The sequence below is a fragment of the Staurois parvus genome, unplaced genomic scaffold (assembly GCF_062004578.1).
Source record: "Staurois parvus isolate SC_StPar_1 unplaced genomic scaffold, SC_StPar_1.0 ptg002516l, whole genome shotgun sequence".
Lineage (NCBI taxonomy): Eukaryota > Metazoa > Chordata > Amphibia > Anura > Ranidae > Staurois > Staurois parvus.
This window is the reverse complement of record NW_028320312.1, coordinates 8,718-152,896: the sequence shown is the minus strand read 5'-3', so window position 1 is coordinate 152,896 and position 144,179 is coordinate 8,718. Positions and strand designations below refer to the sequence as shown.

Genomic DNA, 144,179 nt, shown 5'->3' with positions numbered 1-144,179 from the left:
ATTGTACATGCATACACACAAAAACAGACACACCCCCCATAAAAAGTTGCAGTACTTCGTTGTTCACTCACAGAGCCGGGTACTGCACTCTAGGGGGAGGCAGAGAGCACAGCACACACTCCTTGCTTTGCTTTCACTGCGCTCAGCTATTGAGAGCAGTCTGACGGCTCCCAGTGCCAATGACAGATCCGGCCTGAGCTCCGAGCCTGCTCAGCAAGACGGCCCTGGGGGACACACTCGCTCCCACCATAATTTCCACACGCCATTGGCGAGCAGGCGAGTGGAAATTTCAAGCCCTGCCATAAGACATCGTCCTGTGTACATGGAAAGTTTTATTTTTTCCTATTAGCAATTATTATTATTACTACAGGTACTTATATAGTGCCGTCAATGTGCACAGAGCTTTACATATATATTGTACATTCACCTCAGTCCCTAACCCTCAAGGGGCGTACAATCTAAGGTCCCTAACCCTCAAGGGGCGTACAATCTAAGGCCCCTAACCCTCAAGGGGCGTACAATCTAAGGTCCCTAACCCTCAAGGGGCGTACAATCTAAGGTCCCTAACCCTCAAGGGGCGTACAATCTAAGGTCCCTAACCCTCAAGGGGCGTACAATCTAAGGTCCCTAACCCACAAGGGGCGTACAATCTAGGGTCCCTAACCCACAAGGGGCGTACAATCTAAGGTCCCTAACCCTCAAGGGGCGTACAATCTAAGGTCCCTAACCCTCAAGGGGCGTACAATCTAGGGTCCCTAACCCTCAAGGGGCGTACAATCTAAGGTCCCTAACCCTCAAGGGGCGTACAATCTAAGGTCCCTAACTCACATTCATACATACACATACTAGGGACAATTTAGACAGGAGCCAATTATCCTACCAGCATGTCTTTGGAGTGTGGGAGGAAACCGGAGTACCCGGAGGAAACGCACACAGACACAGGGAGAACATACAAACTCCAGGCAGGTGGTGCTGTGGTTGGCATTTGAACCAACGACCCCAGTACTGCCAGGAGAAAGTGCTAACAATTGAGCCACAGTGCGGCGGTCAGCAGCTTATATCTGGACTGCGATAGTATGGTGCACATTCTGACACTTACTGACACTGGGGGGGAACTAACTAACTGCCACTGCCCCAGTGACTCGAATAGAGTAATCAGTGCTAATAGAAAGCACTGACACTGTACTAATGACACTGGGCAGGAAGGGGTTAACATCTGGGGCGATCAAAGGGTTAACTGTGCGCTGTGTTGTCATTACTGTGTGGATGTGCTGATTTCCAACTCTCTGCTTTCCCTATGGCGAAGATCTAAATGGGTCCTAAATGTCATTGATGACAGGTACTCTTTAACAGCTCAGTGCAGGAATTGTTACATTATACCTGTGCTTGCCTTGTATGAGGCGGTATCATAAAGGTTTTCAGACTAGTTTTGTAACACACCAACAGATGGCGGCACAAGGCTGTATGCCCAGTCACAGGGAGCACCGACCTTCAGGCTCCATGCACACCGGGCATTTTAATAACGTTGGTAGCGTTAGCTGTGTAAAGTCACGCTAAAAACTTGAGGTTTTTCAGCAATTTTTTTAGCAGTTTTGCATTAGCGTTTAGCCACGTTTTCCTGCGTTTGTCCGCATTTGCGTTTTTTACCTTTTTTTTCCCACCAAAAAAAGAAAATATCCAAAAATGCTAGTTTGCCCGCATTTGCATTTTTTACCTTTTTACCCGTGGAACACCGATCGTCAGACGGGACCTCTGTGCGAGGTCCTGATCATGTGACCACTGATTGGCCAATCAGTGATCACATGCAGAGTAGTAAGCGAGATGTCACTTCTGACATCATTGCTTACTACGTGTGAAATCTGTGAATGATCACAGAGATCACATGGTACAGGGCTATTCACAACAGCCTTGTACCATGTGACAAGCTGTGACCAATTCACAGCTCACTCAGTAGTTCTCAATGGCTGCAAGAATGCAACCAGAGAGAAGGAGAAATGATTGCTTTTACAGCCTTTATGGGTGTAAAAGCAATCAGTATTAAAAAAAAAAAAAAAAAAAAAAAAAATCTTCATCACCCCCCACAAGTAGTACAGTGTCACCATGGTGACACTGTACTGCTAGGGTGACAGTATGTAGAAAAACACAAAAACGAAAAAAAAATAAATATAAAAAAAATAAAAATGTAAACAGAAAATTTAGAAAAATTCTAATTTTTGGATATAAACTAATTTGGGTTTTTTTTTACTAAAAAGATAACGAAATACATTTTGGGCAAGATTTATGAAGAAAGATTATTTATTTGCAAAATTTTATAAGAAAAACACTTTTCAAAATATTTGGACTTTTTCATTTATATAGCAAAAAAAAAAAAGAAAAAGAAAGTTTTATCTGTCTCAAAAAAATGCTAAAACATTCATATAGGTACAGTTGCATGACCGCGCAATTGTCATTCAAAGTGTGATAGCGCTGAAAATTGGCCAGGGCAGGAAGGGGGGGGAAAGCGTCCGGACTGGAAGGGGGGGGAAAGCGTCCGGACTGGAAGGGGGGGGAAAGCGTCCGGACTGGAAGGGGGGGGAAAGCGTCCGGACTGGAAGGGGGGGAAAGCGTCCGGACTGGAAGGGGGGGAAAGCGTCCGGACTGGAAGGGGGTGAAAGCGTCCGGACTGGAAGGGGGGGAAAGCGTCCGGACTGGAAGGGGGGGGGAAGCGTCCAGACTGGAAGGGGGGGGGAAGCGTCCGGACTGGAAGGGGGGGAAGCGTCCGGACTGGAAGGGGGGGAAGCGTCCGGACTGGAAGGGGGGGAAGCGTCCGGACTGGAAGGGGGGGAAGCGTCCGGACTGGAAGGGGGGGAAAGCGTCCGGACTGGAAGGGGGGGAAAGCGTCCGGACTGGAAGGGGGGGAAAGCGTCCGGACTGGAAGGGGGGGAAAGCGTCCGGACTGGAAGGGGGGGAAAGCGTCCGGACTGGAAGGGGGGGAAAGCGTCCGGACTGGAAGGGGGGGAAAGCGTCCGGACTGGAAGGGGGGGAAAGCGTCCGGACTGGAAGGGGGGGAAAGCGTCCGGACTGGAAGGGGGGGAAAGCGTCCGGACTGGAAGGGGGGGAAAGCGTCCGGACTGGAAGGGGGGGAAAGCGTCCGGACTGGAAGGGGGGGAAAGCGTCCGGACTGGAAGGGGGGGAAAGCGTCCGGACTGGAAGGGGGGGAAAGCGTCCGGACTGGAAGGGGGGGAAAGCGTCCGGACTGGAAGGGGGGGAAAGCGTCCGGACTGGGAGGGGGGGAAAGCGTCCGGACTGGGAGGGGGGGAAAGCGTCCGGACTGGGAGGGGGGGAAAGCGTCCGGACTGGGAGGGGGGGAAAGCGTCCGGACTGGGAGGGGGGGAAAGCGTCCGGACTGGGAGGGGGGGAAAGCGTCCGGACTGGAAGGGGGGGAAAGCGTCCGGACTGGAAGGGGGGGAAAGCGTCCGGACTGGAAGGGGGGGAAAGCGTCCGGACTGGAAGGGGGTGAAAGCGTCCGGACTGGAAGGGGGTGAAAGCGTCCGGACTGGAAGGGGGGGAAAGCGTCCGGACTGGAAGGGGGGGAAAGTGTCCGGACTGGAAGGGGGTGAAAGTGTCCGGACTGGAAGGGGGTGAAAGTGTCCGGACTGGAAGGGGGGGAAAGCGTCCGGACTGGAAGGGGGGGAAAGCGTCCGGACTGGAAGGGGGGGAAAGCGTCCGGACTGGAAGGGGGGGAAAGCGTCCGGACTGGAAGGGGGGGAAAGCGTCCGGACTGGAAGGGGGGGAAAGCGTCCGGACTGGAAGGGGGGGAAAGCGTCCGGACTGGAAGGGGGGGAAAGCGTCCGGACTGGGAGGGGGGGAAAGCGTCCGGACTGGGAGGGGGGGAAAGCGTCCGGACTGGGAGGGGGGGAAAGCGTCCGGACTGGGAGGGGGGGAAAGCGTCCGGACTGGAAGGGGGGGAAAGCGTCCGGACTGGAAGGGGGGGAAAGCGTCCGGACTGGAAGGGGGGGAAAGCGTCCGGACTGGAAGGGGGGGAAAGTGTCCGGACTGGAAGGGGGGGAAAGTGTCCGGACTGGAAGGGGGTGAAAGCGTCCGGACTGGAAGGGGGTGAAAGTGTCCGGACTGGAAGGGGGGGAAAGTGTCCGGACTGGAAGGGGGGGAAAGTGTCCGGACTGGAAGGGGGTGAAAGTGTCCGGACTGGAAGGGGGTGAAAGTGTCCGGACTGGAAGGGGGGGAAAGTGTCCGGACTGGAAGGGGGGGAAAGTGTCCGGACTGGAAGGGGGGGAAAGTGTCCGGACTGGAAGGGGGGGAAAGTGTCCGGACTGGAAGGGGGGGAAAGTGTCCGGACTGGAAGTGGTTAAAAATTAGAATAGGAGTGTCAAACTGGTGGCCCTCTATCTTTTGTGAAACTACAAGTCCCATCATGCCTCTACCTTTGGGAGTCATGCTTGTAACTGTCAATCTTGCAATGCCTCATGGGACTTGTAGTTTGGCAACAGCTGGAGGGCCGCCAGTGACACCCGTCAGAACAAAGAGGAAATGTGAAATTCTGCATGAAACTGGGCAAAAAGTGTCACAGAGACGTTTAACCTCTTCACGCCGGCCGCACACAAATGTGCGTCCTCCTGGGGTCTGGACCTAGACGCTGAGCGGCCGCACATTTGCGTGCAATTAAAAAAGGATACGTGCCGAGAGCACGCGCTCTGCGCACTCCCAGCACACATGTCCGGTACTCACGGAAAGGTTCCGATCTCCTCTTTCGATCGGGACCTTTCCCGATCATGTGACCGCCGTGATGGCGCGTCTCGGCGGTCACATGACCCTAAACCCCGGCTTCTGGAACCCTTAAAGGGCCGGGAGGCGTCGGCACCAAGGGGTTAACATACAAAACTAAAAACTTTTTAATTTTTTCCTTAGCTATGGATAGAATGGAGAGGGATTAGAAGCCGTCAAATTTTTCACGCCGTCGGTGCCCCTGGGAGGGAGATTCACTCTATTTCTCCTGTTTACCATGATCCAAAAAAAAAAAGAAAAGTGAAAGAAAATCCCAAATTTTGGATCGACGTCCTAAAAAGGAATAGAAGGTATATCATCCAATGAGGACAATAGTTCTGGGATTCCTTCACTTTGGAGGGATTTCCTCTCACTTCCTGTTGGGGCTATGGGACAGGAAGTGAAGGAAAATCTCCCCAATGGGAGGGGCCTTCCCTTATTCTACCCAAAAAAAAGTTTTCCTTAAAGTCTACTTTAACCTCTTCACGCCGGCCGAACGCAAATGTGCGGTCTCCCGGGGCCTGGGCCTAGACGTTGAGCGGCCGCACATTTGCGTTCTATTAAAAAAGGACATATGTGCCGAGAGCGCTCCCAGCACACATGTCCGGTATTCACGGAAAGGTCCGATCTCCTCTTTCGATCGGAACATTTACCGATCATGTGACTGCCGTGACGTCGCGTCACAGCGGTCACATGACTCTAAACCCCGCCCACCGGCTTCTGAAACCCTTAAAGGTCCGGGAGGTGTCGGCGCGAAGGGGTTAAGGATTGGTAAGCGGCAATATATCTCATTTTTGTGTTTAACCCCTCGCCCTCCTGAGGAATTGCCCCCCTTCCTGACCACGCCATTTTTTGTGTTACGGCACTGCGTTACATTAACTGTATCGGTGCTTTTTTCCCCATATCAGCCGACATCCGAAAGGGGCGTTTTCAGCTGAAACGTTTCGGCCACTGAAATTTCGGAGCATCCCTACTTCAATCCTTATCAATCCCCTCTGTTCCCGATCTGACTCTCAAAGATATTCACTTTCTCTGCCATCGATTATTTTGCGACTGACCATATTATGAAAGAACGCATCCCCAACATCCCTTTAGATGTGCATGCTTGTCTAAAGGGATGTCAGGGATGTGTTCCTTCATATAATCTCCCTTGAAATAAGATCCAAACATCATCATAGCAGCAAAAGTTACTTTTGCTCTCCTAAGACCCATAGTTAGCTGATAGCAGGCTATTAGCCACTATCAACTGACATAGAACAAACTTTGTCCAGGCCAAGCTGAAATGGAGGATTTTCAACCAATCAAATGGTCACCTTTAGAGCCGATATGGGACAGCTGCAACACAGGTAGGTGTTATACGTGTACAATGCATTTCAGCTTTATGGAGTATTCTTTACTACTTTACACAACTGAAATTCAATATTTATTCTATAGCAAACATACACAACATGAAATACAAAACAAAAAGTGCATTTAAAGTGTTACTGAACCCCCAACAGTACAATCAGTCTGTAGATGCAGTAAAGCATGCTTGTTATACTCACTGTGGAACCTAAGGGGTTAATCCTCTGCATTGTGTAAAAAGGCCATTTACTCCTAATAGCTCTGTTCCTCCCCTTATTTAAGCAACCACCTCTTATCTCTTGATAAGACAGACTGAACAATAGGCATTTTGCACATGCTCAGTTTGGTGTGTATTGCTAGAGAGGTTTTTTTTTTTTTTCCTTGGGAGAGTGCCTGTGATCAGCACAGGGCCAATCAGCACTGGCCAGACAGAGTTCAGGTGTTTTGCATCCTCCTAGAGCAGAAAGAAAATTCCTCCTACAAGCTTTAGCTAGTGTTTGGATGGACACTGATAGAAGCCACAAGACTGCTATATACTGCTGATGTGAAAAAGTATTTAGTAGTTTATATTTACTAAAATATTTGCATTTCCATGTTTTATGTACTGTGGGGGAGCAGATATAGTGAATGCAGGGTCCGGGGAGACCAGATATAGTGAATGCAGGGTCCGGGGAGACCAGATATAGTGAATGCAGGGTCCGGGGAGACCAGATATAGTGAATGCAGGGTCCGGGGAGAGCAGACATAGTGAATGCAGGGTCCGGGGAGAGCGGATATAGGGAATGCAGGGTCCGGGGAGAGCAGATATAGTGAATACAGGGTCCGGGGAGACCGGATATAGTGAATGCAGGGTCCGGAGAGAGCGGATATAGTGAATGCGGGGTCCGGGGAGAGCGGATATAGTGAATGCGGGGTCCTGGGAGAGCGGATATAGTGAATGCAGGGTCCGGGGAGAGCGGATATAGTGAATGCGGGGTCCTGGGAGAGCGGATATAGTGAATGCAGGGTCCGGGGAGAGCGGATATAGTGAATGCGGGGTCCGGGGAGAGCGGATATAGTGAATGCGGGGTCCTGGGAGAGCGGATATAGTGAATGCGGGGTCCGGGGAGAGCGGATATAGTGAATGCGGGGTCCTGGGAGAGCGGATATAGTGAATGCAGGGTCCGGGGAGAGCGGATATAGTGAATGCAGGGTCCGGAGAGAGCGGATATAGTGAATGCGGGGTCCGGGGAGAGCGGATATAGTGAATGCAGGGTCCGGGGAGAGCGGATATAGTGAATGCAGGGTCCGGAGAGAGCGGATATAGTGAATGCGGGGTCTGGGGAGAGCGGATATAGTGAATGCGGGGTCCGGGGAGAGTGGATATAGTGAATGCTGGGTCCGGGGAGAGCGAATATAGTGAATGCAGGGTCCGGGGAGACCGGATATAGTGAATGCGGGGTCCGGGGAGAGCGGATATAGTGAATGCGGGGTCCGGGGAGAGCGGATATAGTGAATGCGGGGTCCGGGGAGAGCGGATATAGTGAATGTGGGGTCCGGGGAGACCGGATATAGTGAATGCAGAGTCCGGGGAGAGCGGATATAGTGAATGCGGGGTCCGGGGAGAGCGGATATAGTGAATGCAGGGTCCGGGGAGAGCGGATATAGTGAATGCGGGGTCCGGGGTTTAGTAACACTAAGCTGATTATATAAAAAGCTGACACTCCTTTCACAAAGCAGTTCAATCCGGGGAGACGATGGAAATGTTACAACACTTCTTCTGAGGATGGTGCTCCAGGACAAGTTCCCCTTTCATACTTGGAATACGATGTGTCACTCTTTTGTGCAACAAGTCCCTCATCTCACAGCCCCAGCACAGCAGAAGATTTATAGATCACCCTTTTCAGGGCAAACTGGGGGACTTCCATCAAACCGATTCCTCTCTGCTGATATCAGATGAATGAGGGAAGGATGCTGATTGGTTACCATAAAATACTGCAATCTGCTTTAGTGAATACAGTGGGATGTGCGAGGATCATGTAATGTGTGACCACAACATAACCCTGCAGTGGCCGCATAAACAAAACCCCCAACTAAAGTGCTAAAAATCAAAATAGATATATTCATTTATTCAATATTAATTATTTCTATGCAGATCATGCTTGAGTATAGAGTCAACAAAAAAAAAGAAAAGAAAAAAAAGAAAAGAAAAAAAGAAAAAAAAAGAAAAAAAGAGAAAAAGAAAAATAAAAGAAAAAAAAGAAAAAGGAAAAAAATAAAAGAGAAAAAGAAAAAAAGAAAAGGAAAAAAAGAAAAGGAAAAAAAGAAAAGGAAAAAAAGAAAAGGAAAAAAAGAAAAGGAAAAAAAGAAAAGGAAAAAAAGAAAAGGAAAAATAAAAAAAAAAGAAAAGAGAAAAAGAAAAAAGAAAAAAAAAGAAAAGAAAAGAAAAAAAAAAAAAAAAAAAAAAAAGAGAGAAGCTGCAAAAAGCGTGTGCCGTCAGAGACACTTTGGCTCAGTTTGTTCCATGTGACCTCTCTCAGCCAGTAGTGAGCAAGCATTTAGAGACTGGATTAAAAAGTCACCCCTTAAAGGGGAAGCACCCCATCCTCCCCACCTTCGGATTTTGTATGTACACACAAACTGCTAATCAGCCAATCACACGGCAGCGACTCAATGCATTTAGGCATCTAGATGTGGTGAAGACAACTTGCTTAGCTTCAAACCGAGCATCGGAATGGGGAAGAAAGGGGATTTAAGTGACTTTGAACATGGAATTATTGTTGGTACCAGACGGGCTGGTTTGAGCATTTAAAAAACTGCTGATCTGCTGGGATTTCCACACACTCCCATCTCTAGGGTTTACAGAGAATGGTCAGAAAAAGAGAAAATATCCAGTAAGTGGCAGTTGTGTGGAGGAAAATGCCTTGTTGATATCAGAGGAGAATGGGCAGACTGGTTGGAGATGATAGAAAGGCAACAGTAACTCCAATAACCACTTGTTACAACCAATGTATGCAGAAAACCAACTCTGAACGCACAACACGGCCAACCTTGAAGCAGATGGGCTACAGCAGCAGAAGACCACACCGGGGGCCACTCCTGTCAGCAGAAGACCACACCAGGTGCCACTCCTGTCAGTAGAAGACCACACCGGGTGCCACTCCTGTCAGCAGAAGACCACACCGGGTGCCACTCCTGTCAGCAGAAGACCACACCGGGTGCCACTCCTGTCAGCAGAAGACCACACCAGGTGCCACTCCTGTCAGTAGAAGACCACACCGGGTGCCACTCCTGTCAGCAGAAGACCACACCGGGTGCCACTCCTGTCAGCAGAAGACCACACCGGGTGCCATTCCTGTCAGCTAAGAACAGGAAACAGAGGCTACAATTCGCACAGGATCACCAAAATTGGACAGCAGAAGTGTGACGAACTAGGAGTGCAGAGAGACAGCACACGGAGAATACCACCTGTGAACACACAATACGTCCAAGATTGAAGCAGATGGGCTACAGCAGCACTCCAGGTGCCACTCCTGTCAGCTAAGAACAGGAAATGAAGGCTGCAATTCACAGGAGGAGAGCAGAGAGAGTGCACACGGAGAACACCACCTCTGAACACACAACACGTCCAACCGGCAGAAGACCACACCGGGTGCCACTCCTGTCAGCCAAGAACAGGAAACAGAGGCTGCAATTCACACAGGCTCACCAAAACTGGACAACAGAAGTGTGAGGAACTAGGAGCACAGATACAAATCACACGAAATCCGACATACGGGTGTTTATTAAAGTGTTACTAAACCCCCAACAGTACAATCAGTCTGTAGATGCAGTAAAGCATGCTTGTTATACTCACTGTGGAACCTAAGGGGTTAATCCTCTGCATTGTGTAAAAAGGCTGTTTGATCCTGCCTTCTCTGATCCTCCCCTTCTTCCACAGCCCCCAATCCATCTGCTGATAGTACAGAGCTCCAGGAGTCGCTCTGCACATGCTCAGTTTGGTGTGTATTGCTAGAGAGTGTTTTTTTTTTTCTTGGGAGAGTGCCTTTGATCAGTACAGGGCCAATTAGCACTGTCCAGACAGAGGGTCAGGAGTCATGTAGCCTCATAAAACAATCGAGGGAGAATGAAAACTCCTCCTAAAAGCTTTAACCAGTGCTCAGCCGGACACTGATAGAAGCCACAAGACTGCTATATACTGCTGATGGGAAAAGGTATTTAGCAGTTTATATTTACTAAAATAATTGCATTTCCATGTTGTGTACTGTGGGAGAGCGAATATAGTGAATGCAGGGTCCGGGGAGAGCGAATATAGTGAATGCGGGGTCCGGTGAGAGCGGATATAGTGAATGCGGGGTCCGGGGAGAGCGAATATAGTGAATGCGGGGTCCGGGGAGAGCGAATATAGTGAATGCGGGGTCCGGGGAGAGAGGATATAGTGAATGCAGGGTCCGGGGAGAGCGGATATAGTGAATGCGGGGTCCGGGGAGAGCGGATATAGTGAATGCGGGGTCCGGGGAGAGCGGATATAGTGAATGGGGTCCGGGGAGAGCGGATATAGTGAATGCGGGGTCCGGGGAGAGCAGATATAGTGAATGCGGGGTCCGGGGAGACCAGATATAGTGAATGCGGGGTCCGGGGAGAGCGGATATAGTGAATGCGGGGTCCGGGGAGACCGGATATAGTGAATGCAGGGTCCGGGGAGACTATATAGTGAATGCGGGGTCTGGGGAGACCAGATTTAGGGGTGGAGGACACTGAATGGAGGCCAGTGGAGGGATTGGCAGAGAGGGGTGGAGGACACTGAATGGAGGCCAGTGGAGGGATTGGCAGAGAGGGGTGGAGGACACTGAATGGAGGACAGTGGAGGGATTGGCAGAGAGGGGTGGAGGACACTGAATGGAGACCAGTGGAGGGACTGACAGAGAGGGGAGGAGGACACTGAATGGAGGCCAGTGGAGGGATTGACAGAGAGGGATGGAGGACACTGGAGGCCAGTGGAGGGATTGGCAGAGGGGGGTGGAGGACACTGAATGGGGGCCAGTGGAGTGTTTGGCAGAGAGGGGTGGAGGACACTGAATGGGGGCCAGTGGAGTGTTTGGCAGAGAGGGGTGGAGGACACTGAGTGGAGGTCAGTGGAGGGATTGGCAGAGAGGGGTGGAGGACACTGAGTGGAGGTCAGTGGAGGGATTGGCAGAGAGGGGTGGCTGATACAGAACGGTTAGTAAGGTGGATGAGTCTGGCGGCAGCATTCATGATAGACTGAAGAGGGGATAGCCTGCGATGAGGTCAGCCAATGAGGAGGGAGTTACAATAGTCAAGGCGAGAGATAACAAGGGAGTGAATAAGTTGCTTAATGACTCCCAAAACGCAAAGCCTGCGGATCGCTATCTGTGTGAACCACCTCAATAGGAACACAAATAGCCTGCCATGTGAATCTGTGGGTTTCAAAACCGCATTCATAATCGCATACAATATGTCTGAACCAAGGGCGGCTCCGTTCACCCCCTGGGCTTTTTGGGATTGTGGCAGAAATTGCTGTGATCGCAAAACGCAAGTTTTAATGGCGCCCAAAACGTGATGCGCTTTTGCCGTGATTGTAGCATCACGTGAAGTCCTGGGCGCTGACAACCCACATTATGCTGATAAGAAATGAAAAAAATAAAAAATAAAAAAAAGAATTAAAAAATTAAAATATTAAATTAAAAATTGAAAGAAAAAAAATGTCTCCTAACTTTTTTCTATCTGGCTCGTAGATTCAAAGCACATTGGTCAAGCCCGGTCTTAGAGGACAGCGGTCCAACTACAAATAAATGGACCGCGATCACAGATTTCCTCCTGAATAGCCCATTAGCCCGGTGGCATTGATCTGCTTTGCCATTGAAATGAATGGAAAGAAAAGCTGTTGTGATGCAAGCGAGCGATCCTGCACCCAGGTCCTTGGAGTGTGAGCTCCCGGGGGGGGGGGCAGGGACTAATGTCAATGGCTGCATCTTCGTGAAGGCGATGAATAAACGGAACATATTACAGCGTAGAACCGGCTCTGGCGACTTCTCCCCCCCAATCCGACATTCACCAATTCCCATCTGTAAGCCGAGCCTCATCAATCACCCAAACAACACACATACCGGAGCGCAGTACACACATCACAGACATGAATACACAGACAGATGGACTCACGGATCTCCCAGGCTGTGTGCATACAATGGCAGAGCGAAGCACAGCGGCCTCGGCTCCTCTGATGTGGTGAGTCACCCGAGTTCCAGGATGAATCTCAGAAAAGAGGAAGAGGCTGCAGTATTTCCATCAGCCGAGGGGAACCGAGCAATGCCACCTCTACTCTGACAACCCCGGCCGAGGAGCCTAGTCACCGGAAAAAAAAAAAGAGGACGACTGTTCCATAGACACCACACACACTGATGAGACTCCAATGGAAATCTGCTGTGATAGGAAGGAGAACTCCAAGCATCCGCCATAACATTACGACCACTGATCGGTAAAGCCAATAACATGGATGATCTGGTTGCAATGACAGCGGGTGGGATATTATAGGTAGCAAGTGAACATGTTGTCCCTGAAGTTGGAAGTAGAAAAAAAAAAAAATGGACAAGTGTAAGAATTTGAGCAACTCTGAAACTGCAGCTCTTGGGAGATGTTCCCAGTCTGCCGTGGTGAGGACCGACCAAACGTGTTCCAACGAAGGAGGAGAACCAGCGACTACCTGGGCCAGCCTTCACTCCCCACCTCCATCAGCGAGCCTTGGCTGCCCATGACCCTCTATGTGTGTAACAAGAGACTGGCACGTTACAGAGTGATGAGTGGTACCAGAGACTGGCATATTAGAGACCTATAGAGAGTTATGTGTGTTACAAGAGACTGCCACATTAGAGATCTACATGCGTGACAAGAGACTGGCACATTAGAGATCTACATGCGTGACAAGAGACTGGCACATTAGAGATCTACATGGGTGACGAGAGAATGGCACATTAGAGATCTATAGAGAGTTATGTGTGTTACAAGAGACTGGCACATTAGAGATCTACATGCGTGACAAGAGACTGGCACATTAGAGATCTACATGCATGACAAGAGACTGGCACATTAGAGATCTACATGCGTGACAAGAGAATGGCACATTAGAGATCTACATGCATGACAAGAGACTGGCACATTAGAGATCTACATGCGTGACGAGACTGGCACATTAGAGATCTACATGCGTGGCAAGAGACTGGCACATTAGAGATCTACATGCGTGACAAGAGACTGGCAAATTAGAGATCTACATGCGTGACAAGAGACTGACACATTAGAGATCTACATGCGTGACGAGACTGGCACATTACAGATCTACATGCGTGACAAGAGACTGGCACATTAGAGATCTACATGCGTGACAAGAGACTGGCACATTCGAGATCTACATGCGTGACAAGAGACTGACACATTACAGATCTACATGCGTGACAAGAGACTGGCACATTAGAGATCTACATGCGTGACAAGAGACTGGCACATTAAGAGATCTACATGCGTGACAAGAGACTGACACATTACAGATCTACATGCGTGACAAGAGACTGACACATTACAGAGCATGTGAGCTACAGGAGTGCAAGCCAGTGGTGGACAACTTTCTTGATATGGGAGCTTCAAGTGTGGCCCCTGACAACCCCAAAGGGCCACATATGAAATCCAAAGAATATTCAGCGTCAGAGACAGCAGACACAAGACAGGATAACATCAAAGGCTAGCTCAGGGCACGAGACAAGCGATGGTCAGAGACTGAACATACTGGGAATTGTTGGAGCCGGGGACACACTGGAGGGGGCCACAGACTGGAGACACATGACAGGAGACTGCTAGGAATCACATCTATAACAGGGCAGAAGGGAAACACAGATTAGTGCCAAAGGTCCACATGCAGCCCTGAGGCCGCTGGTTGGGTCTTAGCTGTTGGTGCCCACACTGTGGCCCTTTGTTAAATGATGTGTGGCCCTCGGCAGTGTCGTGGGAACATTGATCAGGGTCATAGCATTGATCCCTACTAACCTCATGTAACATTTCCCCATCCTATCGTCTTCTGCAGCCAACAATATCTCCTGTCCTCACTCTCTGACCCTCATCCCCTCCTCGGCCCCCGGCCCCTCCCCGGCCCCCCTCACCTCCCCGACCCTCCTCACCTCTCCGGCCCCCCTCGCCTCCCCGGCCCCCCTCGCCTCCCCGGCCCCCCTCGCCTCCCCGGCCCCCCTCGCCTCTCCGGCCCCCCTCGCCTCCCCGACCCCCCTCACCTCCCCGGCCCCCCCTCACCTCCCCGGCCCCCGTCACCTCCCCGACCCCCTCACCTCCCCGGCCCCCCTCACCTCTCTCAAGCTTTACATACACTGAACATTGTGTGGCCCTTTGGTGATGTCAGGGGCCACATTTGAGGCCCCCTGTAGCTCACAGTTGGACAACCACTGCCCTAAGAGATTGATGAGAGCCCCGGTATAGAAGGGAAAAGAAACTGTTGGATCAGAGACACGAGCACATGACAAGAGAGCGTCTCAGACACGCATCGCATTGGAAAACGGCCGTACAAACGATGCTGCAAAATCTGCGGCCCCTCTGTCCCCCCATCCGGGGCGCTCCCCGATCAGCGACAACCCTCAGCTGACACGTCAGGAAGACCCCTTGTATCTGCCATCCCGTCTGTCTCCCCCCCCACCCGGGGCTCTCCCCGATCAGCGACAACCCTCAGCTGAAGCATCAGGAAGACCCCTTATATCTGCCGCCCCATCTGTCTCGTCCGTCCCCCCTCCTCACCTGGGGTGCTCCACAATCAGCGACATCTGGGGGCGGACTGACCATTTGGAAACTCGGGCACTGCCCAAGGGCCCGGGGTCAGTAGGGGGCCCCATGAGATGCCCCTGGTACCTTTTCCATAGGCTTTTTTGGGTGTGGGCAAGGACACAGGGGCCCCATGATCCCCTATTGCCCGGGGGCCCCATGAGTTGTCAGTCCGCCCCTGGCCGACAACCCTCAGCTGAAAAGTCAGGAAGACCTCTAATATCTGCCGCCCCATCTGTCTCGTCTTCCCCCCCCCCCCCCCCCCCCGGGCTCTCCCTGATCAGCGACAACCCTCAGCTTTGCTCAGGAGACCCCTAATATCTGCCGCTGGAGATTCCCTCCCATAAACACAACAACGGTCCTGATTCACCCTGCATTCCCCCAGCGTTCACCCTGCATTCCCCCAGCGTTCACCCTGCATTCCCCCAGCGTTCACCCTGCATTCCCCCAGCGTTCACCCTGCATTCACCCTGCATTCCCCCAGCATTCACCCAGCATTCACCCAGCATTCACCCAGCATTCACCCAGCATTCACCCAGCATTCACCCTGCATTCCCCCAGCATTCCCCCAGCATTCCCCCAGCATTCACCCTGCATTCCCCCAGCATTCACCCTGCATTCCCCCAGCATTCCCCCAGCATTCCCCCAGCATTCACCCTGCATTCCCCCAGCATTCACCCTGCATTCCCCCAGCATTCCCCCAGCATTCACCCTGCAGAGTCATCAGAAGCTGCTGAATGTGGAATGAAGAGGATGATGCGAGGAGATCGATGATCGAGGACAGAATGGATACAAATCATCGTCCTCAGAGAACTAACACCGGATACATTGTATCTTCTTGTATCATCAGGATCTCCCTGTATCCTTGTCTCCTCCTGCGGTATCATCCTGTGACCCCCCCACAATGACCATTCTTCTCCCACACTCATGCCCTGACTTTGCCCCATCAGAGGACTCACGTGTGACCCCGACGTGTAGATTGTACTTACAGGGAGCCGAGGAGAGCGCTATGAATGGAGGGGATGATGATGATGGAGTAATCCTGTCCTCCCCCCTCCTCCTCAGTGTCACACTTCCCTGTCTGCACTCTGCTCAGCTGACTGGTCACCTGACTGCACACAGCCGCCGGGGATGCTGGGAATTCACATGGTAATAGATCAGTGCAATGGCTGGGGGGGGGGGTTGTACGGGTCAGGTGACTTCCTCCTCCCAGCAATGGCAGAAATACAATGGAGAGTAGAAGATGAAAGCAGCTCTTGTCCTATCACTGCATACGTGTCCTCCTGACATGTCATTTCCTAAATTACAGCTCCGTGTGCCGGGATGAATGTGTCCTGTGTGTGCCGGGATCTGATCCCCCCGCAGGGGGGAGGACCAGGGGAAACGGGCACTCAGCTTTAACCCTATGGCTGCCACGGCTGGTTTTGTATTTTTTTTTTTTTTTTTTTTTAAAAAGGTAGGAAGATTGTATAAAACCGGGGCACTATTCCTCCCACTGACACCCAATGATGGGGCACTATTCCTCCCACTGACACCAATGACGGGGCACTATTCCTCCCACTGACACCAATGACGGGGCACTATTCCTCCCACTGACACCAATGACGGGGCACTATTCCTCCCACTGACACCAATGACGGGGCACTATTCCTCCCACTGACACCAATGATGGAGCACTATTCCTCCCACTGACACCAATGATGGAGCACTATTCCTCCCACTGACACCAATGATGGGGCACTATTCCTCCCACTGACACCAATGATGGGGCACTATTCCTCCCACTGACACCAATGATGGGGCGCTATTCCTCCCACTGACACCAATGATGGGGCACTATTCCTCCCACTGACACCAATGATGGGGCACTATTCCTCCCACTGACACCAATGATGGGGCACTATTCCTCCCACTGACACCAATGATGGGGCACTATTCCTCCCACTGACACCAATGATGGGGCACTATTCCTCCCACTGACACCAATGATTGGGCACTATTCCTTCCACTGACACCAATGATGGGGCACTATTCCTCCCACTGACACCAATGATTGGGCACTATTCCTTCCACTGACACCAATGATGGGGCACTATTCCTCCCACTGACACCAATGATGGGGCACTATTCCTCCCACTGACACCAAGGATGGGGCACTATTCCTCCCACTGACACCAATGATGGGGCACTATTTCTTCCACTGACACCAATGATGGGGCACTATTCCTCCCACTGACACCAAGGATGGGGCACTATTCCTCCCACTGACACCAATGATGGGGCACTATTCCTCCCACTGACACCCAATGATGAGGCACTATTCCTCCCACTGATACCAATGACGGGGCACTATTCCTCCCACTGACACCCAATGATGGGGCACTATTCCTCCCACTGACACCAATGACGGGGCACTATTCCTCCCACTGACACCAATGACGGGGCACTATTCCTCCCACTGACACCAATGACGGGGCACTATTCCTCCCACTGACACCAATGACGGGGCACTATTCCTCCCACTGACACCAATGATGGAGCACTATTCCTCCCACTGACACCAATGATGGAGCACTATTCCTCCCACTGACACCAATGATGGGGCACTATTCCTCCCACTGACACCAATGATGGGGCACTATTCCTCCCACTGACACCAATGATGGGGCACTATTCCTCCCACTGACACCAATGATGGGGCACTATTCCTCCCACTGACACCAATGATGGAGCACTATTCCTCCCACTGACACCAATGATGGGGCACTCTTTCTTCCACTGACACCAATGATGGGGCACTATTCCTCCCACTGACACCAATGATGGAGCACTATTCCTCCCACTGACACCAATGATGGAGCACTATTCCTCCCACTGACACCAATGATGGGGCACTCTTTCTTCCACTGACACCAATGATGGGGCACTATTCCTCCCACTGACACCAATGATGGGACACTATTCCTCCCACTGACACCAATGATGGGGCACTATTCCTCCCACTGACACCAATGATGGGGCACTATTCCTCCCACTGACACCAATGATGGAGCACTATTCCTCCCACTGACACCAATGATGGAGCACTATTCCTCCCACTGACACCAATGATGGGGCACTATTCCTCCCACTGACACCAATGATGGGGCACTATTCCTCCCACTGACACCAATGATGGGGCACTATTCCTCCCACTGACACCAATGATGGAGCACTATTCCTCCCACTGACACCAATGATGGGGCACTATTCCTCCCACTGACACCAATGATGGGGCACTCTTTCTTCCACTGACACCAATGATGGGGCACTATTCCTCCCACTGACACCAATGATGGAGCACTATTCCTCCCACTGACACCAATGATGGAGCACTATTCCTCCCACTGACACCAATGATGGGGCACTCTTTCTTCCACTGACACCAATGATGGGGCACTATTCCTCCCACTGACACCAATGATGGAGCACTATTCCTCCCACTGACACCAATGATGGGGCACTATTCCTCCCACTGACACCAATGATGGGGCACTCTTTCTTCCACTGACACCAATGATGGGGCACTATTCCTCCCACTGATACCAATGATGGGACACTATTCCTCCCACTGACACCAATGATGGGACACTATTCCTCCCACTGACACCAATGATGGGGCACTATTCCTCCCACTGACACCAATGATGGGGCACTATTCCTCCCACTGACACCAATGATGGAGCACTATTCCTCCCACTGACACCAATGATGGGGCACTCTTTCTTCCACTGACACCAATGATGGGGCACTATTCCTCCCACTGACACCAATGATGGAGCACTATTCCTCCCACTGACACCAATGATGGAGCACTATTCCTCCCACTGACACCAATGATGGGGCACTCTTTCTTCCACTGACACCAATGATGGGGCACTATTCCTCCCACTGACACCAATGATGGGACACTATTCCTCCCACTGACACCAATGATGGGGCACTATTCCTCCCACTGACACCAATGATGGGGCACTATTCCTCCCACTGACACCAATGATGGAGCACTATTCCTCCCACTGACACCAATGATGGAGCACTATTCCTCCCACTGACACCAATGATGGGGCACTATTCCTCCCACTGACACCAATGATGGGGCACTATTCCTCCCACTGACACCAATGATGGGGCACTATTCCTCCCACTGACACCAATGATGGAGCACTATTCCTCCCACTGACACCAATGATGGGGCACTATTCCTCCCACTGACACCAATGATGGGGCACTCTTTCTTCCACTGACACCAATGATGGGGCACTATTCCTCCCACTGACACCAATGATGGAGCACTATTCCTCCCACTGACACCAATGATGGAGCACTATTCCTCCCACTGACACCAATGATGGGGCACTCTTTCTTCCACTGACACCAATGATGGGGCACTATTCCTCCCACTGACACCAATGATGGGGCACTATTCCTCCCACTGACACCAATGATGGGGCACTCTTTCTTCCACTGACACCAATGATGGGGCACTATTCCTCCCACTGATACCAATGATGGGACACTATTCCTCCCACTGACACCAATGATGGGACACTATTCCTCCCACTGACACCAATGATGGGGCACTATTCCTCCCACTGACACCAATGATGGGGCACTATTCCTCCCACTGACACCAATGATGGGGCACTCTTTCTTCCACTGACACTGACAGCATTATTCCTGCTATAAGTCACCGATTGCCGCCATTACTAGTATAAAAAAAAATAAAAATCCCAGTATCTATACTGCCATTTGTAGACGCTATAACTTTCATTGTAAACCAATTCATTTACAGTGTATTAGGATTTTTTTTTTTAGCAAAAATATGGAGCAGAATACATTTTGGATGAAATTAACATTTTGTTTTTACTGGGCATGTTTAATACCAAAAAAAAATAGGGTTTTTTTCAAAATTGTCAGTCTTTTTTTTTTGTTTATAGCACAAAAAATAAAAAAACCCGCAGAGGAGATCAAAATACCACCGAAAGAAAGCTCTTATTTGTGGGGGAAAAAAGGATATAAATTTCATTTGGGTGCAATGTTGCATGACTGCGTAATGGTCAGTTAACCACATGCCGCCCAGCCACTGTATAAATATGTTGGCAGGGCGGCACGGGCAGGCAAAACCACATTTTAAAACGTGTGTTTTGTAAACAGGTAGGAGGCGCGTGCGAGGCGTGCCGCCGCCCTACCTGTCCCGCCGATAATGGCCGCGGATGTCAGTCGCCGGGTCACAGCCGGTTGTTACCGGCTATGTCCCGGTGATCGGCGGCAATCGCTGACAGAGAGCAGGGCTGCAGTAGCTGTGCTTTCTGTCAGTTCCCTGACAGCTCCTGACATGCTGATCGGGACAGAAGAGTTTATCTCTCCGGATCAGCATGTTCCCTGCAGTACACACCCCGCCCCCTAGTAAAACACTCCCCCTCACACAGTTAACCCTTCCCTGTACAATAAACATAACCCCTTCCTCCCCAGTGTCATTAGTACAGTGTCAGTGGTTTTTCTTTTTTCACTGATCACTGTATTGGTGTCACTGGGGATGTCAGTGACCCCAAGTCAGTACCCCCCAATGTCAGAATGTCCGCCGCAGTCCCGCCATAAGTCGCTGATCGCCGCCATTACTAGTATAAAAAAAAACTAAAAATCCCAGTATCTTTCCCGCCATTTGTAAACGCTATAACTTTCACGTAAACCAATTAATTTACCCGTATTTGGTTTTTTGTAGCAAAGACATGTTGCAGAATTTTGTCAGAAATTTATGACTAAATTTGATTTTTACATTTACTGGACATGTTTTATAGCAAAAAGTCCAAAATATTGTTTTTTTCCCTCAAAATTGTCAGCCTTTTTTTTTATAGCGCAAAAAAAAAAAAACCGCACAAGAGATCAAATACCACCGAAAGAAAGCTCAATTTGTGGGGGAAAAAAAGGATGTAAATTTTATTTATGTACCGTATTGCATGACCGCGCAATTGTCCGTTAAACTAGCGCAGCGCTGTATAGCAGAAAAATGACGTAAATTGCAGTATCTATACCATAGTTTGTAGACGCTATAACTTCCACACAAAGCAATCAATATACACTTATTGGGATTTTTGTTACCAAAAACATGGAGTAGAATACATTTTGGCCTAAATTTATAACCAACTTTGAGTTTACTATGTATTTTTTATAGCTGAAATTAAAAAATATTGTTTTTCTTCAAAATTTTTGGCCTTTTTTTGTTTATAGCGTGAAAAATAAAAAGTGCACAGGTGATCAAATACCACCGAAAGAAAGCTCTATTTGTGTGAAAAAAAGGACGTAAATTTTGTTTGGGTGCAGCATTGCATGACCGCGCAATTGTCAGTTGAATTAGTGCAGCGCTGAGTAGCAAAAAGAGGCGTGGTCATTAAGGGGGGTAAATCCTCAGGAGGGCAAGTGGTTAAAGTAACGTAGCGCCGTATCGCAAAAAATGTCCTGATCAGGAGGGGGGGGGGGATCCTCTGGAGGGCGAGGGGTTCAAACCACAAAAATAATAATATCTAGAAAATCTACAATTTCTGGGGAAATTGTGTGAAGTGTTCTTGCCTCCACCAGTAGTCTAAAACTGGAGTGGGCGGAGTAACTGGGCGGAGTAGCTTTGGTCACTCTGCTGCCTGATCACACACCTGGGTTCCTATGGCAACTCACTCTACAGGAGAGGCATGGTTATAAACAAACTGCTCCAACTTGCTCACTTCACTGGCGGTTGCCATCTTCAAACGGTTGTCGTTTTGAAACTATAAATCCTACAGCGAAGAGCTTTATATTGTGAGAATCACAAGACCCAGACCTACATTTTGATGCATAGTATGTCTCTGAAATATGAAAAAAGGAGGCACAGTCGCAGTTTAAAAATTTCCCTTCAAATTTCAGGTGTCTAGAGTGGAGTTTCAATGAATGTCAATGGGCGGCGTGAGTTGCAAACAAATGGTCCTATTGTGAAAACTATCAGGACTATGGCTTAGCCGTGGACATTTTTAGTGACAGCAGGGATAGCTGAACGTTTTGATATAAGATTTGTGTAGGTGGGCTTTAAAATGACAGAGTGATGGCAGTTTACAAATCATGTCCTGATTTTTCCTTCCACACTCTAGCTTTGTCAGCTCCCACTCTAGTTGCGCCATTCATTCCTATGGGACCAATTTCACCACAAAAACCGCGATATTTCGTGAACCATTCGGCGAAACGTTCCACAAAGTGATAGCGCACCAATCGGGAACAAGCCGCACGTTTCGGTATATTACTGTCTATGTAGTGTAAGAACTGTGGGAGGAGTTAGGGTGGCTATAATAATAGGAATCTATATGTGAGATAACAGGGGGGGGTCTGCAATGCAGGAACACCTAAAAAAGAGAGGCAGGGAACAACGCTCAACTTCCAAGTGTTCTGGAATGGGGCTCAGAGAAGTCTGTATTGCCCTCAGTGTCACTGAACTTCTCTGTGACATCCTCTTTGTCAGTATCATTGAACTTCCCCAGAGAGATCCTCATTGTCCGTATCACTGAACTCCCCCTGAGTGATCCTTTTGTATCACTCCTGTCAGTAATCACTGAACTTCTTTCAGAGAGATCCTCACATCAGTATCAATGAACTTCCCCTCAGAGGAATCTTCACATCAGTGTCACTGATTCGGCCCCAGAGAGATCCTACACTTGGTGTCCATTGAGCTTTCCCAACCTCTCCATCTGCTCAGTAAGCTTCGAGTCTTTTTAAACCGTCCGAACTACCAAAATATCAACCTATGGAGAGTCAAATTTGAATTTAACATTAAAATCTTTCTTTTGGCTTGTATGTTCACTTCCAAATATTTCTGGCTCTATAAACCATCTAAAAACACAAATAATTCAGATTTGACCAACCCTGAGGTGGCAAAACCCATTTCCCAGAATCCTTTGCAAAGATATGCAAATGAGCAGGTTCAGCCAGTAACATTCAAATCATACCTGTGCTGATAACTGTCACCAGTGTGCCTATGAGAGCTCTCAACTGACTTTTCATGTCATAGCTGGACACAGGAGCCGGACCACGGCAACCGCCTGTAAAATGACAGCTTTCTTAACTAAAGGTTAGGAGGGGGGGGGAAGGGATTCTGCTTTAACCATTTGCCACCCACCCTATGGCCGAATGGCGGGCGGGAAATGTCATCAGCGTTCCAGGTGGACACCACACAGCGTCCTCCCGCACATGTGCAGATTGCGCTCCTGCAGAGCGGCGCGATCTGTCACCGGCCGTGTACCTCGGACACAGCCAATGACAGATCTGAGTACCGCTCCCTGTTGCCGGTACCATGTGACCTGCTGTGACCAATCACAGCAGGTCACATGACGACAGTTGTATACAATGGATGGCTTCATTCATACCATCCATTGTATACTACTGCCTAGCTGTGAATGGTCACAGCAGGTCACATGCACATGTCATGTGATTAGCTGTGGCCAAATCACAGCTAAGCACAAAAAAAAAAAAAAAACCTGAATGAATCGATGTCATTCAGGTAAATGCTTGCTTATAGCAAAGTAATTCTTTGCTATAAGCAAATGGTGTAAAAAAAAAAAAAAAAAAAAAAAAATACTGATCACTTCCCAAAGTAGTACAATGTTACTATGGTAACATTGTACTACTTTGGTCATAGTGAAATATGAAAAAAAAAATCTTAAAAAAAATAAAAAAATGTAATAAAAAATAATAAAAAAATTAAAAAAAAATATATAATTTTTTTTTTTTCCCCCATACGGTCACCAATCAGTGTCCCTGATCATCGCCATGCCAGTTTTATGATGACACTGTACTGCAGTGGTGACAACATGTAAAAATAGTGAAACTAATTTTTTAAATTTTTTAATTTTCCGAAAAAGTATGACAAAAAAAATACAACTTCAAAAAACTCACCATGCCTCTTATGAAGTACGTCGTACTGTCTACTCTGCAAAAAGGGGTCATTACAGGGGTCTGTACTGTCCTGACATTTGGGGGATATCTGTCCCGTCCTGACATTTGGGGGGATATCTGTCCCGTCCTGACATTTGGGGGGATATCTGTACTGCCCTGACATTTGGGGGATATCTGTCCTGTCCTGACATTTGGGGGATATCTGTACTGCCCTGACATTTGGGGGATATCTGTCCTGTTCTGACATTTGGGGGATATCTGTCCCGTCCTGACATTTGGGGGATATCTGTCCCGTCCTGACATTTGGGGGATATCTGTACTGTCCTGACATTTGGGGGATATCTGTACCGTCCTGACATTTGGGGGATATCTGTACTGTCCTGACATTTGGGGGATATCTGTACTGTCCTGACATTTGGGGGATATCTGTACTGTCCTGACATTTGGGGGATATCTGTACTGTCCTGACATTTGGGGGATATCTGTACCGTCCTGACATTTGGGGGATATCTGTACCGTCCTGACATTTGGGGGATATCTGTACCGTTCTGACATTTGGGGGATATCTGTACTGTCCTGACATTTGGGGGATATCTGTACTGTTCTGACGTTTGGGGGATATCTGTACTGTTCTGACATTTGGGGGATATCTGTACTGTTCTGACATTTGGGGGATATCTGTACTGTTCTGACGTTTGGGGGATATCTTGGGGGATAACGTTCCACAAAGTAATAGCGCACCAATCGGGAACAATCCGCACGTTTCCGTATATTACTGTCTTTGTAGTGTAAAAACTGTGGGAGGAGTTAGGGTGGTAAATTTTGCTATAATAATAATATATTTGTGAGATAACAATAAATATTCTTCCAAGAACACTTAATAATAAATAATAAAAAATCATAAGCATCATACACACAATACACCCAATAGTAACAATGTAGCAATGTTTAGTGTACACAAAACAGACAGTTGAGACAAAACTGATTGTGTCAACAAAGGAAAGTTTACCTTTGGAGAACGATCATTGTCTGTGAATTGTGGACACTTCAGATCCTATCTCTGTTTATAGTCACAGCCGGGTGCAGGCAGTCCCTGTGTACGGTTCACACACAGGACTACAGAGGCCTGGGGAGACACAGTCCCAGCTCCGCCAACACACACAAATCCTGTCCTGTAATCTACCTGTACATTCATCATTGCATGCGGCCGCGTGTCCAGATCCAGCACACTGCTCCTGCCTGCGTGTCGAATTTTGATATGCGACGGTGAATGCGCAGCCGCTTCGTCTGCATCCACTTCTATTGGCTGCCTGCAGGTGAATGCACATGCAGCAAAAAGCCGCCCAGCACAGAGGTCCCTGCCTGAATGAGCCCTTTTAACCACCTCCCGTTGTATATAAACAGCCTCCCCGCCCCCTGCTTGTGCGCGCTCCCTGGGAGCACGCAGCACCACAATCCGGTGCCCGCTGTGTCCTCCGGACACAGTGGAACACCGATCGTCATACGGGACCTCTGTGCGAGGTCCCGATCATGTGATCACCGATTGGCCAATCAGTGATCACATGCAGAGTAGTAAGCAAGATGTCACTTCTGACATCATTGCTTACTACGTGTGAAATCTGTGAATGATCACAGAGATCACATGGTACAGGGCTATTCAAAACAGCCTTGTACCATGTGACAAGCTGTGACCAATCACAGCTCACACAGTATTTCTCAATGGCTGCAAGAATGCAGCCAGAGGAGGAGAAATTATTGCTTTTACAGCCTTTATGGGTGTAAAAGCAATCGGTGTAAAAAAAAAAATCTTCATCACCCCCCACAAGTAGTACTGTACTGTTAGGGTGACAGTATGTAAAAAAAAAAAAAAAACAGAAATAATAAAAAATAAATAAAAATGTAAAAAATTATAATTTTTGGTTATAAACTAATTTGGGTTATTTTTTCTTTTTACTAAAAAGATAACAGAATAAATGTTGGCCAAGATTTATGATGAAATATTATTTATTTGCAAAATTTTATAAGAAAAAAAACATTTTTTCAAGATTTTTGGACATTTTCATTTACATAGCAAACAAAATAAAAATCCCAGCGGTGAATAAATACCACCAAAATAAAGCTTTATCTGTCTCAAAAAAATGCTAAAAGATTCATATGGGTACAGTGTTGCATGACCGCAAAATTGTCATTCAAAGTGTGATAGCGATGAAAGCTGAAAATTGGCGGACTGGAAGGGGGGTGAAAAAGTGTCCGCACTGGAAGGGGGGTGAAAAAGTGTCCGCACTGGAAGGGGGGTGAAAAAGTGTCCGCACCGGAAGGGGGGTGAAAAAGTGTCCGCACTGGAAGGGGGGTGAAAAAGTGTCCGCACTGGAAGGGGGGTGAAAAAGTGTTCGCACTGGAAGGGGGGTGAAAAAGTGTCCGCACTGGAAGGGGGGTGAAAAAGTGTCCGCACTGGAAGGGGGGTGAAAAAGTGTCCGCACTGGAAGGGGGGTGAAAAAGTGTCCGCACTGGAAGGGGGGGTGAAAGTGTCCGCACTGGAAGGGGGGGTGAAAGTGTCCGCACTGGAAGGGGGGTAAAAGTGTCCGCACTGGAAGGGGGGGAAAGTGTCCCGACTGGAAGGGGGGGAAAGTGTCCCGACTGGAAGGGGGGGAAAGTGTCCCGACTGGAAGGGGGGGAAAGTGTCCGGACTGGAAGTAGTTAATATATATTTTTTGAAAAAAAATACACTTTGATTAAAAAAAAAAAAAAAAAAATATATATATATATATATATATATATACCCTAATTTTTTTTTAAATATGAAAGTGGATGTTACGGCAAGTAAATAGATACCCAACATGTCGCGCTGTAAAATTGCGCACGCTCGTGGAATGGCGCGAAACTGCGGTACTTAAAAATCTCCATGGGTGACGCTTTAAAAATGTCTCCAGGTTAGCCGTGTGACGTTACAGAGGAGTCTAGTTTGAGAATTATTGCTCTTGTTCCCACGTTCGTGGCGATATCACACGTGTGTGGTTTGAGCACCGTGTACATATGTGGGTGTGGCCTACGTATGCGTTCACCACTACGCGCGAGCACGGGGGGGGCTCTTTAAACTTTCTATTTATTTATTTCACTGTCCCTTTAAAAAAAATGTTTAATCACCTTTATTCTAATCACAAGAAATGTATGCATCCCCTGTGACAGAAATAATTAGTGACAGGTCCTCTTTATGGAGACATCAGGGGGTGAATAAGACCCCACATCTCTCCTCTACAATGTAAAGCATTAGATCCAAAAAAAAAGCATTGATCTAGTGCTTTAAAAAAAAAAAAAATTTTTAAATGGCCGGAACCTGAAGTGACATCGCTCCGGTCCTCCAAGGGCATAGAGATGTATGAAGTCCATCTTTCCTTCACTAATCTCTATGCCCAGCGCCAGGATCGTTCGATGGTTTCTCAGGCAAGGATGAGAACTACCGAGTGGCGGCCGGTGGCGGCAGCAGCGGCGAGGGGTGGCAGGCAGGGTTTTTTGGCACCTGTATCGGTGCTTTTTCTCAAATCGGCCGAAAGGGGTGTTTTCAGCCGAAACATTTCGGCCACCGAAATTTCGGTACATCCCTAATTACAGTTGCAATACAATTTGGTACAAGAAGAAACAGAGGGCCCTGATCCTGGGAGCTTACAATCTGGGAGGAAGGGTTGAGTGATACAAAAGGTAATAGCTGTGGGGGGGAGGAGCTGATGGAGGAAATAAATGGCGGCTTACTAGTTAGAAGCAGGATAGACTTCTTTAAAGGGAAAGGTTTTCAGGGATCATCTAAAAGGTGGATAGATTAGGAGACAACCGGAAAGATTGGGGTAGGGAGTTCCATAGAATGGGAGAAGCTCGGGAGAAGTCCTGGAGGCGAGCATGGGAGGAGGTGACACGGGAACTAGAGAGCAGAATGTCTTTGGAGGATGGAAGAGAGTGGTTTGGTTGATATTTTGAGACCAGGCTGGTGATGTAGCCGGGGGCAGAGTTGTGGATGGCTTTGTAAGTTGTTAGTATTTTGAAGTATATTTGTTGGGCGAGTGGAGATCAGTGGAGGGATTGGCAGAGAGGGATGGAGGACACTGAATGGAGATCAGCGGAAGGATTGGCAGAGAGGGATGGAGGACACTGAGTGGAGAGCAGTGGAGGGATTGGCAGAGAGGGGTGGGGGACACTGAATGGAGACCAGTGGAGGGACTAGCAGAGAGGGGTGGAGGACACTGAGTGGAGACCAGTGGAGGGATTGGCAGAGAGGGGTAGAGGACACTGAATGGAGACCAGTGGAGGGACTAGCAGAGAGGGGTGGAGGACACTGAGTGGAGACCAGTGGAGGGATTGGCAGAGAGGGGTGGAGGACACGGAGTGGAGACCAGTGGAGGGATTGGCAGAGAGGGGTGGAGGACACTGAATGGAGACCAGTGGAGCGATTGGCAGAGAGGGGTGGAAGACGCCGAATGGAGACCAGTGGAGGGATGGAGGACACTGAATGGAGGCCAGTGGAGGGATTGGCAGAGAGGGGTGGAGGACACGGAGTGGAGACCAGTGGAGGGATTGGCAGAGAGGGGTGGAGGACACTGAATGGAGACCAGTGGAGGGATTGGCAGAGAGGGGTGGAGGACACGGAGTGGAGACCAGTGGAGGGATTGGCAGAGAGGGGTGGAGGACACTGAATGGAGACCAGTGGAGGGATTGGCAGAGAGGGGTGGAGGACACGGAGTGGAGACCAGTGGAGGGATTGGCAGAGAGGGGTGGAGGACACTGAATGGAGACCAGTGGAGGGATTGGCAGAGAGGGGTGGAAGACGCCGAATGGAGACCAGTGGAGGGATGGAGGACACTGAATGGAGGCCAGTGGAAGGATTGGCAGAGAGGGGTGGAGGACACTGAATGGAGACCAGTGGAGGGATTGGTAGAGAGGGATGGAGGACACTAAATGGAGGTCAGCGAAGGGATTGGCAGAGAGGGGTGGAGGACACTGAGTGGAGACCAGTGGAAGGATTGGCAGAGAGGGGTGGAGGACACTGAGTGGAGGTCAGCGGAGGGATTGGCAGAGAGGGGTGGAGGACACTGAGTGGAGGTCAGCGGAGGGATTGGCAGAGAGGGGTGGAGGACACTGAGTGGAGACCAGTGGAAGGATTGGCAGAGAGGGGTGGAGGACACTGAGTGGAGGTCAGCGGAGGGATTGGCTTGTTGCAATGCAATTCGTACTGTATGCTGACGGATATCTTCTTTCGAGTTTTAAGATGTGTGTTTTGATGTGTTTCCATCTATTTCAATAGAAAAATCATCAAGAAAAATGTAAAAAGGTGTCATGCAGTGTTATTCATCATCCCAACAGTTAGACATGGTGGTGGCAGTGTAATGGCCTGGATGGTCAGGACCTGGATGACTTGCCATCGTTGATGGAACCATGAATTCTGCGCTGTACCAGAAAATCCTAAATGAGAACATCCGGCCATCAGTTCCTGACCTCTAGCTCAAGCACACTTGGGTTATGTAGGAGGACACACACCAGCAAGTCCATCTGTAAATGGCTCCTCAAAAAAAAAAAAAAAGTTTTGGAGTGGCCTAGTCAAAGTCCAGACTTAAATCCGATTGCGATGCTGTGGCATGACCTTAAACAGGCCGTTCATGCTGGAAAACCCCCCAATGTGGCAGAATGAAAACAATTCTGCAAAAAGCCCAAAATTCCTCCACAGAGATGTGAAATACTCATCGCCAGTTATCGCAAAACCTTGATTGCAGTCGTTGCCGCCAAGGGTGGCCTAACCAGTTATGAGGTTTAGAAGGCAATTACTTTTTCTCTGTGGAGGAATTTTGGGCCACTCTTCTTTGCAGAATTGTTTTCATTCTGCCACATTGGGGGTTTTACCAGCATGAACGGCCAGTTTATGGTCATGCCACAGCATCTCAATAGGATTTAAGACCGGACTTTAACTAGGCCACTCTAAAATTTTTTTTTTTTTTGAGGAACCATTCAGAGGTGAACTTGCTGGTGTGTTTCGGACCATTGTCCTCCTGCATAACCCAAGTGTGCTTGATCTTGACCAGAAGTTCTCCTTCAGGATTTTCTGGTAGAGCACAGGATTCATGGTTCCATCAATGATGGCAAGTCATCCAGGTCCTGACCATCCAGGCCATTACACTGCCACCACCATGTCTAACTGTTGGGATGATGTTCTTTTTATGAAATGTTGTGTTAGTTTTACATCAGATGTAACGGGACGCACAACTTCTAAAAAGTTGAACTTTTGTCTCATCAGTCCAAAGAATATTTGCCCAAAAGTCTTGAGAATAATCAAGATGTTTTTTGGCAAATGTGAGATAAGCCTTTTGTGTTCTTTTTGGTCAGTGGTGGCTTTCCCCCAGAGAGATGCGAAAGACTCATTGCCAGTTATCCCCAAACTTCAACTGCAGTCATTGCCGCCAAGGGTGGCCCAACCAGTTATGAGGTTTAGGAGGCAATTACTTTTTCACATAGGCCCAGGCAGGTTTGGGCAAGCTTTTTTCCCTTAATAAAGGAAATCATTTAAAAACTGAATTTTGTATTTATTCAAGTTATCTTTGTGTAATACTACTTTTTTTTGATGATCTGAATCATTAAAGTGTGGCAAATAAGCAAAAAAAAAAAAAAATCAGGAAGGGGGCAAATACTTTTTCACAGCACTGCACACTAGAAGATATCTGAACGAAAAGTCTAAGCTTTAGAGTGACAACTCTGGCTCTGTCTCACAAAATCTCTCCTTCGTTGTCACCCTATCACAGAGGAGAACTTAAGCTGGCCATATACAGATCCATACGGATACGGTTCAAACAGGAATGGGCCAAATTCCAATCAGTGTGGCCATCCCCACATAATCAAAGGCAGCTGCTGATCAGTGTATTCCAACAGCAGGGGGCGCTGGCAGAATACAATGTCCTTGCAGGGGGGATTTGTTTGAGTAGACCCGGGCAAAGGGGTCTCCAAACTATGGCCCTCCAGCTGTCGCAGTACTACAAGTCCCATCATGCCTCTGCCACTGGGAGTCTTGCCTGTGGCTGACAGAGTCTTGCAAGGCCTCACGGGACTTGCAGCTCCTCAACACCTGGAGGGCCATAGTTTGGAGACCCCTAGACAGAGGAAAAAGAAGATTAAAAAAAAAACGCGTATGGCCAGCACACCAACACACTTTCCATACGCACGATCCACTGTTGTCACCATCAGGAAGCTCACATAAAGAACCAAGCAGGGGTCTCCAAACTACGGCCCTCCAGCTGTTGCAGTACTACAAGTCCCATCATGCCTCTGCCACTGGGAGTCTTGCCTGTGGCTGTCAAGAGTCTTGCAAGGCCTCACGGGACCTGCAGTTCCTCAACATCTGGAGGGCCATAGTTTGGAGACCCCTGGATGGCAGAAAAAGAAAATAAAAAAAAAAAAGCGTGTGGCCAGCACACCAACGCACTTTGCATAGGCACGATCCACTGTTGTCACCATCAGGAAGCTCACATGAAGAAGCACCAAGCAGCCATCACTGAAGTGTATGTAGACTAAAAGTGGCTGCAAAGGAGAAGCAGCACCAGGATGCAACGAGGGTGAACAAAGGTTAAAGCAGATGTGTCAAACCGGCGGCCCTCCATCTGTTGCAAAACTACAAGTCCCATCATGCCTCTGCCCTTGGGAGTCATGCTTGTAACTGTCGATCTTGCAATGCCTCATGGGACTTGTAGTTTGGCAACAGCTGGTGGGCCGCCAGTTTGACACCTGTGAGCTACAAGTCCCATCATGCCTCTGCCTTTGGCAGTCATGCTGGTAACTGTAGTTTGGCAACAGCTGGTGGGCTGCCAGTTTGACACCCATGAACTACAAGTCCCATCATGCCTCTGCCTTTGGAAGTCATGCTGGAAACTGTAGTTTGGCAACAGCTGGTAGGCCGCCAGTTTGAAGCCCGTGAGCTACAAGTCCCATCATGCCTCTGCCTTTGGGAGTCATGCTTCTGTCGATCTTGCAATGCCTCATGGGACTTGTAGTTTGGCAACAGCTGGTGGGCCGCCAGTTTGACACCCGTGAACTACAAGTCCCATCATGCCTCTGGCTTTGGAAGTCATGCTGGTAACTGTCAAACTTGCAATGCCTCATGGGACTTGTAGTTTTGCAACAGCTGATGGGCTGCCAGTTGGACACCCGTGAACTGCAAGTCCCATCAAGCCTCTACCTTTGGGAGTCATGCTTCTGTCGATCTTGCAATGCCTCATGGGACTTGTAGTTTGGCAACAGCTGGAGTGACACCCAGTTTGACACCCGTGAACTACAAGTCCCATCATGCCTCTGCCTTTGGGAGTCATGCTTCTGTCGATCTTGCAATGCCTCATGGGACTTGTAGTTTGGCAACAGCTGGTGGGCCGCCAGTTTGACACTCGTGAACTACAAGTCCCATCATGCCTCTGCCTTTGGGAGTCAAGCTGGTAACTGTCGATCTTGCAATGCCTCATCTGACTTGTAGTTTGGCAACAGCTAGAGTGACACCCAGTTTGACACCCGTGAACTACAAGTCCCATCATGCCTCTGGGAGTCATGCTTCTGTCAATCTTGCAATGCCTCATGGGACTTGTAGTTTGGCAACAGCTGGTGGGCCGCCAGTTTGACACCCGCGGGTTAAAGTATTCTACTTTATAATAAATAATTTACAGCGAACCCTTCCCTGTGATCAACATGCAGATCCACCGCGAGTCCCCAGAGGGACGATGTGCGTCCATGCACAACGCCAGAGACCCGACGCACTGCACAATCAATAACACGCCATCTGCCCTCTATTCACCCTCAAGGCCTGATCCCGGCCTCTAGAGAAACCTGGCCTCTTCACCAGCAGAGCTCCGATCCATGAGCCTACGCCGCCATACAAAGCAGACTCATCGCTCGGTGTTCTCTCTGCAGAATCACCAACCAAACATGAAATCTGGGAATTTAAAGAGCAGGTTCAGCACATTTCAGCTTTGATTTCCCTCTTTTCCATATATTTAATGGTGGACTGGTATATAACCGGGAGCACAAAGACAAACCAGCACCTAAAATGTCCCCCAGCACTGGTGGAGCTCTGACAGTAGTAGAATTAGGACACCATTCATCATGGAGTCGGAGCCGACATACCAAGTGGGATCCAAAAGTTTTGAGACTGGTTTTGTAGCACGCCAACAGACGGCAGCACAGGGAGCACCGACCTTCATGAGTCAGTGTGCCAAAAGACATCAGTAAAGTCAAAAGGCACGTCATAAAAGAACAGCTTGGTCAACACCGCGCTACATGACTCTGAGGAAGAGGAAAGTCCTCGAAACGCGTCGGCCTATTGGATGCCTACACTCCCTATTGCGGACAGTCACGTAGCATGGTTTTGACCAAAACTGTTGTTTTATGACGTGCCTTTGATTTTACTGTCGTTTGTGAAGTACAACACCTACTTTTATTTCTTATTAAACATTTTTTATGGTCTTGTACTAGGCCCGTGCACCCGCTGTTCGTTCTTTCTTCATTCAGTATATTTGGATTCCCCCGGTCTTTTGAGGGCAGCAAGGGTGTGCATATTCCAGGACATTCATGATGGGGTCCTAGCCTACATCAAGTCCATCCCCCCAAGCTCAGGAGCATTTGTGTTTGCTGGTCCTTTGCCATTCATGATGGGGTTTTAGCCTACATCGAGTCCATCCCCAAGCCCAGGAGCATTTGTGTTTGCTGGTCCTTTGCCATTCATGATGGGGTTCTAGCCTACATCGAGTCCATCCCCAAGCCCAGGAGCATTTGCGTTTGCTGGTCCTTTGCCATTCATGACGGGGTCCTAGCCTACATCGAGTCCATCCCCAAGCCCAGGAGCATTTGCGTTTGCTGGTCCTTCGCCATTCATGATGGGGTCCTAGCCTACATCGAGTCCATCCCCAAGCCCAGGAGCATTTGCGTTTGCTGGTCCTTCGCCATTCATGATGGGGTCCTAGCCTACATCGAGTCCATCCCCAAGCCCAGGAGCATTTGCGTTTGCTGGTCCTTCGCCATTCATGATGGGGTCCTAGCCTACATCGAGTCCATCCCCAAGCCCAGGAGCATTTGTGTTTGCTGGTCCTTTGCCATTCATGATGGGGTCCTAGCCTACATCGAGTCCATCCCCAAGCCCAGGAGCATTTGTGTTTGCTGGTCCTTTGCCATTCATGATGGGGTCCTAGCCTACATCGAGTCCATGCCCAAGCCCAGGAGCATTTGTGTTTGCTGGTCCTTTGCCATTCATGATGGGGTCCTATCCTACATCGAGTCCCTCCACAAGCCCAGGAGCATATGTGTTTGCTAGTCGTTTGCCATTCATGATGGGGTCCTAGCCTACATCGAGTCCATCCCCAAGCCCAGGAGCATTTGCGTTTGCTGGTCCTTTGCCATTCATGATGGGGTCCTAGCCTACATCGAGTCCCTCCACAAGCCCAGGAGCATGTGTTTGCTAGTCGTTTGCCATTCATGATGGGGTCCTAGCCTACATCGAGTCCATCCCCAAGCCCAGGAGCATTTGTGTTTGCTGGTCCTTTGCCATTCATGATGGGGTCCTAGCCTACATCGAGTCCATCCCCAAGCCCAGGAGCATATGTGTTTGCTGGTCCTTTGCCATTCATGATGGGGTCCTAGCCTACATCGAGTCCATCCCCAAGCCCAGGAGCATTTGTGTTTGCTGGTCCTTTGCCATTCATGATGGGGTCCTAGCCTACATCGAGTCCATCCCCAAGCCCAGGAGCATTTGCGTTTGCTGGTCCTTTGCCATTCATGATGGGGTCCTAGCCTACATCGAGTCCATCCCCAAGCCCAGGAGCATATGTGTTTGCTGGTCCTTTGCCATTCATGATGGGGTCCTAGCCTACATCGAGTCCATCCCCAAGCCCAGGAGCATTTGCGTTTGCTGGTCCTTTGCCATTCATGATGGGGTCCTAGCCTACATCGAGTCCATCCCCAAGCCCAGGAGCATTTGCGTTTGCTGGTCCTTTGCCATTCATGATGGGGTCCTAGCCTACATCAGGTCCATCCCCAAGCCCAGGAGCATTTGTGTTTGCTGGTCCTTTGCCAAAAGACATTGTCCTGTGTACATCGGGAGCTGTGCAACTGGTGCTATTCTGACCACGTCTGCTATTTCATCATAGACACCAAGTTAGAACAAAAGAGCAAACGGGAAATTCTGCGTGAAACTGGGCAAATCGGCCACGGAGGCGGCTGACGCGGTTTTGCAAGTTTACGGCAATGGTACAATGAGTCGTTCAATGCGTTTTGAGTGGCGTGCGCGCTTCAAGAGCGGTAGAATGTCACTGAAAGAATTTAGCCAGTTCATTCGCCGCTGCACACCTGAGCGATCTGTATGACCGCACAAACAGTGGAATCCTTTTATTGTCTATGAGGCCCATTCACACCTATGCATCCTGCAACTTAGAGAGAAAAAAAAAAAAGACGCACAAGTGAGAACCTCATTAACACTAGCAGTTAGGCAAGGGGGGGTGGCAAAACCCTGTGGTTGCAATGCACTTTTGCAATCCCCTCCAACCGCTATCCCCTTTATCAGCAGCGGCCGGGGTGGCAGCCGCGATCCTATGCTTCATTGCCCCGTCATTTTCAGTGGGAGCAGCACCCCCAAAATGCCTCTAATTATTGCAACAAGATCCTATTAACCTCCCTGGCGGTATGATTATTTCCGATTTTTTGTGCTGAAAGCGGTACATTTTTTTGCATGGAAATATGTAGTTTTTTATTGTAGGCTATAATTTTTAGGAATAACTCACTGAAATCTGTCCGGACAAGAGTCTAGTAAACATCCCGGGTATGTTACAATTTGAAACACGAAATCATAAATTATAATTTAATAATCATAAAAAATAATATAATAATAAATTTAATTCAATAATATAATCAAACCAAAAGCACTGAAATGTGAAATATAGCGCCAAGTTCGCACATCGCTGAGCTCAGTCGCAGAATCGTTTTCAGTGTCTGATGAGGAATTTCCCCCACGAATCATTATCACTCAATTCTGCAAGTGGTTCTGATTTACTATCGCTGTTCTCTAGCCGGTCTAAAACCGCGTCTGACGTAAAGGGACGCTTTTTGGACGCCATGGACGTTTCTCAGTTTCCAGGCAGAAAGAACAGTAAAAATGCAGGCAGGGCGCCGGACAAAGCACTCGGGACAAAATGTATGTGAAATGCATTGAAACAGCAATGTTTTACTATGTAATAATCATTTTTAATAAATGCCATTTTTAAAAAATTTTAAATTTGCCGCCGATTCCGGCGCCCGTACGTCCCGACGTCACAGGGACCGGAACATGGAAGCCGGATGCCGGCATCGGCCGGAGGAGATGGCTGGGGACGCTGCAGGGGGGACATCGCAGGAGCGAAGGACAAGGTAAGTGCTGCAGGGACTCCCTGAGCAACGCCGCATGGTAAGCCCGAGTGTAGCTCGGGGATACCACTAAGGAGGTTCAAGTGATGCTCCCCCTTGAAGAGGAGCCATCCACAAAAGCCCGTTCTGCCAAAGACACTTCCAAAAGTGTCGCTCTCCTGCCAGTGGCTCCTACAGGAATCTTCATTTGCAGGAATATTTATTATTTTATTTCAGGTACTTATATAGCGCCGTCAATTTACGCAGCACTTTACATATATATTGTATCCCACAAGGAAGGAAAATATATTTTAAAAATATTCTTCCCAAATAATTTGATATATACTTGAAATACTACAATTTTGGCCGTATTCAAAACATTAAAAAAAATAAATATATATACACACACATACTGTATGTTGAAATGTGTTTTTTATATATTACAAAATATATGAAAAATATATTTTTTTAAAAATTTTTAAATATATTTTTCAGTTTTTTAACATATAGAATCATTTTAACATATATTTGTAAATGCATTCCAAAAATGTAGATTAGAAGTATTTTTAAAGACATTCAGTGTGTTTGAAAATTTATTTTTTAAAATATTTTTCATATATTTTGTAATATATGAAAAACGCATTCAACATATAGTGTGTGTCTATATATATGTGGGCAACACAGTGGCGAAGTGATTAGCACTTCCGCCTGACAGTACTCGGGTTGTTGGTTCAAAACGACACCACCTGCTTGGAGTTTGCATGTTCTCCCTGTGCCTGCGTGGGTTTCCTCCGGGTACTCCGGTTTCCTCCCACACTCCAAAGACATGCTGGTAGGTGAATTGGCTCCTATTTAGATTGTCCCTAGTATGTGTATGTATGAATGTGAGTTAGGGACCTTAGATTGTACGCCCCTTGAGGGTTAGGGACCTTAGATTGTACGCCCCTTGAGGGTTAGGGACCTTAGATTGTACGCCCCTTGGGGGTTAGGGACCTTAGATTGTACGCCCCTTGGGGGTTAGGGACCTTAGATTGCACGCCCCTTGGGGGTTAGGGACCTTAGATTGCACGCCCCTTGGGGGTTAGGGACCTTAGATTGCACGCCCCTTGGGGGTTAGGGACCTTAGATTGCACGCCCCTTGGGGGTTAGGGACCTTAGATTGTACGCCCCTTGAGGGTTAGGGACCTTAGATTGTACGCCCCTTGGGGGATAGGGACCTTAGATTGTACGCCCCTTGGGGGATAGGGACCTTAGATTGTACACCCCTTGAGGGTTAGGGACCTTAGATTGCACGCCCCTTGAGGGTTAGGGACCTTAGATTGCACGCCCCTTGAGGGTTAGGGACCTTAGATTGCACGCCCCTTGAGGGTTAGGGACCTTAGATTGCACGCCCCTTGAGGGTTAGGGACCTTAGATTGCACGCCCCTTGAGGGTTAGAGACCTTAGATTGCACGCCCCTTGAGGGTTAGGGACCTTAGATTGTACGCCCCTTGAGGGTTAGGGACCTTAGATTGTACACCCCTTGAGGGTTAGGGACCTTAGATTGTACGCCCCTTGAGGGTTAGGGACCTTAGATTGTACACCCCTTGAGGGTTAGGGACCTTAGATTGTACACCCCTTGAGGGTTAGGGACCTTAGATTGTACACCCCTTGAGGGTTAGGGACCTTAGATTGTATGCCCCTTGAGGGTTAGGGACCTTAGATTGTACACCCCTTGAGAATTAGGGACTGATGTGAATGTACAATATATATGTAAAGTGCTGCGCAAATTGACGGCGCTATATAAGTACCTGAAATAAATATATATATATACACACACACATATATAATATATTGAAATATATCGAATACAGCCAAAATTGTAGTATTTCAAATATATTTTTTTTCCATGTAGGACATTCACATCAGTTCCTAACCTTCAAGGGGCGTACAATCTAATATTTTGGGCAATCTAATTATTGCGAGGGGATCACTTTAAAGTGACGCCATCGCGCCCCCTTCTTAAAAAGTTGCCGTCCACGAAAGCCCCGGTCATCGACATTTCTGAAAGTGGCGATTTCACAAGCGATAGGAGAGGTATGCATTTACCGTCAACTTTTGCGAGAACATTTTTTTGGGCAATCTAAATACCGCAACGGCAATGACAACGAGGAAAGCAGCCGGGCGAATTCTGAACGGTTGTCACACGTATCCTATACCACGTCACTGACCTGAAACAAAGCATGCAGTGAAGCCTGCTAGACGGGTTCTCTTTAATTCTGTATTGGAATAAAAACTATTTTCATTGCACCAGAAGAGAGCGAGCGGACTAAACGCCGCAGCCTGCGATTCCGCCGTGTTTTCATACCGCCATTATACTGGGGCACCTTGTTATTTATTATTGAACCTATGGCGGGCTGGGCCGCTGCAGGCACTATGTATTTTCAATGAGTACAGTGTGTGTATATATATATATATATATAAAAAGGAATATTTATATATAACATACAAAATAAAAACACACTGAAATAAATGCATATATATATATATATATATACATGATGGGGCGTCACTCCTGGTGCTTGACACACATTGCTACTTCATTCATTGTCCTGTACACCCTCCCTGCGGCCTCCTCCCTCGGCCTCAAGCCTCCCTAATAGTAGTAGGCCTGTAGGCCGCACACCTCCGCCTACCTGCCGTAGGAGGGGATCCCCGGAGCTCCGTTTCACAAGACCCGGCCGGGATATTCGCTTCTCCGTCCCACTGCAGCACAGCACCGACCGTCACCGATCAGCTGACAGCAATCTCCCCCGCCCACTGCCTACCAGAATGCTGACAGCATCCTGACTGGAGTCCTCGACCGCCATCTTGGATGAGGGCATACTGCCAGTACCTCATTGTAGCCCCCGATATGGTTGATGTTCTGTTCGTGAGGGGTTGTTATAGTGAGTGAGTGTGCAGAGATTGAACGTTTATTCCAATACCAACCCCACTGAATAAAAAGAAAACAAAACCTAAAAAAGACACGAATGCGGCCATTGCTGGTAGCAACTGATTGGAATTCTTATATTTTTGTTTTTTGACAGAAATCTGGCTGGTTGCTATGGGAAACACATTCGCTTTTGTGCGTATTTTCATCGTCTTCCATTTTGGAGAATTGGACTAGACCGTGGCTTTGTTTTCTAGCAGCAGTTAGGTCTCTTTCAGGCGGGGGGCGGCTGAGCCACGGTTTGCCTGCCCCCTACCCCCGGCAGCCACTCTAAATTAAAGCCGGATGGAACCGTCCACATGCTTGCATTGTTCGCTCAGGGTGCAGAGCTTGACAAGAGATCAATGGGGCGCTCCGCAGCCGTGTGCAATACATGCGATTGCGGCGCGGTAGTGCAGCATTATGGGGTTCAAGCGGAACTAAACTCCAGCAATGCGGCATCCCGCTGCTCCAGGCCCGGGCGCTGACATCTTCGGGTGGATGGCTTATGTGCAGGGGTGGGCTGACCATTCGAGGCACTCCAGCACTACCCGAGGGCCCGGGGTCAGTAGGGGGCCCCATGAGATGCCCCTGGTACCTTTTTCATAGGCTTTTTTGGGTGTGGTATGAGTGTGGGCGAGGACACAGGGGCCCCATGATCCCCTATTACCCGGGGCCCCATGAGTTGTCAGTCCGCCCCTGCTTCTGTGATTCCTGTCATTGGCAGGGCGAGGATTATTATTACCGTATTTTCCAGCGGATAAGACGACTTTTTAACCCATGAAAATCTTCTAAAAAGTCGGGGGTTGTCTTATACGCCGGTATACGGCGAGCTGGTGTCAGGGCACCGTATACTGGCACATAGTGCCCCATCATTGGTATCAGTGGAAGGAATAGTGCCCCATCATTGGTGTCAGTGGGAGGAATAGTGCCCCATCATTGGTGTCAGTGGGGAGGAATAGTGTCCCATCATTGGTGTCAGTGGGAGGAATAGTGCCCCATCATTGGTGTCAGTGGGAGGAATAGTGCCCCATCATTGGTGTCAGTGGGGAGGAATAGTGTCCCATCATTGGTGTCAGTGGGGGGAATAGTGCCTCATCATTGGTATCAGTGGGAGGAATAGTGCCCCATCATTGGTGTCAGTGGGAGGAATAGTGCCCCATCTTTGGTATCAGTGGGAGGAATAATGCCCCATCATTGGTGTCAGTGGGAGGAATAGTGTCCCATCATTGGTGTCAGTGGGAGGAATAGTGTCCCATCATTGGTCTCAGTGGGAGGAATAGTGCCTCATCATTGGTATCAGTGGGAGGAATAGTGCCCCATCATTGGTGTCAGAGCGAGGAATCGTGCCCCATCATTGGTATCAGTGGGAGGAATAGTGCCCCATCATTGGTGTCAGTGGGAGGAATAGTGTCCCATCATTGGTGTCAGTGGGAGGAATAGTGCCCCATCATTGGTATCAGTGGGAGGAATAGTGCCCCATCATTGGTGTCAGTGGGAGGAATAGCGCCCCATCATTGGTATCAGTGGAAGGAATAGCGCCCCATCATTGGTGTCAGTGGGAGGAATAGTGTCCCATCATTGGTGTCAGTGGGAGGAATAGTGCCCCATCATTGGTGTCAGTAGGAGGAATAGTGCCCCATCATTGGTGTCAGCGGGAGGAATAGTGCCCCATCATTGGTGTCAGTGGGAGGAATAGTGCCTCATCATTGGTATCAGTGGGAGGAATAGTGTCCCATCATTGGTGATGGATGGAATCTGCAGATTGGGGAGCATAATGGATCGGACTCCGATCCATTATGCTCAATCCGCAGATCCGAACCATCCAGCAGGGATCGTTGGCTTGCAACCTATATGAGGTGACATCGGACCCGCTCCATGAAAAGGGTTGCATGGCGACGATCCCCGCAGGATGGATGGGATCTGCAGATTGAGCATAATGGATCGGAGTCTGATCCATTATGCTCAATCCGCAGATCCGATCCATTCTGCGGGGATTGTCGGAGGGGGTGTCACCAAGTGTTACACCAACCCTAGGGACGCCCCTGTTTATGCAGGCCATAGACGGGTCGAAAATCGGCAGATTTATCAGCTTTTTCGCACCATTAGTGGGGTAATTGGTTGGCTGTTTTTCAGGGTTTTGGCACATTTTTTTTATTGGTAAAGTTGGAAAAAAAATTGCTGATCGGCCTATTTTCCCAGCATGATGGGCAAATTGGCCGATCGTTTTACCGATAAAAAATCTACACATGAGCCGTGACCTGCAAGAAAAAGAAAAAAAAGAAGTAGAAAGAGAAGAATTCCAGTCCGCTATTATATTTTACATGAAAAGTCTTGCAGTTGCAACAATGTATCTATTTGTATCCGAATAAAAACATCTGTATCTGAAATGGATACAAATAGATACATTGTTGCAACCGCAATACTTTTTCATGGCAAATATAATAGCGGAGCTCTCTACAGGGACAGAAGTAATTAAATGCCGGCCGTAGACGGGACCAAGGGCGGACTGACAACTCATGGGGCCCCCGGGCAATAGGGGATCATAGGGACCCTGTGTCCTTGCCCAAACTCAAAAAAACTTATGAAAAAGGTACCAGGGGCATCTCATGGGCCCCCTACTGACCCCGGGCCCTCGGGCAGTGCCCGAGTTTCCAAATGATCAGTCCGCCCCTGGACAGAACGAAAATCTACCGATTTTTTTTACCGTTGGTGGTAACATCAGCCTATTGAACGACCGATTTTTTGTTTTTCTTTTTTAAAACGGCCGGTTTTCGACCCGTCTATGGCCTGCATTACACACTGACACTAACTGCAATTTAAAAAGCCACAGATGTGGGACATTAACCTCTAATTGGCATTGTATGTCACCTTGTGTGTCTGTACCGAGGCCGAACATTCCAGGAGAGGGAAACTTTTGATCATCTGGGGGATTTCTGTTCTCATTATGATTTTAAAAGGAGCCAGACAACTATGTGATAATAAATGGCTTCATATGATCATCATCCTTCAATAAAAGAGCATTTTTTTTTGCCATGATCCGTCATATTTACATCGTCGGTGCCAAAATTTCATGATTTCTGCCAGGGGTATGCAAATGTTTGAGCACAACTGTATTTCTGTTTTTGCTGTATAGAAAATCGCTTTGTCTTCGCCGCTCACTTTTTTACATCCTCCAAACGCAGAATATTGGCATCAGATCAGCCAGTTTGATATTACGCTGAGAGCGCTAAAGCTCAGCTAAAAATAGTCCAGATTAACGTATGTTCCATATTGTACAACATATGTACATGTCTTTATCATGATCAGTGTTTTCTCCAACCCTGTCAGCATACAAAAGCATAACTGGGGCCATTAACCACTTCCAGTCCGGAGACTTTCCTCCCTTCCAGTCCGGACACTTTCCTCCCCTTCCAGTCCGGACACATTCCCCCCCCTTCCAGTCCGGACACATTCCCCCCCCTTCCAGTCCAGACACTTTCCTCCCTTCCAGTCCGGACACTTTCCTCCCCTTCCAGTCCGGACACATTCCCCCCCCTTCCAGTCCGGACACATTCCCCCCCCTTCCAGTCCGGACACTTTCCTCCCCTTCCAGTCCGGACACTTTCCTCCCCTTCCAGTCCGGACACATTCCCCCCCTTCCAGTCCAGACACTTTCCTCCCCTTCCAGTCCGGACACTTTCCCCCCCTTCCACTCCGGACACTTTCCCCCCCTCCAGTCCGGACACTTTCCCCCCCTTCCAGTCCAGACACTTTCCTCCCCTTCCAGTCCGGACACATTCCCCCCCTTCCAGTCCAGACACTTTCCTCCCCTTCCAGTCCGGACACTTTCCCCCCCTTCCAGTCCGGACACTTTCCCCCCCTCCAGTCCGGACACTTTCCCCTCCTTCCAGTACGGAGACTTTCCTCCCCTTCTAGTCCGGACACTTTCCTCCCCTTCCAGTCCGGACACATTCCCCCCCTTCCAGTCCGGACACTTTCCCCCCCTTCCAGTCCGGACACTTTCACCCCCTTCCAGTCTGGACATTTTTACCCCCTTCCAGTCCGGCCACTTTCACCCCCTTCCAGTCCGGACACTTTCACCCCCCTTCCAGTCCGGACGCTTTCCCCCCTTCCAGTCTGGACGCTTTCCCCCCTTCCAGTCCGGACGCTTTCCCCCCCTTCCAGTCCAGACGCTTTCACCCCCCTTCCAGTCCGGACGCTTTCCCCCCTTCCAGTCCGGACGCTTTCCCCCCCTTCCAGTCCGGACGCTTTCCCCCCCTTCCAGTCCGGACGCTTTCCCCCCCTTCCAGTCCGGACGCATTCCTCCCCGTCCAGTTCGGACACTTTCCACCCCCTTCCAGTCCGGACACTTCCCCCCCCTTCCAGTCCGGACACTTCCACCCCCTTCCAGTCCGGACACTTCCCCCCCTTCCGGTCCAGACACTTTCACCCCCTTCCAGTCCGGACACTTCCACCCCCTTCCAATCCGGACACTTTCCCCCCCTTCCAGTCCGGACACTTTCACCCCCCTTCCAGTCCAGACACTTTCACCCCCCTTCCAGTCCGGACACTTTCACCCCCCTTCCAGTCCGGACACTTTCCCCCCCTTCCAGTCCGGACACTTTCACCCCCCTTCCAGTCCGGACACTTTCCCCCCCTTCCAGTCCGGACACTTTCACCCCCCTTCCAGTCCGGACACTTTCACCCCCCTTCCAGTCCGGACACTTTCACCCCCCTTCCAGTCTGGACACTTTCCCCCCCTTCCAGTCTGGACACTTTCACCCCCCTTCCAGTCCGGACACTTTCACCCCCTTCCAGTCCGGACACTTTCCCCCCCTTCCAGTCCGGACACTTTCCCCGCTTCCAGTCCGACCACTTTCACTCCCTTCCAGTCCGGACACTTTCACCCCCTTCCAGTCCGGACATTTTCACCCCCTTCCAGTCCGGCCACTTTCACCCCCTTCCAGTCCGGACACTTTCACCCCCCTTCCAGTCCGGACGCTTTCCCCCCCTTCCAGTCTGGACGCTTTCCCCCCCTTCCAGTCCGGACGCTTTCACCCCCCTTCCAGTCCGGACGCTTTCCCCCCTTCCAGTCCGGACGCTTTCCCCCCCTTCCAGTCCGGACGCTTTCCCCCCCTTCCAGTCCGGACGCTTTCCCCCCCTTCCAGTCCGGACGCTTTCTTCCCCTTCCAGTTCGGACACTTTCCACCCCCTTCCAGTCCGGACACTTCCCCCCCCCTTCCAGTCCGGACACTTCCCCCCCTTCCAGTCCGGACACTTCCCCTCCCTTCCAGTCCGGACACTTCCCCCCCTTCCAGTCCAGACACTTTCACCCCCTTCCAGTCCGGACACTTTCCCCCCCTTCCAGTCCGGACACTTTCCCCGCCTTGCAGTCCGGACACTTTCACCCCCTTCCAGTCCGGACACTTTCACCCCCCTTCCAGTCCGGACACTTTCACCCCCCTTCCAGTCCGGACACTTTCCCCCCCTTCCAGTCTGGACACTTTCACCCCCCTTCCAGTCCGGACACTTTCACCCCCTTCCAGTCCGGACACTTTCACCCCCTTCCAGTCCAGACACTTTCACCCCCCTTCCACTCCGGACACTTTCATCCCCTTCCAGTCCGGACGCTTTCACCCCCCTTCCAGTCCGGACGCTTTCCCCCCTTCCAGTCCGGACGCTTTCCCCCCCTTCCAGTCCGGACGCTTTTCCCCCCTTCCAGTCCGGACGCTTTCCACCCCTTCCAGTCCGGACGCTTTCTTCCCCTTCCAGTTCGGACACTTTCCACCCCCTTCCAGTCCGGACACTTCCCCCCCCTTCCAGTCCGGGCACTTCCCCCCCCTTCTAGTCCGGACACTTTCCCTCCCTTCCAGTCCGGACACTTCCCCCCCTTCCAGTCCAGACACTTTCACCCCCTTCCAGTCCGGACACTTTCCCCCCCTTCCAGTCCGGACACTTTCCCCGCCTTGCAGTCCGGACACTTTCACCCCCTTCCAGTCCGGACACTTTCACCCCCCTTCCAGTCCGGATACTTTCACCCCCCTTCCAGTCCGGACACTTTCCCCCCCTTCCAGTCCGGACACTTTCACCCCCCTTCCAGTCCGGACACTTTCACCCCCTTCCAGTCCGGACACTTTCATCCCCTTCCAGTCCGGACACTTTCACCCCCTTCCAGCCCAGGCCAATTTTCAGCTTTCAGCGCTATCACACTTTGAATGACAATTGTGCGGTCATGTAACACTGTACCTATATGAATTTTATAGCATTTTTTTTTTAGACAGACAAAGCTTTATTTTGGTGGTATTTATTCACCACTGGGATTTTTATTTTTTTTTGCTATGTAAATGAAAAAGTTAAAAAATTTTGAAAGAGTTTTTCTTATAAAATTTTGCAAATAAATAATATTTCATAATAAATCTTGGCCAAACTTTATTCCGTTATCTTTTTAGTAAAAAAAAAAAATAACCCAAATTAGTTTATAACCAAAAATTATAATTTTTAAACTTTTTTTTTTACATTTTTATTTTATTTTTTTATATTATGTTTTTTTTTTTTTTAACATACTGTCACCCTAGCAGTACAGTGTCACCATAGTTTTTTTTTTATACTGATTGCTTATACACCCATAAAGGCTGTAAAAGCAATTATTTCTCCTCTCTGGCTGCATTCCTGCAGCCATTGAGAACTACTGTGAGAGCTGTGATTGGTCACAGCTTGTCACATGGTACAAGGCAGTTGTGAATAGCCCTGTACCATGTGATCTCTGTGATCATTCACAGATTTCACACGTAGTAAGCAATGATGTCAGAAGTGACATCTTGCTTACTTCTCTGCATGTGATCACTGATTGGCCAATTAAGGATCACATGATCGGGACCTCGCACAGAGGTCCTGTACGACGATCGGTGTTCCGTTGCGTCCTCCGGACACAGTGGGCTCTGGATCCCAGTGCTGCGCGCTCCCATGGAGCACAAGCAGGGGTTGGGGAGGCTATTTATAAAAAGCCACCCGACCCTGCACTGCCACCGTCCGGCCATTTATATTCATGGACCAGACGGGAAGTGGTTAAAAGGATAAAGTGAACCTGTCATTGACATTACCTATTTAATACAATGTACCAGACTAACAGCAGGCATGCCAAAGCAGATGAATATATATATTATATAATATACAGTACATAGCTACAGTATCTCCCAGAAGTGAGTCCACCCCTCACATTTGTGTCAATATTTGATTCCATCTTTTCATGTGACAACACTGAAGAAATGACACTTTGCTACAATGTGACGTAGTCAGTGTACAGCTTGTATAACATGTAAATTTGCTGTCCCCTGATAATAACTCAACACACAGCCATTAATGTCTAAACTGCTGGCAACAAAAGTGAGTCCATCCCCTAAGTGACAAGGTCCAAATTGGGCCCAAAGTGACAATATTTTGTGTGGTCGCCATTATTTTCCAGCACTGCCTTAACCCTCTTGGGCATGGAGGTCACCAGAGCTTCACAGGTTGCCACTGGAGTCCTCTTCCTCTCCTCCATGACGACATCACGGAGCTGGTGGATGTTAGAGACCTTGCACTCCTCCACCTTCCATTTGAGGATGCCCCACAGATGCTCAATAGGGTTCAGGTCTGGAGACATGCTTGGCCAGTCCATCACCTTTACCCTCAGCTTCTTTAGAAAGGCAGTGGTGGTCTTGGAGGTGTGTTTGGGGTCCTTATGTTGGAATACTGCCCTGCGGCCCAGTTTCCGAAGGGAGGTGATCACGCTCTGCTTCAGTATGTCACGGTACATGTTGGCATTCATGGTTCCCTCAATGAACTGTAGCTCCCCAGTCCCGGCAGCACTCATGCAGCCCCAGACCATGACACTCCCACCACCATGCTTGACTGTAGGCAAGACACACTTGTCTTTGTCCTCCTCACCTGGTTGCTGCCACACACGCTTGACACCATCTGAACCCAATCAGTTGATCTTGGTGTCATCAGACCACAGGACATGGTTCCAATAATCCATGTCCTTAGTCTGCTTGTAAACTGTTTGCGGCTTTCTTGGTCATCATCTTTAGAAGAGGCTTCCTTCTGGGACAACAGCCATGCAGACCAATGTGATGCAGTGTGCGGCGTACGGTCTGAGCACTGACAGGCTGACCCCCCACCCCTTCACCCTCTGCAGCAATGCTGGCAGCACTCATACGTCTTTTTCCCAAAATCAACCTCTGGATATGACGCTGAGCACGTGCACTCAACTTCTTTGGACAACCATGGCAAGGCCTGTTCTGAGTGGAACCTGTCCTGTTACACCGCTGTATGGTCTTGGCCACCGTGCTGCAGCTCAGTTTCAGGGTCTTGGCAATATTCTTATAGCCTAGGCCATCTTTATGTAGAGCAACAATTCTTTTTTTCCGTTCCTCAGAGAGTCCTTTACCATGAGGTGCCATGTTGAACTTGCAGTGACCAGTATGAGAGAGTGAGAGCGATAACACCAAATGTAACCCACCCGCTCCCCATTCACACCTGAGACCTTGTAACACCAACAAGTCACATGACCCCGGGGAGGGAAAATGGCTAATTGGGCCCAATTTGAACCTTGTTGCCGCAAACGTGCACGCCAGAGACTGACGCAGTCTGCCATTTTGTTAATTTGTCATTCTCCTTCCCCCTCCCTTCCTGAGAGGCACAGTGACAGATGTGTGTGTTAAAAGTGTCAGGGGCCAGATCCCAGCAGGGAGCCATGTGGTGCCACACTGCCAAAAGAACCTGTGTAATTTCACACCTCGAAAAAAAGATAATGGAGCCTTCCCAGGAGTTCAAGGAATTCTCAAGAAGCCCACACCAGATAACATTTTTAAAAGATCCATTTTTCCCCTATGTCTCATATCTTGAAATATGAGAGACATACATAAAAGCCGGACATACCTATCATCGGATGGATGATGAGCAGGCAAACAGTTTGATGGGTCACTCGCCTTATCTCGGGCGCACGGGAAAGCAGAGAAATAGATCTCGCGAACCGTGTAGCATACAATTTCATAATTCATATCTGTTCAATCCTCAGAATTGTCTGCATAATAATTTACCCACGGGTGGGAGGTCCCTGGTGCAGATGGAAGGTTATGGACCAGAATATGAGTTAGATGTTGGCTCCAGTTTAGGGCTCCGCCTGACGATTCCTCCCTAAACAGGGGATTGGTCTTTTACTTCAGAACCACCCCCTGCTGGGAAACTTTAAAACAGGCCGTCAAGCCTAAGAGTAGGAGATGAAAACATTCTCCCATTTTTCCATCGTAACACAGGGAGATCAAAGCACCCATCTGCTCTAAAACTTGGATCTGCTAACCCAAGGCTTAATAGCAAGTAACTTAACCCTTTAACTTCTCCCTGTTATCTCTTTGCTGTGCTGTGTGGTTTTCTGTACATGTATATCTTAGTTACATCTTTTCTGTAAATATTTTATTGCACCTGTTTGACTCCTTTAGTAATAAATCTCTCTTTCTGAAAGTGTTGAACTGTTTCTATAGTTCTTAATTGCAATTTACGAATCCCTGCCTTTAAAGAGACGCTACTGTTTGTTTTAACCCTCTGTATAACAGGCCTGTATTATGACCAGGTTATGCAGTCGATTATATCAACCATCATAGTGTTATAGCTGAACGCCGAGTTTCCTCTTTCTCTGATCAAAAAGGAGGTGGTGGCAGTGTGAAGGGGTTAATTGTGTAATTAACCTGACCCAGTAAAAATCGATTCAGGCTGCTGGCACATCGATCGGTATCCATTAGCTGGAAAATCGTTGTGCAGGGTACAGCTGGGTGTGGCATTGTTACGCACGTCACATCGCGGTTGTAGATCGGCTAGCCCTTCGGTCACGAGTTTGGTGAGAAGGTCTGGGGTCTGACGCCGCGATTGTGACACTTGTCACTTAGGGGTGGACTCACTTTTGTTGCCAGCGGTGTAGACACTAATGGCGGTGTGGTGAGTTATTATGAGTGGACAGCAAATTTACATGTTATACAAGCTGTACACTGACTACGTCACATTGTAGCAAAGTGTCATTTCTTCAGTGTTGTCACATGAAAAGATAGAATACAATATTTACAAAAATGTGAAGGGGAGATACTGTATACATTGTGTACAGTCCGGGGGAGGGGGGGACTCACTTCTGGGAGATACTGTATGTATGTATATATATATATATATATATATATATATATATATATATATACACACACAGTGAAGGAAATGCGTATTTGCCCCCCGCCTGATGTTGAATGTTCGCCCTTCACAAAGAAATGATCGGTCTAACAATGGAATGTTCGGTGTATTGTAACACTGAGAGACAGAATATAACAACAAATTCAGCAGAAATGCGTCTAACAAATGATGACTGATCTGCATGTTCATGAGGGAAAGAAGGATTTGATCCCCTTCACAAAACATGACTTAGTACTTGGTGGCAAATCCCTTGTTGGCAATCACAGAGGTCAGACGTTTCCTGGAGTTGGCCCCCAGGTTCGCACACATCTCAGGAGGGATTTTGGCCCACTCCTCTTGGCAGATCCTCTCCAAGTCATTAAGGTTTGGTGGCTGACGTTTGGCAACTCGAACTTTCAGCTCCCTCCACAGATTTTCCATCGGATTAATGTCTGGAGACTGGATAGGCCACTCCAGGACCTTAATGTGCTTCTTCTTGAGCCGCTCCTTTGTTGCCTTGGCCGTGTGTTTTGGGTCATTGTCATGCTGGAACACCCATCCACCACCCATTTTCAATGCCCTGGCTGAGGAAAGAAGGTTCTCACCCAAGATTTGATGGTACATTGCCCCGTCCATCGTCCCTTTGATGCGGTGCAGTTGTCCTGTCTTCTTAGCAGAAAAACACCCCCAAAGCAGAATGTTTCCACCACCATGTTTCACAGTTGGGATGGTGTTCTTGGGGTCATAGGCAGCATTCCTCCTCCTCCAAACACGGCGAGTTGAGTTGATGCCAAAGAGCTGGATTTTGGTCTCATCTGGCCACAACACTTCCCACCAGTCCTCCTCTGCATCATTCAGATGTTCAGTGGCAGACTTCAGAGGGGCCTGGCCATGTGCTTTCTTGAGCAGAGGGACCTTGCGGACACTGCAGGATTTCAGTCCTTGTCGGCGTAGTGTGTTACCAATTGTTTTCTTGGTGACTGTGGTCCCAGCTGCCTGGAGATCATTGACAAGATCCTCACGTGTAGTTCTGGGATGATTCCTCACTGTTCTCATGATCATTGACACTCCACGAGGTGAGATCTTGCATGGTGCACCAGACCTAGGGAGACTGACACTTGTTTTGTGTTTCTTCCATTTGTGAATGATTGCACCAACTGTTGTCACCTTCTCACCAAGCTGCTTGGCCATAGTTTGGTAGCCCAGTCCAGCCTTGTGTAGGTCTACAATCTTGTCCCTGACATCCTTGGACAGCTCTTTGGTCTTTGCCATGGTGGAGAGTTTGGAATCTGATGGTTTGATGGCTCCTGTGGACAGGTGTCTTTTATACAGGTAACAAAATGAGATTAGCAGCACTCCCTTTAAGAGACTGCTTCTAATCTCAACTTGTTACCTGTGTGAGAGACACCTGGGAGCCAGAAATCCTGCTGAATGATAGGGGATCAAATCCTTCTTTCCCTCATGAACATGCAGATCAGTCATCATTTGTTAGACACATTTCTGCTGAATTTGTTGTTGTATTCTGTCTCTCAGTGTTACACCGAACATTCCATTGTTAGACCGATCATTTCTGTGTGAGGGGCGAACATTCAACATCAGCAGGGGAGCAAATACGCATTTCCTTCACTGTATATATATATATATGTACACATTATTGTTTCCCAAATCCAGGCAAAATACTTTTTTATAGTTGGGAAGGGCTAGAACCTCTGCCAGGTATATTTCTGTCTTTGTCTTCCTGTCACGGTTAAATAATATCCTTGCTATACAGTAGGTGTAGGCCATTTACGTGCCACTCCTAGAATGTTGCTAAGGATGTTGCTAAGAAAAGCCTAGCTGTTACTACTCAATTTCACCATCACAGGAGTGAACTCTTTCTTCAAACCCCCCCTCACATGCTGTTTCTCTCCTCTGATGCCTTCTCCCTGAGTTAAGCATTTGAGAGCTCACTCCGGTGATGGTGAAGGTGATCAGTAACACTAGGCTTCTCTTAGCAACATCCTTAGCAACATTCTAGTTTTCCAGTCAGGCTTCATGAGGTATGTAAATGGCCTACACCTATAGCCTGGGCATTAACTTTGGTCACAGCTGCACTGTTTGTTGTATCTACAGACACCCCTGATCTGCATAGGCAGTTTTTGGTAAAGGTACTCTATCCCTTTAAGGCTGCAGTATTGTATATGGAGGGTCCGCGCACACGGCTGCATTGTGCTCAGTAATCGTGTGCTGTGTTCAGCTGCATGGAATCAAAGTGGAAGATTCTGTGTGTGCGGCTATGTGTGTAAAACATGTTCATGTATGCATCCCGGGATATACAGACGGGGGCGTTTTATGGGCGTTTACAGGTCTGAACAGCAGCACCTGTGTGACCGAGCCCTACATTGTTCCCCTGTGCACTGTGATGAATGGGAGCCTATGAGCCGCCATCGACTCCCAGACCACCCATCAGCCCTGCAAGGGGCACAATGATCCTGAGAGGTTCTGGTGTCACCGTCCCTTAGTGAGGCAACTTTGAGGGTGAAAAAGGTCAGATTTCTGTGTGACAGATTCTGTTTGAATGTACCAAGAAAACAGCCAAAGGTCTGAATCATACACAGCTACAAGGAGCTTTGTCAAAAAGTTTTTATTATCAAGGTATTATTATTATGTTGTTATAATAATGTTTTATTAATACTTTTATAATATTCATAATATTAATAAAAGTTTTATTAAGTATTATTATTATCATTATTATTATTAATAATAATCATAATAATAAAAAAAGTTGTAAAAAAAGTTGTATTAAAGTTTTATTAGGAAGTTTCATTATTTTTTTATTATTATTGTTATTATTATTATTAATAATAATAATATTAATTGAAAGTTTTATTAAATATTATTATTATTATTATTATTAATAATAATAATAAAAAGTTGTATTAAAGTTTTATTATGAAGTTTCAGTAATTTATTATTATTATTAATAACAATAATATTAATTACAAGTTTTATTAAATATTATTATTATTATTATTATTAATAATAATAATAAAAAAAGTTATATTAAAGTTTTATTACGAAGTTTCATTAATTTATTATTATTGTTATTGTTATTATTAATAATAATATTAATTAAAAGTTTTATTAAATATTATTATTATTAATAATAATAAAAAGTTGTATTAAAGTTTTATTATGAAGTTTCATTAATTTATTATTATTAATAACAATAATATTAATTAAAAGTTTTATTAAATATTATTATTATTATTATTATTATTATTAATAATAATAATAATAATAATAAAAAAGTTATATTAAAGTTTTATTACGAAGTTTCATTAAATTATTATTATTATTATTGTTATTATTAATAATAATATTAATTAAAAGATTTATTAAATATTATTATTATTATTATTATTATTATTAATAATAATACTAATAAAAAAGTTGTATTAAAGTTTTATTAGGAAGTTTCATTAATTTATTATTATTATTATTATTATTATTATTATTATTAATAATAATAATATTAATTAAAAGTTTTATTAAATATTATTATTATTAATAATAATAATAATAATAATAATAAAAAAAGTTGTATTAAAGTTTTATTAGGAAGTTTCATTAATTTATTATTATTATTATTGTTATTATTAATAATAATAATATTTTATTATGTGGTTTTATTAAGGTTTTATTACTAATATTATTATTTTATTTTCTTTAATAATGTTTTGTAAAGGTGTTTTCTTCATGTTTTTTTTCCTTTCATTATTAACAATATTAAAAACAATTATTACTTATTATTATTATTAATAATAATAATAATAATAATAATAATAATGTTGTTTTAAGTTGTTTTATTAAGGTTTTATTACTAAAATTATTGTGATTATTTTTATTGTTGTTATTATGAATAGCATTTTATTAAGATGTTTTATTAATCCCTTCTTCTTCTTCTTCTTCTTATTATTATTATTAATAATAATAATAAAAACGTTTGATAAGATTTTGATTATCATTATTAATAGCAATAATTACAGTAATAGTAATATTAATGAATTCTCAGCAATAATTAAAGACTTATTCGGCTGTTTCATTAATTATTATTATTGATAATAATAATGTTTTAATAAGGTGTTTATTAAGTTTTTTTCTTGATTATTATTTTTAATAACGTTTTATTGAGGTGTTTTAATCATGCTTTCTTCTTAATATTATTTTTTAAGAAAAGGGTTTTACTACAGTGTAATTATTTTGAATAATAATAAAGTTTCATTAAGGTGTTCTATTAAAGTGTTATTATTATTACTATTATTATTATTAATAATATAGTTTCATTAAGTTTTTTTTAAAGTTGTATTACTATCATTAAGGTGTTTTATTATTGTTACTATTATGTGTTTCATTAAGGTTTATTTTTAATGTTTTATTACTATTAATAAAGTATTATTAAGGTGTTTTTTTAATGTTAATTATAATGAATTTCATTAAGATGTTTTATTAATATTAATACAGTTTTAATAAGGTGGTATATAAATAGTTGCTCTCCTTTCATCCTTTGAAGTAATGAATGACAACCAAGACGTTCTGCGCATGTGCCCAGGCCTGCACGTAATCTCCACCCAGCTGAGGTCCCACCAGCAACGCGCTTGCGCTCCTCTTGGCTCCTCCTCCCTCTACCCAGCAGCTTCGCGATAGGCCTTCCGCAGAGCGCAGGCGCGAGAAGCCCTCGCCGGGCCGCTTTCCAGCGCTGCCGTGACTGGAGGGTGCGCTCTGCGCATGCGTGCAGCCATCTCCCGGCTCGGGGAGCCCTTCGCGCCATTCGGAGGAGTCGGCCGGGTCACGTGTGGCGGGTCCGGAGGAGGAGGAGGAGGGGGGGGCACCGGCCGGCTGAGACACCGAGCTTACCTCAGAGAGGAAGACGAGAGAGAGAAGGAGGGGGGTGGGGTGCACCGGGACTGAGACTCCGCCCCACACCGCCCGGGACACCGAGGGGGAGCCGCTGACACCATGAAGGGGTGAGAGAACCCGGGACGCTGGGGGAGGGGAGAAAACCTGGGACTGGAGGGGGGAGGGGGGCAGTGAGAGGAGGAGGGGCAGTGACACCATGAGGGGTGGGTGGGATGTGTGCCTGTACTGGGGGGGCACCTGACTGTGTGCGTGTATGTATAGGTGTCAGTGTACTGGCTGTGTGCTATAGACACCTCCACACACCGGGCTCAGTACTCCTACCTCTGCCACACAGTCACAGGGAACACCGTGCAGTCAGAACAATTCTATATTGTCATGTGCAACTGGAGGATACATACAAAAATATATATACACACCACAATCTTAAGATAAAATATATTATATATACAGCCATATAATAGAGGAAAAAAAATAAAATGTTTATATATATATATATAGAGGTACCCGCTAAGAAAAATTTAAAAAAATTATATTCCCATATACAGGTATATATATTTTTTCTTTCTTTAATATCCTTATACATTCAAATAAAATATGTATTTTGAATGTATACAGTCTGAAGGAAAAAAAAATGATCTCACACCTAGAATAAAAATTATCTAAAAAAGTAAAAACACAAAATATATGTATAGGTGTACTAAAAAAAACAATACATATATCCTGTTTTTTTTTTTTTTTTTTCTTAATCTTTATACAGACTTATAATAATAAAAATATATACTTTTAAGGATGTAATAAAATCTCAAGAAAATAATTTTAAAGTGTATAATAATACATATATCCTTCTTTTTTTTGGGGTTTTTTTAAACGGTCTTTATACAGACTTATAATAATAAATATATACTTTTTATGGATGTAATAAAATCTCAAGATAAAATAATTTTAAATTATATATAATACATATATCCTTCTGGTTTTTTTTTTGGGGGGGGGGTTAACAATCTTTATACAGACTTATATTAATAAATATACACTTTTTTATGGATGTAATAAAATCTTAAGATAAAATAATTTTAAAGTGTGTATATATATAATAATAATATTAATCCATATATCCTTCTGTTTTTTGTTTTGTTTTTTTTTAAACAATCTTTATACAGGCTTATAATAATAATAATAATAAAAAGATATACTTTTTAAGGATGTAATAAAATCTCAAGAAAATAATTTGAAAGTATATAATAATAATACATATATCCTTCTGTTTTTTGTTTTTTTTGGGGGGGGGGTTAACAATCTTTATACAGACTTATATTAATAAATATACACTTTTTATGGATGTAATAAAATCTTAAGATAAAATAATTTTAAAGTATATATAATAATATTCATCCATATATCCTTCTGTTTTTTGTTTTTTTTTAAACAATCTCTTTATACAGGCTTATAATAATAATAAAAATATATACTTTTTAAGGATGTAATAAAATCTCAAGATAAAATAATTTTTAAGTATCTATAATAATAATACATATATCCTTTTTTTTTGGGGTTTTTTTTTTTAAACAATCTTTATACAGACTTATAATAATATTAAAGATATACTTTTCATGAATGTAATAAAATATCAAGATAAAATAATTTTATATATATATATATAAATAAAATAATAATAATACATATATCCTGTTTTTTTTTTTAACAAACCTTATACAGATCTATAATAATAATAAAGATATACTTTTTATGGATGTAATAAAATCTCAAGATAAAATAATTTTAAAGTGTATATATATAATACATATATCCTTCTGTTTTTTTTTATTATATATACTTTAAAATTATTTTATCTTGAGATTTTATTACATCCATAAAAAGTATATCTTTATTATTATTATAGATCTGTATAAGGTTTGTTAAAAAAAAAAAACAGGATATATGTATTATTATTATTTTATTTATATATATATATATATAAAATTATTTTATCTTGATATTTTATTACATTCATGAAAAGTATATCTTTAATATTATTATAAGTCTGTATAAAGATTGTTTAAAAAACCCCCCAAAAAACAGGATATATGTATTATTATTATTATTATTATTATTACTATTATTATATATACTTAAAAATGATTTTATCTTGAGATTTTATTACATCCTTAAAAAGTATATATTTAACATTATTATAAGTCTGTATAAAGATTGTTATAAAAAAATAAATAAAAAAATAAATAAATAAATATATATATATCCCCCTTTTTTTACCTGTCTTTATACATCCATACAATTGTGTTTATATATATATATATATATATATCCCCCTTTTTTTACCTGTCTTTATACATCCATACTATTGTGTTTATTTATATATATATATATATATATATATATATATATATATATATATATATATATATAAAAAGCATAATTGTATGGATGTATAAAGACAGGTAAAAAAAGGGGGTATATATATATATATATATATATATATATATATATATATATATATATATATATATATATATAATTTCAGTAAAATATATTATATGGACTTCTAAAGGTTCATATAAATATACAAAAAAAAAAACGGAAGAGGGGGATAATATTATTACTATTGTTATTATTCAGGATTTATGTAGCACCAGCAGTATACACAGTGCTGTACAATATATTGGGGGACCGTACAATTACAGTACAGAAGGAATAGGAGGGCCCTGCTCATGGAGCTTACAATCTAAAGGGTGTGTGTGTGCCGGGGCGAACTGAGCAGTCGGACACTGCCCGAAGGCCTGGGGTCAGTAGGGGGCCCCATGAGACGCCCCTGGTACCTTTCATTGGCTTTTTTCATAGGCTTTTTTGGGTATGGGTGAAGACACAGGGGCCCCATGATCCCCTATTTCCCGGGGGCCCCATGAGTTGTCAGTCTACCCCAGTGTGTGTATATATATATAATCCTCCAATGTATCGTTTCTGTGGAGTAAAGAAAACACCCCCCAAGTGTATATCTGTATTTTATTTTTGTTCTCTGCACATAACTGTAATAATACTTTGGCACATCTTTCTAAAGCTGGGGAATGTGACATAACTGCACCAAACTTTGTCTGGGGGGGGGGGGATCTCCCTGCCCTGAGTGTGTTGCACGTTGGTGATGGAGAAGTCACATCCGTGGCTCTATAAGACCTTGTAGCGGTGACACGGCTCAGTCCTGGAAGGAGCCGAAGATAGATTTTATCATGATTGATATGATGAAGTGAACCCCGGACTATGCCGTCTGTGTAGTCACACTCGCTGGAATACTCTGCAATGTATCGATGTCTTTGTACAATGTCGTCTTCATACACATCTCTATGTACGCACACACTGGTGACCATTCTCTGTGGCAGATCTATAAATCACTCTGACATTCACCAAACTTTCTCTGCCGGTAGACCTTCTGTTGCCTCGTGTCAGTCACATGTCCGTGATGAATTCTCCAGCAGAGAATGTTGAGTGAAAAGTCACTTTCACAGCTTTATAAATAAACCTTTAAGTAATGTCACGTAGCCGTGTGTTGTAAGAGCCGAGTGTATGGAGACATTTTATACTCTGATTGCTTGAGGTGATTGTAGCCGTATTAGTGCACTTGTGGCAGGAACAATTGAGTACTGACGTCATAGTTTTTTTTATTTGCACTAACATACAATTTTGAGGACAAGCTTTCGGGTAATGTCCCCTTCTTCATGGTCCAGGAAGTAGTACTGCTTGGACCTTGAAGAAGGGGACATAACCCGAAAGCTTGTCCTCAAAATTGTATGTTAGTGCAAATAAAAAAAGTATGACGTCAGTACTCAATTGTTTATACTCTTAGATTGTAAGCTCCCAGGATCAGGGCCCTCCTATCCCTCTTGTATTGAAATGTATTGTTGCTGTATTGTCTCCCATTATATTGTAAAGTGCTGAGCAAACTGTTGGTGCCATAAATCCTGTATAATAATAATAATAATATAAATCCTGTATAATAATAATAATAATAATATAAATCCTGTATAATAATAATAATAATATAAATCCTGTATAATAATAATATAAATCCTGTATAATAATAATAATATATAAATCCTGTATAATAATAATGTAACAATGTAAAGCACAGACTATTATCTATGTTGTGACTGCATGGAATACGCTACAATGTAACCTATCTGTATATTAGGTATGTACAATGTTATTAAATATATTTTAAAATATTCTTCCCAAATATATTGCCATATATTTGAAATGCTAAAATTTTGGCCGTATTCAATATATTTCAATTAAATAAAAAAAAAAATAAAAAAAATAAAATATATATATATATATATATATATATATATATATATATATATATATATATATATATATATATATATATATATATATATATATATATATACACTTCCGCCTGGCAGTACTTGGGTCGTTGGTTCGAATCCCAGCCACGGCACCACCTGCCTGGAGTTTGCATGTGATCCATGTGCCTGCATGGGTTTCCTTCGGGTACTCCGGTTTCCTCCCACACTCCAAAGACATGCTGGTAGGTTAATTGGCTCCGGTCTAAATTGGCCCTAGTATGTGTATGTATGAATGTGAGTTAGGGACCTTAGATTGTACGCCCCTTGAGGGTTAGGGACTGATGTGAATGTACAATATATATGTAAAGCGCTGTGTAAATGGACTGTGTGGTATAAGTACCTGAAATAAGTAATATGTATGTATCTGTATGTATGTATATATGTGTGTGTGTGTATGTATGTATATATAATATTCCTAGATTGTAAGCTCGAATGAGCAGGGCCCTCGATCCCCTCATGTTTTGCATTGTATTGGTATTGTCATTCTGTCACATGTTCTGTCCCCCTCTGTAATGTACAGCGCTGAGCGAACTATTGGCGCTTTATAAATACTGTATTATAATAAATATATGTATATATCATGCTGAAATGCGTTTACAAAATATATGAAAAATTATTTTTTAAATACATTTCAAATATACTGTGTGTCTTTAAAAATACAAATCTACATTTTTGTAATGCATTTACAAATATATTTTAAAATGACGTTTTTTTTAATACGTTTATATATATTTTTGAAAATATTTTTTTTAAATATATGCTTCAGATTTTTATTTTAACATATAAAAAAAGTCATTTTAACATATTTTTACATATATTTGTAAATGCATTCCGAAAAGGGCGATATGGATTTTTAAAGATGTATACAGTATATTTGAAATGTATTTTTAAAAATATTTTCATTTTTTTTGTAATAAAAATGCATTTCAACATACAGTATATATGTATATGTGTGTATGTGTGTATATATATATATGTATATGTGTGTGTGTGTGTGTGTGTGTGTGTAAAATATATATATATATATATATATATATATATAATCTTTATATTTTTAATATGGCCAAAATTGTAGCATTTCCAATATAGGTCAAGAATATGGGAAGAATATTTTCAAAATATATTTCAAATATATTTTTCTTCCATGTGGGATCCTATAGGCTGAAACCTGCTGTGTCTGATGGTAAATCCATCCAAATAATGTGTGTATTGCAGCTGGACAGGCTGCTGGATGGGACGGCTTTCTTATTGGGTGGTTCCAGGTGATGCGTGTCCCTTTTGGGGGTCTCGGTGTGAGGGGATTTGACACTTGAGGAGGTTGGGGCTGAGGGGGTTTTTGATGTGAGTGGCATGCTGTGTGGGCTGGACTCTGCTTGTCTTCAGCGCCAATCGCAGGAACTGGCGAGGAGGAGGGGCGGGTCACGGTGTACTAGGATCGGCTGGGGCCAAGAGTGAGAGCCTTTCCGCACAGTGGCGGGTCTGCTGGTGGAGGGAGCACTTGGGTGCCGGTGTGTGGAGAGCAAAAGAGAACCCTTGGCTCTGTTGCGGAATTTTTTTTTCTTTTTGCATGTTGAAGCTGGATCGGCTGCCCAGCGCCTGGAGCTGCATGTCCAGTGGGTGGGAATTGCTCGGACCTGGTGCTGGCAGAAGCCCAGGCGCCAGGACGTGGTTTCTGGTTGACCTGGCGCTGGGGATTTGTCGAGTCCTGCCCCCTCCCCCCATATACACCATGGTTCCCCCCTCTGTACATCCCTACTCTGTACACACTGGGTTCCCTCCACCCCCATATACACCCTGCCCCCCCCCCTCCTCCGTACTGCATACATACTTGTTCAGTCGCCCTTCCCCTCTATATACACCCTGTCTCTGGGTCTCACCCTATCTCCGGGTCCCACCCTGTATATACCCTGGGTCTTGTTCCCTGTATACATATATATCGGGAGTAGTCATAGGAGAAGACTATGTTGGAGCCCAGGCCAATGTGGAATGAGCACATCTGTCTCACATCCACTGCGTTCCCATGGGAGAAGAGCAGAGTGTATCGACTTCCCGGGACACCGCGGACGAACATGTAGCCCAGACAGCTCCCCTGCTCCATCCTCCATGTACGCCACCATCGCTCCCAGCTTCTGTTGAGGGTACTGCCAGTCTGCCCACTTCGACAGGTGCAAGCTACTGTGGGGTGAGGGATACAGGTCGCCGGGTCTCCAACCCGTGTGTTGACCCCCTCAGCCTCCCGCACCATATAGGTGGGCTCAGTGGGGGAGGAAGGCCAGCTTGGCAGCTATGTGGCACAGCGGGCAGCAGAAGATTGCATAACATTATGTATTTTTTTTAAAGCAAATCTCCTAGAGCAGGGTTTCTCAATTAGGGTTCCATGGAATCCTAGGTTTCTTTCAAAGGTTGCTAGGGGTTCCTTGAGCAATGAGCAACTTCCGCCTCTTAGATAAGTTCCCACTGATACCATTAATCTTTTTAGCTATTTGTAAGGGGGAAGATTCTTCCCACTGACCACAATGTAAGGAGCATTCTTCCCACTGACCACAATGTAAGGAGCGTTCTTCCCACTGACCACAATGTAAGGAGCATTCTTCCCACTGACCACAATGTAAGGAGCGTTCTTCCCACTGACCACCAGTGTGAGGAGCTTTCTTCCCACTGACCACCAGTGTGAGGAGCGTTCTTCCCACTGACCACCAGTGTGAGGAGCGTTCTTCCCACTGACCACCAGTGTGAGGAGCGTTCTTCCCACTGACCACAATGTAAGGAGCGTTCTTCCCACTGACCACCAGTGTGAGGAGCGTTCTTCCCACTGACCACCAGTGTGAGGAGCGTTCTTCCCAGTGACCACAAGTGTGAGGAGCGTTCTTCCCACTGACCACAATGTAAGGAGCGTTCTTCCCAATGGCCATCACACCAATGTATCATGAGTTGTAGATAGTAATTTTTGGCAGTTTTTTCCTGAGACCGAAAGGTCATGTCAAGGGTTCCTCTATGTTGTTAAGGTTGGGAAAGGCTGCCCCAGAGAATAAAGTAGTGGACATTCCAACTGTTTTTATGCCCCACGATATTACGGCAAGGGTCTAGGAAACAAAATGTCAGCTAAAAAAACCCCACTAATTTTAGGGTACACAAACGGAATAAATTACATAACTTTTTAGTAAAATATAAAGGATTAGGTTGTACCGAGTGAATAGATACCTAACATATCAAACCTTAAATATGCATGCGCCCGTAAAATGGCGACGCTTTAAAGGCCCCCCTATAGGTCATCAGTTTAGTGGAGGAAGTCTGATGCTAGAAATACTGCTTTCACTCTGGCGCAGGGGCGGACTTACCCTTTGGAAACTCGGGCCCGGGGTCAGTAGGGGGCCCCATGAGATGCCCCTGGTACCTTTTTCATAAGCTTTTTTTGAGTTTAGGCAAGGACACAGGGGCCCCATAATCCCCTATTGCCCGGGGGCCCCATGAATTGTCAGTAGCCCCTGCTCTGGCGTGTGCGACGATATATATAACCTGTTTCATGGATATGTGCCTCCGACGTATGCGTTTACATTTGTACAAGTGTAAGGGGGGAGGGGGGGGGGCAATTTTATGTGCTTGGGTGTAACAATATTTTTAACAATTCAAAAAAAAATTTTTTTACTTTTTTTTTTTTTCCCCGCTATGTGATGATTTTGTTTTTTTTGGTGACAGGTTCTCTTTGACTCCAGTGGTACTCAAATATGCAGCCTCTCTGGGCCTTGGCGCGGTTTGGCCGCATATTTGCATATTCAATGTAAACAGACATGGCAAGAGCATTGCGCGCTCACGGAAAGCAACTGGCGATCTGGAGCTTTCTGATCACGTGACAACCAATCACGGCGGTCACATGACCCTAAACCCCAACCCCGCCTCCTGGCATCAGAAACCCCTTAAAGAGCCAGGAGACTCCGGCACCGAGGGGTTAATGAGACATCCAGGGTCTAAAAGACCCTGGACGTCTCCCTTTTACTCCCACTGAATCCCTTTTAACCCCCTCCCTTCGGGAGATGCACCCTCTCTATTAGTGAAAGTAAAAGAGAATTCCAAATTGTTGGTTGTCCCCAGATAACTAATAGAGGGGAAATCGTCCAATGGGGACATTAGTTCTGGTAACCTGGGGAGTGGGATGCACATGGGATTCTTTTAATTTGCAGGGATTTCCCTTCACTTCCTGTTTTGGCTGTGAGACAGGAAGTGAAGGGAAATCTTCCCAGTGGGACCCAATGTCAAAAAAAGAATCTGAGAGGTTCTGGCCCTCCCTTTTTACTTCTTTTAAAAGGTAAAGACGTAAGGAGCGACTGGGGGATGGCATCCCATCAAATCACGGATTTCTTCTATGTACTTTGTATTGTACTTCTCTATAGTGTTGGACTTTTTATTCATTCCCCAGCCTTACTTTATATCTCTTCCCATACAATCTGTGTATGTACAGTGCCTTGAAAAAGTATTCATACCCCTTGATATTTTACACATTTTGTCATGTTACAACCAAAAACGTCAATGTATTTTATTGGGATTGGATGTGATAGACCAACACAAAGTGGCCCATAATTGTAAAGTGGAAGGAAAATGAGAAATGGTTTTTAAAATGTGTTAAAAATAAAGATCTGAAAATTGTGATGTACATTTGTATTCAGCCCCCTTTACTCTCATACCCCTAACTAAAATCTAGTGGAACCAATTGCCTTCAGAAGTCACCTAATTAGTAAATAGAATCCACCCATGTGTCATGTGATCTCAGTATAAATACGGCTGTTCTGTGAAGCCCTCAGAGGTTTGTTGGAAAACAGTGAACAAACAGCATCATGAAGGCCAAGGAAGGCACCAGACAGGTCAGGGATAAAGTTGTGGAGAAGTGTAAAGCAGGGTTAGGTTATAAAATAGTGTGGCGGCATTTGTATTCAGCCCCCCGGAGTCAGTACTTTGTAGGACCCCCTTTGGCTGCAATTCCACCTGCAAGTCTTTTTGGGGATGTCTCTTTGCAAATCTAGAGAGGGACATTTCTGTCCATTCTTCTTGCCACAGATCCTCCATTGGATTTGGGTCTGGACTGTGACTGGGCCATTCTAACCCATGAAGATGCTTTGATCTGAACCATTCCATTGGAGCTCTGGCTGGATGTTTCGGGTCGTTGTCCTGCTGGAAGGGGAACCTCCACCCCGGTCTCAAGTCTTCTGCAGACTCTAACAGGTTTTCTTCTAAGATTGCCCTGTATTTGGCTCCATCCATCTTCCCATCAACTCTGACCAGCTTCCCTGTCCCTGCTGAAGAAAAGCATCTCCACCACATGATGCTGCCACCACCATGTTTCACGGTGGGGATGGTGTGTTCAGGGTGATGAGCAGTGTTAGTTTTACCTCACACATTGTGTTTTGCTTTCAGGCCAAAAAGTTGAATTTTGGTCTCTGACCAGAGCCCCTTCTTCCACATGTTGGCTGTGGCCCCCACATGGCTTCTTACAAACTGCAAACAGGACTTCTTATGGCTTTCTTCCAACAATGGCTTTCTTCTTGTCACTCTTCCATAAAGGCCAGATTTGTGGAGTGCACAACTAATAGTTGTCCTGAGGACAGATTCTCCCCCTGAGCTGTGATCTCTGCAGCTCCTCCAGTTCCCATGAGCCTCTTGGCTTCTTCTCTGATGAATGCTCTCCTTGCCCGGCCTGTCAGTTTAGGTGGACGGCCATGTCTTGGTAGGTTGGCAGTTGTGCCGTACTCTTCCCATGTTCAGATGATGGATTGAACAGTGAGACGTGAGATGTTCAAAGCTTGAGATATTATTTAACCTAACCCTGCTTTACACTTCTCCACAACTTTATCCCTGACCTGTCTGGTGCCTTCCTTGGCCTTCATGATGCTGTTTGTTCACTAATGTTTTCCAACAAACCTCTGAGGGCTTCACAGAACAGCCGTATTTATACTGAGATCACGACACCGGTGGATTCTATTTACTAATTAGGTGACTTCTGAAGGCAATTGGTTCCACCAGATTTTAGTTAGGGGTATCAGAGTAAAGGGGGCTGAATACAAATGTACATCCCAATTTTCAGATCTTTATTTTTAAAACATTTTGAAAACCATTTCTCATTTTCCTTCCACTTCACAATTATGTGCCACTTTGTGTCGGTCCATCACATCCAATCCCAATAAAATACATTGACGTTTTTGGCTGTAACATGACAAAATGAGGAAAGTTTCAAGGGGTGTGAAGACTTTTTTTCAAGGCATTGTATACTTTACGTAAGCTGTGAAATAGAAGGATCATATGATCTATATGTCTAGCTAAGAGTTGGTTGCTGGTGTTCCTTCCCTTTATATCTGTTTATAGGTGACTTCTGGTGTATACTTGGTATCAGTAGGCGGTATATCCTCGTAGTGGAGGGTTATGTCTTTCTGACAGGGACACGGGAGGATCCGATGGGTGTGATGTTACCTGGCTCAGGACGTGGTTTAGGAAGGGAGGGTTATGAAGCTTCCAGTCTTACAACACTCCAGTCACGTTGGGTAAGCTGCTCTGCCCTTGTTTTATTGACATGGAGGACTTGGCATTTGACATCTGAGGATGTACAGGGGGGTTGGACAATGTTGTGGAAACAGGTAAAAGAACGAAATTGTTACTTAACCACTTCCCGTCCGGCCCATGTATATAAACGGCCGGACGGTGACAGTGCAGGGTCGGGTTGCCGTTTATAAATGGCGCCCGCCGTTTTGGATCGTGCGCGCTCCCTGGGAGTGCGAGGCACCGAGATCCGGTGCCCGCTGTGTCCTCCGAAAAACCGATCGCTGTACGGGACCTCTGTGTGCAGGGTCGGGTGGCTGTTTATAAACGACCTCCCCGCCCCCTGCTTGTGCGCGTTCCCTGGGAGCGTGCAGCACCGCGATCTTCTGGACACAGTGGAACACCAAATGTCGTACGGGACCTCTGTATATAAACGGCCGGACGGTGGCAGTTCAGGGTCGGGTGGTCATTTATAAACGGCCTCCCCGCCCCCTGCTTGTGCGCGTTCCCTGGGAGCGTGCAGCACCGCGATCTTCTGGACACAGTGGAACACCAAATGTCGTACGGGACCTCTGTATATAAACGGCCAGACGGTGGTAGTGCAGGGTCAGGTGGTCATTTATAAACGGCCTCCCCGCCCCCTGCTTGTGCGCGCTCCCTGGTAGCACGCAGCACTGCGATCCGGTGCCCGCTGTGTCCTCCGAAAAACCGATCGCTGTACGGGACCTCTGTGTGCAGGGTCGGGTGGCTGTTTATAAACGACTTCCCTGGGAGCGCGCAGCACCGCGATCTTCTGGACACAGTGGAACACCAATCGTCATACGGGACCTCTGTATATAAACGGCCGAACGGTGGCAGTGCAGGGTCGGGTGGTCATTTATAAACGGCCTCCCCACCCCCTGCTTGTGCACGCTCCCTGGTAGCACGCAGCACTGCGATCCGGTGCCCGCTGTGTCCTCCAGACACCAGTGGAACACCAATCGTCGTACGGGACCTCTGTGCGAGGTCCCAATCGTCGTACGGGACCTCTGTGCGAGGTCCCGATCGTGTGATCACTAATTGGCCAATCAGTGATCACATGAAGAGTAGTAAGCAATGATGTCACTTCTGACATCATTGCTTACTACTAGTGAAATCTGTGAATGATCACAGAGGTCACATGGTACAGGGCTATTCACAACAGCCTCGTACCATGTGACAAGCTGTGGCCAATCACAGCTCTCACAGTATTTCTCAATGACTGCAAGAATGCAGCCAGAGAGGAGAAAGGATTGCTTTTACAGCCTTTATGGGTGTTAAAGCAATCAGTGTAAAAAAAAATATGGTGACACTGTACTGCTAGGGTGACAGTATGTTAAAAAAAAAAATATAAAAAAATAAAATAAAAACGTAAAAAAAGTTTTACAAAATTATAATGTTTGGTCAAAGTAATTTGGTTTTTTTTTTTTTTTTTTACTAAAAAGATAACTGAATAAATTTTGCCCAAGATTTAAGAAGAGAGATTATTTATTTGCAAAATTTCTGTCCAACCCCTGCACCACAGTATATTTCTGAGGAGTATGTCGTACTATCTAGGACAGGGTTGGGCAACTGTGGCCCTCCAGCTGTTGTAGAACTACAAGTCCCATGAGGCATTGCAAAACTGACAGTTACAAGCATGATTCCCAAAGGCAGAGGCATGATGGGACTTGTAGTTCAACAGCTGGAGGCCCTTCAGGTGTTGCAGAACTACAAGTCCCATGAGGCATTGCAAGGCTGACCATTACAAGCATGATTCCCAAAGGCAAAGGCATGATGGGACTTGAAGTTCCGCAACAGCTGGAGGGCCGCATGACTCTTTATTTGGGAATCGTACTTGTTACTGTCAATCTTGCAATGCCTCATGGGACTTGTAGTTTGGCAACAGCTGGAGGGCCGCCAGTTTGACACCCGTGATTTAGGAGGTCCTAGAGCAGTAGTGTATGTATATAGCTACACTTATTTTGGTGGGTTTTAAGTGAACCTATGGATCCCTTTTTAGCACTTCCATTCATACTTTTGCAGCATGATGCCTATTGCTGTACGGCAGCCTATTCCTTTTTAAATGGCCTGCCAACGCACCTCAACACTGCCAAAAACAGACATTTATTTTATTTATTACAGGTACTTATATAGTGCTGCCAATATATGCAACGTAATTGAACAGACACATCAGTCCCTAACCCTCAAGGGGCGTACAATCTAAGGTCCCTAACCCTCAAGGGGCGTACAATCTAAGGTCCCTAACCCTCAAGGGGCGTACAATCTAAGGCCCCTAACCCTCAAGGGGCGTACAATCTAGGGTCCCTAACCCTCAAGGGGCGTACAATCTAAGGTCCCTAACCCTCAAGGGGTGTACAATCTAAGGTCCCTAACCCTCAAGGGGCGTACAATCTAAGGTCCCTAACCCTCAAGGGGCGTACAATCTAAGGTCCCTAACCCTCAAGGGGCGTACAATCTAAGGTCCCTAACCCTCAAGGGGCGTACAATCTAAGGCCCCTAACCCTCAAGGGGCGTACAATCTAAGGCCCCTAACCCTCAAGGGGCGTACAATCTAAGGCCCCTAACCCTCAAGGGGCGTACAATCTAAGGCCCCTAACCCTCAAGGGGCGTACAATCTAAGGCCCCTAACCCTCAAGGGGCGTACAATCTAAGGCCCCTAACCCTCAAGGGGCGTACAATCTAAGGCCCCTAACCCTCAAGGGGCGTACAATCTAAGGCCCCTAACCCTCAAGGGGCGTACAATCTAAGGCCCCTAACCCTCAAGGGGCGTACAATCTAAGGCCCCTAACCCTCAAGGGGCGTACAATCTAAGGCCCCTAACCCTCAAGGGGCGTACAATCTAAGGCCCCTAACTCACATTCATACATACACATACTAGGGACAATTTAGACAGGATCCAATTAACCTACCAGCATGTCTTTAGAGTGTTGGAGGAAACCGGAGTACCCGGAGGAAACCCACGCAAGCACAGGGAGAACATGCAAACTCCAGGCAGGTGGTGTCGTGGTTGGGATTTGAACCAACAACGACATTCTGACTCTGCTAGGCGGAAGTGCTAACCATTTAGCCACTGTGCTGCCCATACATAACCCACTGAAGAGAGCATGGCATGCAGCACCAAACACTGTATTAGCACGCCATTCAATGGAACTGTCATAGCACCACTACAGCAATGCATAGATTTGGGATAAAATGATCCCTGGCATAGGCGGTTATGTTCCTTTATAATTCAGATGACACTTACAGAAACGTTCATGCTCTTATAAGGCTGTGTGCGCATACTCTATTTTACAAACTACATAATACAGTGAAGGAAATGTGTATTTGCTCCCCTGCTGATGTTGAATGTTCGCCCCTCACAAAGAAATGATCGGTCTGAACATCGAATGTTTGGTGTATTGTAACACTGAGAGACAGAATACAACAACAAATTCAGCAGAAATGCGTCTAACAAATGATGACTGATCTGCATGTTCATGAGGGAAAGAAGGATTTGATCCCCTTCACAAAACATGACTTAGTACTTGGTGGCAAATCCCTTGTTGGCAATCACAGAGGTCAGTTTCCTGGAGTTGGCCCCCAGGTTCGCACACATCTCAGGAGGGATTTTGGCCCACTCCTCTTGTCAGATCCTCTCCAAGTCATTAAGGTTTGGTAGCTGATGTTTGGCAACTCGAACTTTCAGCTCCCTCCACAGATTTTCATTCAGCTTAAGGTCTGGAGACTGGCTAGACCACTGCAGGACCTTAATGTGCTTCTTCTTGAGCCACTCCTTTGTTGCCTTGGCCGTGTGTTTTGGGTCATTGTCATGCTGGAACACCCATCCACGACCCATTTTCAATGCCCTGGCTGAGGGAAGAATGTTCTCACCCAGGATTTGATGGTACATTGCCCGTCCATCGTCCCTTTGATGTGGTGCAGTTGTACTGTCCCCTTAGCAGAATGTTTCCACCACCATGTTTCACAGTTGGGATGGTGTTCTTGGGGACATAGGCAGCATTCCTCCTCCTCCAAACACGGTGAGTTGAGTTGATGCCAAAGAGCTGGATTTTGGTCTCATCTGACCACAACACTTCCCACCAGTCCTCCTCTGCATCATTCAGATGTTCAGTGGCAGACTTCAGACAGGCCTGGACATGGGCTTTCTTGAGCAGAGGGACCTTGAGGGCACTGCAGGATTTCAGTCCTTGTCGGTGTAGTGTGTTACCAATTGTTTTCTTGGTGACTGTGGTCCCAGCTGCCTGGAGGTCATTGACAAGATCCTCACGTGTAGTTCTGGGATGATTCCTCACTGTTCTCATGATCATTGACACTCCACGAGGGGAGATCTTGCATGGTGCACCACACCTAGGGAGACTGACACTTGTTTTGTGTTTCTTCCATTTGTGAATGATTGCACCAACTGTTGTCACCTTCTCACCAAGCTGCTTGGCCATAGTTTGGTAGCCCAGTCCAGCCTTGTGTAGGTCTACCATCTTGTCCCTGACATCCTTGGACAGCTCTTTGGTCTTTGCCATGGTGGAGAGTTTGGAATCTGATGGTTTGATTGCTCCTGTGGACAGGTGTCTTTTATACAGGTAACACAATGAGATTAGCAGCACTCCCTTTAAGAGACTGCTTCTAATCTCAGCATGTTACCTGTATGAAAGACACCTGGGAGCCAGAAATCCTGCTGAATGATAGGGGATCAAATCCTTATTTCCCTCATGAGCATGCAGATCCGTCATCATTTGTTAGACGCATTTCTGCTGAATTTGTTGTTGTATTCTGTCTCTGTGTTACACCGAACATTCCATTGTTAGACCGATCGTTTCTGTGTGAGGGGCGAACATTCCATTGTTAGACCGATCATTTCTGTGTGAGGGGCGAACATTCAACATGAGCCGGGGAGCAAATACTTATTTCCTTCACTGTACATACATGTAGAATGACCTATATTACACACCTGGAGTGTAGAGTACGGCGATGTTTGAAGTATTCCATCCAGCCCTGAGATAAATGTTCGGTTGCTTTGACACTTTAACATGAGCCCCGGGTTCATCAGAAAGTAACACGCATGGTGACCCCGGATACCGATTAATCATAGGTGGCAGCTGGAAGAAGGCCTTGTGGTTGACCCTAATTACTGCTCCCTTGGAACCTCTATGGAATGCTCCATGAAGGCCTGGCCTGTACAAGCCTGCCACACGCTCCAACTACACTAGTCCAGCTAAAGATAGAAATGCTCTGTCCTGAATATGTTCTGCTGTGTAAAATATATCTTCATTCAAGGCTGGACAAGTCGTCTCCCAAATGTCAGCTGCTGTGGCCGGACGGAGCACCCAGCAGTACTGATGTTAAAGGGCAGTATATTCCCAGGGACGAATGCTTGGAATGCGGACTGCTTGTGTCCCCGAGCGTTTCTCCTTGGGCGCATACTGCTCTAAAGCCGCTTGTCAACTTGTACCTACAGGTGAGCTTAGAATAAAGATTACCTGTCTGTACGAAGAACATCTCCTAGACCTGGGCTTGATAAATTTGCTTTGAATTTAGGAGCCAGGTGAAAAAGTTAGGAGCCATGGTGGGGGGGGGGGGGGGAGTAGGACAACAGGTTGGGGTACCTTGGGAAGCACCAGTCCTCCCAACTCTCACCTGTTCAGTAGCTTCTCCTCCAGATGGAGAGATCTGGTGCCAGGAGGGATAGCTGTGCCTGTTTCCCATCTCCACCAGGATCTCCGGCAGCAGCCGCAACAAAGAGCGAGAGGGGGCTCTTCTTCTTCTTCCTTCTTCTTCTTCCTTCTTCTTCCTACTTCTTCCTTCTTCTTCTTCCTTCTTCTTCTTCTTTCTTCTTCTTCTTCCTTCTTCTTCCTTCTTCTTCTTCCTTCTTCTTCCTTCTTCTTCTTCCTTCTTCTTTTTCTTCCTTCTTCTTCGTCTTCCTTCGTCTTCCTTCGTCTTCCTTCGTCTTCCTTCGTCTTCCTTCGTCTTCCTTCGTCTTCCTTCGTCTTCCTTCGTCTTCCTTCGTCTTCCTTCGTCTTCCTTCTTCCTTCGTCTTCTTCTTCTTCCTTCTTCTTCTTCCTTCCTTCTTCTTCTTCTTCTTCCTTCTTCTTCTTCCTTCTTCTTCTTCTTCCTTCTTCTTCTTCCTTCTTCTTTCTTCTTCCTCCTTCTTCTTCTTCCTCCTTCTTCTTCCTCCTTCTTTCTTCTTCCTCCTTCTTTCTTCTTCCTCCTTCTTGTTCTTCCTCCTTCTTGTTCTTCCTCCTTCTTCTTCCTCCTTCTTTCTTCTTCCTCCTTCTTTCTTCTTCCTCCTTCTTTCTTCTTCCTCCTTCTTGTTCTTCCTCCTTCTTGTTCTTCCTCCTTCTTGTTCTTCCTCCTTCTTGTTCTTCCTCCTTCTTGTTCTTCCTTCTTCCTCCGCTGGCACCGCCTGGCGCACCCCGCTTAACAGCGGTCCCCGACTGCTCCCTGCATACATCAGGGATCCACCCACTGCTCCGCGCTCCTCTGCATCATGGCAGCCAGTCCACTCTGACAGTATCTGCCCTGGTTGGCGGCCGGCCCCTCTACTTGTGTATGGGCCATCCCCCCTCCTGATGGCGGCCCTGCCGGCGGTGGGGGGGGGGGCTGGCAGGTGCCAGGACATGGTTTATGGGCAGCCTGTTGCCCGGCCCTGTCCTAAACATACACCGGTTAGGAAATATTCACTATTTCCGCAGTCGGTGACGTCGCCGGCGCATGCGCACTGTGCTCCGAAGGGATGGAATGCCACCTCTTAACCCAAGGTTCACATCTGTGCGGGTGGTGCCGCTGCAGATCCGCACGAAAATCCGTGCAGCCGCGCCACCCGCACTGGGAAATGTGGATCCGCGGGCGGGTGCCATTAGTTCTAATGGTACCCTGCCCCTGCTCTGGAAAATGCAACCGTACTGGGAACCTCGGCTGCGTTTTCCAAAGAAGTGCCGGGACTTCTTCCCTGCGTGTCACGGGCACGGGAATCCATTCGAATGAATCGGCTCTCGTGCCCGTGCAAAACGCGGCCCGCACGGCCACATATATGTGAACTGGGGGTTAGAGCACTGTGCTGCAGCTGTGACTCCTTTGCGCATGTGTGTGAGCGATGTCCTCACGACTTGGCCGTCCAAACGGCCGGAGCCCACGAACCCGAAAGACTGGGTGAGGATGAAAGGACATGTCAGCTGTGACTGCGTGCCGCTGGAGGGCAAGTCACAATTATGACATTAATCACCACTCGCCCGCCAGAGGATTTACACCTCCCCCCCTGACCAGGCCATTTTTTGCGACACTGCGCTGCGTTATTTTAACCCAACAATTGAGCAGTCATGCAACGCTGTACATAAATGAAATGTATGTCATTTTTTTCCCCCCACAAATAGAACTTTCATTCGGTGGTATTCGATCTCCTCTGCGGTTTTTTATTTTTTGCGCTTTAAACATAAAAAGACCGACAATTTTGCAAAAGAAGCAGTGATTTTGACTTTTTTCTATAAAACATCTAATTAAAAAAACATTTCAAAATCAAATTTCTTCATAAATTTAGGCCAAAATGTATTCTGCTCCGTGTCTTTGCTAAAAAAAAAAAATTCCAATACGTGTAACTTAATTGGTTTACGTGAAAGGTATAGCGTCTGCAAATGGGGATCTATGTGATGGAATTTAAATTTTTTTTTTTTTTTTATACTCGTAATGGCGGCTTATAGCGGGACTGCGGCGGGCGTTCTGACACTGGGGGGAGCTGACTAATTCTTGTTTCACATCTGTGCGGGTGGTGCCGCTGCGGGACCGCACAAATACCTGCAGCTGCACCACTCACACAGAGGAATGTGCCATTAATTCTAATGAACTGGAAATTGCACCCGTACTGGGAACCTCGGCTGCGATTTCCAAAGTACTGCTTCCCTGCGTGTCCGGGGGCACGGGAGTCCATTCAAATCTCGTGCCCACGCAAATCAATAACACGAATACATGATCAGTGCTAGTAAAAAGCACTGACGCTGTACTAATGGCACTGGGCAGGAAGGGGTTAACATCTGGGGCGATCAAAGGGTTAACTGTGTGCTGTGTTTGACCCCCTGTGTGCTGTGTTTGACCCCCGGTTCACATCTATTCGGCCGTGCGGGCCGCATTTTGCACGGGCACCAGAGCCCATTCATTTGAATGGACCCCCCCCGTGCCTGTGACACGCAGGGAAGAAGTCCCTGCACTACTTTGGAAAACGCAGCCGAGGTTCCCAGTACAGTTGCATTTTCCAGTGCGGGCACCCGCATTTGTCTGTGCTGGTGCTGCACGGATTTTGGTGCGGATTCACAGCGGTACCACCTGCACAGATGTGAACCGGGGGGTTACTAGGGAGACATGCCGTGCAGAGGGGTACAAAGCAGCATGTCCTTGCTTACAGGAGAGAGACCCGCGTTTACACAGAAGTCTGTCCCCTGTCAGCCAGCCAGGACCCAGTGATTGAAATCTGTGTATGTATGTATGTGCGCACGTACGTACGTAGATGTGTGTGATTTTGCACAGTCCTGCCGCCCTGTAGCGATACTTCTGCTTATAGGGTGGGAAAGCAAGTGGTTGACTTGCAGGAGAAAAGATTTTCTGGACGCCTTACTACGGCATTCATTGTTTAGCGGCGGGGCTGTGAAGTAGTAAGTGGCAGGTATGCGTTCACAGTGGTTTTCTGTGGAAAGTCCTTCTTCATGCCGTGAGTCAGATGGTGGGAGTGGCGATTGTTCGCACATTGTAAGAGCCGAACGTTTTATGAGTCATTTGTGACATGCTGCAACAGCGTCCATTGCTAACCGTTCATAGGAAGTGTTCGGAACGACTGAGGATGTCGGTGTGTGTTTTTTGGTGTGTTCTGTTTGTTTTTTGGTTTTTTTAAATGTACAGGAATACCGGTTAAGTGAAAATGGTGTCCTGGAGCCGTGTCCTCTGCACAGGATTTATTCCACTTTTAGATGCACCCTAAATGCCTACAGAACCTCCTCATCGTACAGCTGACGTTCGCAGGCCTATAAGATTGGTCCTTATTGGTCAGCACTGTAACGTTTAAAAAAGAAAACAAAACTCTGCATTCAGGGACCTGTATTTAACCACTTCCAGTCCGGACACTTCCCCCCCCCTTCCAGTCCGGACACTTTCCCCCCCCCCTTCCAGTCCGGACGCTTTCCCCCCCCCCCCTTCCAGTCCGGACGCTTTCCCCCCCCCCCTTCCAGTCCGGACGCTTTCCCCCCCCCCCCCTTCCAGTCCGGACGCTTTCCCCCCCCCCCCTTCCAGTCCGGACGCTTTCCCCCCCCCCCTTCCAGTCCGGACGCTTCCCCCCCCCCCCTTCCAGTCCGGACGCTTTCCCCCCCCCCCCTTCCAGTCCGGACGCTTTCCCCCCCCCCCCCTTCCAGTCCGGACGCTTTCCCCCCCCCCCCCTTCCAGTCCGGACGCTTTCCCCCCCCCCCCCCCCCTTCCAGTCCGGACGCTTTCCCCCCCCCCCTTCCAGTCCGGACGCTTTCCCCCCCCCCCTTCCAGTCCGGACGCTTTCCCCCCCCCCCTTCCAGTCCGGACGCTTTCCCCCCCCCCCTTCCAGTCCGGACGCTTTCCCCCCCCCCCCTTCCAGTCCGGACGCTTTCCCCCCCCCCCTTCCAGTCCGGACGCTTTCCCCCCCCCCCTTCCAGTCCGGACGCTTTCCCCCCCCCCTTCCAGTCCGGACGCTTTCCCCCCCCCCCCTTCCAGTCCGGACGCTTTCCCCCCCCCCCCTTCCAGTCCGGACGCTTTCCCCCCCCCCCCTTCCAGTCCGGACGCTTTCCCCCCCCCCCCTTCCAGTCCGGACGCTTTCCCCCCCCCCCTTCCAGTCCGGACGCTTTCCCCCCCCCCCCTTCCAGTCCGGACGCTTTCCCCCCCCCCTTCCAGTCCGGACGCTTCCCCCCCCCCCTTCCAGTCCGGACGCTTTCCCCCCCCCCCTTCCAGTCCGGACGCTTTCCCCCCCCCCCTTCCAGTCCGGACGCTTTCCCCCCCCCCCTTCCAGTCCGGACGCTTTCCCCCCCCCCCTTCCAGTCCGGACGCTTTCCCCCCCCCCTTCCAGTCCGGACGCTTTCCCCCCCCCCCTTCCAGTCCGGACGCTTTCCCCCCCCCCTTCCAGTCCGGACGCTTTCCCCCCCCCCCCTTCCAGTCCGGACGCTTTCCCCCCCCCCCCTTCCAGTCCGGACGCTTCCCCCCCCCCCCTTCCAGTCCGGACGCTTTCCCCCCCCCCCCTTCCAGTCCGGACGCTTTCTCCCCCCCCCCTTCCAGTCCGGACGCTTTCCCCCCCCCCCCCTTCCAGTCCGGACGCTTTCCCCCCCCCCTTCCAGTCCAGGGCAATTTTCAGCTTTCAGCGCTGTCACACTTTGAATGACAATTGCGCAGTCATGCAACACTGTACCCAGATTAATTTTTTACTATTGTTTTGAGACAGATAAAGCTTTATTTTGGTGGTATTTATTCACCGCTGGGATTTTTATTTTTTTTGCTATGTAAATGAAAATGTCTAAAAATTTTGAACAAAAGTGTTTTTTTTTTTAAATTTTGCAAATAAATAACATTTCATCATAAATCTTTGCCAAAATGTATTCCGTTATCTTTTTAGTAAAAAAAAAAAAAAAAAATTAGTTTATAACCAAAAATTATAATTTTTAAACATTTTTTTTTACATTTTTATTTTATTTTTTTATATTATTTTTTATTTATTTTTTACATACTGTCACCCTAGCAGTACAGTGTCACCATGGTGACACTGTACTACTTGTGGGGGGTGATTTTTTTTTTTTACACTGATTGCTTTTACACCCATATAGGATGTAAAAGCAATCATTTCTCTTTCTGTGTGCATTCTTGCAGCCATTGAGAAATACTGAGTGAGCTGTGATTGGTCAGAGCTTGTCACATGGTACAAGGCTGTTGTGAATAACCTTGTACCATGTGACCTCTGTGATCATTCACAGATTTCACACGTAGTAAGCAATGATGTCACAAGTGACATCTTGCTTACTACTTGGCATGTGATCACTGATTGGCCAATCAGTGATCACATGATCGGGACCTCGTATAGAGGTCCCGTCCGATGATCGGTGTTTCACTGTGTCCGGAGGACACAGCGGGCACCGGATCGCGGTGCTGCGCGCTCCCAGGGAGCGCGCACAAGCAGGGTGCGGGGAGGCCGTTCATAAACACCCACCCGACCCTGTACTGCCACCGCCTGGCCGTTTATATGCAACGGCCGGTCGGGAGGTGGTTAAGTATATGCTTTTCCAGAACTGGTCTGGCTTTTTTAGATGTTTTTTTGCCAAAGTCTAATCTGGCTTTTCTATTCTTCAGGCTTATGAATGGTTTGCACCTTGTGGGGAACCCTCTGTATTTGCACCTTGTGGGGAACCCTCTGTAGTTGCACCTTGTGGGGAACCCTCTGTAGTTGCACCTTGTGGGGAACCCTCTGTAGTTGCACCTTGTGGGGAACCCTCTGTATTTGCACCTTGTGGGGAACCCTCTGTAGTTGCACCTTGTGGGGAACCCTCTGTAGTTGCACCTTGTGGGGAACCCTCTGTAGTTGCACCTTGTGGGGAACCCTCTGTAGTTGCACCTTGTGGGGAACCCTCTGTAGTTGCACCTTGTGGTGAACCCTCTGTAGTTGCACCTTGTGGTGAACACTCTGTATTTGCACCTTGTGGTGAACCCTCTGTAGTTGCACCTTGTGGTGAACCCTCTGTAGTTGCACCTTGTGGTGAACCCTCTGTATTTGCACCTTGTGGTGAACCCTCTGTATTTGCACCTTGTGGGGAACCCTCTGTAGTTGCACCTTGTGGTGAACCCTCTGTATTTGCACCTTGTGGTGAACCCTCTGTAGTTGCACCTTGTGGTGAACCCTCTGTAGTTGCACCTTGTGGTGAACCCTCTGTAGTTGCACCTTGTGGTGAACCCTCTGTAGTTGCACCTTGTGGTGAACCCTCTGTATTTGCACCTTGTGGTGAACCCTCTGTATTTGCACCTTGTGGTGAACCCTCTGTATTTGCACCTTGTGGGGAACCCTCTGTAGTTGCACCTTGTGGTGAACCCTCTGTAGTTGCACCTTGTGGTGAACCCTCTGTATTTGCACCTTGTGGTGAACCCTCTGTAGTTGCACCTTGTGGTGAACCCTCTGTAGTTGCACCTTGTGGTGAACCCTCTGTAGTTGCACCTTGTGGTGAACCCTCTGTATTTGCACCTTGTGGTGAACCCTCTGTAGTTGCACCTTGTGGTGAACCCTCTGTAGTTGCACCTTGTGGTGAACCCTCTGTATTTGCTCTCGTGAAGTCTTCTCCTGATTGTAGACTTTTACAATGATCTGCCCACCTCCTGGAGAGTGTCTTTCACTTGTCTGGATGTTGTGAATAGGTTTTTCTTTACCATAGAGAGGATCCTGTGATCATCCACCACAGTTGTCCTCTGTGGACGTCCATGCCTTTTTATGTTGCTGGGCTCACCAGTGCGTTCTTCTTTCCTCAGAATGTACCAAACTGTGGATTTGGCCGCTCCTAATGTTGCTGCGATCTCTCTGATGGATTTGTTTCGTTTTTGAAGCCTTACAATGGCCTGTTTCACTTGCATGGACATCTCCTTTGAACGCATGATGTCGGTTCACAGCGATTCCCAATGCAAATCCCGCACTTAGAATCAACTCCAGACCTTTTACCTGCTGAATTGATGAAGAAATAATGGAGTAGCCCACGCCTGGCCATGAAACAGCTTTTGATTCCATTGTCCAATTACTTTTGGTCCCTTGAAAAAGGGGGGATGGCTATTTTTAAGAGCTGTAATTCCTAAACCCTTCCTCCAATTTGGATGTACATCCCCTCAAATTAAACCTGAGAGTGCGCACTGTCCGCCCATATCCATTATAGAACTAGAGCTGGAATAGGTTTTGGTAAATACCTGAAAAAATCTAAAATTGTGCCCGTGTCCAAATATATATATATGGACCTGATTGACAGCAGCGGGAGGCAGCGGCTCCCGCTGCTGTCTCTGAGCCAGCGAAGGGGGAGAGAGCTGGGAGAGCAGCTGCTCTCATGCACATTGCTGGATCAAGATCATGCTCAGGTAAGTATTGGGTGGCCTGGGTGGAGAGCTGCATTTACTCACCGGCCACTTTATTTGATACACCCGTTCAGTTGCTTGGTAACACAAATTGCTAATCTGCCAATCACACGGCAGCAACTTAATGCATTTAGGCATCTAGACGTGGTGACAGTGACTTGCTGAAGTTCAAACCATCAGAATGGGGAAGAAAGGGGATTTAAGTGACTTTGAATGTGGCGTGGTTGTTGGTGCCAGACGGGGCTGGTCTGAGTATTTCAAAAACTGCTGATCTACTGGGACTGGTTGAGTGTAGAATGCATAAAGGTATCACTGTCAGTTGTTTGTTTTTCCTGTTGCAGATTTTCCCTCACTTCCTGTTTACGGAAAAAGCTTCACCAAGTCAGGAAGTGAGGGAAAATCACTTCAACGGAGCCCCAGACATCAGAAAACTTGTCAGGGATTCCTGCTCTCCCACTGCACCCCAAACCAGAAATAAATATCTTGGCCTCTCCTTGATTATCCGCTTAGGGACCGCCCTATAGCAGATATACTGCTACAGGGCCACACCTGTGCGCGGGATAACGTGTATGTGTGTTTGTGTGTGTATGTATGTGTGTGTGTGTGTGTGTGTGTATATATGTATATGTATATGTGTATATATATATATATATATATATATGTATGTGTGATTCTGCCTTTCTAGGTAGGGGACACGCATGCCCTACCCGTGCCGCCATTCATGGTCGCGGATCTCAATCACCTGGTCTCGGCCGGTAATTGCCAGCCTCCGGTGATTACCGGGCATCTCCGACGGGGAGAAAGATTGTTTTGTTTGCAAACGATCTTCCTACGTGTCAACTCGGGCACACTGCACAGTACAGCCATCCCGATCAGTGTGCTTACAGTGAAGAACACCGCCCCCTAGTAAAACACTCCCAGCACACAGTTAACCCTTTGATCGCCCCTTCCAGCCCAGTGCCATTAATAGTGTCAGTGCTTTTTTTTTAGTGCTGATCACTGTATTAGTGTCACTGGGATGTCAGTGACACCAAGTTAGTTCCCCCCCCAGTGTCAGAATGTCTGCCGCAGTCCCGATAAGTCGCTGATTGCTGCCATTACTAGTTAAAAAAAAAAAAATCCCAGTATCTATACCGCCATTTGTAAACGCTATAACTTTTATGTAAACCAATTAATTTACACGTATTGGGTTTTTTTTTTTGTTTTTTTTTTAGCATTTACCGTATTTTTCGCTCCATAAGACGCACCTGACCATAAGACGCACCTAGGTTTTAGAGGCAGAAAACAGGAAAAAAAAATTCTGAACTAATGGACTGCGGACAGCACAGGGATGACCAGAGACTGGGGACAGCACAGGGATGACCAGAGACTGGGGACAGCACAGGGATGACCAGAGACTGGGGACAGCACAGGGATGACCAGAGACTGGGGACAGCACAGGGATGACCAGAGACTGGGGACAGCACAGGGATGACCAGAGACTGGGGACAGCACAGGGGTGACCAGAGACTGGGGACAGCACAGGGGTGACCAGAGACTGGGGACAGCACAGGGGTGACCAGAGACTGGGGACAGCACAGGGATGACCAGAGACTGGGGACAGCACAGGGATGACCAGAGACTGGGGACAGCACAGGGATGACCAGAGACTGGGGACAGCACAGGGATGACCAGAGACTGGGGACAGCACAGGGATGACCAGAGACTGGGGATAGCACAGGGATGACCAGAGACTGGGGACAGCACAGGGATGACCAGAGACTGGGGACAGCACAGGGATGACCAGAGACTGGGGACAGCACAGGGATGACCAGAGACTGGGGACAGCACAGGGATGACCAGAGACTGGGGACAGCACAGGGATGACTGCTGACCTTTGGGGAGGTGGGGAGCGGGTACCATAATTTGACAGGCACCCGCTCTTACTTCCGCAGAGTTTTTGTTTGATCTTACCTGTTCCTCGATCCAGCCGCGCGCTGTCTTCCCGGCTTCTGTAATGGCGCTCGGCATGACAGCCGGGTGCCCAGTGCGCATGAGCGAGAAGCACTTGCGCTTTGTGATTGGTCCGGCGGCTTCTGGGATCTGTCATGTGTCCCAGGTACCGCCTTACCATTCACAAAAAGCACCGCTTCTTGCGCATGCGCACTGACACCCGGCTGTCATGCCCAGCGCCCACACTACAGAAGCCGGGAAGACAGCGCGCCGCTGGATAGAGGAACAGGTAAGATCAAAGAACAAAGAACCTGTCCAATTCAGGTACCCGCTCCCCACCTCCCCAAAGGTCAGCAGTCCTCTCTATAAGGTCCCGCTGCAGAGCTGAGCGGCCGGCCCGGTATTCTGCACGGCGGCGGTGGAAATACCGGACCGGCCGCTCTATATTCGCTCCATAAGATGCACTGACATTTTCCCCCTTTTTTTGGGGGGAAAAAAATGCGTCTTATGGAGCAAAAAATATGGTAGATTTTTTTTTTTTTTTTTTTTTTTAATTTTACTGGACATGTTTAATAGCAAAAAGTCCAAAATGTTGTTTTTTTTCCCTTGAAATTATTGGTCTTTTTTTGCTTGTAGCATAAAAAATAAAAACCACACAGGCAATCAAATACCACCGAAAGAAAGCTCAATTCGTGGGAATCGCGTACATTTTATTTGGGTGCAGCGTTGCATGACCGCACAATTGTCAGTTAAAGTAACGCAGCGCCGTAACGCAAAAAATGGCCTGGTCATGAAGAGGGGTAAATCCTCAGGAGGGCGAGGGGTTAAAAATAAAGTTTATTGTGGGAAAAAAGTGTAAATAAAATCTACATAAAATAAAATCTACAACCAAACGCTTACCCTCCCACCTCCAAAATTTTGAGCCCCGCACACCCACCCACCCACAATTTTCAGTCTTTTTCTTTGTGTATTTAGTAACAAATAAAAACCCCCGTGGTGATTAAATACGACTAAAAGAAAGCTCTATCTGTCCCAAAAAAAAGATAAAAATGAGATTTGGGTACAATGTTGCATGACCGCGCAATTGTCCTTTACCCTCGGTACGTCTGTGCGGGTGGTGCCGCTGTGGAACCCGTACAAATACCTGCAGCTGTACCACCCATACAAAGGAACGTGGAACCCTCAGGCGGGTGCCATTGATTCTAATGGCACGTCGCCCACACTGAAAATTGCAACCGTACTGGGAACCTCGCTTCCCTTGCTGGCTGCGGTTTCAAAACTTCTTCCCTGTCCCCGGGGGCACGGTGGTCCATTCAAATGAATGGGCTCTCGTGCCCGTGCAAATTGCAGACAGCACAGATGTGAACCAGGGCTTACCTGGGCAGGAACAGGGCGACAGTAACCAGTAGGCAAGTGGTTAAAAAAAAAATATTGTCTCAAGGCTGGCTGTACGCGGGTCGATTTATGAAAAATCGGACCTAAGAATAATCGGCTGATTTCCGCTCTGTTAGTGGGGCAAGGGCTCCGGACGATTTTCATGGTTCCTCCCCATTTCGTTTATCGGACATGCTGGAAAATTTTGTGAAAAACGACCGATTTTCGTAGTCATTGGTGGCAACATCGGATTACAGAATGAACAATGTTTTTGCTTTTCGATCGAAAAATCGTTCGGAATTCTACCCATGTATGGCTTAACGTTTCTTTAGGTGGCTCCTAGATTCAAAGCAAATTCGTCAAGCCCTGGATTAATAATGAATATGTTTGGTTATGCTCTGCAAGGCACGGGGCTTCCCTTAGGTGTATTAATACTACTTAGCTAGCTAGGACTCCTCCGGCATTCTGGGGAAGCAAACGTGTTCTATATTGTGGACTCCATTGTATTTCTTTTGGAGATTACCGTATTCTTCGCTCCATAAGACGCACCTAGGCTTTAGAGGAGGAAAACTAGAAAAAAAATATTCTGAACCAATGTACTGCGGACACGGTACAGGAGATGACCAGAGACTGCGGACACAGTACAGGAGATGACCAGAGACTGCGGACACAGTACAGGAGATGACCAGAGACTGCGGACACAGTACAGGAGATGACCAGAGACTGCGGACACAGTACAGGAGATGACCAGAGACTGCGGACACAATACAGGAGATGACCAGAGACTGCAGACACAGTACAGGAGATGACCAGAGACTGCGGACACAGTACAGGAGATGACCAGAGACTGCGGACACAGTACAGGAGATGACCAGAGACTGCGGACACAGTACAGGAGAAGACCAGAGACTGCGGACACAGTACAGGAGATGACCAGAGACTGCGGACAGTACAGGAGATGACCAGAGACTGCGGACACAGTACAGGAGATGACCAGAGACTGCAGATACAGTACAGGAGATGACCAGAGACTGCAGATACAGTACAGGAGATGACCAGAGACTGCGGACACAGTACAGGAGATGACCAGAGACTGCGGACACAGTACAGGAGATGACCAGAGACTGCAGATACAGTACAGGAGATGACCAGAGACTGCGGACATAGTACAGGAGATGACCAGAGACTGCGGACACAGTACAGGAGATGACCAGAGACTGCGGACACAGTACAGGAGATGACCAGAGACTGCGGACACAGTACAGGAGATGACCAAAGACTGCAGACAGTACAGGAGATGACCAGAGACTGCGGACACAGTACAGGAGATGACCAAAGACTGCAGACAGTACAGGAGATGACCAGAGACTGCGGACACGGTACAGGAGATGACCAGAGACTGCGGACATAGTACAGGAGATGACCAGAGACTGCAGACACAGTACAGGAGATGACCAGAGACTGCGGACACAGTACAGGAGATGACCAGAGACTGCGGACACAGTACAGGGGACGACCGGAGACTGCGGACCTTTGGGGAGTGGAAGGGGGAAGGAGCGGGTACCCGAATTTGACAGGTACCCAATTTCACTTCCGTGTAGTTGTTCTCCCACCCCATCTTCTTGGACATGTGAAAGGTCACAAGGCGCAGTGTTTCTCGCACATGCTCAGTGGGCACCCGGCTGTGAAGCCGCAAGCTGTCACAGCCGGGTGCCCACACTAAAGATGCCGGCGCTGGGAGAGAAGACTGGACTGAGGAGCAGATTTTACTACACAGACGAGCCGAGCGGCCGGCCCGGTATTCTGACGCGGCGGCGGGAATATCAGGCCGGCCGCTCCATAAGACGCACAGACATTTCCCCCCATTTTTTGGGGGGGGGGGGGGTGCGTCTTATGGAGCGAAAATAGGGTATTTATTTAGAAAGTTGTTTATTTTTTAATCACGTCTGTAAAGTATTTTCCTGGAAATATAAAGATTTGAGCGGTTCCAAGGCTGTCTCAGAAATCTGTTTTCTCTTTATTCTGTGCCGTGTGTTTTAATCCCCTCGTGGGATAACGATCGTCTGTGGAATCGAATTCCGAAGCTCAGTTAGTTTTTATCGCCGTCACGAACGGTCTCCTGCTAGTTGGCTTTTTAGGGGAATCGCTTCTCCGGCTCGAGGTTCTGCCGCTTCATAAACAGAGTAGATGGAAACTTCTATGGCCAAGCCTACCTTACCATTTAACGAGGTGTTATTGTTTGGCAGGGCGTCCTAAAGAGCCAAAAAAAAAGTCGTGCACATCTGCTATATTGCCATAGGTCGACTTTCTAGTAAGAGATTGTTTTATTCACGTTCCGTCTGAGTAGCGCCTATGGGGATAATAGGATTTCTTGGGTCGTAATTAGATTTTATTTGATGTCCCTGGCAGCGGCGGACTGACAACTCATGGGGCCCCCTGGCAATAGGGGATCATGGGGCCCCTGTGTTCTTGCCCAAACTCAAAAAAGCCTATGAAAAAGGTACCAGGGGCATCTCATGGGGCCCCCTACCAGGGGCGGACTGACAACTCATGGGGCCCCCTGGCAATAGGGGATCATGGGGCCCCTGTGTCCTTGCCCAAACTCAAAAAAGCCTATGAAAAAGGTACCAGGGGCATCTCATGGGGCCCCCTACCAGGGGCGGACTGACAACTCATGGGGCCCTTGTGTCCTTGCCCAAACTCAAAAAAGCCTATGAAAAAGGTACCAGGGGCATCTCATGGGGCCCCCTACCAGGGGCGGACTTCCCCCCACTCCCCTTCCGGTCCGGATGCTCCCCCCCCCCCCCCTTCCGTTCCAGACGCTTCCCCCCCCCCCCCCCCCTTACTGCCCAGGCCAATTTTCAGCTTTCAGCGCTATCACACTTTGAATGACAATTGCGCGGTCATGCAACACTGTACCCATATCAATTTTTACTATGTATTTATTCACCACTGGGATTTTTATTTTTTTTTTGCTATATAAATGAAAAAGTCCCAAAATTTTTGAAAAGTGTTTTTCCTATACAATTTTGCAAATAATATTTCATTATAAATCTTGGCCACAATTTATTCCGTTTTATCTTCAGTAAAAAAAAAAAAAGCTAAATTAGTTTATAACCAAAAATTATAATTTTTAAACTTTTTTTTTTTTTTTTTATACTTATAAAAAAAATTTTTTTTTTTAAAAGGGACCGTGCAAAAAAAAAAAAGTTTAAAAAGCCCCCGTCCTCGCACGTAGTGGTGACCGCATACGTAGGCCACGCCCACATAAGTAAATGGTGTTCAAACTACACACGTGAGGTATCTCCACGAACGTGGGAACAAGAGCAATAATTCTCACACTAGACCTCCTCTGTAACGTCACACTGCTAACCTGGAGACATTTTTAAAGCGTCGCCCATGGAGGTTTTTAAGTAACGCAGTTTCACACCATTCCACGAGCGTGCGCAATTTTAAAGCGTGACATGTTGGGTATCTATTTACTCGCCGTAATATCCTCTTTCATATTTTACAAAAAATTGGGGCATGTATTGTGTGGGTTTTTTTTTTTTTTTTAAACCTACTGTATTTTGTTCCAAAAAATATATATTTATTTTTAAAAACTGTGCATTTTGATTTTTTGTTTTCAGTTTCAGCTGCTCAACTACTTGTGGTGTGTTTCGGATCATTGTTCTCCTGCATTACCCAAGTGCACTTGAGCTAAAGGTCAGGAACTGAAGGCCGGACCTTCTCCTTCAGGATTTTCTGGTAGAGCGCAGAATTCATGGTTTCCATCAATTGTCACGTCGCCCGGGGTGGGGGTTGAGTTGTGGCTCTAAGTGTCCTTTGGAACACAAAGCGTGCCCCAAGGGGGTGAATGGCTTTCCCTGGGTGGCACTGTTCGAGGGGGAGGAGCCAGGAGAGTCTGCGGAGACCCAAAAAAGAATAGGATCTGGGCTGCACTGTACAAAACCAGAGCAAGTCGTATAGACATGTTTATTGTTTAACCTCCCTAGCGGTCTGATGATGTCCATATTTCTGTGCTCAAAGCGGTACATTTTTTTGCATGGAAATATGTATTTTTTTTTTTTTTGTAGGCCTGTAATTTTTAGGAATAACTCACTGAAATCTGTCCGAACAAGAGTCTACTAAACATCCCGGGTAGGATAAAATTTGAAACACGAAATAAATTATTAAAAAAAAAAAAAATTCATAAAAAATTTATATAATGTAATTCAATAATATAATCCAACCAAAAACACTGAAATGTGAAATAGAGCGCCAAGTTCGCACATCGCTGAGCAAAGTCGCAGAATCGTTTTCAGTGTCTGATGAGGAATTTCCCCCACCAATCATTATCACTCAATTCTGCAAGTGGTTCTGATTTACTATCGCTGTTCTCTAGCCGGTCTAAAACCGCGTCTGACATAAAGGGACGCTTTTTGGACGCCATGGACGTTTCTCAGTTTCCAGGCAGAAAGAACAGTAAAAATGCAGGCAGGGCGCCGGACAAAGCACTCGGGACAAAATGTATGTGAAATGGTTTGATACAGGAATGTTATACTATGTGATGTTAGTTTATTAGAAAATGTCAGTTTTTAAAATTTTCAAATTTCCTGCCGGTTCCGTCCCCCGTACGTCCCGACGCTCGCAGCGACCGGAACCCGGAAGATTGATGCCGGCATCCGCCGGAGGACATTGCCGGGGATGCTGCAGGGGGGACATCGCGGGAGCGCAGGACAAGGTAAGTGCTGCAGGGAATCCCTGAGCAACGCTGCAGTGTATGCCCGAGTGTTAGTATAGCTCGGCATTACCGGTTGTGGTGCTGAAACTTTACCCCGAGCTACCTCCAGGGGGGTTAACCAGTTGCCCTCCGCCCTATAGTAGAAGTACTGCTACAGGGCGGCATGGCTGCACAAAATCACTTATATAGTTATGATTTGCATTTCCAGGTATGGAATGCACGTACGTGCCCTACCTGCGCTGCTATTGGCTGCTAGGATTGTCAATCATCAGGTCCCAGCCAGCAATTCTTGGCCGGGACTCGGTGGTTGCCAGTGTGGCCTAAGAGGGGAGAGACCTGTGTGTAAACAACACAGATCTCTCTCCTGTCAGCAAGGCCATGCTACCTTGTATCTCTCTGCACAGCAGAAAGATACAAGGCAGCATGTCTACCAAGTAAAACGACCCACAGTGTAAAACACACCCAGCACACAGTCAACCCTTTGATCTCCCCTCGTGTTAACACCTTCCTGCCCAGTGCCATTAGTACAGTGTAAGTGCTTTTTATTAGCACTGATCACTATATTGGTGTCACTGGGGATGTCCGTGCCGGTTAGTCAGTCCCAATCCCCCCGCCCCCCCCAGTGTCAGCATGCCCACTGAAGTCCCGCTATAAGTCGCTCATCGCTGCCATTACTAGTATAAACATTTTTAAAAAACATTCCAGTATCTATACCGCCATTTGTAGACGCTGTAACTTTCACGTAAACCAAATAATATACACCTATTGGGATTTTTTGTTGGCAAGGTATGTTAGCAGAATACATTTTGGCCTAAATTTATGAAGAAATTAGATTTTTTTTTTTTTTTTTATGTATGTTTTATATCAAAAAGTCAAAAATATATATTTTTTTTCCAAAATCGATGGTCTTTTTTTGTTTACAGTGCAAAAAATAAAATATGCACAGGTGATCAAATACCACCAAAAGAAAGCTCCATTTGTGGGGAAAAAGGACACAAATTTCATACACGTACAGCGATGCATGACCGCGCAATTGTCAGTTAAAGTAACGCAGCTCCGCATCGCAAAAAATGGCCTGGTCAGGAAGGGGGGTGGGGAAATCCTCTGGAGGGCGAGGGGTTAAAAAAAAAAACTCGAAAGATTTATTGTCACTTTACCATGTAACATGTTAACATGTAACTTTAACATGCTAAGAGTACTTTTACTTGGGACTGACTTTTATTCCACATAACCTGTTGGTTTCACTTTTTAATATTTTCATTAACCCCTTGGTGCCGGCGCCTTCCGGCCTTTTAAGGGTTTCAGAAGCCTGGAGGCGGGGCAGGGTTTAGGGTCATGCGCTCACATGATCGGGAAAGGTCCCGATCAAAAGAGGAGATCGGGACCTTTCCGTCAGTACCGGACGTGTGCTGGGAGCGCGCTCTCAGAACATATGTATTGCACACAAATGTGTGGCCGCTCGGCATCAAGGCCCAGACCCCGGGAGGCTGCACATTTGCGTGTGGCTGGCTTCCAGAGGTTAATATTCACTCTTGGTGAAAGAGCCTCACACAGGACTGTCACTTTTTTTTCAATACATTTTTTGGACTCGCTTTAACATCCTTTTATTGTCACTTTATTTTAGCTCTGCACTTGTTTTTATTAGTGGTGCACCGAAATGAAAATTCAGGTAACGAAAATGAAAATTCTAAATGCACTTGGACAAAAAATGAAACCGAAATGCACAGTGGGAGTGGCCTATTTGTGTTCACCACTACGTGCAAGCAAGGGGGTGGTACGGGGGCATTTTAAACTTTTTTTTTTTTTTTTTTTTTTTTTTTGTGCTGTCCCTTTAAAAAAAAAAAATGTAATCACTTTTATTCTTATCACAAGAAATGTATGCATCCCTTGTGAAAGAAATAATTAGTGACAGGTCCTCTTTATAGAGAGGTATGAGGTCAATAAGACATAATTAGTGACAGGTCCTCTTTATGGAGAGATATGGGGGGTCAATAAGACATAATTAGTGACAGGTCCTCTTTATGGAGAGATATGGGGGGGTCAATAAGACATAATTAGTGACAGGTCCTCTTTATGGAGAGATATGGGGTCAATAAGACATAATTAGTGACAGGTCCTCTTTATGGAGAGATATGGGGGGGTCAATAAGACATAATTAGTGACAGGTCCTCTTTATGGAGAGATATGGGGGGGTCAATAAGACATAATTAGTGACGGGTCCTCTTTATGGAGAGATATGGGGGGGACAATGAGACATAATTAGTGACAGGTCCTCTTTATGGAGAGATATGGGGTCAATAAGACATAATTAGTGACAGGTCCTCTTTATGGAGAGATATGGGGGGTCAATAAGACCTAATTAGTGACAGGTCCTCTTTATGGAGAGATATTGGGGGTCAATAAGACATAATTAGTGACAGGTCCTCTTTATGGAGAGATATTGGGGGTTAATAAGACATAATTAGTGACAGGTCCTCTTTATGGAGAGATATTGGGGGTCAATAAGACATAATTAGTGACAGGTCCTCTTTATGGAGAGATATGGGGGGGGTCAATAAGACATAATTAGTGACAGGTCCTCTTTATGGAGAGATATGGGGTCAATGAGACATAATTAGTGACAGGTCCTCTTTATGGAGAGATATGGGGGGGGTCAATAAGACATAATTAGTGACAGGTCCTCTTTATGGAGAGATATGGGGGGGTCAATAAGACATAATTAGTGACAGGTCCTCTTTATGGAGAGATATGGGGGGTCAATAAGACATAATTAGTGACGGGTCCTCTTTATGGAGAGATATGGGGTCAATAAGACATAATTAGTGACAGGTCCTCTTTATGGAGAGATATGGGGGGTCAATAAGACATAATTAGTGACAGGTCCTCTTTATGGAGAGATATTGGGGGTCAATAAGACATAATTAGTGACAGGTCCTCTTTATGGAGAGATATTGGGGGTCAATAAGACATAATTAGTGACAGGTCCTCTTTATGGAGAGATATGGGGGGTCAATAAGACATAATTAGTGACAGGTCCTCTTTATGGAGAGATATGGGGTCAATAAGACATAATTAGTGACAGGTCCTCTTTATGGAGAGATATGGGGGGTCAATGAGACATAATTAGTGACAGGTCCTCTTTATGGAGAGATATGGGGTCAATAAGACCCCACATCTCTCACCTGCAATGTAAAGCATTGGATCAAAAAAAAGCATTGATCTAGTGCTTTAAAAAAAAAAAAATAAATCACAGCCAGGTTGCCCACTGCGCATGCGTTTTATGAATGGCCCCGTAGTCACCTGTCACGTGTCCCAGAAGACTACGGGGAGGGAGGACAACTTCCACTTCCGATCGCATAGGTGATCGCAGTGGAAGTGGGAGCGGGTACCTGTCAAATTCGGTTACCCGCTCCCCCTCCCCAAAGGTGCCAATCCTTAATGGGGATCGGGGGACAAAGCATTAAGGCAGAACTTCCCCTTTTGGGCGGAGCTTCGCTTTAAGGAGTGCTTCACTGTTAGTAAGTATGCATTTATTGATATTACTGTGGAGTGATGGCCGCTCTTTCGCGGGTTTTTGTTTTCTATTTATTATAAATAATAGCGTGGGGTTTCTGTACTAATTTCTGCATACAATACGCACTGCTGGATTCCGGCTGTGAGACAGAGACTTCCCTTCTCACAGCCGGACCGACATCGGTCTGAGTGGCGCTCAGCCCTTCATAGGCAGCTTTGTGTTCTGCGAATGAATACAAAGCTTCCTTTGATTGGCCAAGATGGAGATTATGACGTCATCAGCCCGCCTCTCTGCCTCAGCCAATCGGCTGAAGCTACATACAGTGCTGAGACCTACTGCAGCACTTTGTGAAGGAAATCGTTGGTTGGGACAAGCTTGGTGTAAACAAAGTACAGTAAGCATCGGCATTTCTGGGAGGAACTTCAGACTTTTATTTTTTGCGCGTATACACACGCACGCGTGCCAGATACTTCTATGTAAAATCTATTAATATGTATGCTCATTTGCGTGCACATACGCGTACTGGTGCAAAATACTGGCCAGGAGCACAAATTTGTTTTTTTTTAGTCCTCATGCACACGGGGCGTTTTTAAAACCACCGGTAGCATTAGCTGTATAAAGTCGCGTTAAAAAACGTAAGTTTTTGCGCATTTTTTTTTTGCCATTCAGCTGCGTTTTGCCACTTTTAGTTTTTTTTTTTTTTTTTCAGCAGTTTTTTTTTTTCTTTACAGAAAAAAAAAACATTTTGGCTCCAAAAAAAATGCTCAAAAATGATGGTTTGCTGCATTTTAAAGGCAAATTTTGTCTTTTTTGCACAAATTTAACAGAACAAAACATGAAAAATAAAAAGAACGTGAACAAGTAAACAGAAAAACATCCCAGGTGTGGCTATGATCCGTGTGGGTGGAAGAAAAATGATGGGAAGGATCGATACCCGTATTATGGAGATATAATAAAACGGGGGGGTGTCCCGGGCGAGATGTATGGAACAAGATGGGAGAACTCCGTACAACACAAACTGAGAGAGAAAGGAAAGGGAAAAAGGAAAAGGAAAGGGGAAAAAAGGGGAAGCCAGTGGTAAGGATAGCGAAGGAGGAGAAGAGAGGGGATTGGGAGATGGAAACTGCAGAAAGCAGAATCAAGGTGGCTCCCCATCTGTATCTCACTGGAAGGACCCCACCGCCCTCATCCCGGCACGGACGTTTGCTGCATTTTACCGCGTTTACCAGCATTCAGGGGCGGACTTACCATTTGGAAACTCAGGCACTGCCCGAGGGCCCGGGGTCAGTAGAGGGCCCCATGAGATGCCCCTGGTACCTTTTTCATAGGCTTTTTTGAGTTTGGGCAAGGACACGGGCCCCATGATCCCCTATTGCCCGGGGGCCCCATGAGTTGTCAGTCCACCCCTGCCAGCATTAGAGCACTTTTCCAGCCAAAAAACTCCTCTAGAGACCCACTAGTTCTGGGGGTTTTTTCCAGCCAAAAAAATCGCTGATTAACCACTTCATGTCTGGGCGCTTTCCCCCCCCTTCCAGTCCGGACGCTTTCCCCCCCCCTTCCAGTCCGGACGCTTTCCCCCCCCTTCCAGTCCGGACGCTTTCCCCCCCCTTCCAGTCCGGACGCTTTCCCCCCCCTTCCAGTCCGGACGCTTTCCCCCCCCTTCCAGTCCGGACGCTTTCCCCCCCCTTCCAGTCCGGACGCTTTCCCCCCCCTTCCAGTCCGGACGCTTTCCCCCCCCTTCCAGTCCGGACGCTTTCCCCCCCCTTCCAGTCCGGACGCTTTCCCCCCCCTTCCAGTCCGGACGCTTTCCCCCCCCTTCCAGTCCGGACGCTTTCCCCCCCCTTCCAGTCCGGACGCTTTCCCCCCCCTTCCAGTCCGGACGCTTTCCCCCGCCCCTTTCCAGTCCGGACGCTTTCCCCCGCCCCTTTCCAGTCCGGACGCTTCCCCCGCCCCTTTCCAGTCCGGACGCTTCCCCCGCCCCTTTCCAGTCCGGACGCTTCCCCCGCCCCTTTCCAGTCCGGACGCTTCCCCCGCCCCTTTCCAGTCCGGACGCTTCCCCCGCCCCTTTCCAGTCCGGACGCTTCCCCCGCCCCTTTCCAGTCCGGACGCTTCCCCCGCCCCTTTCCAGTCCGGACGCTTCCCCCGCCCCTTTCCAGTCTGGACGCTTCCCCCGCCCCTTTCCAGTCTGGACGCTTCCGCCGCCCCTTTCCAGTGCGGACGCTTCCGCCGCCCCTTTCCAGTGCGGACGCTTCCGCCGCCCCTTTCCAGTGCGGACGCTTCCGCCGCCCCTTTCCAGTGCGGACGCTTCCGCCGCCCCTTTCCAGTGCGGACGCTTCCGCCGCCCCTTTCCAGTGCGGACGCTTCCGCCGCCCCTTTCCAGTGCGGACGCTTCCGCCGCCCCTTTCCAGTGCGGACGCTTCCGCCGCCCCTTTCCAGTGCGGACGCTTCCGCCGCCCCTTTCCAGTGCGGACGCATCCGCCGCCCCTTTCCAGTGCGGACGCATCCGCCGCCCCTTTCCAGTGCGGACGCATCCGCCGCCCCTTTCCAGTGCGGACGCTTCCGCCGCCCCTTTCCAGTGCGGACGCTTCCGCCGCCCCTTTCCAGTGCGGACGCTTCCGCCGCCCCTTTCCAGTGCGGACGCTTCCGCCGCCCCTTTCCAGTGCGGACGCTTCCGCCGCCCCTTTCCAGCGCGGACGCTTCCGCCGCCCCTTTCCAGTGCGGACGCTTCCGCCGCCCCTTTCCAGTGCGGACGCTTCCGCCGCCCCTTTCTGCCCAGGCCAATTTTCAGCGCTATCACACTTTGACAATTGCGCGGTCATGCAACACTGTACCCATATGAATTTTTTAGCATTTTTTTGAGACAGATAAAGCTTTATTTTGGTGGTATTTATTCACCGCTGGGATTTTTTATTTTTTTTGCTATGTAAATTAAAAAGTCCAAAAATTTTGAAAAAAAAGTTTCTTATACAATTTTGCAAATAGTATTTCATCATAAATCTTGGCCAAATTTTATTCAGTTTAATTTTTAATAAATTAAAAATAATCCAAATTAGTTTATAACCAAAAATGATTTTTAAACTTTTTAAATTTTTTTTTTATTTTTTTATTTATTTATTTTTTACATACGGTCACCCTAGCAGTACAGTGTCACCATGGTGACATTGTACTACTTGTGGGGGGATGAAGATTTTTTTTTTTTTTTACAGATTGCTTTTACAGCCATGATACATGATAGGGACCTCGTACAGAGGTCCCGTACGATGATCGGTGTTCCACTGTGTCCGGGGAACACAGCGGCCACCGGTTCGCGGTGCTGCATGCTCCCAGGGAGTGCGCACAAGCAGGGGGTGGGGAGGCCATTCATATACAACGGCCAGACGGGAGGTGGTTAAAGGGCCAGGAAGCGCTGGCGTCAAGGGGTTAAATACCACCAGTTCTATTTGTGTGATAAAAATATTGTCCCAGGGAGTGCGCACGAGCAGGGGGCGGGGAGGCTGTTTATAAACATGGGCCGGACGGGAGGTGGCTAATTTAACAGGTGAGCAAAGGAACGCCGAGTGTTTTGGGGGGTTGGGCGCGGCGGCATTACGGGCTAGGTTTATCTTTTTGATTAAAATCTTTTGAACAAACTTCACTGCTGGGGGGGAGAGGATTGTTGGGGTGGGTTTAAAGAGGGGGAATGGGGTGTTGTTGATTAACAGGGTTTATCCTGGATTTGGGCTTTAGGGCCTCATTCAATTGGGCGTACTGTATCCTGACCGGTCTGCGTTTGGGGCTGTGTACCGCCGGACTGTCAAGTTGGGTTTAGCGGCCGTGCAGTCACTGCACCCCAACTGACATCACTGGGACTGACTGCACAAGGCCTGTGCATCCCCGTGCCAGCACACATGGGCGTAGGCTATAGTACGCTCGTGTGAATGAGGCCCTATTCAAAAGTTAGGTCTTTAAAGTGAAACTGTTGCTTAGCCTGCAGTGTACATGTACAGTATATCCACAAGGATCATGTATGTTACATTGTATGTGTTCTGCGTGGATGATGTACATTGTGCCTGAACCTCCCAGGACGTGACGAGCGAGGAAAAGGATCTTCCAAGAGTCTGACAGACGAGCCGTTCTACTTGTTTTATGTACATCCAGATTATATCATATGGATCACCTGAGTAAGGCTCAGTAAGTAAGGCTTTCATGAGTGGGCAATTCAGCACTGTGCTGCTTTAACTGGTAATTGCACAGTCATGCAACACTGTGCCCAAATTAAATTTATATAATTTTTTTTTAAAACAAATAGACCTTTATTTGGTATTTGATCACCACTGCAACACAGTGGCTAAATGGTTATCAGTGCTGTCCAGCAGTGCCCTGCAGTGCCACCCATCTGTGCCACCCATCTGCCCAGCAGTGCCACTCACCTGTAACCATCTGTGCCCATCAGTGCCACCCACCTGTAACCACCTGTGCCCATCAGTGCCACCCACCTGTGCCCATCAGTGCCACCCATCTGTTCCCAGCAGGGCCACCCACCTGTACCCATTTGCCCAGCAGTGCCACCCACCTGTGCCCAGCAGTGCCACCCACCTGTACCCATCTGTGCCTGGCAGTGTCACCCATCTGTGCCCAGCAGTGCCACCCACCTGTACCCACCTGTGCCCAGCAGTGCCACCCATTTGTGCCCAGCAGTGCCACCCATTTGTGCCCAGCAGTGCCACCCACCTGTGCCCAGCAGGGCCACCCACCTGTGCCCAGCAGTGCCACTCACCTGTAACCATCTGTGCCCAGCAGTGCCACCCACCTGTAACCATCTGTGCCCAGCAGTGCCACCCATCTGTGCCCAGCAGGGCCACCCACCTGTACCCATTTGCCCAGCAGTGCCACCCACCTGTGCCCAGCAGTGCCACCCACCTTTACCCATCTGTACCCAGCAGTGCCACCCACCTGCCCTGCAGTGCCACCCACCTGTGCCCAGCAATGTCCCCAATCAGTGCTGTCCAGCAGTGCCGACAGTCAGTGCCCCCTCATCAGTGCTGCCTATCAGTTCAGCCTCATCAATGCACATCAGTGAAGGAGAAAAATTACCTGTTTTGCAAAATTAGAAACAAAAATTTTTTTTTTCAAATTAATTTTTTTTTGTTTATAGTGCAAAAAATAAAACACCCGGCGGGGATTAAATACCACCAAAAGAAAGCTCTATTTGTGTGAAAAAAAAAATTGTTACGGTTACAGCGTCGCGCAATTGTCTTTCATTCAAAGTGCGACAGCGCCGAGAGCTGAAAATTGGACCTGGACAAGAAGGGGGTAGAAGCGCCCGGCAGGCGAGGGGTTAAGCGGGTAAAGACGGATTTTTCACTCGCGATGTAACCGATCGGTCAACATCGAGTAATAACGGGGCCCATTTATACCGGGGCCCATTTATGAGCTGCAGAGAAAATCTTTTAATTGTTTGTTGTTGTTGGGAACAGATGGGGGGAATTACCAGACGCCTTGTAGACCCCGTGTGCGTCGATCCTTGCAGCGGGCACAACCCTTCAGTCCATGTGGATCCCGAGGACGGTCTCAGACTAAATTTAAACCGTCGATAGCTGGAAGTATATTTTTGGTCTTGGTGGAGCGATCTGCAGCGGGATCCGTTTTCAGGGCAACACATTCCTTCTGAGGACGGTCAGGAGCTATTTATAGCTATGAGCAATGCAACCGTCTCCCAATTCTGGTAAGTTTCAAAGGCTTTTTCACGGGCTGGAAATGGCAGCATCTCACGGGCTGGAACCCCGGAGTCGGCGTCTCGTGTCGCTGCGTCTTCTGTCTGCCGCTCGTTCGTCCTGCATGCTGGTGATGTCACAGCCTCCATACAGACCAGACGGATGATGTACACACCATGCAGGCCATAGACGGGTCAAAGATCGGCTGATTTGTCGGACGAAAAAAAAATCAACTGATTTTCACACCATTTGTGGGTTAATTGGTTGGTCGTTTTTCAGGGATTTGGCACATTTTTTTTAATCGGTAAAGTTGGAAAAAAAATCGGCCGATTTTGCTGATCTGCGCATGAGCCGTGACCTGCAAGAAGAATTCCAGTTCGCTATTATATTTGACATGAAAAGTCTTGCGGTTGCAACAATGTATCTATTTGTATCCAAATAAAACCATCTGTATCCGAAATGGATACAAATAGATACATTGTTGCAACTGCAAGACTTTTCATGTCAAAAATAATAGCGGAGCTCTCTACAGGGACAGAAGTAATTAAATGCCGGCCGTAGACGGGACAAAAATCTGCTTTTTTTTTTTTTTTTTTTTTTTTTTTTTTTTTTTTTTTTTTTTTTTTACCGTTGGTGGTAACGTCAACCGATCGAACAATCAATTTTTCGTTTTTTTTTTTATACAAAAACGGCCAGTTTGCGACCCGTCTATGGCCTGCATTTGAGTCTTCAGCTTGCCAGTGCACTACGGCCTCCTGCTGGCTAGCCTCTGGATTTTTTTTTTCTTCCTCCGATTGGTTCCTGAAGGCAGGCCATACATGGTTTGAATTCCGAACGATTTTTCGTCCGAAAATTGTAAACGTCGTTCGCTCAGTAATCCGACGGTGCCATCAATTATTTGAAAATCGGCCGACCGAGTCATAAAGTTCACCCCGTATAACAGGCGAAACTTCTGTTCCTTCCAGGTCACGGCTCATGCGCAGAAACGATCGTACGATTTGACCATCATTGGGTCGAAAATCGGGTCGTTTTTCATGAATTTTCCAACATGCCCGATCACCGAAAAGGGGAGGAACCACGAATCGGTCGGTGCCATTGACGATTTTTCGTCCGAAAATCGTAAACGTCGTTCGCTCGGTAATCCGACGACGCCATCAATGATTTGGAAAATCGTCCGACCAAGTCATAAAGTTCCTCCCATATAACAGGCAAAACTTCTGCTCCTTCCAGGTCACGGCTCATACGCGCATTCTTTTCGGAAAAACGATCGTACGATTTGACCATCATTGAGTCGAAAATCGGGTCGTTTTTCGCGAATTTTCCAACATGCCCGATCACCGAAAAGGGGAGGAGCTACAAAAATCGGTCAGTGCCATTGACGATTTTTCGTTCAAAAATCGGAAACGTTCGCTCGGTAATCCAGTGGCGCCATCAGTGATTTGGAAAATCAGCCGACCGAGTCATAAAGTTCACCCCAAATAACAGGCCACGGCTCATGCGCATATTCTTTTCAGAAAAACGATCGTACGATTTGACCATCATTGAGTCATTGGGCAGCACAGTGGTGTAGTGGTTAGCACGTCTGCCGTGCAGTAAATCGGTCATGGGTTCGATTCCGGACCATGGCGCCTCCTGCATGGAGTTTGCATGTTCTCCCTGCGCTTGCGTGGGTTTCCTCCGGGTACTCTGGTTTCCTTCCACACTCCAAAGACATGCTGGTAGGTTAATTGGCTCCTGTCTAAATTGTCGCAAAATCGTTCGGTATTAGACCCACTTGTATGGCCTGCACAACAGGCGAAACTTCTGTTCCTTCCAGGTCACGGCTCGTGCGCGTATTCTTTTGGAAAAGACGATCGTATGATTTGACCGTCATTGAGTCGAAAATCGGTAATTTTTCACGAACATGCCGATCACCGAAAAAGGGAGGAACCACGAAAATTGGCCGGTGCCAAGGAAATTCCGCTTTAAGGACTGCTCCCCATTAAGGATTGGCACCATTTGGGGGGGCGGGTACCCACATTTGACAGGTACCCGCTCCCACTTCCGGGCCAATCGCCATGAAGCGCAACGTTACTCGCGCATGCGCAATGGGTACCTGGCTGTGAAGAAGCCGCAAGCTGTCACAGCCAGGTGCCCACACTGTGAAGATGCCGGCCTCCTGGAACACAGGGCGGCCGGTGAAACGGGCTGCGTGGGACACACCTCGGGACCGAGGGACAGGTAAGTGGCTGTTTTTAAAGTCAGCAGCTACAGTTTTTATAGCTGCTGACTTTTATTTTTTGAGAGGTGAGTGGAACTCCGCTTTATCCACTTCAATATTATTATATTATACAGGATTTATGGCGCCAACAGTTTGCTCAGCACTACAATGTAACGGGAGACAATACAGCAACAATACAGTGCAATACTAACCCCCCCCCCTTCCAGTCCGGACACTTTCACCCCCTTCCAGTCCGGACACTTTCACCCCCTTCCAGTCCGGACACTTTCACCCTCCCTTCCAGTCCGGACACTTTCACCCTCCCTTCCAGTCCGGACACTTTCACCCTCCCTTCCAGTCCGGACACTTTCACCCTCCCTTCCAGTCCGGACACTTTCACCCTCCCTTCCAGTCCGGACACTTTCCCCCCCCCCCTTCCAGTCCGGACACTTTCCCCCCCCCCTTCCAGTCCGGACACTTTCCCCCCCCCCCTTCCAGTCCGGACACTTTCCCCCCCCCCCTTCCAGTCCGGACACTTTCCCCCCCCCCCTTCCAGTACGGACACTTTCCCCCCCCCCTTCCAGTCCGGACACTTTCCCCCTCCCTTCCAGTCCGGACACTTTCCCCCTCCCTTCCAGTCCGGACACTTTCCCCCTCCCTTCCAGTCCGGACACTTTCCCCCTCCCTTCCAGTCCGGACACTTTCCCCCTCCCTTCCAGTCCGGACACTTTCCCCCTCCCTTCCAGTCCGGACACTTTCCCCCTCCCTTCCAGTCCGGACACTTTCCCCCTCCCTTCCAGTCCGGACACTTTCCCCCTCCCTTCCAGTCCGGACACTTTCCCCCTCCCTTCCTTAGAATATGGTGCAAAAGTTCATTTATTTCAGTGCAGCAACTTAAAAGGTGAAACTAATATATGAGACTCATTACATGCAAAGCAAGATAGTTCAAGCCGTGATTTGTCATCATTGTGATGATTATGGCTTACAGCTCATGAAAACCCCAAATCCACAATCTCAGAAAATGAGAATATTGTGAAAAGGTGGAATATTCTCGGCTCAAAGTGTCCCACTCTAATCAGCTCATTCAGCCATAACACCTGCAAAGGGTTCCTGAGCCTTTAAATGGTCTCTCAGTCTGGTTCAGTAGGAATCACAATCATGGGAAAGACTGCTGACCTGACACCATCACTGACACCCTCCATAAGGAGGGAAAGCCTCAAAAGGGAATTGCAAAAGAAGTTGGATGTTCCCAAAGTGCTGTATCAAAGCACATTAATAGAAAGTTATGTGGAAGGGAAAAGTGTGGAAGAAAAAGGTGTACAAGCAGCAGGGATGACCGCAGCCTGAAGAGGATTGTCAGGAAAAGGCCATTCAAAAGTGTTGGGGACTTTCACAAGGAGTGGACGGAGGCTGGAGTCAGTGCATCAAGAGCCACCACACACAGACGGATCCTGGACATGGGCTTCAAATGTCGTATTCCTCTTGTCAAGCCGCTTCTGAACAATAAACAACATCAGAAGCCTCTTACCTGGGCTAAAGAAAAACAGACCTGGTCTGTGCTCAGTGGTCCAAAGTCATCTTTTCTGATGAGAGCAACTTTTTCATCTCATTTGGAAACCAAGGACCCCGAGTATGGAGAAAGAATGGAGAGGCCCAAGGACCCCTAGTTTGGAGGAAGAATGGAGAGGCCCAAGGACCCCTAGTTCTGAGGAAGAATGGAGAGGCCCAAGGACCCCTAGTTCTGAGGAAGAATGGAGAGGCCCAAGGACCCCGAGTTCTGAGGAAGAATGGAGAGGCCCAAGGACCCCGAGTTCTGAGGAAGAATGGAGAGGCCCAAGGACCCCGAGTATGGAGGAAGAATGGAGAGGCCCAAGGACCCCGAGTATGGAGGAAGAATGGAGAGGCCCAAGGACCCCGAGTATGGAGGAAGAATGGAGAGGCCCAAGGACCCCGAGTATGGAGGAAGAATGGAGAGGCCCAAGGACCCCGAGTATGGAGGAAGAATGGAGAGGCCCAAGGACCCCGAGTATGGAGGAAGAATGGAGAGGCCCAAGGACCCCGAGTATGGAGGAAGAATGGAGAGGCCCAAGGACCCCGAGTATGGAGGAAGAATGGAGAGGCCCAAGGACCCCGAGTATGGAGGAAGAATGGAGAGGCACAAGGACCCCCAGTATGGAGGAAGAATGGAGAGGCACACACTGCAAGATGCTTGAAGTCCAGTGTGAAGTTTCCACAGTCTGTGTTGATTTGGGGAGCCATGTCATCTGCTGGTGTTGGTCCACTGCGCTTCATTAAGTCCAGGGTCACCGCAGCCGTCTACCAGGAGATTTTGGAGCACTTCATGCTTCCTTCCACAGACGAGCTTTATGGGGATGCTGACTTCATTTTCCAGCAGGACTTGGCACCTCCCACACTGCCAAAAGCACCAAAACCTGGTTCAATGACCGTGGGATTACTGTGCTTGATTGGCCAGCAAACTCGCCTGACCTGAACCCCATAGAGAATCTATGGGGCATTGCCAAGAGAAAGATGAGACATGAGACCGAACAATGCAGAAGAGCTGAAGGCCGCTATTGAAGCATCCTGGTCTTCCATAACACCTCAGCAGTGCCACAGGCTGATAGCTTCCATGCCACGCCGTATTGAGGCAGTAATTGCTGCAAAAGGGGCCCAAACCAAGTACTGAGTACATATGCAGCTTCTACTTCTCAGAGGTCCGATATTGTTCTATGTACAATCCGTGTTTTATTGATTGCATGGAATATTCTCATTTTCTGAGATTGTGGATTTGGGGTTTTCATGAGCTGTAAGCCATAATCATCACAATGATGACAAATCACGGCTGGAACTATCTTGCTTTGCATGTAATGAGTCTCATATATTAGTTTCACCTTTTAAGTTGCTGCTCTGAAATCAATGAACTTTTGCACCATATTCTAATGTTTCGAGTTTCACGTGTGTGTGTGTATATATATTTATATTCATTCAGTCATATCTGACCCTTGGCGATTGCAGGGACCGTCACTCGCAAGCGACTTTTTCCATGAATTCTCTTAGCAATTATTTTACAGAGTAGGTTGCCAGGTCTTTCCCCAACCCCCACCATGCAGGTTCACACCCATGTGATCCGATTCTGCACATCGCACTGTGTTTTGCGGATCGATTTTGGTATGTTAACGGGGTGCGATTCTGATGCGGTGAGGAATTCGCACAGAACCGCTGCAAATTCCGCACTGCATCAGTGCGAAAATTAAATTTACATCCTTCTCCCCCCCATGAATTGAGCTTTTTTTCGGTGGTATTTGATCGCCTATGTGGTTTTTTTTTTTGTTGTTTTTGTTTTTTTTTGTGCTATAAAAAAAAAGGCTGACAATTTTGAGAAAAAAAACTATATTAAGGACTTTTTGCTACTAAACTGTATTCTGCTCCGTTCTAAAAAAAAAAAAAATTCAAATACAAGTAAATGAATTGGTTTACATGAAAGTTATAGTGTTTACAACTGGCGGTGTAGATACTGGGATTTTATTTTTTATTTTTACTAGTAATGGCGGCGATCAGCGACTTATAGCGGGACAGCGGCGGGCATTCTGACACTGGGGGTGGGAACTGACTTGGGGTCACTAACATTCCCAGTGACACCAATACAGTGATCAGTGCTAACAAAAAAAAAAAGCACTGACACTGTACTAATGGCACTGGGAGGGAAGGGGTTAAAATCTGGGGAGATCAAAGGGTTAACTGTGTGCAGAGAGTGTTTTACTAGGGGGCGGGGGTATAGGGAGTGTTTTACTAGGGGGCGGGAGTGCAGGGAGTGTTTTACTAGGGGGCGGGAGTGCAGGGAGTGTTTTTACTAGTGGGCGGGAGTGCAGGGAGTGTTTTTACTAGTGGGCGGGAGTGCAGGGAGTGTTTTTACTAGGGGGCGGGCGTGCAGGGAGTGTTTTTACTAGGGGGCGGGCGTGCAGGGAGTGTTTTTACTAGGGGGCGGGCGTGCAGGGAGTGTTTTTACTAGGGGGCGGGCGTGCAGGGAGTGTTTTTACTAGGGGGCGGGCGTGCAGGGAGTGTTTTTACTAGGGGGCGGGAGTGCAGGGAGTGTGTTTTTTTTGTTTGTTTTTTTTTTTTTTTTTTTTTCTTCTAGGGGCGGGAGTGTTTTACTAGGGAGCTGGAGTGCAGGAAGTGTTTTACTAGGGGGCGGTTAGTACAGGGAGTGTTTTTTCTAGGGGGCGGTGTAAGTGTGCTTCACTGTAATCATACTGCTCTGGATGGCTGTGCTGTGGAAGCGGTTAAAATGAAATCACATCCAATCCAATCCATGCAATAAAGGACAGGTAAATGAAGACTAAAAATGCTTGCAACTCTAGAGCTGCTGTCGCCCAGAATCATGCAGCAGCGTGACATCACAGCGATTCCACCCCGACATGTTTCGTCCAATAGGACATCTTTATATTATTATTATTTGCTTTTGATATTTATGTGCTAAGGCTTTACCTAAACGGTGGAGATGCATTCAGGATGTCGTTTATTTCCAGCAGCAGATAGAAAGTTGCCCATATTACTGCCGGAACAGAGCGCCACATACTGTGTGTAGCCAACGATGTCACAGTATACTACAGCGCACACGGTGGTTGCACGGTTATGTCGAGAAAATAGTTTGTTTGGGCCAGCTTGGCCCTAACCAACTCTTTATAGTCCTAGTAAAGCCGAAATTCTAAGTTTTTAAAAATAAGAGACCTTGAGCACCGTGGTTTTTTTTAATTTATTTTATATATTTTATTGACTTTAATTTGCATTGAGAACTGTATGTAAATTATTTGAAATGGTAGATGGCGCCAGTTTACACAAGTGCCATGCAGATTTTTATCGCATGTTATCACCGCGCGTGCAGAAGAGTGCGCCGGTCTCAGTTTGGAATGTGACCGGGAACGTGTCCCTCATCCTCTGAAGTCATTCACTTCTCCGTTTCCATTGTGTAGCGTTCTTTTCAGGCTTCTGTCTGTGGAGTGATAATTCAGCATGTTTTGCTTTGTTCCAGTAGCCGCATCGAGCTGGGGGATGTGACTCCACACAACATAAAACAGTTGAAAAGGCTGAACCAGGTCATCTTCCCAGTCAGCTACAACGACAAATTTTACAAGGACGTCTTGGAAGTCGGGGAGCTTGCAAAACTTGGTACGTGTCCTGGCTTCATGTTCATATTTTGCCTTTTTAAACCTTTCTAATGAACGTGTCTGAGATCAGAAATCCCCCTCATCAGACTGAGACCATGTGTCCCTGTTTTATATAGGTCAAGGATATCTCCAGGTGAAGGGTGGGATATACTACTTCCAATAATGTGCACCATGCTAGCCATAAAAAATGGAAAGACAGTGATAATATAGAATATACATATTGTTAACCATTTGCTGCCCGCCCTATGGCCGAATGGTGGCCGGCAAATGTCATCAGCGTTCCACGTGGACGCCATATGGCGTCCTCCCGCACATGTGCAGATCGCGCTCCTGCAGAGCCGCATAGCGTGTACCTCAGACACGGCCGATGACAGATCTGAGTACCGGCTCCCGTTGCTGGTACCATGTGACTTGCTGTGACCAATCACAGCAGGTCACATGACAGTTGTATACAATGGATGGCTTCATTCATGCCATCCATTGTATACTAGTCTCTAGCTGTGAATGGTCACAGCAGGTCACATGCACATGTCATGTGATTAGCTGTGGCCAAATCGCAGCTAAGCACAAAAAAAAAACAAAAAACCCTGAATGAATCGATGTCATTCAGGTAAATGCTTGCTTATAGTAAAGTAATTCTTTGCTATAAGTAAATTGTGTAAAAAAAAAAAATACTGATCACTTCCCCAAAGTAGTATAATGTTACTATGGTAACATTGTACTACTTTGGTCATAGTGAAATATGAAAAAAAGAAAAAAAAATATATATATATATTTTTTTTTCATACTGTCACCAGTCAGTGTCCCTGATCACCGCCATGCCAGTTATATGATGACGCTGTACTGCACTGGTGACAGTATGTAAAAAAAAATAGTGAAACTAATTTTTTTTAAATTTTCCGAAATATTATGACAAAAAAAAATACAACTTCAAAAAACTCGCCATGCCTCTTATGAAGTATGTCGGACTGTCTACTCTGCAAAAAGGGGTCATTTGGGGGATATCTGTACTGTCCTGACATTTGGGGGATATCTGTACCGTCCTGACATTTGGGGGATATCTGTACTGTCCTGACATTTGGGGGATATCTGTACTGTTCTGACATTTGGGGGATATCTGTACTGTCCTGACATTTGGGGGGATATCTGTACTGTCCTGACATTTGGGGGGATATCTGTACCGTCCTGACATTTGGGGGATATCTGTACCGTCCTGACATTTGGGGGATATCTGTACTGTCCTGACATTTGGGGGATATCTGTCCTGTCCTGACATTTGGGGGATATCTGTCCTGTCCTGACATTTGGGGGATATCTGTACCATCCTGACATTTGGGGGGATATCTGTACCGTCCTGACATTTGGGGGATATCTGTACTGTCCTGACATTTGGGGGATATCTGTACCGTTCTCACATTTGGGGGATATCTGTACTGTTCTGACATTTGGGGGATATCTGTACTATTCTGACATTCTTGGACCTCAAGAAATTAGATTGGCTGTCAGTACTTCAGGATTGATCAATATTCAGATCTATACCATAGTTTGTGAACTCTATAACTTTCCTACAGACTAAATAATACATCCTAATTTGGGTTATTTTCACCAAAGACATGTAGCAGAATACATCTCGGCCTAAATTTATGAAGAACAATTATTTATTTGCAAACTTTTATAACAGAAACAAAGAAAAACTTGTGTTTTTTTTTCAAAGTTTTTGGTCTTTTTGTGTTAATTTAGCAAAAAATAAAAACCCCGGCGATGATTAAATACCACCAAAAGAAAGCTCTAGTTGTGTGAAGAAAATGATAAAATTTTAATTTGGGTACAATGTTGTATGACCGCGCAATTGTCATTCAAAGTGTGAGAGCGCTGAAACCTGAAAAATGGCCTGGGCAGGAAGGGGGTAAAATTGCGATATGGCTTTGCGTTACTTTAACGAACAATTGTGCGGTCATGCAACACTGCACCCAAATTAAATTTACGTCTTTTTTTTTTTTTTTACCCTCGAATTGAGCTTTCTTTCGGTGGTATTTGATCGCCTTTTTGTTTTTTTGACAGGAGTAGTGACCGGGGCATCGCTACTCCTGTCAGTCCAGTGCGGGGAGCTGCGAAGAGAGAGCTGGGAGGTGATACAGGCTGTGTTCTCTCTTCCCTGCCTCCTTCCTGCCACTGTAGCACTCCTGCATTCTGTAGCTGTTTGGAATCTTTGCCCTTGGGCGCTGGATCAGGCAGCCACAGTCTTCAGAAAAAAGCCTCCACCGCTCTTGCAAAGTGCCCCCTTATAGATGAGGCCCATGTTCCTAAAGCAAATCTGTTCCCTTTTCCATTCAGAGAAAAGCGACAGGTTCTTTTAAAAGCCCAAATCTCAAAAAAGGAAAAAAAAAATCAGTAATGCAGGCCATAGATTTCCAACTTTCTTGCCGAATTATCGGCCGATAAAAAAAATCGGCTGATATTCGTGCCGTTAGTGGGAAAAAATGTCGGCCGTTTTTCTTAATTTTAAGAGATTTTGAAAATCGTCTAAGCTGGAAAATCCTGGGACGATTTGTTAGATCGGCCGATTTTCGCGGTAATTTATGGTCAAATCGGCCGTTCTTCTGGCCGATTTGACAATAAATTGACTATGAAGAAAAAGAAGTAATAGAAGAAATAGATTTTGCAGAAGAAGAAGAAATAGAATATCAAGAAGCAGAATAGAAGAGAAGATGAAATAGATTTTGCAGAAGACAGAAGAAAAAAAGTTGCAACATTGTATCTATTTGTATGCATTTCGGATACAGATGTTTCTATTCAAGTACAAATAGATACAATGTTGTTTCTCCTCTTCTGCATAATCTATTTCTTCTGTCAAATATAATAGCGGCTCTATGCAGGGACACCGCTATTATATTAATTGATGGCCGTAGACGGGACTAAAACCCGATGACTTTTTTTTTTTTTTTTAATTAGTGGCAACGTTGGCCGTCTGAACGACCGATTTACGATTTTTAAAAAACAAAAAAAACGTCCGATTTTGCCCACGTCTATGGCCTGCATAAGTGTCTGTTGATGTTTTGTTTGTTGATATCTGGAGGAGATGTTGGCCTACAAGCAATTTGTTGGGGGTGTCCATGATCTGCCGACCCTCCCGAGAGGAGAAAAGGAGGCAAAAGTGTTGGCTTTTTGTTGGTCATATTTCATTGCTTCACCAGGCCCTAATAGGCCCCTTGTACACGGGCATCATAGGTTGCGGGTGTTTACACCCGTGTGCAAGGGGCCAAAAAACGTGTAGTGACCTGAGTAATGTTGAGTATACGTGAGTAAAGGCGTGTAAGCGTGAAGACAAGTGCAATTCTTCTTTGCCAGTATTGTAATGTCACTAACTCTCACTGCCGGGTGCAAGGGGGGCAAATCGAGTAAACACACGAGTAACTTACGGCATTCAAAGAAAAATGTTTTATTTATTTTTTTTCTACTGCTCTGTAGTCCCCGCTGTTATATCTTTACAATGGTCCATAGACATTAGGGATGCACCGAAATTTCGGTGTCCGAAAACGCCCCTTTCGGCCATCGGCCAATATGAAAAAAAGCACAGATGCAGGTGCCGAAAAAAAACGCTGCCGCCACCAGCCGCCGCGCGGTAGCTGTCAGCCTTACCTGAGAAACCATCGAACGATCCTGGTGCTGGGCATAGAGATGAATGAAGGAAAGATGGCCGCCACTCATCGCTATGCCCTTGGAGGACCGGAGAGATGTCACTTCCGGTTCCGGACATTTTTTTTTTATTTTTCCAATGCTTTACATTGTAGAGGACCCCACATCTCTCCTTAAAGAGGACCTGTCACTAAATATTTCTATTACAAGGGATGCATGCATTTCTTGTGATAAGAATAAAAGTGATTAAACATTTTTTTTTAAAGGGACCGAGCAAAAAGAAACAAACATTAAATAAAAAAAAAAAAAGTTTTAAGTGCCCCGTACCCCCCGTGTTCGCACGTAGTGGTGAATGCATACGTAGGCCACGCCCACATATATAAATGGTGTTCAAACCACACACGTGAGGTATCGCCACGAAAGTCATAGCAAGAGCAATAATTCTCACACTAGACCTCCTCTGTAACTTTACACTGCTAACCCGGAGACATTTTTAAAGCGTCACCCATGGAGATTAAGTACCGCGGTTTCACGCCATTCCACAAGCCTGCGCAATTTTAAAGCGCGACATGTTTGGTATCTACTTACTTGCCGTAACATCCTCTTTCATATTTTCAAAAAAAAATATTGGGGTATATATTTTTTTGTTTTGTTTTTTAATCAAAGTGTTTTTTTTTCCAAAAAAATATATATTCCTTTTTATAAACTGCACATTTTGTTTTTCAGCCACGTGCATTTTGAATTTTCGTTTTCAGCACCAGAATGTTCATTTCGGTGCACCACTAGAATATATTAAACTTGGTTGTACAAGTTGATTACTTTTTTTTTTTTTTTTTTTTTTTTTCTTCCTATGTCTTCCTTTTTTGCTTTTATCTTTTTTTTTTTTTTTTTTTTTTTTTTTTTTTTGTAACTTGTTTATTTACTCTAGCCTCTTATAATGCATCTGGCAGTTCCTCCATTATTTTTGGAGGCATTTTTTGGAGACATTTTTAAAGCATCATCCATGGAGATTAAGTACTGCGGTTTCACGCCATTCCACAAGCCTGCGCAATTTTAAAGCGTGACATGTTTGGTATCTACTTACTTGCCGTAACATCCTCTTTCATATTTTATAGAAAAAAATTGGGGTATATATTGCTTTTTTTAATCCAATTGTATATTTTTCCAAAAAATAAATATTAGTTTTTAAAAACTGCGTTTTGGTTTTCGGCACCAGAATTTTCATTTTGGTGCACCACTAATGGACATCAATTCATCTCATTTCAGATTATTATTATATTAGAGAATTTATATAGCCACAACAGTTTGCGCAGCGCTTTACAATATAAAAGGGAGACAGTACAGTTACAGTGCAGTAAAAAAAAAAAACGAGGATTAAGAGTGCTCTGCTCATAAGAGCTTACAATCTAATATCCGTAAAAAAAAAAAATAAATCAGCATTTTTTACTTCTGTGTGCAACAGGCCTTATTGATTTTTCAATACAACCGTCATTATAATGTGAAGATATTTTTGGCCTAATGATCTTCTTTTTTTTTTTTTTTTCCAGCTTATTTCAACGACATTGCAGTGGGAGCAGTATGCTGTAGGGTGGATCACTCCCAGAATCAGAAGAGACTGTACATCATGACCCTGGGGTGCTTGGCACCGTATCGCAGGCTAGGAATAGGTAGGTCTACCGAACGTTTGGGAGTAAAAAACTATTTTGCACAAAAGAAAACAAATTCTGCGGGATAAACCGTTTATCTGATTTAATGCTGATCTACGAACACACCACACATGTGATACAAAATAAAAAAAAATGTCTGAATGTTGGTAAAGGTTTGTGTTTTTGTTTTTTGCTTTTTGTTTTTTATTTTGTTTTTTCTTTTGTTTTTTTTATATATTATTAAGATGTACAAGGTAAGTGAGATCACCAGGACAGGATTATAGAATTTTCAAATAACGCGCAGCGCTTAGATTAAAATATAAAGTACATGAAAGTAATAATTACTGCCAAGCTACTATATGTGTAGTAATACAGTGAAGGAAATGCGTAATTGCTCCCCTACTGATTTTGAATGTTCGCCCCTCACACAGAAATGATCGGTCTAAACATCGAATGTTCGGTGTATTGTAACACTGAGAGACAGAATACAACAAATTCAGCAGAAATGCGTCTAACAAATGATGACGGATCTGCATGTTTATGAGGGAAAGAAGGATTTGATCCCCTATCATTCAGCAGGATTTCTGGCTCCCAGGTGTCTGTCATACAGGTAACAAGCTGAGATTAGAAGCAGTCTCTGAAAGGGAGTACTGGTAATCTCATTGTGTTACCTGTATAAAAGACACCTGTCCACAGGAGCAATCAAACCATCAGATTCCAAACTCTCCACCATGGCAAAGACCAAAGAGCTGTCCAAGGATGTCAGGGACAAGATGGTAGACCTACACAAGGCTGGACTGGGCTACCAAACTATGGCCAAGCAGCTTGGTGAGAAGGTGACAACAGTTGGTGCAATCATTCACAAATGGAAGAAACACAAAACAAGTGTCCGTCTCCCTAGGTCTGGTGCACCATGCAAGATCTCACCTCGTGGAGTGTCAATGATCATGAGAACAGTGAGGAATCATCCCAGAACTACACGTGAGGATCTTGTCAATGATCTCCAGGCAGCTGGGACCGCAATCACCAAGAAAACAATTGGTAACACACTACGCCGACAAGGACTGAAATCCTGCAGTGCCCGCAAGGTCCCTCTGCTCAAGAAAGCACATGTCCAGGCCCGTCTGAAGTCTGCCACTGAACATCTGAATGATGTAGAGGAGGACTGGTGGGAAGTGTTGTGGTCAGAGGAGACCAAAATCCAGCTCTTTGGCCTCAACTCGCCATGAGGAGGAGGAATGCTGCCTATGACCCCAAGAACACCATCCCAACTGTGAAACATGGTGGTGGAAACATTCTGCTTTGGGGGTGTTTTTCTGCTATGGGGACAGGACAACCGCACCACATCAAAGGGACGATGGACGGGGCAATGTACCCTCAAATCTTGGGTGAGAATCTTCTTCCTTCAGCCAGGGCATTGAAAATGGGTGGTGGATGGGTGTTCCAGCATGACAATGACCCAAAACACACGGCCAAGGCAACAAAGGAGCGGCTCAAGAAGAAGCACATTAAGGTCCTGGAGTGGCCTAGCCAGTCTCCAGACATTAATCCGATGGAAAATCTGTGGAGGGAGCTGAAAGTTCGAGTTGCCAAACGTCAGCCACCAAACCTTAATGACTTGGAGAGGATCTGCCAAGAGGAGTGGGCCAAAATCCCTCCTGAGATGTGTGCGAACCTGGGGGCCAACTCCAGGAAACGTCTGACCTCTGTGATTGCCAACAAGGGATTTGCCACCAAGTACTAAGTCATGTTTTGTGAAGGGGATCAAATCCTTCTTTCCCTCATGAACATGCAGATCAGTCATCATTTGTTAGACGCATTTCTGCTGAATTTGTTGTTGTATTCTGTCTCTGTGTTACACCGAACATTCCATTGTTAGACCGATCGTTTCTGTGTGAGGGGCGAACATTCCATTGTTAGACCGATCATTTCTGTGTGGGGGGCGAACATTCAACATCAGCCGGGGAGCAAATACGCATTTCCTTCACTGTATGTATGTTGATAGTTTTTTTTTTTTTGTTTTTTTACATTATTAAGATGTACAAGGTAAGTGAGATCACCAGGACAAGATTATAGAATTTGCGAATAAAGTGCAGCGCTTACATGAAAATATAAAGTACATGAAAGTAATAATTCAAAATGTTCATAATAAAATGAATCGAAAGAGGACAGTCCCCGAATGCCGTGATGAGACAGGAAAACAGGTGTCGCCAACCATTTGCATGCGATGACGAGTGGTCAACGCTTTTGTTATGGAACAATCAGAAAGGCAGGTGGAATCTTTCTCTGGATCCCCAAAAGAGTGATGTTGATGGTCCTCCTATGTCAGAGGAGGACTGACCATTTGGAAACTCGGGCACTGGGTTAGTAGGGGGCCCCATGAGATGCCCCTGGTACCTTTTTCATAGGCTTTTTTGAGTTTGGGCAAGGACACAGGGGCCCCATGATCCCCTATTGCCCGGGGGCCCCATGAGTTGTCAGTCCGCCCCTGCCTATGCCAGTCCATAAATAATATGGCTTTAACCGCTCCAGATATATTGTGAGACCAAAGCTTGTGGCATTGAACATGCAAAAGAAGATTGCTCCACATTGTGTAAAATTCTCAATAAAGACGTTTATTATAGGTAAAAGTGCACTCACATGGTATTGGACATGAGTCAGCATGGACAAAGGTAAGATCCAAGTCTTTCCAGCATCCAAGATGGCTGCCTGCCAGTCGCGCATGGTAGCATGTGTATGTGGCTCCGCCCTATGTGTTGTCACGAATGACGTCATCAAATATTTTTCCGGTAAGCCTCGCATGCAAGTGGTTGGTGACACATCAGCTATCCTTGGAAGTTTTCCTGTCTCATCACAGCATTTGGGGAATGTCCTCTCTTTTGATTTGTTATTTTATAGGGCAGCACAGTGGCTAAATGGTTAGCACTTTCACCTGGCAGTACTCGGGTCGTTGGTTCGAATCCCAGCCACGGCACCACCTGCCTGGGGTTTGCATGTTCTCCCTGTGCCTGCGTGGGTTTCCTTCGGGTACTCCGGTTTCCTCCCACACTCCAACGACATGCTGGTAGGTTACTTGGCTCCTGTCTAAATTGTCCCTAGTATGTGTATGTATGAATGGGAGTTAGGGACCTTAGATTGTACACCCCTTGAGGGTTAGGGACCTTAGATTGTACGCCCCTTGAGGGACAGGGACCTTAGATTGTACGCCCCTTGAGGGTCAGGGACTGATGTGAATGTACAATATATATATGTAAAGCGCAGCATAAATTGGCAGCGATATATAAGTACCTGAAATAAAATAAAATAATTCTGAATGAACTGGAGAGCAGAAGCAATCTACAGCAAAAAAACAATTGAAATATATAACAGTTCATGAAAAGAAGCATTGAAACGGGTTAGGGACCTTAGATTGTACGCCCCTTGAGGGTTAGGGACCTTAGATTGTACGCCCCTTGAGGGTTAGGGACCTTAGATTGTACGCCCCTTGAGGGTCAGGGACCTTAGATTGTACGCCCCTTGAGGGTCAGGGACCTTAGATTGTACGCCCCTTGAGGGTTAGGGACCTTAGATTGTACGCCCCTTGAGGGTCAGGGACCTTAGATTGTACGCCCCTTGAGGGTTAGGGACCTTAGATTGTACGCCCCTTGAGGGTTAGGGACCTTAGATTTTACTCCCCTTGAGGGTTAGGGACCTTAGCTTGTACGTCCTTTGAGGGTTAGGGACCTTAGATTGTACGCCCCTTGAGGGTTAGGGACCTTAGACTGTACGCCCCTTGAGGGTTAGGGACCTTAGATTGTACGCCCCTTGAGGGTTAGGGACCTTAGATTGTACGCCCCTTGAGGGTTAGGGACCTTAGAGTGTACGCCCCTTGAGGGTTAGGGACCTTAGATTGTACGCCCTTTGGGGGTTAGGGACCTTAGATTGTACGCCCCTTGGGGGTTAGGGACCTTAGATTGCACGCCCCTTGGGGGTTAGGGACCTTAGATTGTACGCCCCTTGGGGGTTAGGGACCTTAGATTGTACGCCCCTTGAGGGTTAGGGACCTTAGATTGTACGCCCCTTGAGGGTTAGGGACCTTAGATTGTACGCCCCTTGAGGGTTAGGGACCTTAGACTGTACGCCCCTTGAGGGTTAGGGACCTTAGATTGTACGCCCCTTGAGGGTCAGGGACCTTAGATTGTACGCCCCTTGAGGGTCAGGGACCTTAGATTGTACGCCCCTTGAGGGTCAGGGACCTTAGATTGTACGCCCCTTGAGGGTCAGGGACCTTAGATTGTACGCCCCTTGAGGGTCAGGGACCTTAGATTGTACGCCCCTTGAGGGTCAGGGACCTTAGATTGTACGCCCCTTGAGGGTTAGGGACCTTAGATTGTACGCCCCTTGAGGGTCAGGGACCTTAGATTGTACGCCCCTTGAGGGTCAGGGACCTTAGATTGTACGCCCCTTGAGGGTCAGGGACCTTAGATTGTACGCCCCTTGAGGGTCAGGGACCTTAGATTGTACGCCCCTTGAGGGTCAGGGACCTTAGATTGTACGCCCCTTGAGGGTCAGGGACCTTAGATTGTACGCCCCTTGAGGGTTAGGGACCTTAGATTGTACGCCCCTTGAGGGTTAGGGACCTTAGATTGTACGCCCCTTGAGGGTCAGGGACCTTAGATTGTACGCCCCTTGAGGGTCAGGGACCTTAGATTGTACGCCCCTTGAGGGTTAGGGACCTTAGATTGTACGCCCCTTGAGGGTCAGGGACCTTAGATTGTACGCCCCTTGAGGGTCAGGGACCTTAGATTGTACGCCCCTTGAGGGTCAGGGACCTTAGATTGTACGCCCCTTGAGGGTTAGGGACCTTAGATTGTACGCCCCTTGAGGGTCAGGGACCTTAGATTGTACGCCCCTTGAGGGTCAGGGACCTTAGATTGTACGCCCCTTGAGGGTCAGGGACCTTAGATTGTACGCCCCTTGAGGGTCAGGGACCTTAGATTGTACGCCCCTTGAGGGTTAGGGACCTTAGATTGTACGCCCCTTGAGGGTCAGGGACCTTAGATTGTACGCCCCTTGAGGGTTAGGGACCTTAGCTTGTACACCCCTTGAGGGTTAGGGACTGATGTGAATGTACAATATATATTGACGACGCTATATAAATACCTAAAATAAATAAAATTATGAATATTTTGAATTATTATTACTTTCATGTACTTTATATTTTTATGTAAGCGCTGCACTTTATTTGCACATAGTTTGACTTGCCTGGTATCAAGGCACAGTGTTCAGCTGCTATTTATTAGCACTCTATTGTCTTAGTGCAGATTTCTGTTTTGTTTTTTGTTTGTTTTTTTTTCCTCTAATTTGGTTTAGAATTATTCCCAACAGAAATTCTGCAGTAAAGGTCCATTACAGAATTTTTTTTTTTGTTTCATTTTATTTATTTATTTTTTTAATTGAGAAGTTACAATACAAATTTCAGTACATACATACAGAGGAATGCTGAATACAGAGCTACAGAGCAATGATGGTAGTGAGATCATCGGAATGACAACTATCCTATGGAGGAGATAACAATTACATGTCAATAATGTGGAAACATGGGATTAGAAGAGTACAAATAACTGGCACTACTAACTGTCACTGTTGTTCTTTCCTTTCTACACGTTTCCCTGTGTGTTCCTGGACATGCAGCTGAACCTTCTATTCTGCAATAAACCTTCTGATCGTAATCTTGCAGCTTTATTAACCCCTTCCAGTCCAGACGCTTTCCCTCCCCCCTTCCAGTCCGGACGCTTTCCCTCCCCCCTTCCAGTCCGGACGCTTTCCCTCCCCCCTTCCAGTCCGGACGCTTTCCCTCCCCCCTTCCAGTCCGGACGCTTTCCCTCCCCCCTTCCAGTCCGGACGCTTTCCCTCCCCCCTTCCAGTCCGGACGCTTTCCCTCCCCCCTTCCAGTCCGGACGCTTTCCCTCCCCCCTTCCAGTCCGGACGCTTTCCCTCCCCCCTTCCAGTCCGGACGCTTTCCCTCCCCCCTTCCAGTCCGGACGCTTTCCCTCCCCCCTTCCAGTCCGGACGCTTTCCCTCCCCCCTTCCAGTCCGGACGCTTTCCCTCCCCCCTTCCAGTCCGGACGCTTTCCCTCCCCCCTTCCAGTCCGGACGCTGTCCCCCCCCCCCCCCCCTTCCAGTCCGGACGCTGTCCCCCCCCCCCCCCTTCCAGTCCGGATGCTGTCCCCCCCCCCCCCTTCCAGTCCGGATGCTGTCCCCCCCCCCCCCCCTTCCAGTACGGACGCTGTCCCCCCCCCCCCCCCTTCCAGTCCGGAAGCTTTCCCCCCCCCCCCTTCCAGTCCGGAAGCTTTCCCCCCCCCCCCCTTCCAGTCCGGAAGCTTTCCCCCCCCCCCCCTTCCAGTCCGGACGCTTTCCCCCCCCCCCCCCTTTCCAGTCCGGACGCTTCCCCCCCCCCCCTTCCAGTCCGGACGCTTTTCCCCCCCCCCCCCCCTCCCAGTCCGGACGCTTTCCCCCCCCCCTCCCAGTCCGGACGCTTTTCCCTCCCCCCTCCCAGTCCGGACGCTTTCCCTCCCCCCTCCCAGTCCGGACGCTTTCCCTCCCCCCTCCCAGTCCGGACGCTTTCCCCCCCCCCCCCCTTCCAGTCCGGATGCTTTCCCCCCCCCCCCCCCTTCCAGTCCGGACGCTTTCCCCCCCCCCCCCCCTTCCAGTCCGGACGCTTTTCCCTCCCCCCTCCCAGTCCGGACGCTTTTCCCTCCCCCCTCCCAGTCCGGACGCTTTTCCCTCCCCCCTCCCAGTCCGGACGCTTTTCCCTCCCCCCTCCCAGTCCGGACGCTTTTCCCTCCCCCCTCCCAGTCCGGACGCTTTTCCCTCCCCCCTCCCAGTCCGGACGCTTTCCCTCCCCCCTCCCAGTCCGGACGCTTTCCCTCCCCCCTCCCAGTCCGGACGCTTTCCCTCCCCCCTCCCAGTCCGGACGCTTTCCCTCCCCCCTCCCAGTCCGGACGCTTTCCCTCCCCCCTCCCAGTCCGGACGCTTTCCCTCCCCCCTCCCAGTCTGGACACCCCCCCCCCCCCCCTTCCAGTCTGGACACCCCCCCCCCCCCCTTCCAGTCCAGGCCAATTTTCAGCTTTCAGCGCTATCACACTTTGAATGACAATTGCGCGGTCATGCAACACTGTACCCATATGAAATTTTTTTGCATTTTTTTGAGACAGATAAAACTTTATTCACCGCTGGGATTGTTATTTTTTTTTTGCTATATAAATGAAAAAGTCCAAAAATTTTGAAAAACTGTTTTCTTATAAAATTTAGCAAATAAATAATATTTCATCATAAATCTTGGCCACTATTTATTCCATTTTATCTTTTTATTAAAAAAAATAACCTAAATTAGTATATAACCAAAAATTATAATTTTTAAACATTTTTTTACATTTTTTTTTTTTTTTTTTATATTTGTTTTTTACATACTGTCTCCCTAGCACTATAGTCACCATGGTGATTTATTTATTTATTTATTTTTTACACACCGATTGCTTTTACACCCATAAAGACTGAAAGAGCAATAATTTCTCCTTCTCTCTGTGTGCATTCCTGCAACCATTGAGAAATATTGTGTGAGCTGTAATTGGTCACAGCTTGTCACATGGTACAAGGCTGTTGTGAATAGCCCTGTACCATGTGATCTCTGTGATCATTCACAGATTTCACACGTAGTAAGCAATGATGTCAGAAGTGACACCTTGCTTACTACTCTGCATGTGATCACTGATTGGCCAATCAGTGATCACATGATCGGGATCTCGCACAGGGGGTCCCGTACAACAATCAGTGTTCCACTGTGTCCAGAGGACACAGCGGGCACCGGATTGTGGTGCTGCACGCTCCCAGGGAGTGCGCACAAGCAGGGTGCGGGGAGGCCGTTTATAAACAGCCACCTGACCCTGCACTGCCACCGTCCGGCTGTTTATATACAGTGGCCAGACGGGAAGTGGTTAACACGACAGGGTGGGTGAAACTATTAGGGAAAAACAAACAGATAAGAATATATAATCGATGTATGAAATATACAAACTCAATGCAATGATAGGGCTGTAGCTGAAAACAAGTCCATGCTCACCAGCGATGCTGCCTGCAGGAAATCTGAGTTTAGTTCACAGAATGTGCCGCAGAGAATTACGGCTAGTTCCTTTCTCTCAGTTCTTAAAATGAGAGTCTGAGCTCCATTGCCAGACCAATGAGAATGAGCAGTGCGACTTGCGCATGTGCAGTGGGCACCCGGCTTTTCACCCTTCCCTTTCCAGAATGAAGGATGATGGGAGCTTTCATTAAAGCGGAGTTCCGGTCAGTTTTGTTTTGTTTTTTTGTTAGAAGTCAGCAGCTGCAAAAACTGTAGCTGCTGACTTAATAAACACACACTCCCCTGTCCTGGGATCCAGGGAGGTGCTCACCCGTGCCGTCTCTTCTCTCTGCTGCACCAGCATCACAACTGTGGTCACCAGACTGTGACAGCTTGCGGCTTCACAGCCGGGTGCCCACTGCGCATGCCCGAGTCGCACTGCTTATTCTCATTGGTCCGGCAGTCTTCTGGGACCTTAGCTGGAAGTGGGAGCGGGTACCTGTCAAAAGGCAGATATCCTCAACCCCCCCATCTCTTTTCTCTGCTGCACCAGCATCACAACTGTGGGCACCAGGCTGTGACAGCTTGCGGCTTCACAGCTGGGTGCCCACTGCGCATGTGCGAGTCGCACTGCTCATTCTGATTGGTCCGGCAGTCTTCTGGGACCTGTGAAGGTTCCCAGGAAGACTGCGGGAGGAAAGGGGGGGGGGGGGGGCCAAACTTCCGGCTCACTTAGCTGGAGGTGGAAGCGGGGACCTGTCAAAAGCCGGGTTCTCACTGCGCATGCGCGAGTCGCACTGCTCTTTCTCATTGGTCCGGCAGGCTTCTGGGACCTGTGAAGGTTTCCAAGGAAAACTGCGTGAAGAAAGGGGGGCTGAACCTCCGGCTCACTTAGCCGGAAGTGGGAGCGGGCACCTGTCAAGCTGGGTGCCCACTGCGCATGCGTGAGTCGCACTGCTCTTTCTCATTGGTCCGGCAGTCTTCAGGGACCTGTGAAGATTCCCGGGAAGACTGCGGGAGGAAAGAGGGGGGCTGAACTTCTGGCTCATGTAGCCGAAAGTAGGAGCAAGTACCTGTGAAAAAACGGGTACCTGCTCCCCCCCCTTAAAAGGTGCCAAATATGGCAGTGAAGGGGGGGGTAGGCAAACAAGCGGAGGCTTCCACTTTTGAACGGAGCTTTAACTAGATAGATTCCGGGCTCCATCTAGTGACCAAATGTTAATATTGCAGACTGAAGTTCCATGCTGGGGGCCAGACAAAAAATGAATTGCAAGGCTATAGATAGGGGGGGAGGGATAAACTAAAAGTATATAGAAAGAAGTTTAAATATACAGAAAAGAGGGTAATAAAAAGGGTGTGGGGCAGCGCCCCAAAAAAAGACCATCCAGGTTACAATTTCTCAAAGATGTTGTACCCCCTCAATGCTTTTTGCATTTTGTCCGTTTTTGCAATCAAATTTTTGACACGGTTTTTGATGTGTGTTTTTTTTTTTTTTTTAATTTTTTTTTACTTTTGGCTAATTAGTTGCTAAGCAGATTACAAATGCAAAACACCTAAAAACGCAACACATGTGTTTTTGATATGTTTTCAATGCATTCTGGTGGTGAACATTGCATGTTAATAGCGCCTTCAGAAATCTATTTACTGAGAAAAATGGTGGTGTATTTGTTCTATATATACATAAAATTTGTGTGTAATATTAGTATGTACAGTGTGTGTGTATGTGTGTGTGTGTATGTATATGTGTATATATATATATATATATATACACATATACATACACATATATACACACAGTTGTGTCCAAAATAATAGCCGTCAGACATCACTAACCGGATCAATCTCTGTTTTTGGTAGACATGATATTTCTACATGGCAAATAATTTCCTAGCAGGTGTAGTAGAGTCATAGAAATCCAACAGACCCGACAGTCATGACATGCATGCTACTGATTCTGTGTCATTGAATTACTCATTGAAAGGAGCGTGTTCAATATAATAGCCGTGTGGAGTTCTATTAGTGAGGTCATTCATTCTTTGACAAACAGGTGGCAATTATTGCCCTTATTTAAGGAAGGAAGGCAGCAAATGTTGGACATGCCGGTTACAGTGCATTTCTCTCTGAATTCTGAGGAAAATGGGTCGTTCCAGACATTGTTCAGAAGAACAGCGTACCGCGATTAAAAAGTTGATTGGAGGGGAAAACATATAAAGAAGTGCAGAAAATGATCGACTGCTCAACTAAAATGATGGCAAATGCTTTAAAATGGCAACCAAAACCTGAAAGATGAGGAAGAAAGCGAAAAACTACCATTGGAATGGATAGAAGAATAGCCAAAATGGGGTGGACTCAGCCAACAATCAGCTCCAGGAAGATGAAAGAAGGTGTGACGTTCCCTGTGAGGACTGTTACAATTAGAAGACGCCGATGTGAAGCCAAGCTATCTGCAAGAAGTCCCCGCAAAGTCCCACTGTTGGAAAAAGACATGTGCTGAAGAGGTTACAATCTGCCAAAGAGCACATTGACTGGCCTAAAGAGAAATGGCGCAACATTTTGTGGGCTGATGAAAGTAAGATTGTTCTTTTTGGGTCTAGTGGGCGGAGACAGTTTGTCAGACGACCCCCAAACACTGAATTCAAGCCACAGTACACTGTGAAGACCGTGAAGCATGGTGGTGCAAGCATCATGATATGGGGATGTTTCTCATACTACGGTGTTGGGCCTATTTATCGCATACCAGGGATCATGGAGCAGTTTGAATCCATCAGAATACTTGAAGAGGTCATGCTGCCTTATGCTGAAGAGGAAATGCCCTTGAAATGGGTGTTCCAACAAGACAACGACCCCAAACACACCAGTAAACGTACAACATCTTGGTTCCAGACCAACAAGATGGACGTTATGGAGTGGCCAGCCCAATCCCCGGATCTTCATCCAATAGAAAACTTGTGGGGTGACATCAAAAATGCCGTTTCTGAGGCAAAACCAAGAAATAGAGAAGAACTGTGGAATGTGGTCCAATCATCCTGGGCTGGAATACCTGATCACAGGGGCCAGAAGTTGGGGGACTCCATGCAACACAGATGTACAGCAGTTCTCAGAAACAGTGCGACTACAACCAAATATTCATGAAGTCATTCAAAGGAAAGCAAAATCTTCAAACATTTCTCAGTTTATATAGTGAATGTTTGAGTTTGTAAAGAAGAATACAAACACTGCAATTTTTTTGAACCGTCTAATATTCACTTTTCTTCCATTTTTTTAGAGGAACAACACAAATTTGATGTATTTTTCTTCATGTTGTGATTTGGAATAGAATGTGTCGTGTTCCCAATGCATTTGTGTGGATGGAAATAAAAGCTATTAGAAGGATTTTCAGCTTTATTCACTTTTTTCAACACACTGCTATTATTTTGAACACAACTGTATATATATCTGTAGTTTATTATTCTATCACAGAGGGGGAGCGGCAGCACTTTGGGCTGATCAGGTGTGCTGTTTTCATGTGCGCTCATAACGAATTAAATGACAGGTGGGGTATGTCGGAGTCTGATGCAGATGCCCAACACGCCATGTCCCCCAGGTCACCATCTTGAGCCAGGTCAAGGCCAATTCACACCATATGCGGTGATATCTGTCACCCCAGCGACACACAGGAGGCAATTGTTTCCCATGCGTCCCATTTACAATGCAGCGCAGCCTAGCATTGCGTTAAAATGCAGACATAGTGCATTTTATCGCAGTGTACTGGCCCACATCGCAGTGCAGTGTCAGGCAGCGCATCATCATTCCCGACATTGCAGTGAATGAAGTGTACATTTGTACAGGTTAAATAAAGCTCATACAAAACAAACAATAAAAGGTAGCAGTGTGATGGGCTGAATCGTGCACCACACTGCCTCCTAGCTGCCACACAGAGCGATGCATAGGTCTGGCTGCAGTATACAAGATTCATAGTGTGAATTTGCCTTCATCAGGAAGTATTAGCAGCAGGGGCGGACTGACCATTTGGAAACTCAGGCACTGCCCGAGGGCCTGGGGTCAGTAGGGGGCCCCATGAGATGCCCCCTAGTACCTTTTTCATAGGCTTTTTTGAGTTTGGGCAAGAACACAGGGGCCCCATGATCCCCTATTGCCCAGGGACCCCATGAGTTGTCAGTCCGCCCCTGATTAGCAGTGTGGTTGGTTTTTACTTTTTTTATTTAAAATAGTTATTTGTTTTTTTTTGTCTGACTTAAAATATTTTGTCTTTCTAGGCACAAAGATGCTAAATCACGTCTTAAACATTTGTGAAAAAGACGGCACCTTCGACAACATTTATCTGTAAGTTTCCTGAAATTGACGTGTATTCCTTTTGAGTGTTGTTTTTAACCCCCGGTTCACATCTCTGTGGTCGTGCGCACCGCGTTTTGCACGGGCACGAGGGCCCATTCATTTGAATGGACTCCCGTGCCCGGGACACGCAGGGAAGAAGTCCCGGCACTTCTTTTGAAAACGCAGCCGAGGTTCCCAGTACGGTTGCGTTTTCCAGTGCGGGTGGCGCGCCATTACAATTAATGGCACCCACCCGCGGGTCCGCAATTCTCTGTGCGGGTGGTGTGGCTGCACGGATTTCCTTGCGGATCCGCAGCGGCACCGCCCGCACAGATATGAACCGGGGGTAATAGTTTGTGCCCAGAACTATTCTTTATGTCCCTGCATACAGTATGGCCCTGATACCCAACCTGCAGCCCCCTAACACCCTGAAAAACCCATTAGTCATTCTTTACCTGGTGAGGTGCTTGCCCCAGGACAGTGAAGGGCAATATTAGGGATGTTTCGGCTGAAAACACCCCTTTCGGCCAATTAAAAACAGCACCGATACAGGTGCCGAAAAAAACGCCGATGCCGCCGCCATTCGGTAGTTCTCAGCCTTACCTGAGAAACCATTGATCCCGGCACTGGACATAAAGATGAGTGAAGGAAAGATGGCCGCCACTCATCTCTATGCCATTGGAGGACCGGTGTGATGTCACTTCCTGTTCCGGCCATTTTATTTATTTTTATTTTTTAAAGCACCAGATCAATGCTTTTTTTTTTTTTTTCTTTTTCTAATGCTTTACATTGCAGAGGAGAGAGAGAGAGATGTGAGGTCTTATTGACCCCATATCTCTCCATAAAGAGGACCTGTCACTGATTATTTCTATCACAAGGGATGCATGCAATTCTTGTGATAAGAATAAGTGTTTTTAAAGGGACAGTGCAGAAAAAAAATTAAAATTAAATAAACTAGTGCCCCCCCCTCCCCCCCCGTGCTCGCACATAGTGGTGAACGCATACATAGGCCACACCCACGTGTGGAAATGGTGTTCAAACCACACTCGTGAGGTATCTCCACGAACGTCGGAGCGAGAGCAATAATTCTCACACTAGACCTCTGTAAGCATCACCCATGGAGATTTTTAAGTACCGCAGTTTCACGCCATTCCACAAGCGCGCACAATTTTAAAGCGTGACATGTTGGGTATCAATTTACTCGACGTAACATCCTCTTTCATATTTTAAAAAAAAAATATTGGGGTATATTTTTTTTTTGTTTTGTTTTTTAATCAAAGTGTGTTTTTTTCCAAAAAATATATTCATTTTTAAAAACTGCACATTTCGTTTTTCAGCCAAGTGCATTTTGATTTTTCGTTTTCGGCACCAGAATTTTCATTTCGGTGCGCCACTAGAAAATATTAAACTTGTTTGTACTAGATTGTAAGCTCCCAGGATCAGGGCCCTCCTATCCCTTTTGTATTGATCTGTATTGTTGCTGTATTGTCTCCCGTTATATTGTAAAGCGCTGAGCAAACTGTTGGCGCCATAAATCCTGTATAATAATATATAAATCCTGTATAATAATAATATATAAATCCTGTATAATAATAATAATATATAAATCCTGTATAATAATAATAATATATAAATCCTGTATAATAATATTATATAAATCCTGTATAATAATAATATATAAATCCTGTATAATAATAATAATATATAAATCCTGTATAATAATAATAATATATAAATCCTGTATAATAATAATAATATAAATCCTGTATAATAATAATATATAAATCCTGTATAATAATAATAATATATAAATCCTGTATAATAATAATAATATATAAATCCTGTATAATAATAATAATATAAATCCTGTATTATAATAATAATATATAAATCCTGTATAATAATAATAATATAAATCCTGTATTATAATAATAATATAAATCCTGTATAATAATAATAATATAAATCCTGTATAATAATACTAGCTAGATGACTTTTTTTCTTCTTCTTCTTCCTATGTCTTCCTTTTTTGCTTTGTTGTCCTTTTTTTTTTTTTTTTTTAACTTGTTTGTTTATTTACTCTAGCCTTTTATAATGCATCTGGCAGTTCCTCCATTATTTTTGAAGATGGCTATAGGGAGCCCAGACTTTTAAAGGGTTTGAGCTGGCAGTGATCTCTACCAGTCTCTTGTAATCATTCAATGTATTTTTTTTTAACTGTATAATATTTCTGTGATGCAATGCAGCACTTTTACCTAGAATGACATTCCGTGCCCAAATGCACCTGATTCTGCACGTGTGCTGTAGGGTTTCGGGTCCTGGCAGAGCCTTGCAGCACATCTACACGTGTGGATTTTCTGCACATGCGCAAAGACAGAGTGGTATAAAATTCCTATACCTCGCCATGTGTGCTCATGAGCGGACCTGCACCACCAAACCTCACCCCCCCGCTCAGATATGCCATAGGGCTCTGGTGGGATCCAAAGTCTTGGCAGAGCCCTTTGGAACATCTGCACATGCTTCACGTAACAAGGATGGTGCCACTGGAGGAGCCAAAGCTAGAGGGGTCTAAAGTTTGGCCCTTGCGGATCAGAAAGGTCCAGGTCGCTGGACTTCAAGCAGTTATGCCAGGATGATGCAGCTGCAGACATCAATTCCAGTACCTTTTTTTTTTTTTTTTTTTTTTTTTTTTAACCACCTCCCATCTGGCCCATGTATATAAACGGCCGGACGGTGGCAGTGCAGGGTCAGGTGGATGTTCATAAACTGCCTCCCCGCACCCTGCTTGTACACGCTCCCTGGGAGCACGCAACATCGAGATCCTGTGCCCACACAGTGGAACATCGATCGTCATACGGGACCTCTGTGCGAGGTCCCGATCATGTGAACACTGATTGGCCAATCAGTGATCACATGCAGAGTAGTAAGCAAGATATCACTTCTGACATCATTTCTTACTACGTGTGAATTCTGTGAATGATCACAGAGGTCACATGGTACAGGGCTATTCACAACAGCCTTGTACCATGTAACAAGCTGTGACCAATCACAGCTCACACAGTACTTCTCAATGAGTGCAAGAATGCAGCCAGAGAGGAGGAGAAATGATTGCTTTTACATTCTTTATGGGTGTAAAAGCAATCGGTGTAAAAAAAAAAATAAATAAAAATTTCATCATCCCCCATAGGTATTACAGTATCACCATGGTGACACTGTACTGCTAGGGTGACGGCATGTAACAAAAAAAAAAAAATCTAAAAAAATAAAATAAAAATGTAAAAAAAATGTTTAAAAATTATAATTTTTGGTTATAAACTAGTTTAAGTTATTATTATTTTTTTTTTTTTTTTTACTAAAAAGATAACGGAATACATTTTGGCCGAGATTTATGATGAAATATTATTTATTTGCAAAATTTTATAAGAAAAACACTTTTTTTAAAAATGTTTGGACATTTTCATTTACATAGCAAAAAAAATTAAAATCCCAGTGGTGAATAAATACCACCAAAATAAAGCTTTATCCGTCTCAAAAAAATGCTAAAAAATTCATATGGGTACAGTGTTGCATGACCGCGCATTTGTCATTCAAAGTGTGATAGCGCTGAAAGCTGAAAATTGGCCTGAACAGGAAGGGGGGGGAAGTGTCCGGGGTGGAAGGGGGGGGAAGTGTCCGGGGTGGAAGTGTCCGGGGTGGAAGGGGGTGGAAGTGTCCGGGGTGGAAGGGGGTGGAGGTGTCGGGGGTGGAGGTGTCCGGGGTGGAAGGGGGTGGAGGTGTCCGGGGGTGGAGGTGTCCGGGGGTGGAGGTGTCCGGGGGTGGAAGTGTCCGGGGGTGGAAGTGTCGGGGGTGGAAGTGTCGGGGGTGGAAGTGTCGGGGGTGGAAGGGGGTGGAAGTGTCCGCACTGGAAGGGGTTAAGAGCCAGTGGTCGGCTCTTTTGTAAAAGCAATTCCGATTGGGATTCGAACCGACAACCCCAGTGCTGCCAGGCAGAAGTGCTAACCACTGTCCCTTCTTCTTCCTTGCAGACACGTCCAGATCAGCAACGAGTCAGCCATAGATTTCTACAGGAAATTTGGCTTTGAAATCATCGAAACAAAGAAGAACTATTACAAGAGGATAGAGCCGGCCGACGCACACGTCCTGCAGAAAAACCTCAAAATCTCCACCACCGCCTCGCAGAACGCAGACGTGCAAAAAAGCGAAAATTAAAGCAAATTACGAACGAACCCTTTTTTTCTTGCACTTGCTTGTCGCCAAATATGGAAAGAGACCCGTTTGAGTTTTGCTCCGACCGTTCACTTCTAATATCTCTTCTTCCTCTCCACTTGAAAGGAAAAAAAAAATTAAAAGGTTAAAAAAAAGTTGAATGCTTCTTCAGAGAGCTGTACAATCTATCACATATTATATATTGTTTGATCGAACTCTAACGTGTTTTCATGGAGACTCGCAGGGAGTGACGGATGTTCTTTCTGGCTTTTCGACTTCTTTGCCCCCGTTTGTTTGGGAGAGTGCGTGGTTCTATCAGTCTGGAATAGTCTTTAAATAAAATCTAATTTCTTTTTAGCATTCTTTTTCTAACCTCATTGCTGTTTATTTCACAGATGTGCAATGTTCTTTTTTTTTCCCACAATAGTGAGCAATGAACGAGAGTCATTTCACCTGAATCTGCTATGCTGGTGAGTTATAGTGGTTGTAAATCTCAGACGTGAAGTATGAACAAAGCATATCCCTCTATAGTGTGTACTTATCTCAATCCAGAGCGCTAAGTGTCATTTCTGTCTGATGCCTTCTTCCTCTGCTATCAGCATGAGTCAATTCTAACACGAAGAGTTTAAAAGATGACAAGGGAGGGATCTCCAGCACACAACCTATGATTGCCAGCCTCAGCTCTGTTCCTGTGGAGGGGGGGGGGTAGGTGTCCTTTCCCCTTTCCTTTCCCCTTTCCTTTCCTTTCCCCTTTCCTTTCCCCTTTCCTTTCCTTTCCCCCTTCCTTTCCTTTCCCCCTTCCTTTTCCTTTCCCCCTTCCTTTTCCTTTCCCCCCTTCCTTTTCCTTTCCCCCTTCCTTTTCCTTTCCCCCTTCCTTTTCCTTTCCCCTTTCCTTTTCCTTTCCCCTTTCCTTTCCCCTTTCCTTTCCTTTCCTTTCCCCTTTCCTTTCCTTTCCCCCTTCCTTTCCTTTCCCCCTTTCTTTTCCTTTCCCCCTTTCTTTTCCTTTCCCCCTTCCTTTTCCTTTCCCCCTTCCTTTTCCTTTTTCCTTTCCTTTCCCCCTTCCTTTCCCCTTTCTTTTCCCCTTTCTTTTCCCCCTTCCTTTTCCTTTCCCCCTTCCTTTTCCTTTCCTTTCCCCCTTTCTTTTCCCCTTTCCTTTCCCCCTTCCTTTTCCCCTTCCTTTTCCTTTCCCCCTTCCTTTTCCTTTCCTTTCCCCCTTCCTTTTCCTTTCCTTTCCTTTCCCCCTTCCTTTCCCCTTTCTTTTCCCCCTTCCTTTTCCTTTCCCCCTTCCTTTTCCTTTCCTTTCCCCCTTCCTTTTCCTTTCCTTTCCCCCTTTCTTTTCCCTTTCCTTTCCCCCTTTCTTTTCCTTTTCCTTTCCCCCTTCCTTTTCCTTTCCTTTCCCCCTTCCTTTTCCTTTCCTTTCCCCTTTCCTTTCCCCCTTTCCTTTCCCCCTTTCCTTTCCCCCTTTCCTTTCCCCCTTTCCTTTCCCCCTTTCCTTTCCCCCTTTCTTTTCCCCTTTCCTTTCCCATTTCCTTTCCTTTCCCCCCTCCCTTTCCTTTTTCCTTTCCCCCCTCCCTTTCCTTTTTCCTTTCCCCCTCCCTTTCCTTTTTCTCCTCACTAAGCTCTGCAGTGTGTATTTTTAGCTCTCCGCCCCCTGTTTTCTGAACTCTCAGACAAGCTCTGACGTTGAACGGATGTAGAGAAGAGAATACTGCAGCTAACAGGTACAACTTATGTAGGAGGATTTGTTTCATCTTTGTGTATCACAAGAGACCAGTTAGTGCTCTGGATATATGAAAGGGTTTACTGCCACTTTAAAGCGACCCTGAACCTGTGACCTGGATTTGCTAACTATACAGTGGGGGAAAATCATTATTTGATCCCCTACAAATTTAGTACGTTTGCCTATTTACAAAGAAATGAAGGGTCTATCATTTTTATCATTGGTGTATTTTAACCCCTCGCCTACCGGGCACTTTCACCCCCTTCCTGTCCAGGGCAAGTTTCAGCTTTCAGCGTGTCGCACCTTGAATGACAATTGCGCGGTCATGCAACACTGTACACATATAACATTTTTAGTATTTTTTCACACAAAAAGAGCTTTCTTTTGGTGGTATTTAATCACCGCTGCGTGTTTTATTTTTTGCACTATAAACAAAAAGAGCAAAACATTTGAAAAAAAGTTTTTCTTTGTTTCTATTGTAAAATTTTGCAAACAGGTAATTTTTCTCCTTCACTGATGTGCATTGATGAGGCTGCTCTGATAGGCACTGATGAGTTGGCATGGATAGGCTGCACTGGTGGGCATTGATGAGGAGGCACTGATATCAGCAATAATGGTCACGGATAGGCGGCACTGACGGGCGGTGCTGACTGACAGCACTGCAGGGCACTGATCATCAGTGCTGAAATGCTCTGTGACAGTTGCTGGTTACTGGCAGTACGTTCGCTGTGACAGTGAGGAAACTGCTGCCGATAACCGGCAACTGTATTTACTTCGTGATCTGCTGTGTCATTGGACACAGCTGACCACTTGGAAAAAGGCCGCTGTGATTGGCCTTTTACCTCATCGCGTGATCAGTTGTGTCTGTAGGACAACAGCGACCATTGAGATCTGCAGGTGTACGCCTTGGGATGCACGGGTGGGCACGTTTTGGGAGGACGTCCTCTGAGAACTGGACAACCGTACTGTAGCCATCATTCGGCTATAGCGTGGTTAGCAAGTGGTTAAATGATAGAGACAGAATATCAACCAAACATATAGAAAAAAAAAAAAGATACAAATGTTATAAACTGAGTTGCAATTCAGTGAGAGAAATATTTGATCCCCTACCAACCAACAATAGTTCTGGCTCCCACAGGCTGGCTATGTGCAGATTAGTCCCGTCAATTGAAGAAGGTTCTCCTAACGAAAACTCGTTATGTGTATAAAAGACACCTGTCCACAGAATCTCATTCTTCCAATCAAACCAGACCAACCAGGGTCAAGACCAAAGAGGTGTCAAAATACATCAGGGACAAGATTTCAGACCTGCACAAGGCTGGAATGGGCTACAAGACCATCAGCAAGAAGCTTGGTGAGGAGACAACTGTTGGAGCGATTATTCGCAAATGGAAGAAATACAAAATAACCACCGATCGCCCTCTGTCTGGAGCTCCATGCAAGATTTTGCCGCATTGGGGTAAGGATGATCGTTAGAAAAGTGAGGAATCAGCCCAGAATTACACAGGAGGAGCTTGTGAACGATCTCCAGGCAGTTGGGATCGCAGTCACCAAACAAACCATTGGTAACACAATAGGCCGCCATGGATTGAAATCCTGCAGTGCCTACAAGGTCCCCCCTCCTCAAGAAGGCACATGTCCAGGTCCGTCTGAAGTTTGCCAATGAAAATCTAAATGATTCAGAGAAGGATTGGGAGAAAGTGTTGTGGTCAGGTGAGACCAAAATTGAGCTCTTTGGCATTAACTCGACTCGCCGTGTTTGGAGGAAGAAAAATGCTGACTATGACCCCAAGAACACCATCCCTACAGTCAAACACGGAGGTGGAAACATTCTGCTTTGAGGCTATTTCTCTGCTAAATGTACAGTACGACTTTGCCGCTTTGAGGGGCCAAAGGACGGAGCCATGTATTGTAAAATCTTGAACGAGAACCTTCTTCCCTCAGCCAGAACACTGAAGATGGGTCTTAGATGGGTCTTCCAGCATGACAATGACCCAAAACCTTCTTCCCTCAGCCAGAACACTGAAGATGGGTCGTAGATGGGTCTTCCAGCATGATAATGACCCAAAATCTTCTTCCCTCAGCCAGAACACTGAAGATGGGTCGTAGATGGGTCTTCCAGCATGACAATGACCCAAAACACACGGCCAAGGCAACAAAGGAGCGGCTCAAGAAGAAGCACATTAAGGTCATGAAGTGGCCTAGCCAGTCTCCAGACATTAATCCTAAAGAAAATTTATGGAGGGAGCTGAAACTCCAAGAAACCTTAAGGATTTATAGAAGATCTGTTAAGAAGAGTGGACCAAAATCCCTCCTGAGATGTGTGCAAACCTGGGGGCCAACTACAAGGAACGTCTGACCTCTGTGGTTGCCAACAAGGGTTCTTCCACCAAGTACTAAGTCATGTTTTGCTCGGGGATCAAATACTTATTTTACTAACGGAACTGCAACTCAATTTATAACATTTGTATCGTTTTTTTTTTTTTTTATTTTCTCCTGGATTTTTGGTTGATATTCTGCAGGGATGTCCAATGTGTATCGCCTGACGCCCAGGACATGTAGTTCTGGGTGCCAAGCAGGTTGTTTTTTTTTTTTTTTTTTTTTTTACCCCTTAGCCCTGCTGCGGGCAAGTAGCAGTGCTCACCTGTCAGGTGGAAGCATTCGGGCGGCAGCGCTGCCACTTGATTGCTTCCACACAACCCACAGTGCCAGCCTCTCCCCCCTGCCCGCTATATGTCCCGGGCTCCGCTTGCCCATCTGCAGGCTGGGACCAGTATGGTGGCTGCCGGCAAGTATATGGGAGGGAGGAGAATGGGCGCATCCGCTCCCCTTCTGACCCGGAAGTGATGCGACGTCACTTCCGGGTCCCCGTTGACAGATGCCGGGAAAGAATGTAATGCAGTGCGATGTGCATTGCATTACATTCAGTGTAGCACAGGGGAGACATTTGGGGTCTCAAAAAAGAGAACCGGTCACCAAAAATCTCACATAGGAGACTTTTTGTCCCCTTTGTGATAAAAAAAAATGTATTCGTAAAAAATGTGTTACACCCAAGCATATAACCCCCCACCCCAAAAAAGATTTTTTTTCAAGGCCCCCCACCCACACATATGTACGCACATACAAATGTGAAAGCACACGTTTGGGCACCTACGCAAGAAAACGACGATTGTCATACATGTTACATATAGCCGTGCATGCCAGAATGAGAGCGATAATTCTAGCATGAGACCACCTCTGTACACTATACTGGTGACCTATAAGGGGCTTTAAAAACGTCACCTATAGAAAATATAGGGTACTGAAGTTTGTCGCCATTTCACGAGCGCAACCAAATTTAAGGTTTGACATGTTGGATATCTATTTACTTGCTGCAACCTCGTCTTTTATATTTTACAAAAAAAACTGGATGATATATTCATTTTTGTGCCCTAAAATTTACTTAAGTGTATTTTTTACTGAAATTTTTGTTTCCTAGGCCTTTGTGAAAATATTGTGTGCCATAAAAAATTGAAACTACCGTTATTTTATTCTCTAGGGTCTCTGATTTAAGAAATATATCATGTTTTGGAGTTTTGTGTAATCTTCAAGCCTTAAATCATTTTTTAAACCTGTGCAAAAAAAACACAAAAACGAGCTCTGGCAGCGAAAGGGATGAAGGCTAAACCCAACACACCCTTTCCTGAGGAGCAGCCAATCGGTGCTCATTACACTGCAAGGTCTCTTCACTCCCTGGTAGTCCCCAGAAGCAAGGCTGGAGACAGTCATGGAGGGGAGGAGGAGATATACAGCGCAATGGTAAAAATATTACACGTTTAAGTCGCCATAAAGCCCTTTTTGTTTTTAAAAGCCCCAGACATTACTTAACCACTTCCAGTCCGGACACTTTCCCCCCCTTCCAGTCCGGACACTTTCCCCCCCTTCCAGTCCGGACACTTTCCCCCCCTTCCAGTCCGGACACTTTCCCCCCCTTCCAGTCCGGACACTTTCCCCCCCTTCCAGTCCGGACACTTTCCCCCCCTTCCAGTCCGGACACTTTCCCCCCCTTCCAGTCCGGACACTTTCCCCCCCTTCCAGTCCGGACACTTTCCCCCCCTTCCAGTCCGGACACTTTCCCCCCCTTCCAGTCCGGACACTTTCCCCCCCTTCCAGTCCGGACCTTTCCCCCCTTCCAGTCCGGACACTTTCCCCCCCTTCCAGTCCGGACACTTTCCCCCCCTTCCAGTCCGGACACTTTCCCCCCTTCCAGTCCGGACACTTTCCCCCCCCCCTTCCAGTCCGGACACTTTCCCCCCCCCCTTCCAGTCCGGACACTTTCCCTCCCCCCTTCCAGTCCGGACACTTTCCCCCCCCCCCCCGCACACCCCCCCCCCAGTCCGGACACTTTCCCCCCCCCCCCCCAGTCCCGGACACTTCCCCCCCCCCCCCCCCAGTCCGGACACTTTCCCCCCCCCCCCCCCCCCAGTCCGGACACTTTCCCCCCCCCCCCCAGTCCGGACACTCCCCCCCCCCCCCCCCCCCTTCCAGTCCGGACACTTCCCCCCCCCCCTTCCAGTCCGGACACTTTCCCCCCCCCCCCCCTTCCAGTCCGGACACTTTCCCCTCCCCTTCCTGTCCAGGCCAATTTTCAGCATTCAGCGCTATCACACTTTGACAATTGCGCAGTCATGCAACACTGTACCCATATGAATTTGTTAGCATTTTTTGAGACCGATAAAATTTATTTTGGTGGTATTTATTCACCACTGGGATTTTTGTTTATTTTTTTTGCTATGTAAATTAAAAAGTCCAACATTTTGAAAAGTGGTTTTCTTATAAAATTTTGCAAATAAATAGTATTTCATCATAAATCTTGGCCAAAATTTATACCGTTATATTTTTAGTAAAAAAAAAAAATAACCCAAATTAGTTTATAACCAAAATTATAATTTTTAAATGGTTTTTATATTTTTTATGTATTTTTTTGTATAGTGTCACCATGGTGACACTGTACTACTTGTGGGAGGGTGATGATTTTTTTTTTTTTTTTTTTTTTTTTTACACTGATTGCTTTTACATCCTTTATGGGTGTAAAAGCTATCATTTCTCCTTCTCTCTGGCTGCATTCTTGCAGCCATTGAGAACTACAGTGTGAGCTGTGATTGGTCACAGCTTGTCACATGGTACAAGGCTGTTGTGAATAGCTTTGTACCATGTGACCTCTGATCATTCACAGATTTCACACGTAGTAAGCAATGATGTCACAAGTGACATCTTACTACTTTGCATGTGATCACTGATTGGCCCCCCCTTATGTATTATACATGGAGATCATATCCCCTCTTATGTATTATACATGGAGATCATATCCCCCCTTATGTATTATACATGGAGATCATATCCCCCCTTATGTATTATACATGGAGATCATATCCCCCCTTATGTATTATACATGGAGATCACATCCCCCCCCTATGTATTATACATGGAGATCACATCCCCCCTTATGTATTATACACGGTGATCAAACCCCCCCCCCCCCTCCCTTATGTATTATACACGGTGATCGTATCCCCCTTATGCATTATACATGGAGATCGTATCCCCCCTTAATCTCCTCTTCTCAGTAGAGAATAAATTCAGTTCCTCTAATCTTTCCTCATAGCTGATCTCCTCCATGCCTCTTATCAGTTTGGTTGCCCTTCTCTGTACTTCCTCCAGTTCCCCAATGTTCTTTTTGTGAATTAGAGCCGAAAACTGAACTGCATATTCCAGATGAGGTCTTACTAATGATTTGTACCCGGGGGGGGGGGGGGGGGAATGATATCTCTCTCTGGAGTCTATACCTCTTTTAATACAATAATAATGTCATTATTAAGCTTGTGATTTACCAGACGCCCCAGATCCTTCTCCACCGACATCCCTCTCCACCATTGACCCCCCCCCCCCCCCGATTCTTCTCCACCATTGCTTCCCCCAGTTGAACCCCCCCCCCCCCAGCCCCCAAGTGCAGAGCCTTACATTTATCACCATTAACCCTCATTGGCCCCATAGTCCCCCAATTACACAGAGCATTGAGGTCGGCTTGTAAGTTGGAGACATCCTGTAAGGACGTTATTCCCCGGCACAGCTTGGTGTCATCTGCAAAGACTGGAATGGGATTTATAATCTCACACCCCATATTGTTTATAATATATTACAAAGTAAGGGTCCCAACACTGAACCCTGGGGTACCCCACTAATCACACTGAACCCTGGGGTACCCCACTAATCACACTGAACCCTGGGGTACCCCACTAATAACACTGAACCCTGGGGTACCCCACTAATCACACTGAACCCTGGGGTACACCATTCAGAGTATGAATCATTAACAACTACTCTCTGAATACCATCTTTTAGCCAGTTTTCTATCCATTTACATACAGATATTTCCAAGCCTGTAACCTGCACCTTACACATTAGCCGTGTGTGGGGAGCTGTGTCAAACGCTTTTGCAAAATCCAAATATACCGCGTCCACCGCCACCCCCCTGTCCCAGTATACCGCGTCCACCGCCACCCCTCTGTCCCAGTATAGCGCGTCCACCGCCACCCCTCTGTCCCAGTATAGTGCGTCCACCGCCACCCCCCTGTCCCAGTATACCGCGTCCACCGCCACCCCCCTGTCCCAGTATACCACGTCCACAACCGCCACCCCTCTGTCCAAGTATACCACGTCCACAACCGCCACCCCTCTGTCCAAGTATACCGCGTCCACAACCACCACCCCTCTGTCCAAGTATACCGCGTCCACCGCCACCCCTCTGTCCAAGTATACCGCGTCCACAACCGCCACCCCTCTGTCCAAGTATACCGCGTCCACAACCGCCACCCCTCTGTCCAAGTATACCGCGTCCACAACCGCCACCCCTCTGTCCAAGTATACCGCGTCCACAACCGCCACCCCTCTGTCCAAGTATACCGCGTCAACAACCGCCACCCCTCTGTCCAAGTATACCGCGTCCACAACCGCCACCCCTCTGTCCAAGTATACCGCGTCCACAACCGCCACCCCTCTGTCCAAGTATACCGCGTCCACAACCGCCACCCCTCTGTCCAAGTATACCGCGTCCACAACCGCCACCCCTCTGTCCAAGTATACCGCGTCCACAACCGCCACCCCTCTGTCCAAGGTTTTGCTCACCCCCTCATAAGAAATCAGGTTTGTTGGACAACTTCTGTCTTTCATGACTCCATGCTGTCTGTTGCTTAAAATATTTTTTCCAGCAAGAACTCCTCTCTGTGGTCTTTTAATAAACTCTCCAGTATCTTCCCAACTATAGAAGTTACACTAACAGGTCTGTAATTACTTGGTAGAGATTTTGACCCCTTTTTAAATATTGGCAACACACTGACCTTACGCCAATCCAGTGGTACTATACCAGTCATTAACTGCCTCCCGCCCGCCATATAAGGAAATGACGGGTGCAAGGTGGTTCTCTCGTTCTGGGAGGATGTCATATGATGTACTCCCACTCTAACTGTGCATGCGCGCCCCCAGTGCGTGCCGTATGGCCATCGGTGGTACGCTGTGTCCCTGTGACACAGAGGATCACCGATCAGCAGAAAGAGCTGATGACTTCGGCTCTGTCATGTGATCAGCTGTGTCCAATCACAGCTGATTGCGTGTAAATAAGGAAATGCTGGTTATCGGCATTTATCTCCTCACGAGCTGTCATGCCGACAGAGGAGAGGAGAGCCGGTAATTGGCATTACTCAGAGGGGACATCTACATTGATCATCAGGGCACTGATGATCAGTGTAGCTCCATCAGTACCACCCGTCATTGCCCATCAATGCTACATATCAGTGCCCATTTGAGCTGCCAATCGATGCCACCTGTCAGTGCCACCTATCAGTGTCTTATGAGTATTGCCTGTCAATGCCCATCAGTACCACCTGTCAGTGCTCATCAATGCCACCCGTCATTGCCCATCAGTGCTACCTACCAGTGCCCATCAGTGCACATCAATGCCACATATCAGTGCCCATCTGAGCTGCCTTTCAGTGCCACCTATCAGTGCTGCCAATCAATGCTACCTGTCAGTGCCACCTATCAGTGTCTTTTGAGTATTGCCTTTCAGTGATGACTGTGAATGCCCATCAGTGCCACCTCATCAGTGACCATCACTGCAGCCTCATTAGCGCATATCAATGAAGAAGAAAAATTGCTCATTTACAAAATTTTATAACAGAAACTAAGAAAAAAAACAACTTTTTTTTCTTCAAAATTTTCAGTTGGTTTTTGGTTTGTTTATCAGAAAATAAAAAACCCAAAGGTGACTAAATACCACCAAAAGCTGAAAATTGACCTGGGCAGGAAGCGGGTGAAAGTGCCCGGTAGGCAAGTGGTTAGAGTCCCTAAAAATGAGAAACAATGGCTGTGAAATGACAGAACTCAATCGTTTAGGGCCCCGTGGGTGTGTGCCATCCGGTCCAGGGGCTTTATTCACTTTTTGTCTAAATATTTTTGGATCATATCAATTGTGAGCTAATGTGGATCATCTGGGGGGTGTCAGTACCACGCCCCATTATGGACAAGAGCCCCCCATACTCCTTTGTACACAGAGCCGATGAAGGGATTTTATACATTGGCCTTCTCTTTGTCCCCAGTCACCCCTCTAGATGATTCTGTAAAGGGCCTACATACTCGGACCGGACCTTTTTACTATTAATATACTTGAAGAATGTTTTGGGGTCGGTCCTGCTATATTTTTCAATCTGTTGTTCGTTTTCAATTTTTGCGCCTTTCTTTCTTTTTTGCATATTCTGTTCTATTCTTTGTAATGTGTAAACGATGATCGTGGTCCTTCATTTTTATATTTAATAAAAGCTCTTTTCTTATTATCTATAGCCTTTTTAACTTTGGCTGTAAGCCACATAGGTTTGCTTTTTAGCCTTTTAAACTTGTTGCCCAAGGGAATATACAGTAGTTTGCAGTGTGGTCACATACGGTCTTTTTGAAGAACTCCCATTTCTGTGTTGTATTCATTGATGCTAATATTCCCTCCCAGTCTAAAGTCTTGGAAAGCAGCTTTCAGCCTTGGAAAATTAGCTCTCTTAAAATTGAGCGTTTTTATTTTTCCCGTATGTGCTCGCTGTTTACAGCTAACAAAAAAAGAAATCATGTTATGGTCACTGCTACACAGATGTTTTTATATGGACATTAGTAATAAGTTCTGCATGGTTTGAGATTACCAGATCCAGCAGAGCATCATTCCTTGTTGGGGCTTCTATGAACTGTACCATAAAATTGTCATGTAGTAGGTTTACTGTATAAATGTTTGCCCTTTAACTGTTCCTGCAGTATCATTACTCCAGTCAATTTCTGGGTAGTTAAAATCCCCCATTACTATCACTGTCCCAGCCCTTGCAGCCTTTCGATTTGTGGAAGGAGCTGAGTCTCCACCTCCTCATTAACACTGGGAGGCCTATAACAAGCTCCAATGATTACCTTTGTAGTGCGCCCCCCCATGTACAGTTCCACCCATAATGCTTCAGCCTTATCACACTCTCCATCAACTAGGTCTTCTTTCACGCTCACTCTGAGATCACTTCTCACATAGAGACAGACACCACCACCTTTCCTCTGTGTTCTGCGCTGGAGGAATATGTGCTCCTCCCCCTCTGCTTATAGCGCCGGAGGAGCATCCTAAGGCCTCCGGAGTATCAGCGGGGGTTGTAGTAGCCTGTGGAAGGGTAACTAGAGGGATCCCCAGGGCAGAAGTGGAGCTTGGCAAATACAGTACAGGCATGCCCCACCCATAATAACAATCTGGTGATTGGGGGAAAGGACCACCTTGTGCCCTAGCAACCAAAATTAACTTGGCCATCTTTGGCTGGGGGTGTACAAGTTAATAGGGCTGCAGCCAAATGAAATATAGACAATTGCAACAAGAGAGTGTGGAATTCAAGCTGTTGCAGCAGGTGGTAAGAGGGCGTTATAACACCTCCTCACCGCCCTTTAAACGCTCTCTGAAGAGTGATCCAAACATGAATCGCTCTTCACAGAGCAAAGCTTGTGTAAACAACCCCTCCCAGTTACCACCAGAAGAGAAATAAAAAGGAAATGTCCAATAAGGACAATGGTTCTGTTGCCGATTGTCTAAGGAGATTTCCCCCACTTTGGAGAGATTTCATCACTTCCTGTTGGGTCTAGAGCAGGGGTGGGCAACTGTGGCCCTCCAGCTGTTGTAGAACTACACGTCCCATGAGACACTGCAAAACTGACAGTTACAAGCATGACTCCCAAAGGCAGAGGCATGATGAGACTTGTAGTTCACCAACAGCCGGAGGGCCAGAGTTGCCCACCGATGGTAGAGGATAGGAACAGAAGAGAAATCTTGTCCGGAGCATTAGTCACACTGCCTTTCTTAGCCTTTTTAGCTTGGAGAAAACTCTTGATACAACGTTGAGGTCTCAGGAACTTCTCTGCATTTCACAGTAAAGTGGCACGGATCCGCAAGCTGTTGAGTCTTTGAAGAATATGGTATACCTGGAATATATGACAACCAGGGCCAATTTTGCAGTACTGACGTGTCAATAATGGGAATTATCGACTGAAGCTGTCTAAGAGAGAAACTCTGACAACAGTCGTGTCCCTTTTCATTTGTTGTAAGTGAAGAAATGTCCCCCATTCATTAGTGGTCCACGGAAAAATACCCCCCAATCGTTAATGATCCGTGGAGAAATACCCTCCAATCATTAGTGGTCCATGGAGAAATACCCCCCAATCATTAGTGGTCCATGGAGAAATACCCCCCAATCATTAGTGATCTATGGAGAAATACATCCCAATCGTTAGTGATCCATGAAGAAATACCCCCCAATCGATAATGATCCGTGGAGAAATACTCTCCAATCGTTAGTGATCCGTGGAGAAATACTCTCCAATCGTTAGTGATCCGTGGAGAAATACTCTCCAATCGTTAGTGATCCGTGGAGAAATACTCTCCAATCGTTAATGATCCATAAAGAAATACCCCCCAATCGTTAATGATCCGTGAAGAAATACCCTCCAATCGATAATGATCCGTGGAGAAATACCCCCCAATCATTAGTGATCCGTGGAGTAATACTCCCCAATCATTGGTGATCTGTGGAGAAATACCCCTTGGTCATTATTAATCGATGGAGAAATACCTCTCAATCATTGGTGACCCATAGTGAAATACCCCCCAAATCAGTGCTCTATGCAGAAATACCCCCCAATAATGAATGAACCATGGAGAAATACCCCCCAACCGTTAGACATCTGTGGGGAAATACCCTGGAGTCATTATTGATGCATGGAGAAATACCCCTCAATCATTAGTGGTCCATGGAGAATTACCCCCCAATCATTAGTGGTCCATGGAGAAATACCCCTCAATCATTAGTGGTCCATGGAGAATTACCCCCCAATCATTAGTGGTCCATGGAGAAATACCCCTCAATCATTAGTGGTCCATGGAGAATTACCCCCCAATCATTAGTGGTCCATGGAGAAATACCCCTCAATCATTAGTGGTCCATGGAGAATTACCCCCCAATCATTAGTGGTCCATGGAGAATTACCCCCCAATCATTAGTGGTCCATGGAGAATTACGCCCCAATCATTAGTGGTACATGGAGAATTACCTTCCAATCATTAGTGATCCGTGGAGAATTACCCCCCAATCATTAATGGTACATGGAGAATTACCTTCCAATCATTAGTGATCCGTGGAGAAATACCCCCCAATCATTAGTGATCCATGGAGAAATACCCCCCAATCATTAGTGGTCCATGGAAAATTACCCCCCAATCATTCGTGATCCATGGAGAAATACCCCCCAATCATTAGTGATCTGTTGAGAAATACCCCTCGGTCATAATTGATTTGTGGAGAAATACCCCCAATCGCAATCATTAGTGGTACATGGAGAAATACCCTCAATCATTAATGATTCATGGATAAATACCCCCCAATCATTAGCAACCAATAGAGAAATACTCCCCAGTCATTCGTGACCCATACAGAATTACCCCCCAATCATTAGTGATCCATGGAGAAATGCCCCCCAATCATTAGTGAGCCATAGAGAAATACTCCCCTATCATTTGTGACCCATACAGAATTACCCCCCAATCATTCGTGATCCATGGAGAAATGCCCCTCAATCAGTAGTGGTCCATGGAGAATTACCCTCAATTGTTAGTGATCTGTGGAGAAATACCCCTCAGCCATTATTGATCCATGGAGAAATACCACCCAATCATTACTGGTCCATGGAGAAATACCACCCAATCATTAGTGGTCAGTGGAGATACAGTTGTGCTCAGAAGTTTGCATCCCTTTGGAGAATTGGTAATATTCAGTATGTACCATTTTTAAAGAAAATATAAGTGAGCTGGAAAATGACCAATGATCCAGGAAGCGATGAAGATTGCGTCACTTCTGGTTTCAGAGCTGTCATTTCTTGGTTGTGACAGCCAGGGAAGCATCTCCAACCTCCAACCAATACCAATCGTGGGGCACTATTCCTCCATCTAAGGCAAAAAATGGGCACTTTTCCTTGACCTAATACCAATGATGGGGTACTATTACTCCAACTAATACCAGGAAGGGGGCACCATTCCTGCCACTACTATCTCCCATGCCAATGATGGGGCACTATTCTCACTGACAACAATGATGGGGCACTACTCCTCCAACTAATAGCAATAACAGGGCACTATTCCTTCAACAAATACCAATGATGGGGTACCAATCCTACCCCTAATACCAATAATGCAGCACTATTCCTCCACTGATACCAATGATGGGGCACTATTCTTCCCACTGACACCAATGATGGGGCACTATTCCTCCACTGATACCAATGATGGGGCACTATTCCTCCCACTGACATCAATGATGGGGCACTATTCCTCCCACTGATACCAATGATGAGGCACTATTCCTCCCACTGACACCAATGAAGGGGCACTATTCCTCCCACTGACACCAATGATGGGGCACTATTCCTCCACTGATACCAATGATGGGGCACTATTCCTCCACTGATACCAATGATGGGGCACTATTCCTCCCACCGACACCAATGATGGGGCACTATTCCTCCCACCGCCACCAATGATGGGGCACTATTCCTCCCACTGACACCAATGATGGGGCACTATTCCTCCCACTGACGCCAATCATGGGGCACTATTCCTCCTACCGACGCCAATGATGGGGCACTATTCCTCCCACCGACGCCAATGATGGGGCACTATTCCTCCCACCGACGCCAATGAGGGGGCACTATTCCTCCCACCGACGCCAATGACGGGGCACTATTCCTCCCACCGACGCCAATGACGGGGCACTATTCCTCCCACCGACGCCAATGACGGGGCACTATTCCTCCCACCGACGCCAATGACGGGGCACTATTCCTCCCACCGACGCCAATGACGGGGCACTATTCCTCCCACCGACGCCAATGACGGGGCACTATTCCTCCCACCGACGCCAATGACGGGGCACTATTCCTCCCACCGACGCCAATGACGGGGCACTATTCCTCCCACCGACGCCAATGACGGGGCACTATTCCTCCCACCGACGCCAATGACGGGGCACTATTCCTCCCACCGACGCCAATGACGGGACACTATTCCTCCCACCGACGCCAATGACGGGACACTATTCCTCCCACCGACGCCAATGACGGGGCACTATTCCTCCCACCGACGCCAATGACGGGGCACTATTCCTCCCACCGACGCCAATGACGGGGCACTATTCCTCCCACCGACGCCAATGACGGGGCACTATTCCTCCCACCGACGCCAATGACGGGGCACTATTCCTCCCACCGACGCCAATGACGGGGCACTATTCCTCCCACCGACGCCAATGACGGGGCACTATTCCTCCCACTGACACCAATGATGGGGCACTATTCCTCCCACTGACACCAATGATGGAGCACTATTCCTCCCACTGACACCAATGATGGGGCACTGGTTCGTAACTATAACTATAAAAACGGTAATTAAAAAAACAAATCCTAGTGTAAAACAATTACAGAAAATAGTAACAACAACTATAGAAGCACAAGGTAACAATGTTACAATGCCACCATTACAACAAAAGTAACTTAAAACTTGTTACAATGTTGCAGAATATTAGGATAGAACACTAGTAGTCTAAATAATATAACGAACGTTATGTACACATCGTGTTCTCCCGGCACAACTTCCCTGTGAAGGAATCCTCTGTACACCGCGACACACTGTCCCTTTAACCAAAGCTCCTCCGTCCTTCACATCTATTGGCCGGATCACCCATCAATCAAAACAAAAGCGGCTCTAATTACTTCCTCGAAAATACCTGAACCTGCTTAGTACACGCCTTTTTCCGCCTTAGTCCCAGCAAAGGCTGCTGATTGGTTAGAACAGGAGCCTGTCAGAGACGCAGCAAACATCACGTATGCTATTGGTCGAGAGAGGATGAGCCAGGGCCGCGATTGGTTGCCCCATAAGCACGGCTAGAGTCTGTCTTCGGTAAGCTTGGTTGACTGGCGGGCATGTAGGCCCCACCGGGGGGGGGGGGACCGGTCCGGAGGGAGGAGGCACCGGAACTAAGGTACCGAATACCGGGGAGGAGGGGCAGTGTTACCCGGATGTAGAAGAAACAACACCCCCCCCATCACTCTGTATATCCTCCACTATCCCCCCCCATCACTCTGTATATCCTTCACTATCCCCCCCCATCACTCTGTATATCCTTCACTATCCTCCCCCCATCACTCTGTATATCCTTCACTATCCCCCCCCCCATCACTCTGTATATCCTTCACTATCCCCCCCCCCCATCACTCTGTATATCCTTCACTATCCCCCCCCATCACTCTGTATATCCTTCACTATCCCCCCCCCATCACTCTGTATATCCTTCACTATCCCCCCCCCATCACTCTGTATATCCTTCACTATCCCCCCCCCCATCACTCTGTATATCCTCCACTATCCCCCCCCCATCACTCTGTATATCCTTCACTATCCCCCCCCATCACTCTGTATATCCTTCACTATCCCCCCCCCCCATCACTCTATATCCTTCACTATCCCCCCCCATCACTCTGTATATCCTTCACTATCCCCCCCCCCATCACTCTGTATATCCTTCACTATCCCCCCCCCCCATCACTCTGTATATCCTTCACTATCCCCCCCCCATCACTCTGTATATCCTTCACTATCCCCCCCATCACTCTGTATATCCTTCACTATCCCCCCCCATCACTCTATATCCTCCACTATCCCCCCCCCCCATCACTCTGTATATCCTCCACTATCCCCCCCCCCCATCACTCTGTATATCCTTCACTATCCCCCCCCATCACTCTGTATATCCTTCACTATCCCCCCCCCATCACTCTGTATATCCTTCACTATCCCCCCCCATCACTCTGTATATCCTTCACTATCCCCCCCCATCACTCTGTATATCCTTCACTATCCCCCCCCATCACTCTGTATATCCTCTACTATCCCCCCCCATCACTCTGTATATCCTCCACTATCCCCCCCCCCCATCACTCTGTATATCCTCTACTATCCCCCCCCCATCACTCTGTATATCCCCCCCCCATCACTCTGTATATCCCCCCCCATCACTCTGTATATCCCCCCCCATCACTCTGTATATCCCCCCCCATCACTCTGTATATCCCCCCCCCATCACTCTGTATATCCCCCCCCCATCACTCTGTATATCCCCCCCCCCATCACTCTGTATATCCCCCCCCATCACTCTGTATATCCTTCACTATCCCCCCCCATCACTCTATATCCTCCACTATCCCCCCCCCCCATCACTCTGTATATCCTCCACTATCCCCCCCCCCATCACTCTGTATATCCTTCACTATCCCCCCCCCATCACTCTGTATATCCTTCACTATCCCCCCCCATCACTCTGTATATCCTTCACTATCCCCCCCCATCACTCTGTATATCCTTCACTATCCCCCCCCATCACTCTGTATATCCTTCACTATCCCCCCCCATCACTCTGTATATCCTTCACTATCCCCCTCCCATCACTCTGTATATCCTCTACTATCCCCCCCCCCATCACTCTGTATATCCCCCCCCCATCACTCTGTATATCCCCCCCCCCATCACTCTGTATATCCCCCCCCCATCACTCTGTATATCCCCCCCCCCCATCACTCTGTATATCCCCCCCCCATCACTCTGTATATCCCCCCCCCATCACTCTGTATATCCCCCCCCCATCACTCTGTATATCCCCCCCCCCATCACTCTGTATATCCCCCCCCCCATCACTCTGTATATCCCCCCCCCCATCACTCTGTATATCCCCCCCCATCACTCTGTATATCCCCCCCCCCATCACTCTGTATATCCCCCCCCATCACTCTGTATATCCCCCCCCCATCACTCTGTATATCCCCCCCCATCACTCTGTATATCCCCCCCCATCACTCTGTATATCCCCCCCCATCACTCTGTATATCCCCCCCCCCATCACTCTGTATATCCCCCCCCCATCACTCTGTATATCCCCCCCCATCACTCTGTATATCCCCCCCCCATCACTCTGTATATCCCCCCCCCATCACTCTGTATATCCCCCCCCATCACTCTGTATATCCCCCCCCCATCACTCTGTATATCCTCCACTATCCCCCCCCATCACTCTGTATATCCTCCACTATCCCCCCCCCATCACTCTGTATATCCTCCACTATCCCCCCCATCACTCTGTATATCCTCCACTATCCCCCCCATCACTCTGTATATCCTCCACTGTCCCCCCCCCCCCATCACTCTGTATATCCTCCACTGTCCCCCCCCCCCATCACTCTGTATATCCTCCACTGTCCCCCCCCCCCATCACTCTGTATATCCTCCACTGTCCCCCCCCCATCACTCTGTATATCCTCCACTGTCCCCCCCCCATCACTCTGTATATCCTCCACTGTCCCCCCCCCATCACTCTGTATATCCTCCACTGTCCCCCCCCCATCACTCTGTATATCCTCCACTGTCCCCCCCCATCACTCTGTATATCCTCCACTGTCCGTCCCCCCCATCACTCTGTATATCCTCCACTGTCCCCCCCCCATCACTCTGTATATCCTCCACTGTCCCCCCCCATCACTCTGTATATCCTCCACTGTCCCCCCCCCCATCACTCGGTATATCCTCCACTGTGCCCCCCCATCACTCTGTATATCCTCCACTGTGTCCCCCCCATCACTCTGTATATCCTCCACTATCCCCCCCCATCACTCTGTATATCCTCCACTATCCCCCCCCATCACTCTGTATATCCTCCACTACCCCCCCCATATCTCTCTGTATATCCTCCACTATCCCCCCCCCATCACTCTGTATTCCCCCCCCATCACTCTATATCCTCCACTATCCCCCCCCATCACTCTGTATATCCTCCACTATCCCCCCCCCCATCACTCTGTATATCCTCCACTATCCCCCCCCCTCATCACTCTGTATATCCTCCACTATCCCCCCCCATCACTCTGTATATCCCCCATCACTCTGTATATCCTCCACTATCCCCCCCCCCCATCACTCTATATCCTCCACTATCCCCCCCCCATCACTCTGTATATCCTCCACTGTCCCCCCCCCATCACTCTGTATATCCTCCACTGTCCCCC

The 144,179-nt window shown here is 46.9% G+C and overlaps 1 protein-coding gene across 2 annotated transcripts; it reads left to right on the top strand.

The window, feature by feature from the left end:
- The first annotated feature begins 54,138 nt into the window (after positions 1-54,138).
- On the top strand, positions 54,139-125,131 carry NAA50 (N-alpha-acetyltransferase 50, NatE catalytic subunit). Of its 2 annotated transcripts, none has more exons than XM_089666079.1 (5): positions 54,139-54,375; positions 102,736-102,869; positions 108,052-108,171; positions 120,508-120,574; positions 124,591-125,131. In XM_089666079.1, exons 1-5 carry the CDS (start codon positions 54,368-54,370, stop codon positions 124,772-124,774), a joined length of 513 nt encoding a protein of 170 aa, XP_089522205.1. In that variant the 5' UTR covers positions 54,139-54,367; the 3' UTR covers positions 124,775-125,131. The 2 variants fall into 2 exon arrangements, with proteins under 2 accessions (XP_089522205.1, XP_089522204.1); XM_089666078.1 differs by having other exon boundaries at positions 54,141-54,375; positions 102,733-102,869.
- Positions 125,132-144,179: the final 19,048 nt, after the last annotated feature.

Bases quoted from the DNA above. Each gene is read 5' to 3' on its own strand.
- NAA50 (XM_089666078.1), top strand. The intron at 102,870-108,051 runs GTACGTGTCCTG...TTTTTTTTCCAG, and splicing joins CGGGGAGCTTGCAAAACTTG to CTTATTTCAACGACATTGCA. The intron at 108,172-120,507 runs GTAGGTCTACCG...TTGTCTTTCTAG, and splicing joins GTATCGCAGGCTAGGAATAG to GCACAAAGATGCTAAATCAC.